The sequence below is a fragment of the Lygodium microphyllum genome, chromosome 21 (assembly GCF_053477565.2).
Source record: "Lygodium microphyllum isolate KBCC chromosome 21, Lygodium_microphyllum_v1.1.10, whole genome shotgun sequence".
Taxonomy (NCBI): domain Eukaryota; kingdom Viridiplantae; phylum Streptophyta; class Polypodiopsida; order Schizaeales; family Lygodiaceae; genus Lygodium; species Lygodium microphyllum.
The window spans coordinates 126,599,707-126,729,675 of record NC_141155.1 but is presented as its reverse complement, the minus strand read 5'-3'; the positions used below and the strand labels follow the sequence as shown (position 1 = coordinate 126,729,675).

The window sequence follows — 129,969 nt, the reverse complement described above, 5'->3', positions numbered from 1 at the left end:
AAGAGCTATGGAGGTTCAAGTAAAAGAGAGAGCAAGACAATATGCAAGAACTCCAATAATGACAATGTGTGACTTTCCTTATTCTATTGTCATAGAAAGAATAAAGAATAAATTGATAGTGATGGGTGATCACCACCTACAGTGTATAGATGTGTGAACACTCTGTACAAAGTAAATGTAGGCAACTGGGCATAGGTTATCCTTTAACCCCCAACAACCTTCCACTTAAAGACAAATGTGCTAAATGTGAAAAAAACAAGGAAAAATGTAATAAATTACAAATTGTACACATAAGTATAATAGAGTGAGGAATATATATCATCTCATCCAGTGCCCATCAACTTTCTAAGGAAGGCATAACATCCCACTAGGAAACTTTTAGTGAGCAAATCTGTAGGATTCTCATCTATAGATATTTGGAGAAGCCCTATGTGATTGTCTTCGATCACCTCTCTAGGAAGTGATAATTGACCTCAATGTACTTGGTCATTTTATGAAAGATTGAATAATGTGCCAATTGGATGGCACTCATTGAGTCTGAATGTAATATATAGGACTCATAGCCATACCAAGATCTACAACTAGATAACCTAACCATAGGACCTCTTTGCAAGCCTCAGTGAATGCAATGTACTCAACCTTGGTAGTAGATATGGTCATGCATTTTTATACCATGGATATCCAATAAACAACATATTCAACAAAGGTGAATATGACTTTCTATTGTCTACACGTATCGCATAATCAAAGTTTGTGTAGCCCATGACTCTAGTATCCTGGTCACCACAACAAATGCATGTATCTACATTGCCCTTGAGATATATCATGATATTGTTCACATCATCCCAATGTCACCTGCCAAGTGCGAGCCACATAAAATAATGGTCTACCTAAAAAATGTTAAGAAATATGAACTCCATTGTGATGACCAAAGAAGTGGATGCAAACTCGTTCGCTCCACTTTTCACACCAGGATGAAGGTGAGGGTACTTCTTCTAGCACTTCTCTAGATGATTCATCTTTCCACAATTAGGCACTTGGAATCAGGGTTTCAACTATTTGAGATTGCCATTGCCTCTAGCTCTATCAACTCCCCAAGAGCAATGACAAATGACACAAAGAGTTGTAATCAAACCCTCTAAATTTCTTGGACCACTTAGCCCAATCATTACCTATTCTCCAAGTCATATGCTCGTCCATTATATGAGAACTAGCAAATGATGAAGAATATACTAATCTCTTTATTTGCTACAATGAAAAGGGTCACCATACCCTGATGGATTATAGGCACATACCTGTCATGATGTTAGAATGAGGAAGAGGACAAGAAATGATCCTGACTGTAGAAACAATAGCTTGCTAGAACTCCAAACAACCGAGACACATATCCTCTTCCTATCCATAAAGACATGAACAACTCAAAGAGAATGAAGTAAACCAATGGTTCTCTAAATGTAGAATAATCCACATGTATCAAGATTTCCCAAGACAAAAAGATAGTAGTAGCAAGGCAAAAATACCCTAGGTGCCCTTGAGTCTCTTCACTACTAAGATGATAAATAACAAATACATATTTCCCATCCCAATCAATGCTATTACTCAAGTACAAAGAAAAAAGCTAGAATAATTGTTAAAGGACAAATCACAATAAATTAGTCAACAATAGGCAACAAAAATACCAAAAAGAGGCAAAAGTGCATCGAACTCAAGTTGAAAAGTAAAGGATTGACCACTCAAAAAGATGCTGCTCTTGTGTCAGGTGAAAAGCACAATAATTGCACCTCAAATAGAGAAAGTTGCAACAACAAAGGTATGAAAATATATTGACACTAAGCAACAATTGGCCATGATCGATAAGATTAAGGAATGGGTGGGAGCAATGCACAAAGAACTACCATTGGAGCCAAGCATGCAAACCATTAGTTTACCTGGTCATGGACATTGGGGCAGAGTTAGCATTGTTAAGTCCTCCAACCGGTTTCATTCACTTTAGTCTAACTGTTAGCAATGGATTCAAGGTTCGCCCACAAGGCATATTCTAATTTTGGCCAATCAAAATAGCCAAAGTACAGTTTTTGATTGGCTTTGTCATCATGAGGAAGATCAACTATGATTTGTTGCATGGATGTCATTGGATACAAAATGCACAACTCATAGAGGATTGGGGAAACTGTCTAGTTTTCCTTGGAAATGGGAAGGAAGTAGCACCCATAGAAATGGAGACTTGGAACACTTCTCTAGTCGACCTAGATGCAATTTTCAGTATGCTACAAGGAAATGCCATCTGTACTCCTTGCCAACAACCTCTCATGAACTTCATTCCATCCCCTAAAGATGAGCAAGATTGAATGCATATACTTGTTCTTCTAGAATTGATGTTCATGGAGAAACCTAAATATCAGGAAGCCCATCAAAAGGTAAGTTAGCAAAAAGAGCATGAGACTCTACTATTCAAACAATCAACCTTCAATTGGATTGCGTTTTTGTGTTTCTATTCATGGTGGGCCTTAAGTTAGTGCCCCAAATTTTCACCAAGGGCTATCCAATTTTGACAAAAAGGTTTGAATATCAATAGCCCCACCTCGTAGGTTCTATTTGACTATGATAGTGACCTCTTTGATGCACAAGTAGGAGATTGACATTGAGGATGAAAGTGATGAATCCACAAACAATGAAGAAGATAATGACACAAATACGGACTTGATTGGGTATAATATCAATGTGGCTAAATGATAAAGTTGATATTTGTCAATCCTAAGCCCTCACATATAGAATGTTTGCTCATTGGTGCTGACATAGTCAAAGTCAAATCCAAACTTGAATGATTGGACTAGAGGTATTAGAGTGTGAGCAACATAGAAAAACAGATCAAGGCGTTGCGTTTGGCATAAAAAGGAAAGGGCAAACAATGAACCCATTGAGGGTGAGATCTGTTGGGGGTAAAAGCGCCTCTGCATAGCCGCCCATGTATTACTACACTGACAGTCACCACCACTGCACACTACAGGTGGCGGGCGCCCGTCACCATCGCTTTATTCTTTATTCTTTTAGTGACATTTTGAATAAAGGAAGGCCCGATCACACATTGTGACTGTTGGAGTTCCCATTTCTAGTCTCTCCCTTTCTTGCTCTTGCTCTCCCGCCATAGCTCTTGAGTCCAACCTTCGATCCGTCGCTCCCTTTCAAGATCAACCTTGTTGAAGTAGGGGAAATCCCTAAACTAGGGTCTAAGTAGCCAATGATCTCAACATTAAAAACGAGCAACAAAAACTAGTCAATCTACTCAAGGAGTATTGTAATAAGTTCATTTGGAGTTCATTGAGGCTAGACACCAAGCCTACTAAACAATGATCCTACCCCACAAATCCTCACTACACATACTAATGCAAGAAGAGCTTGAGAAATTCTAGAAAGCATGACATTTATGAGATTGAGCATGTGTACTGGGTATCACCCATCGTCATGATACTCAAGAAGTCCAACAAAATTCAACTATGATTAACTACAAGAAATTAAATGCTATAACCAAAAGAGACTATTATCCAGTACCTTATACAAACCACATAATCAAACATGTGGCAAGAAAGAGAAGCTCACAGCTTCCAGGATGGCTTTTGGATTACAACTAGATGCAAGTATACTCAGATGATCAACCTAAGACTATGCCATCAAATGGGGGCTATTCACCTACCTTGTCATGGCATGTGCTTTGATAAATGCACTAGTAACCTTGTAGAGACTCATGCCTACTATCTTCAATGACATGCTAAGATGTTGGCTCAAAGTATTTGTGAATGACCTCCACTCTAGTTAGGAGAAAGAGGTAGAGATAGAGAGACAAACTAAAAAACATTGAAAAGTAGAGAGAGAAAAAGGGGAGATAGAGAGGGAAAAAGAGAGAGTATATGGAAGTGGGGAAAGAAAGAGCGGGAGAGGGGGAGAGAGACCAAGGCCTTTCTTCTTACTTTCCTCTCTTTTCTTTGTACATTGTGCTTGTATGAGAATATGAGAGAGAGAGAGAGAGAGAGAGAGAGAGAGAGAGAGAGAGAGAGAGAGTTTTGATTGAATAAAAAGATAAGTACTTGCTTAAATTAAAGTTGTTATTTTATTAAAAGGATATTGAAATATACGTTTTTAATGAGAGAGAGAGAGAGAGAGAGAGAGAGAGAGAGAAATAGAAGTAGAGAGGGAGAGAGAGAGAGACTGACAGAGAGAAGTTAAGGAGAGAGGGAAAACAAGAGACAAAGAAAGAGAGGGAGCGAGAGAAAGAGAAAGAGAAGTGAAAAAGGGGAGAGAGAGAATGTAAAAGAGTGAAAATTAGAGAGAGAAAGAGAGTGTAAGGGAAAGGGGCGATAAAAGTTAAAGAGAGGGAGAGAGCAAGAGAGGGAAGAAGAAAAATAGAGAAAACTAAAGGGAGAGAAAGAGAAAGAAAAATAAAGGGGAGAGAGAGAGAGAGAGAGAGAGAGAGAGAGAGAGAGAGAGAGAGAGAGAGAGAGAGAGAGAGAGAGAGTTTAGGGCTCAAGGCTTTCACTATATGTAAATCCTCTATATCATGTGCATTCAAGGTCTATTTAAAAATACCCTAATTTGTAAATTTTTAGGAAATAAAATTATCGCCTATTATATTAAATGTATAAATGACCCCCTTATATAGTCCAGTCATATGCTTTTGCATTTGGTGCACTCTAATATGATATTAGAGTAGCGTTGAAGGGGTGATTGATTGTAGGCAAATATGAAAGGGAGATTTCAACATGATAAAAGTTTGTATTTTTAGCATTTAAGGGTGATTGAGAGAGCTGCACATCGACATAAGGTGGAGATGAATGGGTGGACACAAGAAAGAAGTAAAATTGAAATTTTTTGTATGTTTTTTCTATTCATGCATGAGAAAAGCTACGTTTTCAATCTTTTGTGCATATTTTTTTTAATTCTAGAGGAGAAAAGGCTACATTTTCAATATTTTGTTGTTCGTGAAGAAGAAAGGTTGCATTTTCAAACTTTTGATATAGATTTTGAGTTTTCGTTACCTCCAATGGTTGAAACAAGTGAGAAACGAGCAATGGAAGCCCTAAATTGGTATGTTTTCAAAGTCAAAGGGGACTTTGTAGTCATAACATTAGAAGAAGGCTATGGAGCAAGAGTTGGATGCGAGTGATCGAGATGGCACTTGGGATCTTGCACCTCGCCTATTCATAGGAAGGTGATTGGAGTCAAGTGGGTCCTTTAAATAGGCTCTAGATGCTTGGAATGAGAAGATACACTCATTCCTCCAAGGGAACTTAGGGCATTGACATTCCTCTACTAATTTCTAGTTATATGTCTAAACCTCAACTAGAGGGCATGTGTCGTTTGTGCTTTACGTGGATGATATCTTATTGATAGTTGACCATGGCTTGAAGGTCAAGTAGACAAAGGAGACACTACATGAGCCTAGAAGGTCAAGTAAACAAAGAAGACACTACATGAGATGTTTGAGATGACAGATATGGGCCTTCTCCACTTCTTTCTAGGTCATGAGATTTGGAAAACTTTGAGGAGTTTTTCATATCCCAACAACAGTATGTGTAGAAGCTTTTGACTACTTTTGAGATAGAGGGGTGTAAGGAAATTTCTACTTCCATGGATCTAAATTGGAAGGCTATGGCCCATGTAGATTCACTGGTGGGGCAAAGCTACCCACTACACGTAGTTGATTGGGTCATTGATATGGCTCCTTAATACTCAATTTGATTTGTGTGGGCTATTCTTATGTGGACCATGCATGACCTTCTAAGTTTAGGAGAGTACTCAAGTGAACGAGTCTCCATTATCTTTGCTTTCTCTAATATCGTACTCAGTATGATCATGTTAAAGCTATATGTCTCTGGATCAAATGGCCTACTTTAGAGGCATAGCAGATGCTGAGTTGTCATGATCAACGTCCTTGGATTCTACCTCGATACAATTCAATGCATCATTCTCTAATAAGCATATTTGATGTTTTAGGTTGGCCATAGAGGGAGGCAGCTTAGGTATGCCTCACTCAAATGGTGGAGGCAATGGCTTCAATGGATATTGTGTAGACCTAGAGACTTCCTCTCCTCATCATTGTACTAGCTTTGGTTCTCGATGATGTTGTGGAGATACAAATATTATGACCCTATGGCTGGTTGGTACTCCTTGTCCTCCTCAAGATTCTAGGTAGGGTGGCTCTAATGATTACTCTAGAGAGATAGATACAATCTCCTTCTCCCATCGATCGAGTGCATTGCCACTCCTCTATGACACATTGATTTGCTCAATCATTTGTTATAGGTGCCACTCCTATGGGCACACCTGATATATAGGGTTCTCCTAGTTATACTTCATAGTGTGCTTTCGAGAGAGGGTGTATATTAGGCCTACCCCACCAAGCTATGGCTACTTGGTAGATATGTCCATAGGTCCTTTGTATGTGAATGATGAGGGAAAGAGACTCATAGCATATGTGCACAAGTTCTATTAACAAGTCTTTTGGCATAATATATTAGATAGATGGAATAACATACGAAAGAGTAGTAAGGACTATGTGATAGTATCCTTTCATTAGGAGTTCCCAATACATGTCTACGTATTCCATAGGTGATCAAATATGCGAAAGGTAGTAAATAATGATATCATGAAGCCCAAGTGGCTAGATTGAGAGGATTGGAGGAAGACTAGAGAGGAGATAGCTTCCTCTCTGTAGGGATAGCAACAACAATGGGAGGTGATGAGGGAACAACTAGAGATGGGAGTCATGCATCATCTTGGGAGTGGCATCCATAAGATCTACTTAGAGGATTTTGTAAGTTCTCTATTTGTTATGATAACTTTCTTATTTTTTGTGTTGCTCATAGTATTAATCTAATTCTAACAATACTAATTTATATTCTTTGCTATTGGACTCCATCATAAATTGCAATCCTATAGGCCTCAAAATAAGATATGCAAAAGGAGTGGTTTGATTGCACTAACTACACTCATCCACAAAGCTCTATGCACATAGTAGTCTAGTATGTCATGTCTCTTTTGATAGTGTAGCAAATTTTTAGTTATTATGATGCATCGTCTAATTTAGATTGATATTTGATAATGTTACAAAGTTATCCATTGCATTGACATGAGATTTCAAATGGCAATGAGCTATAAGAGTTTGGATACTCCTAGCACCCTTCTCTTTTTTGGCCTTATGCTCAATATTGGCTATTGTATACAACCTACTTTTATATACATGTTTTTCCTTCAATGTATGCGGCTCAGATTGAGCGATATTTTATAAACACTTTTGCCTATTGTTATTCTACCCTATGGTTTATTGCAATCATTTAAACAATGATATTTCTTTTTTATGTTCAAACAATGATTATTTATTTTTGACAACGTGTTTATAGTCCATTGAATCAAGATGTATAGTCTTCTAAATTCAATGGTATGATTGATTTTCAATGCAACCTTGAGGATTCTATATGAAAAGGCTAGTTGAAGAGATTGAAGGAGAGAGGAAGTTGGATCTTCACAAAAGGAGGAGGATGTGGGCTTAATGAAAAAGAAGGGAGCTCTTTATGCCAGAGGCTACTTAAAATGAGAAGTGGGATAGACATGTCAGGTTGTGGGAGGAGCATTTGTGGGAAATCGTGAGTAGAGAAGGGAGACTTATGTAATGAGAAGAGGATATTCTAGCACAAGAAGAGAGAGAGTGCATATAAATGAACTAAGAAGAGAGTGTAGATGACATCTTATTGGATGGCCGTACTACTCAATCAGATTCCCTCCCCGTCATTGTTGCCTTGTGCTGGATGTCCATCTTCAAAAATTGGAAGCAATACCAAATTAATGGGATACATGAATTGGCAATCAAGATGTAAGTAGCAAGCTTAGATCGTGAAGGTTGGCTAGTAGTATATTCACAGAAGGTGACAACATTTTGTGTGGGCAAAAGGTTGGCTTCTCTGCAGTCATACCAACTACTTATTTGCATGATTGCAAATGAGTTGATGTACTCATGTGTGAGTGTATGAGTGTTGAGACCTATAGAGGTTGCATGATAATGGCACAATTCATGAGATGGTGATATAGATATTTGAATATATCTATTGCAAAAAAGCATGCTAAACAAAAAGAATAAAAGCTTGGTGAGGTCATGGGAAGGACTATTACAACATCAAAGCAGCATGTTGGGTGTGGATGGTGCTTATCTCCACAGGGGAGTAGGCGATTTCTTTGACAAGTTTGTTTGCAAAGGAGATGGTGGACCAATATGTGAACAAAATGAAGGGGGAGATGAATCTTCAATAGAGAGAGCTATAATTAAGCTTCTTCTTAACGACAGTGAATCGTGTTGAAGGTGACGAACTAGTTAACTTACAGAAAACAATGCAAGTCATGAGGAGCAAATTGGTTAGGAAGGTAGAGCTCCACAAGTTACATCTTCAGCATTGTGCAACAAAGAAGTTGGCTATTATGCTTTATGGTTCTTATTAGGGGGGTTTTACATTTGTCCGGACAATATATTAGTACATAGGCATATGCTTGACATATTATGTGGAGGTTTCAAGAAAAAGGTGTCCATAGATGCAAAATTCAACCAACTTGTCCTCCTCGCCCAAAAAATAATTAGTTTGGACTTGACTATGCAAAGTTTTAAACCTTCGACATGGTTGCACGAAATACCATCACTACAAGATATAGGCCTTATACCGACATTAAAAGCGACAAAAATGTTCATAAAGAAAATTTCCCCAGTCATCGCAAAAAACATCGTTATTGGCGACGCCATAGAACAGTCGGTATTAGCGTCATTATTAGCAAATAGCGATGCTGATAACGACGCTAATACCGACGTTGATAACAATGCTTTGCGATGCTAATAGTGAGGCAAGGTAGTGAGCTTTATTTGGGCCATACAAAATAGTTTTAGTAATGTGTACAATGCTTGTGTAAAAAAATGCAAAGTGTACTTAAATTATAACACTGATACATGAAATAAATACATGATTGCGTAATGAAAGCGATCATTCGACCTCCTCTATTAGAAACTGAAGTATCAGAGCGCGCCGAAGTAGATCTAATAGAACGGCTTGATGGTGTCCGAGACAACTCCTAGTCTACCATTTCTCTGAATCTCGCCATTTGATCTGGAGACATACGCATGAAGATCTCCTATAGCTCCTCATTGCTTATCCCTCGACTCATCGTGATGATCTAAATATCCACAAAGGTCACCTGCACAAACAAAAATTGATGTTAGCATAATCAATATAAATCATACAAAGCACGGTAATATAAATCTTTAAAAAATGATATTACATAAAATGCATATCTTATGTACCCTTATAAGCGATTCGTCAACGAATTGAGTAGGTGGATGCTTCAAGTATGAAGTACCCTATGGTCCCATGTCAATCTCCTGACACAACTCCGCATACACTAAAAGGTCGATAGACATGTCACCACAAAAGGACGAGTCCATCTCGTTCTCAAAGAATTCTTGGACTTGTATTTCCATCATTATTACCCGATGTTGACTCTTCTACATGCTCCAAGCTTTCGGTGGCCTTCACCCCTTGCAATATCGACCCCTCTATTTGTATGCTATCATCATCTATGCTTGGAACATCACTTTGATAATATACTCTCACACTTTGGAGAGTTAAAGGTATAACGTACCACCATTGAGGTTATCGGGGGTTTGGATAGAAAATTACATGTTCACAATCACGTACAATAGAGATTTAACTATTGTGACATGTACCATGTCGTAATACAATTAAAAAACACATGAGTTCATGCACCTGTTCACAATGGATCAGCAACACAAATGTGTCACACAAATTCGTCCATTTTTTTTCAAAATCTATTTCGAGAAATCCAGATGGACCTCGTCGAACTATTGCTTCAGCTCCTTCAAACACCACTTTGAACCACTGCACATCAAATAGGATCATGGAGAAGCTACGGTAATACACTGTGACAATACTTTGCAAGTTTCCAAAATACTCCATCTCATCTATAACCGTGTTTGAATCCGTTGCTCGTCGTCGGCTCTCTTGCTCGAACCTTGCAATGATACCACAATTTGTTGAGCGCATTTTGTCAATATGCTCCATGTAGAAATGCCCTCCGCGCTGTCGTGCCGCTACGCACACACCGTGTAAAAAAATCTAGAGTGTGGCTTCCTTTTAGATTTAGAGAGCCAATGTCACTTTAGGCATTAGTATTAGTGTCCATGGTTCAAAATATTAGATTTTTTTGGACAAGTTTTTAGTCAATTTTTTATATTCTATATATTATCTCTTGTAAAAATCTATAAAACTATAGATAACTTCTAGATTAGGAGGACATGTAAAAGAAAACATGTAATTTTCAGCCAATTTAAGAGGATTTTATGTAAAAAAAGAGATTAGCGAAATCGCGCGACACACAAAGCACTGAACAACACTCCAAAAGTGGGAGATGAAGAAGGAGTGATCTGGCAGGATTCTGGCCAAGTATCCTAGTACTTAACCCCCCTTTCGGGGCCATTGAAAGCATTAGATTGGTGATTTGAGTAGCATAGAGGAAGGTATTATTTTGTACATATTTTTTTCTATTAGAGTTATATTTTCTCATAATGCTGAAAGAAACTGACTGGCTTCATCTCTATTAGTATTCTTCTATATTTTCTAATTCTTTTTTGGAGTATTCTTCTACATCTTCAATCTCTTCGAACCCCTTCTCTTTCGTCTGCTCCTCTCCTTGAATCTACCTACACTCTGCTGTCTCTTATCTTCAAGAACTTGGCTTGAAACCTTCAACCCCTCTCTTATCTCTATCATCTCCGAAGTCTAAGCTCTTGAACCCCCATACATTCTTCTCTTGCCAAACCCTTGTGGTGACCTTCAACCCTATGCGCTGCGACATTGGTGAACTCGACGTGAAGGTCGGTGTAAGAGAACTCCAAGATGGGGGATTCTTCAGGAGATGCTCTACAACAATTGGTGCGCATTTTGCAGCAAACTCAACAACAACAAATCCAAATATTACAACAACAACAAAGGCAAGACGAAGAGAAGATTGATTTCGTAGCTATCAAGGCCCTAGAGGAAGTTGGGTGTGAATTAAAACAATTTAATGGTCAAAATGTCTATGTTTTTATTTGCTTATATGTTGAAAAAATGCTCTTCTTTGGTGTATCACAACATGCATGGAGCCGTTATTTTGCCAGACCAGCCAAGCATGGTCTTCAAGAAAGAATCCATAGTCTTTTTCAACAAGATGCAGATTGGGCTATATTCAAAAAATCCCTACGCGAAGAATTATTCTTAGAAGACTCTGGCCTAATGACGAAGAAAATTTTCACTGAATGGGTTGAAAAACCCAACAAAGGTTTAGCTGCAAAACAACTCTATACCATGAGTTTGAAAGTAAATTTGGACAACTTGATGCTGAAGACCAACAAAGTATGGAAGGTCATAAGATTGAATTATTTCTTAGGGCTGTAGATCCCATTCTACAAGAAAAGCTTGTTGATCACCTAGAAGATGCTACCTCAGAATCAGGAGTCAATATTGCATGGACAGATGTTACTAATGCAGTTAACATGATTGCTCGAAGAGAGAGGATGTGACTAAGATTGGGCTTTACTTCAACTTCAACAACTCCATTGATGGAGCTTGTTCCACCTTTAAAATCCCTTATTCCTTTGACTAATCAACCAACTCTTTCTTCTTATGTTCCTTCTAAAAATGATGCAATGGATGAACTCATTAGAAGCATGCGTAACTTTCATCTGAATCTTACAGAAATTAGTTCCAAAGTAGAAAAGCTGGATGTCAAAGTCGAAGAGCGAGGACAAGCATCAACTCAAAGACCCATGAGAGAAGGCTTTAAGAGGCGCTGTATTTGGTGTGACATCCAACAACATGACAAGAGGGAGTGTTCTGCCTTCTGTGAGGCTGAAGCACAGAAACTCACCTTTTGGAAAGATGAAAAAATTCATGCGGCTGAAACTGGTCTTCCACTTGAGCCAAATTTTGGCAATGGTGAAATGAAGAAAAAATTAGAAGATTTAGTTGTAAAGAATGCCTATGCAGCAATTGATGCAGCTACCTATGGGCTACAAATTGAGCCAACTAAATCAAGTTTGAAAGCATGTAAAACTAATGTGCAATCTAAAGTATGGATACAGGCACTAGATCAAATGGAACATGGTAAAGCAGCCAAAGAAGATTTGGCTAACGCCAGTCACTATATTCGAGGAATAACTGATTCGAAAGAACCAGTAGATTCTTTTTCTGCCTTTGCACATTTGGTTGATGTCAATCATAAAGAAGTCTTGATAGCATAGCAATGTTGAGTGTAAAGCAATTGGCAATTATGCCCAAGAGTGGAAGACAATCAGTTTCTACCACTACAGAAGTACCTATAAAGTATTTACGATCACACTTTAATGACGTTACAACTCCCCACAATTCCCTTTTTACTTGTGCATACCTTCTTTGACATTCATTGAGAACTTTTGCTCCAAAACGAAATGCATACCTGTTACCTTCAAGATCCTCTTGGCCAACAACCCATCCTATCCCAATGGGACTTGTATCCACAGTAAGGATGATGGGTTGACCATTTGAATAGTCAGCCCTTTTGAGAGTGGGGGCTGAAATTAATAGCTTCTTTAATTTTTGCATAGTGAGAGTATGCTCTTTATTCCAAGAGAATCTTTGGCATTTTCTTAATAATTGATAAAGATTTTTTACTACATGAGCAAAATGTGGTATCCATATGAGATAGAATATACATGCGCCAAGAAATCTTCTCACCTCTGAAACATTTGTGCATTTTTCTTGCATTCTACTGATGGCATCTATCTTGATTGGAGAAGGTTTGCGTCCATAGGAACCACATAGATGACCGACCACTAGGACTTCTTCTACTCCAAAATCAACTTAGCTCCAGAAAGGGTAAGATGTACCTCTTCTAGCCTTGTCAAAATCGTGTCACAATCATGAATATGGTTAACTACAAATGTCCTGCAACCATCTTCATCAAGCTCGTCATTCTTTTCATTGACTTCACATTCCTTGATAGGTACATCATCAAGAAATGGAAGAGTAACTTGTGGAATAAAGTCCCTTAAGACTTTGTGCATGGCATTCATCATATGGGCTACGGAGTTTGTTGCACCTTGTGGTAGAGTGCACATGCGGACCAATCCAAGAGGTGCCTTCATTGTGGTAATGTCTTTGCTTTCTAATGAAAGCTAAAATTGGTCATGTCCTGAATATAGGTCGCCCATAGAATAAATTGCTCTACCTGCAAAAGCTTCAACAAACTCATCAACAATTGGACTTGAACCAACATTTTGGATTGTGACACGATTGACAGGCTATAGATCTTGAATGAATCTTAAAGATCCATTTTTCTTAGGCACAATAAACCATCGGTTTGAGTAAGGTGCTGAAGAAGGTTCTAAAATCTTCATTCTGAGCTTCTCATTTAGAAGTTTCAATAATTTGGGCAGATGTGCCCTTGGAACGGGAAGGCACATGTGGGACCGTAAAAATGACCATAGGAGCCACAATATTTGGATCCACACAGCCTATTTCACTTGGTTGAAATGTAAAAGCTTTTCCATGTTTCATTAGCATTTGCATAAAAGAGTGTTTTTCAGCTGTGGCGAAAGGAAAGAAATTTCACCTATTTTGAGCTCTTTTATACTTTCAGATGTGAACTTGTGACCAATGTTGGAGGGATCATGAAGACTTAGCTGATTTGCTACCCTATCAGTGAGCCCTTCACTTTCAGGAGGCAGTGGGACTGCCACAGGTTTGACTTTCTTATCCACTGTCTTGTATTTTGACTCCACTTGTGCTTCAGCCTTGTTCAGTAAACCATTGTCTTCCTGTTCAATAAATTCTTGAATTGTTTGATAAAAATCCATTGTACATACTTCTATGGATTGATTTTCAGCCTGATTTTCTGCACGAGCAGCTGCATATATCTCAGCCAATGTGTCAATAGTAATCAATCTAAAAAAATACCCAAAATATCTTCATTTTCAGCCATCATGTCATAAGTTTTCAACTCTCTTTTTACATGACATAAATATTTTCTTTCAGCCTTAGTCATGACCGGAAGATACTTAAAACAGCCCATACTATTGGCTGTACATACATACAAATTTGCTAGAGACACAGTTTTTGTAGCATAAGGAGGTTCAATTCTTTTTACATGACGCACTACCATAGCCTCCCTTTATAGTAGTGCAGCCCGAAAACCCTTGAATTCTTGGGCGCTAGGAAGCACAGGATAATCACACAGTCGATCTCTGTTTTGATGATGGTTAACACATACAGTAAGAAATTTGACAGCTCCTTCATTATCCTTGCTTCGGATTCAAGCATAGGAAGAACCATCATCAAGAGATTTTGTTTCCAAGCGGGCTTCAGAAATGTAAGGTTTCCCAAGAATGATAGGGTAACTACAAGAGTCTTGAACAAAAAAGTGAAAATTGTCTTTTATGTCTCCAATAGTTACATGCATATTAGAACATGCAGCATATAACTCTCCAGAAGAGTTGTTTGCAACTCTCGTTCGCCAACCTCAATCAACATCTATGGGCCATCCGCCACTTTCATAGAGACTCCTTGCCATGATGTTTATCTCCGAGCCATGGTCTAAGAGTGAAATACATGGTGTTTCTTTTTCTTTAATTTTGATGACTGTCTCCATTGTTGCTCTTGCCCAATGCGTACAGAAGTAGTGACTGCTTGGAATGAACTAAGCCTCTTCTTCCTTATGCATGTGCTGTAGGCAGCCTTCTTTTTGAGAGGTGGGCTGCTCAACTGGTTTGGACCAGTCGACCATTATATTTTTAGCTGTCACTTCTTTAATTTTTGCATTCATGTTTTCTTTATCTTCAGCTTGAAGTCGACAATTGATTCTTTAACTACTTCAAGTTGAATTCCTTGTGAAGTCAACTTCTCTTCATCCTGCACAAAAACTCGAAGAACTTGCAAAAAAGCATGCATTGTTTCTTCAACTTCATTACCAACATATTGTCTTTTCCTTTTGATTACATTAATAATTACATCATGGAATTTACGTTTGGCAATTCCAAGAATTTCGCCTAAGGTGAATTCAATTTTGCTTCCTAGAATTCGTTCTTCTAGGACTCGTTTGAGATCTGTTGCAGATTCTATGTCAGATTGCAATTTGTAGCATGGCTGTTTGCCTTTCTTCTTTCCTTCGGTCTTCTTTGTTTGTGGCACATCTTCCATCTCTTGATCTGGCATTATATTTTCAGCAAGCTTTGGTTGTTCAGGCGTTCTTCTAGTTACCCGTTTCGGAGGGCCAGAAGAGGAAGGCCTTGGTTCATCTTCTCTTCATTGCATATATTAAGTCTCTCAACCCCTAATTAAAGCATATTGTAGGAAAGGTGAATCCAGTTGTGGTAAAGGTCGTTCATGACAATGCTTCTAGGAAGATGGTGAAGCGTTGGTTTGATCCATATGTGGTAAAGGTCGTTCATGACAATGCCACATATTCATTGGCTGAATTGGATGGAACAAGAACAAAGATATCCATAGCTGGAAAAAGAATCAAGCTTTTCAAATGAAGAGAAAGTTCAACATATGAGCTAGAAGACTTGAATATAATTTAAGAGCATGAAGACATAGAGGAAGAAGAAGAGGCAGAAGATGAAGACATTGACATGGCAAAATATACTTCTTCTGACACTACAAATCCGTAAGACTTTGGCACATGCCAAAGGATGTGCAGGTTAGGAGGGGATGGATGTCGTGCCGCTATACGCACACCGTGTAAAAAAATCTAGAGTGTGGCTTCCTTTTAGATTTAGAGAGCAAATGCCACTTTAGGTATTATTATTAGTGTCCATGGGTTCAAAATATTAGATTTTTTGGGACAAGTTTTTAGTCAAATTTTTATATTCTAGATATTGTCTCTTGTAAAAATCTATAAAACTATAGATAACTTCTAGATTAGGAGGACATGTAAAAGAAAGCATGTAGCTTTTAGCCAATTTGAAAGGATTTTATGTAAAAAAAGAGATTAGCGAAATCGCGCAATGCGCGATCGCTATTTTCAGGCAGTGAATAGCACTCCGAAAGTGGGAGATGAAGAAGGAGTGATCTGGCAGGATTCTGGTCAAGTGTCCTAGTATTTAACCCCCCTTTCGGAGCCATTGAAAGCATTAGATTGGCAATCTGAGCACCATAGAGAAATGTATTATTTTATACACTTTTTTGTCTATTAGAGTTATATTTTCTCATAATACTGAAAGAAACTGACAAGCTTCATCTCTGTTAGTATTCTTCTATATTTTCTAATTCTTTTTGGGAGTATTCTTCTACATCTTCAATCTCTTCGAACCCCTTTTCTTTCGTTTACTCCTCTCCTTGAATCTACCTACACCCCCCTGTCTCTTATCTTCAAGAACTTGGCTTGAAACCTTCAACCCTTCTCTTATCTCTACCATCTCCAAAGTCTAAGCTCTTGAACCCCCATACATTCTTATCTTGCCAAATCCCTGTGGTGACCTTCAACCCTATGCGCTATGACAACGCAACCATGCCGTACTATATATTTTGTATTGTACATTGAAACACTCAATTAGTTGTGGCATATAAAATATAGATACGACAAACCCTAAACATGCCATCACCTTTGGACTACATCCCCTTGAGAATTTTCACTCCTCGGTTGAGACCTCCGCCCCTTCGCAAGACGCTGCCGTCAAAGCTCCATGCAACCATCGTGTTGACATAAACCGCGGCATCTCCTCCATGCCCTCGGGATATCAAATTGATCGATGGCGCATACTACGTCAAAATTCAGATCGCGTTTCCTCTCGATCTTTCCTAGCTTGCTAGTACCTAGGGAGCCACGTCTCTATAGAGACATGGTGCAACATACGAAAGCAATTCACTTCCTCCTCCATTGCAACATCCATTCTTTTTTCTACCCTATTTCCAACCATCACATCTCCGGTCAGTCTATCATCATCCTCTAGCGACCATAGTGTACTGTTGTGTGAATCCACCGTTGGTAGCCATTGTGAAATATGCAATAACGCCTCAGACACCAACCAACCTTCAACCATGCTACCTTCTAGCCGAGCTCGTTGTCGCACAAAACCTTTCAAGGTTTTCATGAAGTGCTCCAAGAAGAACATCCACCACGTATGGATAGGTCCAACAATCTCCACTTCATCTACAAGCCTTGTGGATTCAATAGAGGATGCCTTAATCTCCTTTTGTGAGATCCATTGCACTAAAGTTAACAACCTGTAAATCACCGCGCATATTTCTAGAGCAAGGCATCTTGCAATCATGTTTGATAGTACAAACTACCACAAATGAGGAAGCATTATGAACAACAACTACACTCCAAATAGCAAAATATGTAGGCCACTTACAATCCATTCGTAGTACAAACCTGACGTATCTTATGCAAATCATGGGATTTTAGCCCTGATAATTGGTCGTCTTTAGAAAACGCGGACCTGAGAGAACGCATCATACCCGTCGGAGTGTGGATAGACTTGACTATTTGCTTCACAATGCACTCTTCTTTAGTGGACAAATTCCAAGGAGTGCAAGGTAGCTACAAGTGACCATTAGCACTCGGACTGCGGCCAAAGCGCCTCCATCTTGCCTACCTCCTTCAAATCAATTTGTGCCCCTATAGTGTCTCTCTTTCATGTGATGTGGTCCCATAGCAAGCTACCCACGTTCTTGAAAATATGCGTGGGATTCAACAAGTGGTTGATCTGTAAGTGGGTCCAATATGACAACTCGTAGAAAGCTGAGAACCGTCGCATTTCGTTTGGATGTGACTCTGTGTGGACCATTTTCAGCTCGTACAAGCTTTGGGTATTCAAACCTTCCCTGAGTTTATGACCCTATGGCAAGAAAGCAACGTGTCCTTGATATACCATATTCTTCATGGTTTGTGACATTCGGGAGTCTAACTATGGCCCACACAATGGACAAACATGATAACCTGAGGTAACCAGACCTGTCTGAACACCTCTATCCAGTGAATACAAACTTGAACGAGCTATGATGGATATTACCAACGAGAACAGAAGCCTACTTACCTGAGCACTCTCTAAATCTCGAAAAGTCATTCATGGTCCACATGATAATGGTTTGAATATTGGTGGACCGTCGACCATCGCGTTTGCTCATATCTTGCACGGTGACCCCCTCCTTCCACAAAATCTTAAGCTCATCGACTAATGGACGAAGATACACGTCCATATTTATGACTTTGTAGCGGCCGGGAACAAGCAAGCTAAGAATGAGATGTCCTTTCTTTGTAGAAAGCCATGGAGGGATATTGTAGTTGACAAGGACATAGGCCACACACTGTAAGAAGTTGAGTGCAGACCGAATGGGTTCATGCCATCCATAGCAAGACCGAGTCGAAGATTCCTTGGCTCTCAGACAAAGCCTGCAAAGGTAGAGTCAATGTGGCTGCATGCGCGTGAATTCACTGATATTTGTTGAGCTCCATCTGTGGACCTATTTAGTGCATGCCACGTTGTCAAGCTCGCCATGCCGGACGTACGAAACATGTGGTTTATATGGGGGATAAGCGAAAAGTGTCTAATAACTTTTTGAGAGATGGTTTACCCTTACAAGTCCTGTCGATACATGTGAGCACCACACTTTGGACATGTCTCCATACTCTCGTATTCTTCTCGAAACAGTACGCAATCGTTGATACATGCATAGATGATGTTATAGTCCATGCCAAGCTTTTGTAAAACATGTCACGCATCATCACGAGACTCAAGCATGGTATTTGCAAGTGGTAATATATGATATTTCAATAATCTGAAAAAAATTCATAAAACACCTTGAAAAAGCACAAAATTTTTTAATGATAGTATCGAAAAGAAATCAACGAAGTGTACGTATAAGGTACCTGAACAACTCGGTCACACTCGCATCGCTCCACCCATATTTTGCTTGCATACTTAGGAGTGCAAGTAGTGTCTTCACGCGAGATAGTTGGCACCCATCATATAATGGTATGGATGCTTCCTCTCTAAGTAGATCAGAAGTCTCGACATCCATGGGTATCAATACATTGATCATTGCCTCCATCTCAGGCTCCAAGATTATAGGTAAGTCTGGAAGGCTGCATGTCTCCTTTGGCATTGACGACATAGATTGGGTAATACCTTCCAAGTGGTGGATTGGATCAGGCACTCCATCCATTGCACTCCCATGAACTCTTCTAACTGGCCACAAAGGGTGCACTCCTCCTTGGGACGAGACGTCACCTCCCTAGATAGAAAATTTGCTAGCCACACCCAATGCTTTTGTATATGGTATTCAATTAGCTTGCGAATACAATGCATGATTGATATACACTTTTCCTACCGTTTGCTCAAAATTTGAGATCGTCTGATCAATGATCTCAAATTGAAACTCGCCGAAGCGTCGTACGTGTTCTATAAACAATCAATATTTTCATCTAATTGCCAGCTTACATTGAGAGCAAGGACATGGGACATGCTGATTAAGATACGCCTCCCGATCTTGAACGTCACAACCTTCATTGTTTTCCATTTAGTCTACGTTATGACAAACAATTTGTTTTTGTTATCATTCTTTTTCTCTTTCTTAAATTATTTGAGAAGGGATTTCTTCTCTTGTAACTCAACAAAATTAACGTATGTAAAGTCTCCACCCACCCACAAATTAACATATATCGTTTCTCGTCTCGTGGTATTGCACCGGACCTCATCACCACTCTCTCTTTGTTTTTATCCATTCATTCTCTTCTCTCCTTCCATCTCTCTCTCTTTTTCTCTTTCTTTATTATGTTGTATGTTTATTCCCTCTCTCTCGTTCCTTCTTTCTTTTTCTCTTCCTCTCCCTCTCTCATTTCCTTTAAGAAAACATATATATATATCTCTCTCTACCACTACCACTACCACTACCATTACAATAAACAAGAAAAGAAGAAAAAACAACAACAACAACTACTATTACTACTACTACAAACAAGAAAATAAGAAAAAACTACTACTACTACCACTACAACAACAACAACAACAAACAAGAAAATAAAAAAAACTACTACTACTACAACAACAACAAACAAGAAAACTACTATTACTACTACAATAATCACAACTACGACCACGACTACCACAACAACAACAAACAAGAAAAGAAGAAATTCAACAACAACAACTACCACTACCACTACCACAACAACAACAAACAAGAAGAAAAGAAAAGAAGAAATAAAACAACAACAACAATAACAACAACCTCTTCCTCCCTCTCTCTCTCTCCCTCCCTTCCTCCCTCTCCCTCTCTTTCTCTCTTTCCCTATAATGTTTAATGTTTTCTCCCTCTCTCTCTCTTGTTCCTTCTTTCCTTTTCTCTCTTTCTCTCCCTCTCTCATTTCCTCTCTTTCTCTCTCAATACACATCATTTTTAACAAAAACAAGTAAAAGAAAATGAGAAAAAACAAAAACAAAGCAAGAGGGAACAATGCACTCACCACAAAGGCTCGAGGATGGATTCGGCAGCTCCTTTTTGCCCCCATACACTTCCTCCTCTTCTTCGCAAACGGTGGCAACGGCGGTGAGAAGCTTTTCTTCTCCCTCTTTCTCTCTTTCTCTCCCTCTCCCTCTCAAATGCAAGATGGAGTTCGCTCTCTCTTTCGTTTGTTCGCGCAAAATAACACGCTCAAGTTTCGGCCCGTGTTTTTTCATCTGAGTACTGTCACTGTTTGTATCACAATAACAACGCCGCTAATTTGTGTCGAAAAGCGCCGTCGTTATGTCTCCATATCCTTGTAGTGCATGGTAAAAACCAACTCACCAATCCTATTTTGTTGTATAATTCAACTCTCGTGGAGTTATTATATGGAACTTGGAATTTATATGAGATCATATTTAAGGTAGTTAAAAGAGTCATGAGATGACATGATGTTGAGTTAGAAATGACAAGTAGTTAGTTTCTAAATACATACTTGATGTTGTGCAATTTGAGGCAATATTGGAAGGGATTTTGCTTTGTTGGGTAGTTGAGTAGAGGAATTGGGATAGATCCCCTAGGTTGCTTTGTCTATTAACATTGTCGCTATAGCTAAGGTCAGGAGTCCTTTAATGAATCGTTTGAAAGAAAAAGAGGACTCAAGTAATTAAGAGGTTTGAGACCCTTCACTTAAGTTGAGGTTTGGGAGTCCTTGCTTGAGGCTTCGTACTATTTATGTGAGAAAACTTCTCAATTTATTGAGCAATCCAAACCAATATAGTCAAGCACAAAGTCACTCTACCCTACTAACACTTAGTATCTCAATTCTACATGATAGTCAGGGTTCCCCTTATCAATTGAGTGCACATCAATGTTTACAATATGATACGTCGATTTTCATCTTACTATAAGAGCATTCATGTTAGCTAAGGCCCAAATAGCAATAACACATTGGATAGTACCTCTTATGGCTTGAAGATTATCTATTGCCATTGTACTTGCAAATGTTGTATATCGAGCACTCCAAGTTTGTCCATCCCCTATTGGCATGAACATTGCCTTGAGCACCTTGTCTTAGACACATAAGTGTTAACGTTGATGGGAGCTAAATAGCATTATTTGACTTAAATAATGGTTTGTTATAGATAGTAAGTCATTATCTAGGGTTTTAATTAATAGTCATGTATACTCAAGTAACAATATTTTCAATTGAAAAGCTTTCAACCCAAAGTTATTCAATAAAAAATCATTAGATAAAAAAACTAGTTGACTCCTATTACCTCTCTTACTCTTAGCTCACAATGAACTTCAAATACCACATCACATATAATTGTTTTAATAATTATTTTTACATTTTTATTTTTTATTTTTTCAAGTTTTAAATATATTTCAAATGGTTAAATACTTTTTTTTCTTTAGAGCTTAGTTTCACACTTCAAATATTTTTAAAATTTTAATTCCCATTTTTGTATATATTAGAGGCTTGTCTTACACTCTAAAGATGGGTTATTAGGATTAGCAAGTTGTATTTTGTTGTGTTTTGAGGCTTGCATTGACACTCACAACACAACTTTCAAACATATGATTTGTTTGAATTTTCTATTTATCACTTTTTGAGATGCACATACTATTGTGATAGTAAGTTTCAATAATAAATCTTTCATTTCTGCATATAGTAGAGCCTTACCTCACACTCCATGAATGAATAAAAACTTTGTGATCCTTGTACAAGTAAAACACTTAGTCATTGCCATTAGTAGCACATGAGATTTGTACTCATACTTCGATAGTATAACTGGGTAATAAAATCAATATGTTGAGGCTCACCTCACACTACATGGACAAAAATCAAGATGTAGTGATTGTACTTGTGTTATATTAGTGGTTAATACTTACATTTGCATTCTAAGCTTAAGATTTTCCTTTATTCTTACTAGTGGATATGTTGACATGGCTCCATCCTTCTATGTATTAAGGTTTGCGTGCCACCCCAAAATAGAATTACACAAACGTTAGAATAAAATCGACTCTATGTGTGTCAAGATCTTGCCTCACACTCCAGATGCATAAGTACATTTTAGAGTTACTTGTATAAGTTGTGTTAGAGATTCATACTCATACGTACAATACAACTTATCGAAATTCATCATTGCTTTAATTTGATTTGAGTCTTAGTCATATAGCTCACTTTACAAATGCTTATATATGTCATTTGATATGGTGCACATTTTGAGTTTGTCAAAACTTTTATGCATATCTAGGCTTGCATATTTAATCTTACCAAGCTTTTAAAAAAAAACTTTTACTGATATGGCAAGTGGAGAGACTACAATTTCCAAGGTGCATAGAATATGCATGAGTGAAGTTGTTTATCAATACTTATATGATTGCAACAAGAATCAACTTTGCACTCTTTTTGATAATGACGACAATGACAATGGAGTCCATGAGTAGTTTACTCTTGACTTGGTAATCCATGGGCAAAAGTGTATTTTGGATATTTTTTCTCCGATAGGTTGGCATTGCATTCTATACATCCAAAGATTTCTTGTTGGAGATTAGGTATATTATGGGTCAAATTACAATGTTGACAATGACATTTCCCCCAACCTTCTTACAAAAATCACAATTTGAAGAGAGGATGCAATTAGTGCATCAATTTGTACAAATGTACAAAGGCAAAGTGCTTGTAAAGCAAAGAGCACAACATGCAAACACATATGAACTTTTGGAGCCAAATAGCAAACAACCAACAAATATAGATGTGAGAGTGAGTAGTGTAAAGACCCAAGGAGGCATAGGATGCTTCCATATCGTGCATCTTATGGTCCTTTAATTATCACTTTTTTGGCTGAGCCACATCTAGAAGAGGGGAGGTTTGCTTTTCTCTATAAAATCAAAATCAATGACAAAGCATTTCCTAATAAAGTTTATACATGTAAATGCATAAAGATAAGTGAACATCGAATGTGTGCAAAAATGGTAGCACTATAGAAAGCCACTTGTATTGCATATAAACATCTAGGCATTATTGCCCCTCTTGGTTTGGTTCTTAGTATTGAAAGGCTAAATACTAGAACAAAGGTCATCTAGAGTTGTGGCTCAATTTGCTCATAGGATATATAATTCAATCAATTATATATTCAATCATTTACCTCCTAGCCTTGACACAAACCCCAATTTTGTAAAGAAGATCTCAAGTTTTTCGTTGAAAATGTTTAGATAATGATCCTCTAGAAAGGATTGGCGCAGAGGAATTACCACCTTTCTTTTTCATAGCATCCTGTCTAGGCATGCCAATTGTAAAATTTGATGGGCTACACCCAAAACTTTAGTGAAAACTCCAAAAGTATTTGAGTATTAAAAGTTCAAAGTATCTCTTTTGTTATGGTTTATTTAAGATTCTATTCTCTGGCTCTATCTAATGAATAATTTATTGAAGTCTTGTGTTCTAAGGTATTGATTATAACTTCAATTATGAATTTTAATGCTAGTCTTAAGTTGTGCATAATGCCTATGGAAAAGAGCCAAAGATTACTATAAGAAGTTGATTGCAGTCTCTTACATAACAAATGGCATTACATATTACATAGCAAATTATAGACAATTTATGGATATCTCTTACTATATTGATATTTTTGTGGCACAATAATATTGTTGCTCATTGGTTGTATCGATATGGGTGATGATCATGATAATTGTAGCTTGGACTTTGTTGAACAAGTGAATAAAATATGTGGTTGTCCTATCCAATAAAGAATCCATGCTACAATTGTATTGTCTATTTATTTCCTCCCCTTGTTCCCATACCAACTTGGATATGAACTCCAATACCTTGGTAGCCCTAAACTCAACTGATAAATTGAGAGGAAGAAAAAAAATATGAACTAATTGATAGATTATAGCATGTTCATATGCAAGTGTCCATGCTATGTTTACAAATGCATGAAACCATGCATCAATTCAATCATCTACTCGTGTGTAGAAAATAGTTTCTAGCATCATTTACAAAATCATTTAAATGAACTCTTGAACCCATCTACTCTCTACTAGACGACACTCAAACCCACATCTACTCTCTACTCCCTCTATTCATTATAATAAATTACAAATGACATAACATATGGTAAACATATGGCATATAAAATTATGAGTAAATATAAATACCTATTGTTTTAGCGATGTTCTTATGGCGCAATAAAAATGTTACTCATTGATTGTGTCTGCGTGGGTGATAATCAAGATAATTGCAACCTTATCTTTGTTGGTTAGATCAATGAAATATGTAGTTGACCTATCCAACAAAGCATCAATGCTATAACTTTGCCTTTCAATAGATTTCAATCTTGTATTTCCAATGCATAAATGTATAAAAATATTCATTGAATCTCATAGGCATTCACTTCCTATTAGCTTGAGTAGTGTGTCTAAATGGAGATTATTATTATTTTTGTGACCATATAATAAAATTTGAATGATTAGTAGCTAAGGTAGCTTTTGTTGGTACATTATTAGTTATGCTAGACATAGGGATAGACAATTTATTACCATACACTATCATAAAAGGCATTAGACTAGTAGGTAGCTAAATGTGAAGTATTATTCTAGGCAAATTTAGGATAGGTAAATGATCCTAATTGGTCAAACAATCAATAATATAAGATTGAAGAAGGTCACCTCTCTTGGCCACTTTATTTTCACCATTGCCTCTAGATAGAAGGCAAAAGTAAAGTCCGTCTTGGATCCTAAGCTTTGAAACAGTGCAACCCAAAAATGATTGCAAAAGTGGCCATCATGGTCTAAAATGATGACTTTAGAAAAGCCATAACAAGGAAAAATAGTCTTAATGAATATCTTAGCAGCTTTGGTGCAGTCAATGTCTGTTTACGATGAACAAAATAGGTTTGTTTACTAAATCATCTAGAATATGTCATTATGAGTAGATGTCATGTGTAAACTAGTGATAGATTTTATTGATATTAATTATACAATTATCATTGATTGAATGCCTTTATGTCCCACATATGCAAGTGCGTGGATTTTATTAATTTCTATGCTTTTAAATGGTACACTCACATACAATTTATTTTGATAGTACAAAATCCATTTTCATGAGTGTAGTAGTCAAAATAAGTGGTGTTTATATCTTGTAACCTATTCCATACATTAACAAAATCATGATTTGAAGCATATGTAGGAATCATTGAATCCAACGATTGAATTTTACATCAGGGAATTCACTATATGTATGACTGTAAGACTAAATATTGATAGCTTGTTGAACAAGGTTTTATAAGGAGTTTTGAACCCATTGGATAATGTTGCCAAATATCTAATATATGAGCTACAACTAGAAGTTATTTGTCATAAGTGTTATAAATTTTTTTAGATGATTTAAGTTTTCTATGTTCACAAGCAATAACATGGTCATTTTACATGAGGATAGTATCTATACTGGATATACAAGCATCAAACACAATTGAGAAGAAAGGACTGATGCATGAGTCAAAAGAGATTTTAATACATCAAAAGTTTTTTGTTGCCTAACTCCCTATCTAAAAATAGTGTATGTAAAAGAATGGTTAAGAGGAGCCGTAAGTGAGGAGTTCTTACAAATTTATGATAAAACCAACTAAACCAAGTGAGCAAACTCCATGAACATTTTTAAGGGTAAGCCACTCATCAATAGTTCAAACTTTTTTTGGGTCAACTATAATTCCATCATTTGACACAATATTACCAATGTATTTTATTTGGGTTTGAAAGAATAAACTTTTAGTAGGTTTCATACAAGTGGTTGCAATGCAGTAAATGGAAAACGATATCAAGCTATTCTTTATGCCAATTTTTTATCTATTAAATACCAAAATGCCATTTAAAAATATATCAACTTATGTAAGCAATCAAGAAAGAGTTTATCCATTACACATGTAAAAGTAGTAGGTGTACTAGTAAGACCAATGAGAAAATACATTCATAATGTCCAAATTGTGTCCTAAATGCAATCTTAATTATATTTCTAGAGTCCATTCTTTTCTAGACTTAATATCAATATTACTTAAGATTTTAGCTTCTTTTATTTTATCCAATAAATCTATTCACAAAATTTGACTTTTTTTTTCCCCTTTTCCAATAAAAGCATATGTGAACCAAAAGGAGATGAACTAAGTTGGATTAGGCCTTTATCAAGAAGTCTGGTAACCTATCAATGAAATTTCTTTTTGTTGATTATGTTTATAGAAGGAGAAACACTAAGAAAGAGTTTTATCTTGTGATCAATGTTTCCTTGAGATAATGGCAAGTGTGGAGATGGTCTTCAATAAAACAATATTTGTATAAATCCAGAATGCATTTATGTGCATGAGTAAGAGTGGGTGAGTTAGGTAATTCTACTTCGAAAACATAACTCATTAGTGCACTATTTTATTTATGGAGTGTTCTTTTGGCCTAAGTATGTTTGATTAGAGCAAACATTTCAAGTTTGCCATCACTGGTTAAGTTATGGTTTGCCCTTGATTATCAAGAGTAAGGGGATGCTTATAGAGTGCTCTTTTGACCTAAGTATGTTTGATTAGAGGGAACATTTCAAGTTTGGAATCACTCATTAGAGTTATGATTTGCCATTGATACTCAAAAGTAAGGGGGGGTGTATGTATAATAATCAATGTCAGGGTTATATTGGTACACGAAAGGCATACTAGAACGGCATCAAAACACTGCAATAGTGCACTAAGAAATTTGGTTTTTCTTTATATAAATCCATGGTGATTTCTAGCCCCTTTTTTTCCCATGTTCCATTACAATAAATGCCTTTAAATCCAACTTTTACTTTATACAACTTTCTAACCTATTTTTCCAAAATGAAATCATGTGAACTTCCGTCATCATGCAAAATACTTGCTTTTAAATATTTGAGAGCGTGTTTCATGCAAAGTAAAGCATGTAAGAATAGGAATACTTGACAATGGCTTCTCTTTGATAACTACCTCTTGTTGTAAAGAATCTATCATCCATTTTGGTGCAACATCTAATAGCTCCTTAATGTGATGAAATTCAGCAATGGTAGCCTTAGTAGTTAATAGCTTAACATGACAATGGCTTATACATGACTAAGCTTACCACACCAATAGCAAAATTATTTAAGATATCTCACATTGCATATTAATGTTGGCATCTTAAGGTTTATCCAAGCTTACAACACCAATAAAAAAGAAATCCAAAATCTTGTACATTACACATTAATGTTGCTATTTTAAGGTTTGTCCTTGGATTTAGCTCCATTTAAAGGTATAATAGTAGATGTGTGTGAAGCTAGAAAATATACTAGTGAAAATGAATTAAAATATATTGTAATATTAAGATTGTTGCTTATCTTGTAATATCTTGTAATATTAAGATTGTTGCTTATAGTCTATTTATGTTTCTTGTGATTGTTGCAAATGATGTTGTGCAATGATTTAAAACTCCTTTTACACATCATGAGCATAAGAGATGGCTAGATAAACTGAATGTGTTTGAGGTAGTTCAATGTACTCCTTTTGCTAGTATCTCAAGTCATTGGAAGTTGTAAGAAGTAGTTCCCTTTCGGAGTCAAGTCAAACAAGAAGTGCCATTAGAGTGCTCACTATAGATTGCAAGGAGTTGTTGAGCTTAATTCAATGTCTTTCTTTAAGGTCATAGAAAATGGAAATAAGGCTCAAGATACCCTATGACTAATACATCACATATGTCAAAACTCAACTCAATAGTGGCATAAACAAGGCTTTGAGCCTCCTGATATGCTAAATGTCTAAAGCCGTGGATTGATAAGATATCACAAGGCACTTAGATTCCTAAATCTCAACCAATTGCACAAAAATTGGGTTGAAGATTGTTTTTATAGATACTTTTGTACACTAAGTTACTGGAACTTCGTGCTAAGTTAGCAAGAGCTTAAGATTATAGACGATTACTTCTTTCATAGGGTTAAATCTATGCAATTATAATTTTGGCACAAAAGGATACTTACTCGAGGAAATCTAACACCTTGATTTGAAATACTTGAGACAAGGCTGTGTCTTTTCTAAGTGGAATAACAATATAAAGACCCTTGCCCAGGCTAGTTGGTCTTGAGTTGTATTGTGTAACGTGTACAAGGGGTCAAGAATCCAAAAGATTGACTTTGGAAAGTGTAAAGGTCCTTTTTGAGATGGCTCAAGGATAAAAATGCCATTTTGGCATAGTCCTAGACTGCTTAATCTCTATTTTCTCTCTTAGAAATGCATCATTTGCATCTACAAATATCAAACTAGACACATGACATGCAAGACTTGGATGGAACTCCTATTATTTCAAGAGCTTCAACACTCATGGACTCAACCCACACTCCATTCTCATTGTCATCGAGTCTCCTTTCACTAACCCAAGCAAGCACGAAAGCACATGACTAAAGCCTTGTAGTATGCTCACCTTCTTACCTCCATGCATTCTCAAAGGCTCTAAAGATGGCCTCAAGATCCAAGTGGCACTCCCTTGATCCAGTCCCATAGCTCCTTCACTGCCAACTTGCTCCACGAAAGAGAAGCTATAGGAGAAGAATAAGGAGAATGATTCTCCACTTCTAGTTCCTCACTTTCTTACACTCTCCACTCCTTCACACACAACTTCACTCTCAACCCTCTCAACATGGATAGAAAGAAGATAACAATGGCAAGAAAGGTGGATAATTGCACTCTACCAAGTTCCTCGCTCACACTCTTCCTTGTTCTCACATTTTGCATAAGAAAATGGATGGAATTAATAAGAATAAGGGAGACTCTCAAGTTTGCTCACATCAAAATGAGTTGTTTCATTTATTTTTTAGCTTTTATTCGTTGTTTTGGATTTAGGGTTCCCCCAAAAAACTGGGATGCCCTTCCCATTTTTTAGGCTCATAACCAATCCCCTTCAAACACATATACACATCTTATATTAACTAGATTGATGTAGTAAGGGAATAGATGACTAATGCCTACAATTCTATACAACTACAAGTCTTTCTATCTACTCCAATATACTTTATAATTTGCACGAAACTCTCAGATTAATATTACAAAAATAAGACTACAACCATAAATAAATACATTGATGTTGCAATTGTGGATGGCAGTGCTTAGAATTATAAGAATTAGTTTGAAAAACGTAATCCTTTCGGACTTGACCCTACATATTGCACTCCCACTTGACTTGCATCCTTTTTCGTCATTGTGGCATTCTTCTTCACATTTATGGGTAACATTATCCCCCTCCTAGACAAGTGCTTATCCCATGGCACTCATCATCATAAGTAGCATGCTTCTAGCATGCATTGAAGGCGTGGAATGCTCAAAATGTTAGGCTATTGAACTTGGAGGAGTAGTGGTATTTGTTGATGAGGGATGTGTGTTTGTTGGTATATGGTGTTGGTGGTGACAAAGTCATGGAAGAACATATGGTCATTGGTATTACTCGATTGATAGTCTCTTTTGGTTAGATAAAACTTGCACAAGAATGGGGTTGTGGGTTGTAGCACATGGATGAGCTATTGTTGACAAATAGATGATGGCATAAGAGTTATCACATTCTTCTATACTAGCAAAAAATTTGGGGGCTATTGCTATTTTGATTCCACAACAAATTAGTGTAATTTGGAGGCACATCTTTTGTGTGCTTGGCCATGCCAATAGCCAAGAATGACTATTTGCTCATATCCATGGGCTAATTGAAAGTATTATTTGATTCAAAGGGTTTGGGATTGGTTTTGATAGCAATTTCTACTTCCCATTGTTGGACCTTTACTATTTTATTCCTCTTAGGATTTGTTTTCTTATTTGGGGTGGCGACATAAGGTTGTTGCTACTATGTTTTTATTCCTTCTTAGGTGATGAAAGGCTTGGACTTAAGAGACTTGCACCATTCAATCAAACTAGCAACCATAACATTACTAGCTTGCAATAATTTTGGCCCTTTTTTTTGAAACGATGATTCCCTTGGAGCTTAGGTCATTAGCAATGAGTTAGTATATAGAAAGTTGTAGGTTCCATGCCTTTCCTTCCAACTAGGGGATGTAGTGCTCTTTTTAGAGGCAAACTAGTATTGCTTAGATGCCACAATTGTCTAAGTCTCTTTCCACTTTGGAGATGGTTTCTTAGGCACAATTAGGCTCCCTTGTGAGTTGGCAGTAGAGCTTCTTGATTTGATGGCACTTTGTGTGTAGTCAATTTTGAAGTCTTATTTTGATAGGTAAGAATTCATTTTTCCCTAGCTAACTTGGCTAGCTGTGGTTCAGTGTTGGTTTGGCTTTTAGCCTAGGATCTAAGTCTAGATCTCTTCCATCACAAGCACGTTGGAGCTTTAGCATTGGTAGAGCATTAGTCAATGGAGTTGGTCTAGTGATGGGTAGTTTTGGAAACTATAACCACTAGTTTCCTATATAGTACCCTCAAGCATGCAAGAGAGTTTTGGGAATCATTGCTTTTTATCCTAACTCCCTATAAATATTTGCTATTGTATACTTTGGGTCACCCTTGTTACCTTGTTGGAGCTTGTTTGTGTTTGGTTGTGATTGTCCTAGATATCACCTCTCTCCTTATGGCTGTTATATCTATACTCAGGGGATGTTAAGTGGTTCTTTCTTCTCTTCTTGTGCCTTGAGCAACTCTACTAAGACCTCCTCGCTTCCCTTGCTAAACTTTAGATTTATCTCAAGGCTCAGTCCCTTGGGCTTCCCTTGGGAATAGGTAAGATTTCTCAAGTTGAAAGCTAATTATCTAGTGCTAAGAGTATTTGAAATGTTTTGTAATCAATGTCACACTTGGTTATATATTTGAAAGATTGTCCATGTAGGTCTTCCTTCCCTTGATTTTTATGATTGGGTAGCACACAAAACATGGTTAGTAGGCTTTCAATCTCAATGATGGTAAGAATTCTTCATTTACTTAGGAAGGAATATGGGGATCCTCTGTAAGGATGGATAATAGGATTTGTGGGTACAAGCTCTAACTAGGTGATCTTAGTCCATGCATCATGGGCAAGGACATTGTTGCCCTCTCCTTTGTCAATGAGAACATTTGTGGTGTGCTCATGTTTTGTCACTAGTCTAAACTTGAGATAGGCCGATGGTATAAGTTCTTTGTCATCGGGATCGATGTTGGAGGCTTCAACTTTTCAGATTAAAAAGTCACATCCTTTAGTTTTGGCACAATCACCGTTTGTTGCTTGATGTTGGGGGCCATCTTAGTGCATATACGAAGTGTTGTACTCATGCTGCCTTGGGTTAATTTCACTAGTAAGTGGTTCTTATTCTACATATCTGAGCTAATTGTAGCTCCAACACAATGTGGTGTCACGTGGTCGTGTTTCCCTTCATCTCCTTCTACATCTTTTCTTCTTGGCATCGAGCATGCTCTACTTCTTCAATGGGCTTTTCATGAGAATTCATAGGATTGAAACACATGGAGTGGGTCCCATGGGGCAAAGTTTGAGTACTTTGTAAATTGTTGATAGTGCCACCTCATGGTGCATGTTCTTGGAACTTGGCCAACTAGCTCTCCATCATGGCTAGTGCGAGGGTCTCTACAAGCTGTTCTATATATGCACCCTTCTGAGGAGTTTCCCTAAAAACTTTTGACACTGTATAAGTCCACACACTCGTGTCTTTGGCACCTTCATACTCACTGGGCCTTGCAACTAAATGCATGGCCCTTACAAAATTGTTTACCTTGTCTTCCATTGCTTTTCCTTTGTTGCTTTTTGAACCTTTTGCTCATGCTGGGGATATGAAGGAAGCATTATGATAGCACCCTTGTAGAAACATTTCTTCAAGTTCAAGTTTATTGCAAGGGTTGTAAAGACTTACCTAATCCATGTTATAATTTACATAATAATATTTGATTAATGATTAATACATAATCAATAATGTTAATATATTAATAGTTATATTTAATTTTAATATTTATATTATTGAATTTACGTACAACTGTAGTTATCAGGGGTGGCATGGTCTAACGAGATTGTGGGTGCCACGTAAGCACCACATCAAATTGCTCATCTGTGCGGGCAATGAGAGGTCTCTAAGGGTGGTTTGTTTTTAGGGGGATCACAATGCTTAGTGAGCATTGGGAGTGGCATCGCCCTAACAACTTAGGCCTGTTACACACCAAAAAAGGGACGCCCACTTTGTAAGCTTTGACCAATCAAAACACTTATTTAAAGGTTGGCGTCTGCAGTCTTTTACACAGTGGAGAGGACATGACCTGTTGTTTACCTGCTAAACAGGTGAACTCCCTGCCCACTTTTGGACGGGGAGTCTCCCTTGCCCACTTTGTAAAGTGGCGAACAAGGGTGTACTTTTTGCATTTGCAACCAATCAAAAGATTTAAGTTTATTCTTTTTTATTTTTTTACAAACTGTGTCCCTTTGGTGTGTAAAGGTATGATGCCCATGTTCGTGCCCAATTTCATAAAGTGCACGCCCACACTCTGGGCAGGGGTTGGCCGTCCATTACTTGGTGTTAACCACCATTATTATAAGATGGACCATTTTTCTCCACTATTTCGGAAATACGTTAAGTCTTGGGAATTAATTCAGGAAACGTTGGGAATACATTTGCTTTGAGCTCGTCTTGTGCCGTTGTCATTTACTCTCTCGCGGTGGGAGATGACGATGTACTTGTTTCGAACCCGTCTGTCCTCTTTCATGGCTGGTTTCGCTGCGGCAGCAGCATTGAGTTACTACTACCTTCATCAAGAGCTTCAGACCGGCCACCACTCCATTGCCGAACAGGTCTAATCGAAGCCTTAAATTTCTCGTTGGATGTTGTGCTGAGAATACAGTGTTCTTATCACACACACACACAGAGGCACAGAGAGAGAGAGAGAGAGAGAGAGAGAGAGAGAGAGAGAGTATATCGTCGCACGCTAGAAAAACTTGCAAAGGATTATCGAACATTACTCCAAATGGTATGAAAATAATGGGTCTGCTCAAAGCTACCGAAACACTACCCGCTCGTAACAGAGAAAGGATGAGCAACAGGTGGCTTAGTTTAGCATGTTCACTTGACAAAATGACAACTGTTAATATCTTTGAAAGCCGTGCGCTGCGTGATCTCAAAGTTGCGACCAAAAGCAAGCTTGTGTTTAGTTCGTCTGGTAGGCATGACATTTTCACATCAAAAACCATATTTGGTTTTCAACAGATATGCTAAGTCTTTCCCTCTTTGCGATCTCATTACCAGGAATGTAGAAAATGTATACCCAGCTTAGAAAATTGTAGGTTTCAATTACTTGCAAAGCTTGCTTATGATTTTAGGTCTGAAGCTTGTGCTGTATGGATCATTATAGAGAATGCATTGTTATTGGCTTCGATTGTGGATTTCTAAGGCATGTGAAATTAAAGGAGATGGGTTTGTACTGCCACACAAGGGACAAGAAGATACAATAGCACCACAGTAGGTCTCCCAAGGGACCTATTTGGAGGAGAGTAGATTCATTTTGGTTGAAACAGCTGGTCCAACTTTTTAGAGTCGTTCACCTTGCATTGGCTAACTTTTATTATGTTTTGGCTCAAATACAAGTATACACTTTTAACATTAGTATGTTCAATATTCTTATCATGATGGCACATTGAGGCCAGCACAACATTTGTAGCCATCAATCCTTGATGGCGGATAAATATGAATGCTTTCCTATGCTAAGGATTTGAACACGATTAACCCATGTATTAAGGAATTGAGATGACATGGCTTAGATGTTTCTTGATTGCAAGATATCACCTTATCATTGACTAGCGATTCCTATTAGACAATCTAGCCGCTCTACTCAACATGGAGATATGGAAGATTGAAATTTGACTTACAAGTGCTATTGTGAAGCTTATTGGGTGATTTTGGTCTATTTTTGAACTTCTTGTGAGGTAACACCTTGGCTCGCAAAGAAAACATAGATTGCATGAGAACATACTATCACAATTGTACTTAGAGAATAGGATAGAGAGTGAAAACATGATATTAATGTATGCAATACAATCAAAGAGCTCAAGAAGTGGAGGGTTGTCGAACAACCATCGTCTCTAGAAGCAAGGTGGGGGATGCTAAAGGAGAGTGTCGTCCTTTGGAATGGATTCCAAACATAGCAAACCACTATCATTTGACGTGAAATGTGAAGATGTTTTTGAGGTTGAGGGAATGTAGAAAATTGCAAAATGCAATAGACCTTTTAGAGGATAGAGATTTGAAATAGCATGAGCATAGCTTGCAAATATAGTTCTTGTTTCTTCTCAATAGTTTCAATGTAGATAATGTGAAAAAGAAAGAAAGGAAAGAAGAAAATGAAGGGAAGAACAACACAAATTTGAAAAGATTCAGCCTATGGTTGATCTAAAACTTGACCTTGAAGAGCCTAATGATAATTGAGAAGGCCATGCTGCTACCGATGAGTAGCATCATTTTTTAATGACTTAGTTTGACAACATTGAAATTCAATTATGAGTGTTTAGGCAAACATTGGATACAATAAAGTTGCAATTGATCACATTAGTTGAAATAATAGAAGGCGGTAAGGATAAAGAAAAAGAAGTTTAGAATGCAAGATGCATACTTGTACATCCAAAGATGCTCCATCTCAAAGGATATAGGTGTATGGATGGGGATCCCATAGAACCACCTGTGAAGTGATGCTAGGGTTTGCATTGAGAAAATAGAGAATGTAGGAATACTACCAAAACACAAGAACTCAGACAAGAATGCAATAAACGCAAGGACACAAAATACCTATAGAGAAGAAAGAGAACTTTGAAGTGAATGAAGGTTATAAATGAATGAGAGTGTACAAGATGCTCAAAGATAGAGCAATGGGAGTAGTCGAAGAGTGACGTCCATCGAAGATGGATCCCAGTGTCTATAATCACTTAGTTTGAGTTAAGTTGATGCTAAATGTGGAGGTGAGTAAGTTGGAAACCAAAGTGCGGCAGGTTGGAGGCTGAATTTGGTAAATGCAGCAATGTAACCACCTGGAAATGAAGGCAACTGATTATCGGCAGCAGTAGGAGGCAGTTGATCATTGGCAGTAGTAGGAGGTTGGGCGATAGTTGTAGAAGGTGAGCTTGATGTTGTCTGGGCTTGCACTAGGGTGAATGCGAGTTGTAGCATGCACTGGAAGTGGTTGGACAGTAAGGCGGCTTGCTCTGATTGAAAAAGCAGTTGTTAGGAGTGGTCGCTAGCAAGACAATTGTAGACCTGGCATTTGGGACTGTAGATGACGTGGTTGTATTTGCTAGGGGTTGGATAGCCACTAAAAGGGGAGTGTTGAGAAACCACTTCTTCAGTTTCCACACTTTAGTAGTTAGGGTTTCGCATTGACAACCCCAAAAAGGGATGGTGCTCACATTTTGGTCAATCTCGTTAGTGGGCATCCACTCAGTGGTGTGCCACCCTAGACAACTTAGGTCTATAAATGGGCCGTTACTTCATTCATTCTTCACCTCTTCAATCATTCTTTACTCCGCTTCTTTTGTCACTCTAACACTCTTCCCTCTCCACTCCACTACTGTCTATATCCCTACAGGAGGATATCGCAATTCGTGGCCTTCTTTCACCATCTCCTACATGGTGTCATCTCTCATACATTTGGCGACATGTTCTTGTTTACGTCTTGCGTTGCAGGAGTATCTCCACCAGCAAGCGTCACCTCTTTTACATTTGGCATCACCCTAGCATTTGTGTTTGTCAATTTGGAGGGCTTCTCACACCTTGGCGATATTTTCTCTTGCTTGGTGTCACGTTTTTGCATCATCAGGCATTAGTCTCCACGTATTGGTGTCATCATCCACTTTGCGTTTGCCATCGTCAGGCCTCGGCTCCTTCATCCATCCCCTAGCATTAGCATCTGGGTTGCTCTTCTGTGTTTGACAGCTTCGATGCGTCGTGAGGTTTGTGCTCGCTGCCCAAGTCATCTTCCGGGTATCTGAGGACTATGTTTCAATCCCTTGACAGATGGTGATCATTTTTCTCATCTTCGATGGCATCTGAGGATTGTGGTCCGCTCCCTTGACAACTGCCCTTCACCTTCCAATGATTACTTTGATAGTCCATTGCTCGAAGGATTGCGTTTTGCTCCCTTCATTGTGCAAATTCCCCATAGGTGTAGCCACCTGATTCGGATAGGGCAATGCAGTCATCTTTAGAGCTTTGGCTCCGTTTTATCAGCTTTTCTTCTCATAGCATGATTTAATGCATCATCACCATGTTCTTTTTGTGTTTCTAAGGTTTTTCTTCTCTCTCAGTGTTTGCCATATACACTTAGTGTTTCTTCCTGCAAAACCTACTCTCTCTTTGCATCATTGCATATCTTGACATGGTATCAAAACATACATGATATCTTGACATGGTATGAGAGCATACCTATTTTCTTGATAGGGAGTTGATGGCTAAGAACTTGCAAAATAAGGACAAATTGATTGATTGAGCAGCTTCCTATTTATGAATGTGGATTCTTCCAAATTTAATGTTTTGGCTTATGGGATAGAAACTTTGGTAATCTTAGGGTGTTGGGGCTGTTTTAATGAGTTAATGAAGATTAATGTATAGTGTATCTTTTTTTAGCTTAACACCCCCTCCCATGCTCAAAATTGGAACCAAATAGGAATTGAAAGCCATGGTTACGCGAAATGGTTTGAAACGACACTTAGGAAGGGGCAAAATGCTGAAATAGGGTCAAAATCTCCTAAAACGTGTTTCTTGGATCAAAACCTTTTGTAATTCTGAAATGGTGTCATTTCATGTTTTAGGTCAAACTTAAAATGTTTTGGGACATAAAAAGTCCACATGGAATAGGATGCAATGTTTATGGTCGAAAATTGGAAGTTTAGGATATTTTAAGAAATCATAATCTATTTTGGGCCACAAATGCGCTGTTTGGAGTATTGATCAAGTGAAACTAGATCATCCACTTTAATATAGTGTGTTACAAGCAAAAAGGAATCCACCCTAGCCCCTTTCAATCACAATCTTTCATGAAAGGAAATTTCTGATTCTTCCATATGTGAACATTAAAAAGGAACAACTAAAAGGAGGATTGTAGCCACAATTTGCTTCCAACTACAATTTGTCAATTGAGATCAACCCTTATGATCATCAATTATGACCAACAAAGAATCTGATCTCTCTCTCTCTCTCTCTCTCCCCCCCGCCCCCCAACTTATTACTTCATTAACATCTTCCAACTTATAACCATAATCTCTTGCATATTGATAAATTTAAGGTTTTAAAGTAAGTCTTTAAATCTTATTAGCTAGGATATCACGTAATCCTTGTCTTTCCTTGATAATCTGGCATTCTTGTTCTCGTTTTGTCCCCTTTGGGAATTCTCGTTCCCGTTCCCATTCTCGTCTCCATCCTCATTTTCATTCCCGTTCCTGTTTCAAAGTTTCCCTCAACTATGCTACAAGCATAGCCGAGCCCATAAGATCTCAAAGCATCCCACCCCAAAGTAGCTAGGGCATTGGGCCAAGGGTGCACGTTAGGTACCCAAGGACCTTTCGAGACTATAGGGGCGATGGTCATCTTACCTTGGAAGCCCAAAGGGTCACCCTAGAGAGGCCAATGCATTAGATAAAGGGTGCTTGTTGGCTTCCCAATGGGCTACCAAGAGACCTGCAAGGGTGATGGAACTAATTGTAAAGCTAAGAAATGCATTCATGCTGATTAGCCACTTAAACAGCCCCAAAGCAAGCTTAATTTAATGAAAACCCTAAAACGGGGAGCGGTTCGAGAGAGTTCAATGAAACCCTAATTTGGGAGGGTCCATCCTTATCTATAAATAGATAGGCTTCCCATATTCAGTCTAATCACTTTTATGCAGGTTTCTCACCCTTGTGTGCAGATCTCAACCGTCAGTTTCTCACCACGTGGCGGTCTAGCCTTCAGGATTGCTGCCATTGCCTCGTTTGCTCCTCTACTGCTATGTTTTACTTTGGTGTTCTATTGTGGCGTTTTGCTGAATCTGCTGCAAACATAGCCTCGATAAAGTGATTGATGGTCGGGAATCGTCGCCTAGGTGCTGGGGTGGCAGTATGAGCTGAGAATACACAATAATGATGAAGATGATCTGCTGTACTAATCCAAGGAGGAGTGAAATCAGCAAATCCAGCAGTGGAAATGGTGAACAGGTCGCCAGGCTGAAAATGCAGGTTGGGCAGCTCCTCTAATAGGTTGGTAGGCTGGATAGTTGCCAGGTGAATCAAGGTGGTAGTAAATCATCTCCAGAAGGAATAAATTACCCTCATCTGAAAATGAATGCTGAATAGATGATGAATAGAATCCCAATATGCAGGCCAAAGTTCAATGAGGGCATTCAATCAGGTTGTTGAAGCAGAAAATGGCAGGCTGAATGGAGATAGAGGCTGGCTGCACAAAAAGTTGAATGGGCAGCAACTAAGGGGGCTACTATTTATACCAGCAACCTTCAAAACTGGCTGGCCTGATGTAGGTGGCCGCAATTAATGCAGCTCATTTGGAAAAAAAAAAACAGGCTGCCCCTTTTACTGCTAGCCTTTTGCCAAGTGTGAATGCAGCCACAAAACTGAAATGCAGTGGAACTAGTTCATTGATTGGGACTATAAATAGACTAAAACACATTGAAACCATAGTTTCCAAAAACGGCATTTTGGGGCTGCCGAAACAGGACGGCCGTTTCCGATTCTCGAAAATGCTATTTCTGGTAGGTTTGCGGATGGGCAGGTTAGAAGGAGGCTCAAAGTCCTTACCATCTTTTGCTCATATAGCCATCTTTAGCTCTTAAAACCCTCTGCCACCAGATTTGCCTATATCTTCATTGTGCTTGAGAGATTGGTGCACGTTCACAAGGAGTTGGTGCGTACTATATGGTTTGATGAGTTCATGTAGTAGGATGAGTATGATCATCCAAAGACCATGGCATTTCGGCGCACTGTCATGAATGATACTTGGTGGAAAGAGGTGGAGGCTATGGTGAGAACTCTCAATTCTATCTATACAGTGCTATGCATCACCAATATGGAGGGTAGCACCATGGGTCTTCTTTATGAGTATATAGATAAGATAGGAGAGACTCTAAAAAAGAACAACTTTTTGTCCTTTGCAAATTGATATTATTATTTATATTTGAATAACCATTCTTGAATTGACATTTCACATATTTGTTAAATGTTGATATCTTGATTTTTTACGATTGCTCAAATTATAGTTGTGTGGGAGAGGAGATGAAATTGGTTTCATAGACCAATTCATGTAGTGGCCCATGTCTTGCATTCTCTTTGACAAGATAATGACTAGTGTGAGAGTGAGGAGTTAGAGGAGTGATTCATGGAGTATATGACAAAGGTGATAGGTGGTGATATGCCCATATTTCAAAGGATTGAGGATGATCTCTTAACGTTCCACAATGAGAGCTTGCATTTTGGTAGAGAGACTGCGAAGTTAAGAGAGACTCAACTTCAACCTATCTCATGGTGGAAAAATATGGAAATTGTGTATCTACACTTGTCATTTGCAGCCCCAAGCATCCTTTATTATACATAGTGTCATCTACATAATTTATTACCATTGCATAGTTTGATTCTTATGGCTCCATTTGTGTTTCTATTTGATTGATGATTTATAGAAACACATTGCTTTATGAGTATTCTCACGAGACTATAGCTCCAGTCCTTGTGAAAGAAATTGAAGTACTTGGTGCTTTTTCAAACAAAGAAAAGGAATAAGCTTACCATTGCTCAGTTAGAGAGGTTGGTCTTTTGTCATTGTAATCTCCAACTGCTTGAGAGAAAAGCCATTCATCTCGAGCCAACGCAAGTGATGATATTTATAATTTCCTAATAGCTTATGGTCTTTGACATTTGAATGTGAATTCTAAAGATGACATATTTTTCTTTTTCAATATTAAATTAAACACAAATAAATATTGATAAGATCGATATAGAGAAGGTAAAGTTTATTTCAAATATCACACGAGAGGAGCATGACATATGCACCATGCTCTATGAGGAGATGATAGCCCCGAGCTGTACCATGTGTAATAGGACTAACTGCTTCACAGCGTCATAGAGCCATCGATGTAGCCAGCACTTCAGTTGTTATAGGGGATTTAGGGACTTCTAATGCTTCTAGCTCATTAGTTGATGTGGATAGCGATGAGCCAAAGGAGGATCGGGATGATAGCACCTCTATTGGTGTAGATGGTGTTTTTGTACGATGCTTGATTTCACTTTGCTTATGTTTTTTTTCATTTCTAGTCAGTGGTTTCTTATCATTTGGACATTTAGTCTTGACTCTGGAGTCTTTAGATTGCCTTGTTTTAATGTATCATGTATCTACTATGATCTATTGTTGCTCACATTGTCATGAGACTCATGAACTTGACTTTTGAGTTTGAGTCATGATTCTTTGATAACATATATTTTGATGTTACACTTTTGGTTTTGTGTGATATGCCACATGTGGATTATTTTGTTTCAAAATAATCTAAGTTATTTTGGGTTGTAGCTTGCAAAATTTATAATGATGTGAAATTGTGCAATGCGAATCATGGACCTTGGATTCTTGTGTTAAAAGTTAAGATTGCTGAGTTACTCTAGCCTCTAGTATGCTTGGTATGTGTATATATATGTTTATTTATATACATAAACACATATATTATTATTTATATTATAGTTTATTGGTATTTTTCGAAATGCCATTTCCACAAAAATTTCCAATGACCAAAACCCCAAAATTGTTTTTTCTAGTTTTCGAAACTCCCATTTTCGAAACGCATGGAAACTATGATTGAAATTGAAATGCAAGGCTTCAAAAAGAATTGCATGGTTTATTAGAACTCAATGTCTTTGTTACACTTTGAGGGAGCTCACAACCAAGAGATGATCAACATGAAATTCACTGGAATGCTAACACCCTCTCTTAGACCTCGAGGAGTGTTTGAAGACTTAATCTCATGTGGTGGAGCATAGAAGTGTGAGACAAAGGCTTCATAAAAAGAGCCATTGCATTGTCCTCCGTGGGATAGCAGACCAATGTTAGCTTGGACTTAATGATTTGCTCCTGAACATAATGGTATTGAACCTTGGTATGTTTTGTACAAGCATCAAGCATGATGTTCTTCGCCAGAGGAAGAAGATAACTTATCCACATGTAGTATTGTATAGAATAGATCCTATCTATGTAAAGCCAATGTCCCACGTGGTGGAGCCATACTGCTTCCTATGCAGTAGAGCAAATATCATGAGGATGTGAAAGTTTGATGGTTTGCTTAGCATTTGATTAAATGTGCAAATGTGAGATGCCTATGGGATGTGCAAATCGGTTATTTCACAATGATGGCCCAAGGACCTTGAGATGTCAGTGGGTGTCAAAGGTAAAAGTTTTCAAGTTATTTTAGTCAGTACTAGGTGGCGCCTAGTGACAGATTTTAGCTTAGAATATTTTATTAGCCATTAATATCAATGCTGACATTAGAAACTAGGTATTAGTTAATTAATTAATCAATTCAAGGGCTAATAAATGCTCAGTAATACTTAGTTAACAAATTAGGCGAGCCAATTTAATGATTTATTGAAAAAATTAATTTTTTGAAAAAGGAATGACATTTAAATCAATTTTTAAAATTAACATTCTGAAAATTTATCTAATTGGTACATTTAAAAGGTTGCCACTTGGCAGAACTTGCCCATGCAAGCGAGGGAAAGGTTATTAAAGGTTGTGGAGCCTCATTCCAGCATGGTGGAGGTTAGGAGAGGAGGAGGGAGAGTTGCTCATGCAATTTTCCAACCATTGATGATCAGCCCAACCATTGGAGGCTATCAAAGAGCTGCCCCTAGTTGATCAAGAGGCCATTGGAGGAGGCAGGTGACAGCTGTGGAGATATATTAGGGTTTGCAAAAGAAAACATTGAGTGTCTGACCATGATTGTAACAAAGAGAACTCAAAAACATATGCAAAAATGCAAAAATACTAAAATGCAAAACGCAATATGCAAACACAAACACAAACAGAGAAGAAAAATAACTTTAAAGTGAATGAATGAATGCTGTAAATGAAGGAAAGAGTATACAAGATGCTTAAGTGCAAAGCTATCCTACAACTAAAGGCTTTCATGGGAGCAGGTTAAGAGAGTAGTTAGAGTGTGATGTCCATTGGATATGGATCCCGAGTATTGTAACTACTAGCTGGACCTCAGATGATGCAAAAAGAGAAAGGGCGATAGACTGGAAACCGAAATTGAAATATCTCCCTAGGGTCCAATCTACACATGAGACACGATACAAGCTATATCCACAAAAATAAGGGACTGAATATCAAACTCACGGTTCACCTCCCATCCATAGAGTTAAATGGGCTCACCCCTGAGCCTAGGAGCTAGCAACGCTTTGGGTCACGACCACATCCCAAGGGTTGATAGCCCATACCACCAACCCATACCATCTCGGTGTGTAGATGTGCTGGCCAATGGGCGAAGAGTCCAAGAGTGGTGATTACAGAATAATGTGCACAATAGGTTCTTGCATCCTATAAATAGGACTCGACTGCCCTAAACCCAAAATGCCCTTAATGCATTTATACTAAGTCAGTTCATGACCATTATGACCAATGCTATTAGCGCCGATCCAGATGTCCAAGTATGTAACACTTTCCTCTTTATGAATGATTGATGTCTTGAGTAGTATCCTCAAGGACGAAGTGGGAAAACAACTCTTCAACAAACGTACCAACTCCCAAGTTGCCTCTGCATCTTAGTGGTTTTTCCACTTGATGAGATACTCAAGATAAACGATTTGATGGGATCATTTAGTCTTGAGTCAAGAATGAATTTAGGTTCAAGTGGAATATATTGAGCAATGTCCTCAAGTCATGGAGCCTCCTCAATCGGAACTTTAAGTTCACATTGTCCCAATAGTTCTTTCAAACGACTAATGTGGAACACAAGGTGAACTTGGATTTCCGGTAGTAAATTAAACTCATATAATATGCTACCTATCTTCTTGGTAATTTGGAAAGGATTACAATATGTTGAAGACAATTTATAACACTTGCTGGTAGTTATTGAATCAGAGTCCTTTAGGACTTTAAGGTGTTTGGTGTAAAGGCCCTTTACGCTCTCTCGTTTATATATTACTTCACATACGTGAACTCACCCTAGCGGGTGTAAGTGTACTATACCCTAAGTATAAATACATTTTTTTATTCTTTGTGTTTACCACATTGGTATACACCTATCCGTCGGCTTACTCTCACTCTATCTCACTATTCAACACTGTTGAATTTTGGATCATTGAGCACCTCGATTAATGCGCCTGCTCTTTGCTCTCTCTCTATTTGCTTCTGCTTCAACTCTACAAACTCGTATTAGAGCCAATGGCTCACGCAAGCAGGCAATCGTGACCGGTAGCCACTGCTGACAGTGCAGTTGTTACCATTGGGAGCAACAGGCGTAACAGTTTGTCAGGTTGTTGAGGAGTAGGCAAGTAGGTAATAGAAGTTAGTAGCTGAACAGTGTAGCTGACGGGCGCCAAGCGTCAGGGGCCACATGGCACAACAGGCAGCTGAGGGGCGTGGTAGGCAACAGGGGCCATGGCACAATGCCCAGCTGACGGGCGCAGCAGCAGCCGACGGGAGTCACGCGACCGAATCAGGCGTCGTTACCTGATGGGTCAATGGACCCGTCATTCTGTGGGTCCTTTTTTTTCCTTTACAAAAACCATTATTTTCCTCAAAAACTTTTTTGAAACTCCTTCCTCTAAATGGAGGTCATGCGTTGGAGGCACAAAACTCAGATTTGTGCAAATTTGAGTCTGGAAATTTGGGGCTTTTCCTAGATTTGGTGCCAGACACGTGTTCGTGACTCCTGATCCCTTTATTGCAAACATTGAGTGCAGGGTCTCAGAAATTTTGGGGATTTTTAGATGCGAGTGAAATTTTTTGCTTGTTTGAGCCAATTTCTTGGAAATTGTGTGCTCTTGGACCTGGAAATTTGGGGCTTTTGCAGAAATTGTGAAATTTCTGCAACATTAGCATGTACTTGATGCTTGGGAAGATGTATTGGTGCAATTTGAGCAGATTCATTGCAGAAATTTTGGGGCTTTTCACATTGGTGATGTACTTTGAGTCGATTTGAGATTGGACAGTGAAATTTGCACTAGATTCACTGCTCAGTGGGAGTCTTTTGAGTTTCGGATGCTTCAAATGTTGAAAAAGGGCAGCTTCTCTTGGTACATGTATTGCTGAATACACACTATGCAATGAAACAATGGTAAATACAGCATTCGGGTCATTGCATTTGGGAATTTTGGTGATGTATTATTGAAGTGGGAGCTGTCTTTAATGCAAATGTATCAGTTTTGATTCATGTATATGCTGTAATCAGTACTTGAGAGTGAAATTGCAGCTAAACATCTGCTTCTTGGACACCTTGGAAGTACAAGAGTGTGTACTTGCTGTTACAATTCAACAACCTTGCTATTGATTGAAAGCATTGAGCTCTTTATTGCAGTTGTGTATTACTGAAGGTAGCTGGCAATGCATCTATATTTGACACAAAGAATCTCTTTGAGAATGGTAAATTTGATGGCAATGGTTTTGATCTTTGGGAATATCATATGCAGGGTATACTCTTTCTAAAGGATTGTGATGATGCTTTAGCAGAACATAAGCTTGTTGCTTTGTTAGATGAGGACTGGGCTAAAATGAATAAAAAGGCCATTACTTACATTAAAATGACCGTCACAGATGATATCCTGGTTGATATAAAGGGGCTTGATACTGCCTATGTAGTTTGGGAGAAACTCAAGGCTACTTATGAGAATACAATTCCTGTCAATGAGGTACATCTCATGCGGAAGTTGATCAACTTGAAGCTTGATGAGTTGAAGCCTGCCTTAGAGCATTTGAATGCTTTCATTGGTATTTTGAGTCAGTTACAAGATGCAGGTTTGCCAGCTTTTGATCCTAAATTGAGGGCTATCTTCTTGCTCATGACCTTATTCGATTCATGGGAAGCATTGGTTGTGTCATTAAGCAATAACCCCAACTTGACATTTGATGGTGTGCGTGGTTCTATTAGTGAAGAGATTAGACACAAGGCAAGTGGGAAAAACAGTGGATCAAGCCACAATGTAAGAGGAAGAATTGAAAAAAGATATAATATTGCAAATTAAAATAGAAATTGCAGCAAAAGCAAGGAAAAACGGCAAGATGTAACTTGTTATCAATGTGGTTGTAAAGGGCATAAAAAGCTCGATTGCAGGTACTTTAAAAAGGAACAAGAATGCAAGAAGCAGTCTAATGCAAAAGGCAAAAAGAATGACAAGGATGGCGGCTCTACCTCTAAAGAGACAGAAAAAGAAAATGTGGTATCTAGTGTTGTTATTGAGGAAATATAAGATGATAAAGATGTTGATTTGTTGGTTGCATTTTCAGATCCACTTGCTATGAAAGTGGAGAACATGTATATCACTAAAACAGATGTGATAGATGCTTTGTTGTCAACTCATGATGGTTTGTCATAATCGTGGATTGTTGACAGCGGTGCTTCTTTTCATCGAACTCCATCTCCAGAATGTTTTTCTACTTATGCAGAAGGTTATCTTGGAAAAGTCTACCTTGGCAACAATCATGCATGTGATATTGAAGGAATGGGTACCATACACGTGGCTCTTGAAAATGGTCAGGAATTGATTCTTCATGATGTTAGGTATGTATCTGGCATCAAGAAGAGCTTGCTTTTTGTTGGGCAACTAGATAACAAAGGTTACTTCTCTACATTTGGTGGTGGTATGTGGAAAATACAGAAAGGATCTATGCTAGTTACTAGAGGTGGTAAAAAGGGGACTCTGTATTATCTCTACTGCAAGGCGCTTCTTGGAAAGTTTGTTGCAATTGCTAAAGTACAGTCACACATGGAGTTATGGCACAAGCGTCTTGGACACATGAGCCAAAAGGGTTTGTAGGCACTTTCTTCACTTGGAAGAGTTGACGTGAAAAATTCAAAGCTTGATTTTTGTGATGATTGTGTTCTTGGTAAACATATAAAGAGTCCATACTCTCATGGAGCCTCTAGGAAGGCATGTATCTTGGATTTAGTCCATTCTGATGTTTGCACCATGCCAATAAAAACTCATAGTGGTTTCCGTTATTTTGTCTTTTATTAATGACCATTCTAGGAAGCTATAGGTCTACTTGCTTAAGCAGAAAAGTGAGGCATTGGATGCTTTTAAAAGGTTTAATGCATTGGTTAATACTCAAAAGGGCTTAAAGTTAAAATGCATAAGAACAGATAATGGGGGGGAGTATGTATCTAAAGAATTCAATAAGTTTTGTGATGTCATTGATGGGACTAAATGAAATCTTACAACTCCTTACAATCCATTATCTAATGGTGTGGTTGAGCGAATGAATCGCATGTTATGTGAGAAGATTCAATGCATGCTATCCATAGCTAATCTCTCACAATCGTTTTGGGGAGAGGCACTTAAAACTGCGGTGCATATTTGCAACCGATCTCCACACCGTGCACTTAAAAGTGGCATCCTTGAAGAGGTTTGGTCTGGCAAACCTGCTTTGTATGACCACTTAAGGGTCTTTGGTTGCGAATGCTATGTACATGTGCCTATTGATAGCAGAACCAAACTTGACATGAAATCTCATAGAGGCATCTTCATGGGTTATGGAGATGAAGGTGAAATGGGCTATAGAGTTTGGGTTCCAAGCATGAAAAAGGTGCTATGTAGTCGGGATGTGGTATTTAATGAGTCAAAGCTGCTGAAAAATGTCACATCTAATAACTCAGACAATAAGAAAGTTAAATTTCAGCATGATCAGTTACTTGAGCAGCCCTATCAGCCACTGAAAATTCAACTTCTTTTGATGCTGATTATGACAACAGTGTATCATTATTGAGCCAGATGAAAATGGGCAGCAAGGGGATGCTGAACATCAGCTTGAGCACCAAAATCAGCATGCTGAAAATGAATTACAGCAGCCTGAAATTGTATGACAACAACTTGAACATGCAGTTCAGTAGCCAAACAATGAGGTCATTGACATTCCCTTGGATGTGGATCCATTACGTGATAACAGAGATCATTGGGTAAGAAGGTCTACACGTGTCGGAAGACCCATATAAAGATTTGATCCTTCTTTGGACTGCATTTTACTCACAGATGAATGTGAGCCTCTTACATATAAGGAGGCCTTATCATGTGAATTAAAGAAAAAGTGGGAGCTGGCTATGCAGGAAGAAATGAAGTCACTGTATTAGAACGATACTTCGGATTTGGTTACATTGCGCAAGGATAGGAAAGCCATTCCTAATAAATGGGTCTATAAAATCAAATGTGTGGATGGCAGACCCAAATATAAAGCCAAACTTGTGGCTAAGGGCTATACACACAAGGAGGGCATTGATTTTTCAGGAAGTGTTTTCTCCTGTTGTCAAAATGACCACTCTTGGAGTGTTATTTGCCATTGTAGCATCTATGTATCTTGAACTTGATCAGATGGATGTTACAACTGCATTTTTGCATGGTGATCTGGAAGAAGAGCTGTACATGAAACAACCCGAAGGCTTTGTTATGCAAGGAAAGGAGCATTTGGTATATAAGCTTAAGAGAAGCTTGTATGGTTTGAAACTGGCTCCTAGACAATGGTAAAAAAAGTTTAATGCCTTCATACTTTTACATGGATTTAAAAGGAGTAGTGTAGATCACTGCTTATATATTAAGAAGGCTAATGATGGAAGCCTTATTATACTTGTGCTTTATGTGGATGATATGCTTATTGCTAGTAAGCATAAAAGCTAGATTAATGCATTGAAAAGACAGATGAATTCAGCCTTTTCCATGAAGGATTTAGGCACAACTGAATATATTTTGGGCATGCGTGTAACAGAGATAGAGAGCAACAACTCTTATTTCTCTCACATGAAAAGTACATCAGCAAAGTACTTGATTATTTTTCTATGGCTGATGCTAAGTCTCTTGGTGTACCTTTTCCACCTTATCTTAAGCTTAGCAAAGCAAATTGCCCAAAAGATGATAAGGCAACTAGTACTATGAAGGGTGTTTCTTGTGCTTCGGCTTGTGGTTCACTCATGTATGCTATGGTTGCCACTAGACCTGACATTGCTTATGCAGTGGGAGTTGTAAGCAGATTCATGTCAAATCCTGGCAAAGCACATTGGGAAGCAGTGAAATGTATCTTACGGTATCTTAAGGGCACACAAAGAAAATCTATTTGCTCTGGCAAGGATACGTTAGATCTACAAGGGTATTGTGATGCAGACAAAGTGGCTTGGATAATTGCAAGTCTACTAGCAGGTACATGTTTACCTTGATTGGTGGGGCGGTTTCTTGGTGCTTTAGATTGCAAAAAATAGTAGCACTCTCTACCACTGAGATTGAATATATTTCAGCCATTGAAGCTTCAAAAGTAGTTTGACTTGGTCGTCTGGTCAAGGATTTTGGGCTGCCCACCAAAACACCTGTACTTAGATGTGATAGTGAGAGTGTTGTATGCGTGGCTAATGCCATGTTTCATGCATGTATCAAACATATTAATGTTCGGTATCATTTTATCAGATAGGTTCTGAATGATGGTCTAGTCATCCTGACTAAGATCAAATCACAAGATAACCTTGTAGATGTTCTCACTAAAAGTCTTGCAAAGGCTCAATATGAGCATTGCATTAGACTTGTGGGAGTTGGTTAAAGGTTCGCTTCGGACCTTTAAGTGGGAGGTTGTTGGGTGTAAAGGCCCTTTACGCTCTCTCATGTATATATTACTTCACACACGTGAACTCACCCTAGCGGGCGTAAGTGTACTGTACCCTAAGTATAAATACATTCTTTTATTCTTTGTGTGTACCACATTGGTACACACCTATCCATCAACTCACTCACTATCTCACTGTTCAACACTTCAGTTCTGGATCATTGAGCACCTCGATTAATGCGCTTGCTCTCTGCTCTCTCTCTATCTGCTTCCGCTTCAACTCTACATAAGGTAAACCCATATGCCCTCTTGGAGCTCCTAAGGAGTATAGTGTTGGTTAGCTTAAAACGTGGCACGATCTTGGGCTGCTTTCATACTTCTTTTCCTAGCAATTGTTAATATCTTCTGTATGTTTTGCAAAAAGTCAACCATAGACTGCATTTTCATCCCTTTGAGTTGGATAGCAATTAATGGTTTCGGCTCATAACTGTACATAAGCATAAATGGGCTATAAACAGTAGCCGAAGGCTTAGCAGTATTATAAGCAAACTCAATTTGAGGAAGATAACATTGCTAATTGGATTGCCTATGAGAGATATACGCATGCAACATATTCTCCATGGTTTGATTTGTCCTCTCGATTTCTCCATTGGTTTCAAGATGCTCTGATGACGACATGGATACTTGAGTTTGTAGTGTTTGGAAAACCGTTTGCCAAAAATAGCTAGTGAACTTAGGATCCTTGTTATTGACTATTTTGTTGGGCAAACAATAAAGTTTGTAAAGATGTTAGGCAAAGAGACCAGCCAACTTGTGGCTTTTCACGATTGTCTTTGTGGGAATGAAGTGAGCTATTTTTATCACTCGGTCAACCACAATCCAAATTGTGTCATGATTTGAATTCGTATGGGGTAATCCTAATACAAAATCCATAGAAATGATATGCTAATTTCTATCGAGCATTTGTAAAGGATGTAATAACCTCGCTTGTCTATGCCATTTGACATTAGCAAGCTGACATTGCAGGTACTCATGTACATAAGACTCAACCATAGTCTTAATGTGTGGCCAATAAAAGTAGCAAGTAGCCAAGGCCAAAGTGTGGTGTATAAGTGTCATGATGGGCTAAAGCTTGGTGTATGACGCCAAAGCTTGGTGCATCATGACACTCGTCAAAAATTTTATTGCGGATATCTTGATCATTGAACACACACACATTGCCTTGTTTAAAAAGTAATCCAATATGAATGGAATACTTTTTTGCTATCTTTCTCTTAGTAGCAAGCTTTTGGGGGTTTGGATCATTGAAGCTTCCTAGACTACTAGATCCCTCTTGAACTAGTTGCTAGATCTTACCATAGTAAATATTATATTGACAATGCTCCTTGAGAGAGAGATAGAAATTAGTTGAAATTTCGGAAAAGGACAAGGTATTAACTTCGAGTATTCGACTGAGGATATTAGCCCCCATATTAGTTGTGCCCTTTCTATAACAAATCTTCGAGTCGAATTCCTGTATAAGCTTCACCTGTCTCACCTTGTGGCCACAAAGATCGGGCTGATCACAAAGGTATTTTAACGAATGGTGGTGATTCCAAATAATAAATTAGGCATCGTACAAATAATAATGCTATATTTTAACCGCATGGGTGATTGCCAATAGTTCCTTCTCTTAGGTGGTGTAATGCGTTTGGATATTAGTAAGCTTATAGCTCTCAAATATGATAGGATGGTTGTCTTGAAAAAAAGCAACATTTAAAGTATTATCACTTGCATCCATATGAACCTCAAAAGATTTATTCGGCTCGATAATCTGCAACATCGGTATAGTGGTAACTAGCCATTTAATCGAGGTCAGTAGTCCAAACTACTGGTGGACTAACATACTTTCTCTTGCTTTGGATATCCTTAAGCAAACGTCTTAAGGATTCAACAATATAAGCATAGTCCTTTATGAAATTCTAAAAAAATCGAGTAAAATCTAAAAAAGATTTTACTTGCCTTATGATTCTTAGAATAGGCCAATCAAGTACTAATTGAACCTTTTCGGGACCAATGCAATACTTGTAGGACAGCAAAGAGTGCTTGCTGTACAATAGTAAATATCTGCTGTAAATGGCCTATAAATGCAGAAAATGGTACTGAATTTGATGAGCAAGAAGTTGCCCATGATATATTACAGTTTCAGCAAGAAAATGTGCCCTTCGAACAGTTGGAACAGGTGGGACAGCATGTCGAACCATTTGAACAGCAAGCTGTTAATGTAGATTTGCAAGCTAAACAACCAACAAACATTGATCATTGGGTTCGTAGGTCAAACCAAAAATACTGAATAGCCAGATAGGTTTATTCTTGGTGCAAATTATTTTGTTGATTATGTCATGTTGACAGATTGTGGTGAATTGTTATGCTTCAAGGATATGCTTCAGCTGTGGGTAGCTTGATGTATGCTATGGTTGCTACACGTCTTGATATAGCATTTGCGGTGGGAGTGGTTAGCAAGTACATGGCACTTCTTGGTAGAAAGCATTGGGAAGCAATGAAAGGTATTATGAGATATCTTAAGGGCACAAAGGATTTGTGCATCTGCTTTGGAAAGTAGAAGGCATCCGTTGTTGGCTTTATGGATGCAGAGTATTCTGATCATGTTGACTGTAGGAAGCCTACTTCAAGGTATGTATTCACCTTCACATGGGGAGTAGTTTCTTGGATCTCCAGGCTATAGAAATGTGTTGTATTGTCTACTATAGAGGCAGAGTATGTGGCTGCCATTGAGGCATGGAAGAAGGCTTTATGGCTTTTAGGTATGGTGGGAGAGCTTGGTATTACCGAGACCTTTGTTCTCCATGGTGATAGTTAGAGAAGGCTTTATGGCTTTCAGGTCTGGTGGGAGAGCTTGGTATTACCGAGACCTTTGTTCTTCATGGTGATAGTTAGAGTACTATCATGCTAGCATAGATTTTTGTCTTTCATGCAAAGACGAAGTACATACAAGTGAAGTATCACTTTATCAGGGATGTACTTGAGAGCAAAAGTATAAGGTACTTATAAATGATAATCTTGCAGATTTTCTCATGAAGGGTCTTCCAACACAGAGCGGTTTGCTCATTGCCGATAGATGATGGGAGTTGGATAGTATATGTATTTTAGCTTTGTAGATACTTAGACTTAGCCAATTCTTTTCTTAATTTTAAGGTATGTTGCCTTTTGGTGGGAGGTTGTTAGGAATAAAGGGCCACTGTGCCTTTTATATATGCTCAGGTGTGAACACACCCTTAGCACTTGTACTTTATATATAACTATCACAAAAACCTAAAAGAGGTACAACTCATTGTATCCACACATCCTGAATCTCTCTCACTCTCACTCTCTACTGGTGTTACTCTCTCTCTTTAACATTGCCATCGTTGAATGTCGCATCTCTACTATGCACTCGTCACTTCAAAGGTCACGTATGCCTAGCCGCCTATATTTATCTTGTACTTATTGCTCGCACGCTTATACACTTCATGAGGTGGTTACCCATCACTGACACTTTTTTCTTTATTCTTACTATGATAATAAAATAAGGGAAGGTAGGTCACACATTTGTGATTGTTGGAGTTCCTACATATGGTCTTACTCTTCCTTCTTGCTCCAACCTTCATAGCTCTTGCTTCTTGCTTATTGCTTCTACTTGGGCTTTGATTCTCACTCGTACTTTCCACCTTTTAATAATAAAATTGCTAGACGTCGGTAAGGACACAACTATGTTGAGTTGTGGGTAGTGGTGGAAATTGGAATAGGCGGGTAGGATGGGCACTAGGCAGAGCAACTGGTTGTTGTAGCTAGTGAAATAAGCCGTCCTTCTCGGATAGGGTGGTAATATATGATTAAGCATTTAATTACATCAATTTGCAGCTCTTGTCTCCTAGCTATTATCTACTACCTCCAATGGTTGAAAACAGGGTTGAAATTTGATTTGCAGCACCTTCTTCCTCTTTCTTAGATTGAAAACTGAAGTGAGTGGTTGAAACTAGGCCCAAAAAGTGTTTTCTCTGTTTGTATGGATATTTGTGCTGTATGGTTGTTAGCAGTCATGTGTGTCTTGTGTGGTCATCTCTTGTCTGTGAGCCTTAGTCTGAGTCAGGGGATGACATTAAGAGCTTTGATATTGTCTCTGTTAGTCAGTTTCTGTGTTTTAGACACTGTAGATGGAGGGCATATTAGTGCATTTCTTTTTATGCACTTTTGGCTATTTATTAGTGGTCTGACCACATTTAGGGTTTTCCCTCTTTTTTACCTATATATTACGGCTTGCCCTCCCACTCTTAGTATCCATCATTGATCTTTCATGGTCAGCCAGCCCCCCTTATTCTCTCATTCCCCAACTACTGTTTGATGCCTACACTAACGTGCAGAGCTGCGTGTTGGGGCTGACTGTTACAACCTTGTACCTTTAGCTATGGTAGTCACATTCTTCCTTCTCTCTCCTGCGTTCTCTTTGTCTTTTTCTTCTCTCCATGTTCACTTTCCTCTTTTTGTTGTGCACTCTCATTGTGGCAACCTTCTAATCCCAATTTTCAGCATTATTTGGTTAACAAATTAACTTTTAAAACTAATTAATTCTAAAAATCAATTTCAGCCCATTTGACCCTGCCCAAAATTAAATGCCCCTATCCATGATTAAATTGGCTAAGCCATTTGCAACCTGGAGTGGTCCCCAATCTCTGTTGACCCTTAGATTGGCATTAATTTTATTAAATAATACCCGGTCCCTAGTGTCACCATTGGCCAAACAACTATCCTAGGGTCAAAATTGACACCAACTGATAAAAAAAACCTGACTGGCATAACTTGTCACAAATTTTACTTTTGACACCCTCTGTATCCTTGGGGTCCTTGGTATGTTATCATGAAATAAGTGCCATGTGCATACATGTGCTTAACAACCTTGCACATTTGATTAGTAACTTAATCAAATATTATTGGCATAATCAAAGAATCTCAAAATTTCATGTCCCCTTGATAGACCTCCCCCTTGAAATCCCTGCAATTGTCATGGATTGCATTGCATTATGGCAAAGCAAAAGTGTACTACACTGGAATTTCCATAAGGTACCACATCCATAACATTGGACACCACTATCATCTAACCATACCATATGCCCAAAACTTACTGAAAATTTTCAACCAGCATAAATGTGACATGAGTTGCTAGAAACCCATTGGATGCATCCATAACTTATGTTTCTCAATTGTGCTAACTTCACAACCATAGTAAAGCATAAATTCAGCATAAACCATGGTTGAAACTATCAATGGCTTTTACTAACATGCTATTGTCCATGGATATAGCTACAAACCATTGAAAACTGAGCATAAACTGATCATTTGCTGATTTGAGAACTGAACACAAACTGTTGCAAATGTGACCTCAAACCGATCACAAACTGATTGCAAAAATTGGTCAGAAGTTGATATAAAACTCATCCAAAAGTAATCATAAACTGTTCTCAAATTGATAAAAGACTGAGCTGAAATTGATCTCCAAAACCGAGAAACCGATCTCAAATTGATGCAAAAATATAGTGTGAGAGCCGTGGTAACAACCATGCTCATCTGCATACATCTCATAGTGGCTAGCACACTAAGTAGTGACTTCATGGCATACATATTGTCAACACAATACTTCGGATACATGCTTAATACATCCGAGATCCACTACATAAGAGAGCTGTCTATAATTGGAGTGGAAGTGCTACCATCCCCTTGAGTATTAGACATTGCTCTGGGCCTTTGCTCTGTTGAACTTGACTAGGCCTCAAACCAAAGTCGGCTCTAACTTAAAGGCATATAGATAAAGTTGCAACGATTGAGAACGGTTTGCCAAGTCATCCAGTTCTATACACTTTACATCCATTGGTGAATAGTTGTGAAACTTCACCAAATATCTCTTGGAAACTTTACCTCTAACATTTCTTTCCTTATGTGCGAAACTTTTCTCAAATACCAATATCTCATTTAGCTCCTTAAGCTCAGGTTGAATTTCTACAGATATATTCTTTGGTACATCTCCACAAAAAGGCCTCAATAAGTTGACATGAAAGGCATTGTGTACCCACCAATGTGGAGGTAATTGCAGCCGATATGCCATATTGCTAGTTTTCTCTAACACTTGGAAGGGCCCATAGTATCTCATACTTAACTTTGGATATAACCTCTCTCTTCCTTTCATTTTTTTAGCCTTGTCTTTTTGAAATGCAGTAATACATAATCGACCTACAAATTGCAAAGCACGTGTATAGCAATCAATTGTCTTCTTTTACTTTTCTTGTGATCTTTGAACGGCATACTTTATCTTTGCATAGGATGCATCCAAGTTTTCCACATAGCGATTAGCCTCAAAGATCTTATCTTTACTGTCCAAGATAGATGGCACCTTCTTATCACCTCAACCACCTCAAATCAAGCTTACTAGTGGAACTATGCACCATATTATTATATGCAAACTCAACCAATGGCAAAAATTGCTACCATTGTGTCTTATGTTTTGAAACAAAGCACCTCAAGAGATCCAACGGTGTGGAATTAGCGTCTTCGGACCGACCATCTATCTGCGGATGGAAGGATGATGAGAATTTTAGGGTGGTATCTATATTTTCAAATAACCCCTTCCAAAATAAAGTGATGACTTGAGGATATTGATTACTGATGATTGACTCTAGTATACCATGATACTTAAAGATGTATTGCAAAAACAATCGTGCCATATGATCAACTTTTATTTTCTTCCTTATCGGAATGAAATAGGCTTGTTTACTAAACCTGCAAATGATAGTCCATATCCCATCATTTCTTGTAGGTGTCTTAGGAAGCTCAAAAATAAAATCCATTGCAATGCTTTGCCAAGGCCTATCTAGAATAGGCAAGGATTGCAACAAGCTTGGCATCTTTTGCTATCATGTTTTATCTTCTGACATAGGATGCATGTCCTAGCAAACTGCTCTACATTATGTCTCAAAGCTGGCAAATAAAAGAAATGCTCCAGTGTCTTGACTGTGCAATTAATACCTGTGTGTCTTACATACAAAGGAGGATGACTTTCCGTGATAACTCTAAGCCTTGACAACTTTGTGATACACAGTTGTCCATGCATCATCAGAAATCCATCTCGAAGCATAAAATGCTCATGACTCTGGCCATTGGAAAGCTGATCATAAACATAAGGAAAGTTTGAATCAACAACATATTATTCTTTCATGGCATCTAAGTCAATGTGATAAACCATGTTGATGGCTGAAATGTGGGATTTACATGACATTGCATCAACCACAACATAAGTTTTACCATCAATACATAGAATCTAAAAATGAAATTATAGAGGAAACTTGCCTATCTCATATGCCTCTCTGACAACTTTGATTGCGTTAGAAAGTACCTCAAAGTCTGATGGTTTGTCTGCATTGTAAAATCAGCCGTGAATAAATAATGTTTCCACGTAAACAGTGCATGAATTACAACCAAGAGATCTTTTTTATAGACTTGCAAATTCTTCTTTGCACCACGAAAAATTTGGCTATCATAAGGCACAACTTGGCTATCATGCATAAGAACAGCCCCAATGCTATTACCACATGCATCACATTTCCACAAATGACTTCCTTAGATCAGGCAACACAAGCATAGGATTTGAAGTCATCTATCCTTCAACTTTTCAAATGCTGAAATTTTCATTGCTATCCATCTAAATGTCACATTTTTGTTTGGCCAAGCATGCAATGGGGATGTAATTTTAGCAAGCCTGCATACATACTTCTTTTAGTAAGAAAATAAATCCAAGAAGCTGTAAATCTCATGTACATTTTTCAAAGGTGGCCATGATTGTATTGTCTCAACCTTTGTAGGGTCTATATGAATACCATCAGTTGATATAATATGCCCCAAAAAGTGGATTTCATTAATTTTTTTTTCACTTTTCTTGTTATTAATGATGAGTTTGTATGCACCTCATTAAATACAATGTTCAAATGCTTTCTATGCTCTGCATTCTTTGAGTGGAATATCATATCATCAAAGAAAGTGCCCACAAATACTCTATGTGGCTTAAAGATACGATTAATCATTCGATTAAAAGTGACAAGAGCATTTGTAAGTCCAAAAGGCATGACAAGAGATTCATACAAGCCAAAAGATATCTTCAAAGCTATCTTAGATACATCCTCCGGTCTAATGCATATTTGATGATACCCACTTTTCAGATCTATACAGCTGAATATGGCTGCTCCCTGTAATCTAGCCATAACATTATCGATACAAGGGATCGAAAATCGATTCTTTATGGTGATCTTATTCAAAGTAGGATAGTCAATGCACATATGCATGAACCATCCTACTTCTGTACCAAAAAAAATGGAAAATAAAAAGGAGACAAGCTGAGTTAAATCAGCCCTTTTTCTAACAACTCATTTACGTGACTCATTATCTCGTCCTGTTGGGTCGCACCGACTCTGTAGGATGGCTTATTAGGTGGTCTACTTCCAGGGATAAGATCTATGCTATGATCTTTAGGCCTTTCAGGTGGTAGCTGCCTTGGAAGTGATTGAGAGGAGCAATTAGCATGCATTTTTAGAAATGACATGCGATCCTTCTCTATATTAGATATATTTCTAACATTTTCACTATCATCTTTATTCTTAGTAAAAACCAAGTACAATGAAAGATGGTTTTTCATCACTTTAGAAATGGTAGTTGGAGATACAATAGAGACGGATTTCCCTTTCAACTTTATATCAAGTGTGAGAGTCTTTTCCTTATGTTGAATCGTGATCTCTTTTGCACGAGAATCAATCATGGCATGCATACGGTGATACTATGGCATACCAAGGAACATTACACAACTCTCAAGTGGAGTAATAAATAACTTTTCGTTGTCCACATATCCCTAAATGTGCAACCGAAGCTTTTCAATAAGGGGTGTGACAGGCTCTGCATGGCCTTTACATGCCATTCCAACTTCTCCCATGGGTCCTATCACATCCTCTCTGATGCCTAGATGGGTTGCCATGTCTTCAGAGATGAAGTTGGCTCGTGCACCATTATCAAAGAATATAAATGTATATTGATCCTTGATTTTGCCCCATGCTCTGCACAATTTTGTAGCATCGTCATTGGGCTGATTATTAACAACATTGGGCATCAATCTCACGGACATTTTGGGATTCTTTTCCTTAGAATCTCATTGATTTTTTGATTTTTCAGCTTGTTGCCTATTGGGGTAGTCCTTTGTGATATGACCCTCTTGTTCACAAGTTAAACATTTATTTGTAGCCATCTCTATGTTGTACCAATGATTTCCAGCCCTTTCTTTGCTGTTTTGGCCTCTTTTCAGGCTGATTTTCAGATTTTCCCCTTTTCTCAGCCTTAAACGTCGTTTTATTTGGCTTCTCTGCACTCTCTTGGAAGCCCGAATCTCTCCCATGCAACAAAGCATTGGCTGTAGCAGTAGTCTTTATGAGCTATGACATGCTAGATACCATGGTTTTATTTACAAAAATCCCTAATTTCATTAGGCAGCCCACATACATATTTTTCCACTTGCTCATGGAGGGACATTGGATGATAAGAAGTCATAGGGCATCAGTGCATCCCAAAACTTCTTGTTGTATTGCGCTAAATTCTTGCATTCCTTGGCATCTAGCTTATTCCAAGTTATCATGATGTTCACCTCAAAGGTACTTGTCAACCAATTTGTTGCAAGAACTTGCTTAAATTATACCCATGTTGACAGTGCTCTATTTGGCTTCTCCGCACTCTCTTGGAAGCCCGAATCTCTCCCATGCAACAAAGCATTGGCTGTAGTAGCAGTCTTTATGAGCTGTGACATGCTAGATACCATGGTTTTATTTACAAAAATCCCTAATTTCATTAGGCAGCCCACATATATATTTTTCCACTTGCTCATGGAGGGACACTGGATGATAAGAAGTCACGGGGCATTAGTGCATCCCAAAACTTCTTGTTGTATTGCGCTAAATTCTTGCATTCCTTGGCATCTAGCTTATTCCAAGTTGTCACGATGTCCACCTCAAAGGTACTTGTCAACCAATTTGTTGCAAGAACTTGGTCAAATTGTACCCATGTTGACAATGCTCTATCTTGCATCAAAAGTGTGGAATGCATTTCGCTTCAAGAAAGTGGTTGCCTTTCAAATTTTAGAGGATTTAGTGAAGTTTCCCCTTGAATAGGTTGCATCAAACTGTTGAATGAAAGTCAAAGTTTTCAGCCTATCTTATGCACCATTGAAGGACTTAAACTTCATTGCTTTTTCATCCTCTCCGTAGTCTTTTGTTGCCTCTTTGGAAGTCAAGTTGTCATACACTGGTTGTTGCAAAAAGGGTGCATTTGCTATATTTACATCATGACCAAGCCCAAATAAAGCATTTGCACGACCAACACTCATTCTTTGAGCCCCATAAGCATTTGTGGGTGTAGATGCATTACCAAACATGCCACTTTGTGTCCCAAGCATCAAGTCGATGGTGCCATATATAGGGTTTTGCACATTTCTAGCCATACCCGAATACATTTGGCCTTGCACACTATGCATTGATTGTTGCATGCCATAGGGAATTGTGCCATACATTCTTGTTCAGTCCTTGTCCAACCAGAGCATGAAAAATAGTGCTATCACCAAAGTATCTTGGCTGCTGTTAAAATGACTAAGTGACTAGAGAGACAGTAGGGTTTGCGGGGTAAAACACAGTGTGTGTACGGCAAACACTGAGAGAGAAAAGAAACACAGAAGATGATGAAAGATGAACCATGCTGATGAAGTAAATTTGATACAAGGGTGCCGTAGCACAAAGGAAGCCTTGGAGTGTAGGAGGAAGATTGCCGAAGAAGCCTTTGAGTCTGCAAATGCAGGATGAGGAGGTGTCACTTGGAGCAGGGAGACTGCCGTCGAAGGGTGAGGAGCCTTTGAATCTGCAAACACAGGGATGAAGAGTGGTATCTACGAGCAGGGAGACACCCGATGAAGCCTCCATATGCAAACGCAAGCCTAATGAGGTGACTCCAGTTGCTGAGTGACGTCAGAAGGGTGGGAAGCAGCTAGGAACCAAACACAAGGTGCAATTGCCTTTGATGAAGGTGATGCTTGCTGGAGAGAGACACCAAATGGTGAGGAACCTCCTTGGCAACCAAATGCAAGGTGGAGCCGCCAGAAGGGTGGAGGATGACATCAAATAGGGTGGATGTTGACACCAAGAGAGTGTGGACTCCAATGCAAGGTGTAGAAGCACAAAAGATGTTGCCTCCAACAATGGAGGATGGATGCCAGAAGAGGAGCACACTGCCACCATAAATGCAGCCAATTGGAGATGAAGACTGGCGCCAGGAGAGTGTGGAGATGGTGGTAGAAGAGGAGAGAGAGAGATGATGGAAGAGAGAGAGTGTTAGAAGACTGACGAAGAGAGTGGGAGAGATGGACTGAAGGATTAGCCATAAAGAATGAATGAGAGAGTGGCCTATAAATAGGCCTAGTTAGTATAGGGTGGCGCCCCTTTTTGGGGCTGCAAACCCTAAACACAAAACGCAGAAATGCAAACTGCGGGTGAAGGTGCCATTTGAGTCTTTTCATCATTAGATGTAGGGCTGTCCTCTGCACTGAGTTTGACATAGGGAGGGAATGGTATACGCCAATTGCTTTCCCCCCTTTCATATTGCAAGATCTTGGATACATAGTCTTATTGTGACAAACAAAGAAGACCTTTTGATTTGTCCCTAAGTATCCGCATGCGAAGATTCTAATTTGCCTCACCAAGATCCTTCATGTCAAAACTGCTGTGTAGGCTTTGCTTCAATATGTCCAAAGCATGAACATCCCTACCACCAATCAGCATGCCATTCATATACAAAATTAGTACAGTAGGGCTGCCATGTGCTTCCTTCTTGGTATATAAGTAGTGATTCACGTGACTTCTTTTAAATCCTTGAGATTGGATGGATGTATCAAACTTATGATACCATTTACGCGGTGCTTGTTTCAGCCCATACAAGCTTTTGTTGAGTTTACATACTATCTTTTCCTACCCCTTGGCCATAAAACTTTTTGGTTGTTCCATATATATGTCCTTATGCAGATCACCATGTAAGAAAGCAACCTTTATATCCATCTATATGAGTTCCATATCCTCACATGCAACGAAGCCTAATATGGTTCGCAAAGTAGTCATCTTGACTACATGAGAAAGATCTCGTTAAAGTCAATTCCATGTTCGTGCTTGTAACCTTTTGCAACAAGTTGTGCTTTGTATTTTGACGAGGAACTAGAAGTGACCTCCAACTTGTAAACCCATTTGCATGGTAGGACTTTGTGTCCCTTGGGCAAATGCACCAAATCCCAACTACCATTCTTCTTTAGAGATTCCATCTCTGACAGCATAGCTTTATGCCATTTCTTGCTGTCCTCTCTATCCATTGCTTCCTTGAAGCGTGACGGTTTACCACAGTCTGTCAACATGATATAATCTGCAACATAGTTTGGATTAGGAACAAACCTATTTGGCTGCTTGGTATCTCTGGTCGACTTACGGTTCCAATGATCAGTGTTTGTTGGTTGTTCAACTTGCAAATCTGCATTAAGAGCTTGCTGTTCAAATGGTTCAGCATATTGTCCTGCCTATTCTAGTTGTTCCAATGGCACTTTTCTCGTGGAAACTGTGGTATATCATGGACAACTTCTTGCTGATCAATTTCAGTATCATTTCTTGCATTTAGGTCATTTTTATAGCATGTATTTATTGTTATACAGTGGGCACTCTTTGCTATCCTATAGGTATTTCCTCTTGGAACACAACCCTTTGGACTTCCTTTGTCTTTTGAGGCTGTTCATGCATGCGATCTTCCCAAAAGATAACATCATTGTTGCGTACAAATTTTCTCTCCGGATCCCATAATTTATACCCCATTTCTTCCTTGTTACCACATCCTAGGAAAATTCATTTATAAGACTTTAGCTCCAATTTGTTGTGTTGTTTTTTGCGTATATGTACAAATGCCTGGTAGCCAAACACTCTCAAGTGTGTATATGAAGGTGGCTTGTCTGACCACACTTGTTGAGGGACTCTTCTCCCCAAGGACCTGTTCGGTGATCGATTTATCAAGTGTATGCCTATTATAACAGCCTTTGTCGAAAATCCATGAGGTAATGCAGCGTGAGACAACATGGTATGGATCTTCTTCTGAATAGTTCTATTCATACGCTCTGCAACACTGTTTTGGGTTGGATTATAAGGGGCAGTGAGCTCCCTCTTTATCCCTTTGCTGTAACAAAAGGCCTGAAAGGCTTTGGACACATATTTTCCACTATTGTCAGAGTGAAGATACTTTAATGTCTTGTTGGTCATATATTTAGCAAGTGATGGAAATCCTTTAAACTTATCTAATGACTCGTCTTTACGACAGATCAGATAAACCCATACTTTGCGTGTGGCGTTAACAAATGTGATAAAATATTTTGCGTGTGGCATTAACAAATGTGATAAAATACTTTGCGTGTAGCTAGAGATAACCCTAGCATCTCACATACATCTGAATGTATCAATTCTAAGGGTGAAGATTTTAATGATAGAGACTTTTTACGTGATGTTTGAGCATGCTTACCAAATATGCAATGATCATAATGATCAAAATCAGTATACCTCAAACACTTGGTTGCTGAGTTATGGGGACAACATGGTCACGCACACTAGATACATGTAATGGATAGAGAGTGTTACTCTTAGAGCCTTTAGCAACAATCCTAGATCCCTTACATATTTTCCATTTGCTATCCCCAAAAGCGGTGTGATAGGCTTCATCACCTAGTCGCTCTGTGCTTATCAAGCTCTTCTCGAGCTGAGGTATATGCCTTACATTATGCAAAGTGAACATTGAACCATGTGGAAATGCCAACTACACAGTGCGAATCCTTGCAATATCACATGCACTGATGTTCCCAAAGTGGACAACACCATGTCTACCACCACTATAGTTATAGAATCATTCACGGTGTGGTGTTACATGGAATGAAGCACCTGAATTAAGAATCAAAGTGTGCAGGTCATCATCAGAATCTATAATCAATGATTGTGTACTAAAAGAAGAAGCAAGGAGTACATCGTTGCCACTGTCACTTTGGTGACTAACTATATTGACTTCCTCTATTTTCACATTGCTCTTCTTTTCATGTTGCCTGTCCTTTTTCTCATCTTTGTTATCATCAATGCTTTTGTCCTTGCCCTGTACTTTCTTCAACTTAAAAAAATCTCGCTTGAAATGCCCTTTTTGCCACAGTAATGGCATTTTACATTTTTTCCACGAGACTTGCTGCTTGCTTTGTTGCCAAAGTTACCCTTCTACTGGGATTTGTCTCTAGTATGTAGTGCATTGGAGCCGTTAGCATGGTTTACCACACTGAATTGGATGCCATAAAAGAGCAATATGCTATTTATAGGTTTATCATGGGAACATGAGATTTTGAGATGCTTTAATCTCGTCGATAACATTTGATTGAGTTATTAATCAAATGTGCTAGGTTTTTTAGCACATGTGATGCACATGGCATTTATTTCATGGTAATAGGCTAAGGGCCTTGAGGATGCAATGGGTGTCAAAGGTAAAAGTTGTGATAAGTTATGCCAATTGGATTTTGGTGGTCAGTTGTTGTTAATTTTGACGCCAGGACAGTTGTTTGGTCAATAAATGTCAGTGATGACACTAGGGACTAGCATTAATTAATTAATTAATGCAAGTCTAAGGGTTAACAAAGGTTGGGGCCCTTAGTAGGCAAGTGACAGCAAGGAGACCTTCTAGGGACTGGCAACATCATTGTTGATCAATTGACAACATTTTAGAGGTGTTGGACAGTAGATGTTTGCATTAAATGCAGGGTGGCATAGACAACAAAGATTTTAGGGTTTTCTCACGAAGAAAATGAGATTTCCCTCTCATCCTGGCTTTTTCTCATGTTCTTCAACCTTAAATTAGGGATCTCTATTGTAAACCTTAATTTGGTGGATTGTCTAGGGATCTCTATTGTAAACCTTAAATTTATGTAAAAATTAGGGTTTAACAGCTACCTTAGGACCCGCCCCAATAAGAGAAGGCATTGTGCACTGAAATCAACACCTGAAATTCGTGGAATTGACAAGGATTTCAGATGCGAGGCTATCCGTTGTGAATTGGGGCAACATTTGTGGTGGTTCCATTTGTGCAAGTCTTGGGTGAAAGTCAACGGGCAATTGGCCCAAATTACTTGTTGATTGTTTGTATAGCAAGAGGGCTTTGGATCAGCAAAGGAGATTGTGAAATCTCAACTTGTACTCAATCCATTAGCAGTTAAAGTAAAAGAAATACCGAAAGGGGCGCTAGTTTTGGGGCCAACTGGGTGTCTATTGTCCAAGATTGATAAGGTAATGTATGCATTTCAGTTTATGCTCATTTATTAATTAGTGTAATTAAGTGCTTGATCAAGTTTTACCACCCTCTCCAAGAAGGAAGGCTGGTTTCATAGTTTTGGGGCCAACTGGGTGTCTATTGTCCAAGATTGATAAGGTAATGTGTGCATTTCAGTTTATGCTCATTTATTAATTGCTGTAATTATGTGCTTGATCAAGTTTTACCACCCTCTTTGAGAAGGAAGGCTGGTTTCATTTACCTTTGACACCCATTGCATCCTCGGGGTCCTTGGCCTATCACCACGAAATAACTAGCATGTGCAACACGTGCTTAACAACCTTTCATATTTGATCAATAACTTAATCAAATGTTACTAGCATGATCAAAGCATCTCAAAATTTCACATCCCCATGCTAGCTTGCAGGTGAGGAGGGATGGGTGCCAGGCTGAGCAGCTGGTTGCTGTAGAGCCCAAGTGAGCAGGTGGGAGAGGTGTAAGCTGGAGGCTAGAACAGGCAGGAGGAGGAAGAAGGAAGGAGGGAGAGGCAGAAGAGGGTATATAGGCTGGGCAAGATTGTGCAAGGCAGTGGGGGGCAGGAAAGTGGTGCATAGGACGAGCGGGAGAAGCTTGAACCGACTGATGAAAAGGGTTAGCCTGTCTCCTTCGGTCTATCCCTGACAGCCCAGTCCGTCCCCAAGATGTGGGGACTGAGTTGCTCTGTTTGGCATGTGAAAAGGGGACGCCCCTTCCTATTTGTCTATTCAGAGATGGCCACACATGTTGGGACGGTGTTCGGGTGTCATGAGGGCCTGACACAGCCATCCCCTATTACTTGGGCTAGTAAGATTCCCATGAAGAGTGATCATGGAAACTTTTGGGCAAACCATTCACATGTTGTGTTAACTCTAGAGTACAATACTTTCAAATGTGTTGATAGGTACTGCAGTTCAAACAAATCTAATGTGTGAATTTCTATGCACTAATCCTTTGACTTTGAGTTATTTGATGTGTTTGTTTGTTTGGCCTTTCTTGTTCACAGACGCTGGTTCTGCATTTCATCTGGACTATGCACATTACTTGTTCTACATTTCTGGTTTCCAGTGTCATGGAACAAAATAATTAACGCATAATTCTTGTTTCAGGTGGAAAATTACTATTCAACATTAGAAGCACGAGTTTCTCATTTAGAGAAAACAATACAAACATCCTCTTCTGACAATGGACAGGTGCTCTTACTTCTGTGTTTTAATACTGTTTTTTGCTTCTCCAGTTAAGATTCTTAGTGTAACAATTGTTATTTTGTGTGCATTTCACAAATTGTGAGCTGCATTGAATAGCATGCAGCTTATCAGGGCTTCCAAACATGCAGTTTTGTTTTGACATGTTGGATGGGTTCTGCAGATTTTAAATATTGTGTAGTTGTTTTATGCAATATATGCAACCAAGTAGATTCTGTTATACCATTTAATATTCTCTCTGTTAGATATTTATTTCTAGTCATTTTTGGAGTGACTTCAATGATCAAGGCATGTGGTTAAGAATACCAAAGTCAGTGGTCAATACTTGGTGAGCATCATGACAGCACAGTTGATGTAAAGTTGAGGATTGGGCGTTGTCAGTGGTGGTATTCTTAGAAGAACTGTTGGACTATGTTTGAATGGATCTCATGCTGTTTTCTACATGGATTCTTTGGAAGGTGTTTGGTGATGTTTGCATGTGGATTGTACCGTCAGGGCTATGAGTTTACTGTACTGCATTTGTGAGAACCTAACTGTGGAGCTAAGAAAGTCTCCTTCACCTGAACTTGAAGTTCCTGCCATGTGGTATGAGTGTCTAGGTTGTAAAACAGCTCTTGCTCCTCCACATGGGTTTGCCTTAGTGAAATGCAGCTGTTGCCATTGAAAATTAGGGTCAAGAGAAACCAAGAATAACTCTCTCTTGTTCTCATTCTTATCCATGTGTAATAGTATCCTTGATGGATTGTTATAAGAGCACCAACTTTGATACCATTTAAAGAAAAACACAGAGAAACACAAAATGTCTGTCTATGTAGAATACAATTTGTAGAATGCTAAATGAGGATGAATGAATGAATATGAATGATACAATTAGGGGATCGTGAACCTCTATATCTCAAGGACCGGGGAAAAAGTGATTGAGAATAGTGTTAGAGTGTGCCTTACTTGTGACAGATCTTGAAATGCAGCAGCAGTCCACCAGGCTGAAATGATAGTGTTGATGATGGAGGGTGCAGCATGTAGTCGTCGTGAGTTTAATGATTTTCTAGCTGGAAAGTGGCAGCAAAATGCAGGTTTGGCAGCCCAAAATGCAGATCTGATGGAATGGATGACCTGAGAAGTAGGTCATACAGCTGCAAATGATGATGTTAGCATCAGAGCGGCCAGCTGATCAGCAAAATGCAGTAGTCAAATGGCACCTGTAGGTTCTAGGTAAGGTGGTAGCAGGGCAGCATGCTCTAGCTATAAAACACAGCAGTAGGGTCTCTTTGATGATGTGGTAGGCTGGATGGCTATAGAAGCAGCTTTCTCCATTGATAATGATGTCCTTTAGGTGGGTGGCAGGTGCATTTGTCCTTCTATTAAAAAACAAAACTGTTTATTTTTTATAAACAGCATTATTTGCTTTTTGGAATCGTTCAAGCAAACATATTAGAAGTTAATGCACTATAATTTATGATAGTGCAAACTCTAATTAAGTGGCTCAACAAAGGTAACCGTCTTTGATGGAGTAGTTTGGATGAGAACCCCATTACATTGTAATTTTCAAAGTAGCTATATAACCGCCATTTGTTTCCAAGTGACAAAGTGATACCAAGTGTCATAGAGATGTGAAATTTTGATGCTTTGCTTAGCATTTGATTTAGTTGCCAATCAAATGTGCCAAGGTGAGGTGCATGTGTCATGAAAAAACATTAATCCACAATGACGGGCCAAGGATCTCAAGATGTCATTGAGTGTCAAAGGCAAAAGTTATGAGATGTCAAGGGATGACAAATCGGTCTAGCCAATTCAATTGTTGGCTACAGAGTTATTTTTTCATAGTCAATTTTTTTTTTAATGAATTGATATTTTGAAAATAAATTTACTAATGCAATTACAAGGCTGCCACTTTGCAAAACCTTTCCATGCAAGAGGGGAAATGGCTGTTAAAGGCTGGTGGAACCTCATTTCAATATTACGGAGGTTAGGAGAGGAGGAGAGAGAGCTCATTGGTGATCAGCCCGGCCATAGGAGGCTTTCAAAGGGCTTTCCCCAGCTATTAGGAGGCCATTGGAGCCACTCACAACAGGGCATCAATAAATTTCAACCAATTTTGGCGATGAAACTCTGAAATTTAAATGTCTTTAGCTTCCTCTCTATTCTTTTAACCAATTCTAGCTTCCCTTGAGAGAGATCTCAGCCAAATTATGTCCCAAGAGGGTACAATTGATGAATTTTGGCTGCTAGACCCTAATTGACAGCAGAAAACAGGGTTTACTAGCCAGCTTGGGAAGAGTGATTAAAATTAACGGCATGACATGAAATTCAGCAGTTGAAATTTGGGGATTTCAGAGAATTTCAAGAGGCCAGCTAGCCAACATAAAGTTTGGGCTAGAATTTGTCTTCCAAGGAGCCAAATAGAAGTCCAATCTCCAAACTCACCAAGGGGAAAATTGGTTTGAAGACTTGCTAGTTGCCAACATTAAGTTTGGGTTAGAATTTGTCCCCAAGCCAACCAAGGAGAAAATTGGTTTGAAGACTTGCTCGTTGCTATATTGATAACAAGATGTATTGAAGATCGAAGGAGATGAGGTTGGATCTTAGTCTACTTCGACCTTGAGCACTACAAGTTAAAGATAATACAAGGGGTGTTAGTTTTGGGACCAATAGGGGATCCATTGTCCAAGATGAAGTGGTAACATTTGTATTTTGAGTTTATGTGAATTTTATGCTTGTTGTAATTAGCCCTTAATTAGGTTATTTACCACCCTTGCTGAGAAGGAAGGTTGGTTGCACCAAGCAAAGCAATCAATCAACAAGCCCATCTATTTCTAGGAGGTGAATTGGATCAAATGAAAGGTCTTGTTCTACTTCAAGACAAAGAGAGAGGGATCCTATTTCATTTAATCTTCTTATTCGAAGTCATCTAGTGCCTTTTGTGATGGCACATATGATGAATAGTCATATCCTTCTTGTGGAAGATCTCATTGCAAAAGTGTTGGTGTCCTCTATCTTTTTCTCCATCCTCCATATCATCAATCACTTCATCATCTTGAATCTTGCAATCTAGGGATGAATGAAGGTATATGTAGGAGTAGAAGATCAAGTTAATATCCCAACATTAAAAGAAGTTTAAATTCAATGTATATGATTGTTTATGTAATCTTGGCCTTCTTCTCAAGTTTATTTGTGAATTCAAATATTATATGATTGAGATAATTATAATGAAAAGGAAATGTTAAGTTTTTAACTCTATGTTTGACTTAGCTCACACTTGGTGCATGAGGATGGAATATGATCATGCTGCTCTAATGTCTTGGACGTCCTTTGTTACTACAAGGCGAATTTTCTTTGTGGCCATTTCAAAAAAGATTTAAGCATGGAATGGGATTGGCCTTTGCAATGAGAAAATGACTCAATTGACAACTATAGAAGAGATTTTGGGAGCTATTTTTGAAGAAATTTTTCCTTATAAAAAACAAAGAAGGTTTTGAAAGGTGCTTTTGGAGGTTCAACACTAAAAGCTTAAATTGGATATCCAAGGGTAGAGCAACCAAGATACCTCTTCCATATCACAATTCTCACTGGTTCTGATTTTATTCTTAGTATAGCTTGGAATCATAGGGTAGGCTTCGCCATTTCTTCAATATGGAACTTACGCACAAAGGCAAGAAGTATGAGATCCAAGTTGGAGTAATTGAAGACACTATATAAATGGTAAGCCATATACAAGTTCTAGAGTAATTAAGAATTTTTGTCCAATGTTGTTTGCTTAATGCAAATAATATGAAAGTAATGTGAATGTTGAGAACCAAGAGTAACTTAAACTCTTGAAAAAGTAAGAGATTGTTTTCAAAATATCTTCCTCATTAGCTTTTCGTAAAAGGCCAAAAGACCATCATATAGATATTCTTTTAACCAACTCTTTTTCTAATATAGCACCATATTATGTATCATGTGAGCCATCCTCAACAAGAAGAAATAAGAAAGAATAAGAAAGCAAGTGGAAGATCTACTTAGCCATGGGCTAAGTAAGGTAAATAGCTCATCATTTTATTCTTTAGTTCACCTTGTTTAGATGGAAGATGGCTTATTTGGATGTGCATTAATTATGAAATCCTCATTTCGAGTTTCTAGAATTACAATACTTTGGATCATTTAGGAGACTCAAATATCTTTGGCCAGATTGATCTAAAGAGCAGTTCTGACCAAATGAGAGTAATACCAGGTGTATACAAAAAGTGCTCCCAAGACTTCATTTGGTCTTTATAAACTCTTGCTAGGTTCTTGATACCAGAAGGTGTGCATAAAAATTGCTTCTCACACTTCCTTTGGTCTTTCCGAACTCTTGGTGGGTTCTTCTACATTAACCAATGCACTAGTCACCTTCAATCAATGATGGATAGCATCTTTCGAGACCATCAATAGTGTGTGGGGACTTTCTTTGATGATATTCTTTTGTTTAGCAAGAATCAAGAGGAACATTGTTGACACTTCAAAATTATTTTGTAGCTACTCTAGAAAATCAGCTCTTGATCAATGGGTAAAAATAGTGAGCTTTTCATGCATAAAATAAATTGCCTTGGGTATGCCATCTCTTCTAAAGAAATTCAAATGGATCTTGAAAAGATTAAAACAAATCAAGAATGGTTTGATCTTTATGATGTATGTGAGGTTCTTGACTTATACTCCTATGGCTACCATTTCATGAAGCATTTTACATACATGGCTTCTCCCCTCTCCATGACTTACCAAAAGTAAAAGCTATTTCCACTAGGTGGATTGAGAGAAAGTAGCCTTAACAAAGCTATTTCGGCTAGGTGGATTGAGAGAAAGTAGCTTTTACAAAGCTCAAGCAAACTCTCACTTTTGGATGTGTCTTGATTATGCAAGATTTGGTAAAATTGTTTGTGGTAGAAGCAAATGCTTATGATAATTGCATTGTGCTATGCTCAACCAAGAAGGTCATGTTGTGGTGTTTGTGGCTTTTGAAAAGCATTCTACATAATGATGTAGAGAGAATATGTGGCCTTTATGAGAAAGGACTTTGGGCTATGGTTTATGCTTTGAAAAGATAAAAATAGTATCTTTTAAACAATGAAAATGTTGTAAAAACTAATCATCAAAGCTTAATGTATTTCAAAACTCAAAAGCATTTATAGGAGATATCAAAGGGATGTGTATTTTTGATGTTGTGCTTAGCGTTTGGCTCAGGTGTTAATCAGATATGCACGTGAGGTGCACACGTGATGTGTAAAGTCAGTTAAGTTACAATGATCGGCCAAGGATCCTAGATTTGTAGTGTGTCAAAGGTAAAAGTTGTAATAAGTTATATTGGTCATACTTGCCCAATAAATATCAATGGTGACATTAGGAACTGGGTACTAATTAATGCTATTTGTAATGATACCTTTTGTCTGGTTGCTGTTCATAGTTGCATTCGTACTATGTACAGGCTAGTTCGTTCTGAACGGTTCGTACCATACTATACGGTATGTATCCGTACCAATTTGTATCAAAAAACGTGCTATTTTTGGCCTATGAAGACTAGACCATACAATATCTTCTAACTTCTAAGCCTTATGTTTATTATCATAATTTCAAGTCTCACACACACACTCTCTCTCTCAACTTCCAAGATGAATATGCAATACCAAGAGCATTCCTCTCCTCCTCCCAATTGCCAAGCCTCTCTCTCTTTCTCTCTCTCTCTCACATACACACACACACACACACACAAAAAAAAAAAGAATAAAGAGCCTCTTTGTCCATCCACCCTACACTTTGCTTTGTTGTATGATGTATTACATATATACTCCCATCTATCTTCTAGTAGTGCGTTTGTAGTGCACGAGGTTTTACTCATGTATTCATCCTATTAACTCAAGTGACATTGCTATTTTAGCTCCAAACACTTGTTCTATTATCTATAATCCAAAATAACCAAGTTTTTGTTTTTTGTTTTTTTTTGTACTAATATCATACCATACCTTATAAAATCGTAAGGTACCAATTAGTACTGTATTTTATCGTATCATACCATATCGCACCTTTCGTACCTGACAACCTTGTTGTTGTCGATGAGCTACTATCATCATGACCACCTCCTCAAAGGTTGTGGCAAAGGGGTCGTAGTAAGTTGACCCCCTACAAATGTTTTTGCACTTGCCTCTACATTTGCATCCATGGAGTTGTTAACACTAGCTAAAGGACCGCTTCATCCCTCTTTGGGGCACTACCACCTTTTGATAGGATGTGAACTCTCTTGCTAGTTTTCTTTCTCATTTCTTACATGCACCACAAGTGTGACATTAATGTGACATTAAAAGTGACATTTAACGTAACGTTAAGGTCATAAATATTGAATGTGACATTAAAGTGACATGAAGGTAAATCTAGGGGAACATGCACGAGAATGACCGTCCGGGCTCTTGGGCGCCTGAACGGGGTTAAGGGGAGCCTAGAGAGTAAGAGAGTCCAAGAATAGTAGGACTCACCAAAAGTGGACGGCTGGCAGAGGAAACGGAGAGAGAGGTGCCAGCACTTATCTAGGGGTGGTTGGGAGGAGAATAATCACTCGTGCTCACCGATTGGGACTGTTAATTTTCTCTGCTGGCTTCATCGTTTTCTGTCTTGGCCTGAGCCATCTTTCATTGGTATCAGAGTCTATGGTTCAACGGACAGATCCGTCATCTGCCAGGTCGTCAGTCATCTGCCAAGTCGTCAGTTATTCGCAAGGTCGTGCGTCACCCGTCATAGATGAGTATTGGCCGAAAAGAGACGCCGTGAAAGCGTGACGGGCCATGAAGGAAAGAAAAGGTGAGACGTGCCACGTCACGTAAATGTGACACGTTACGGGCAGAAGAAAGGTTCAGGCGAAACGACCAGGTGTGTGGTCGTGAGGTGAAACGTGACACGACTGTTGTCACGACTGCTGTGAGATGGAGGCAAAACGTGAAACGTGACACGACTGTTGTCACGACTGCTGTGAGAATGCCATGGAACGGACGGAAAAATGTCATACACGACTGAAGTCAGGAAATTGAATTTCTAGCATGACTGCTTCACTGCTCTAATCCGGGAAGATAAAATTTGTTCCTTACTCTTCGGGTTTCTTTCCAAACCAGCAACCACTGCCTGCCATTAAAATCAGGGAAGTACTTTACTTTGTATGCAAATTTCTTATCTTTGCTTTCCAATTCCAGTGCATTAATGGCTGAAAAAGGGAAAGAGAAAGTAATGGAAGGTTCTAGTTTTGGGGACCACCCTATGGTAGATCCCCAGGAACCAGAAATGCAAGAAGAACAGTGGGAAGAATTTTTTGCTACACGAGAGCAATTTGATGATCTTACTGCTCGTGTGCAAGCTCAAGGGGTTCAAATGGAATTTTTAACTCAAACACTCACTGAAATAAAAGTCAATTAACTTTATTGTTGGAAAGAGATAAAAATAAGATAGAAACCTCGGATGTTCCATCTTCATCGAAAGATGTAGATGTGACTATGCGAGATCCTAAGGAACCCCAACCTTACCATAAATTGAGGGATAATCCAGTTCTAAAGGATATGAAACCACCTCAATTTTACGGGGAGGAAAAAGATAGGAATAAAGACACAATCTTTAATTTCCTCAAAAAATGGGAAGATTTACATAAACTAAAAAATACCCCACCACATCTCCAAGCACTGGAGGCTAGTTTAACTTTGGGGCCCAAAGCATATAAGTAGTGGCGAACTTTAAAGGAGGCGAATAAAATACCTGAAACTTGGGCTCAATTTGAATCCGTCTTTTTGAAAGAATTTCTTTTTGAAAATGAAATGGAAAGAAATTGGGAAGATTGGGATTATGTCAGACAAAAGGGAAGACCCCTGCTGACATATCTGGAGGAATATCGTGAGATAATCCTCAAATTGGAAGGAATAGATGAAGTCCAAAAAACAAGAGGATTCATTAGGGGACTAGATAAAGCCTGTAAAAAGGAAGTAAAATGGAGTTTACCTAAGACGCTGGAAGAGGCAATTAAATTTACATTAATTCATGAAGATAGTATGCGTCCAGGTACACTCACTAGTCTCACTGATACGGAGCCCAAGTCTAAGGAATTGGAAACCTCAAAATTTGTGGGCAAATTTAAAAGGAAAATGCCATTCTTTAAGGTTTAAAAACAACATTTTGAAAAGAAACCATATATGAGGCCAAAGTTAAGTCTTGATGACTTTGATAAGGCCAAAAAAGAAAAGTTGTGTTTCAATTGCCTATCCCCTAACCATGTTGCTTGGAATTGCCCTCAAAAGAAAAAGGGGGAAGACAAAGGAAAGGATAAGGACAAGGGCAAGGGAAAAGAAAAACAAATCCATGTAGTGCAGGCCTTAAAATTAAAGGGCCATGAAAAGTACAAATCTTTAGAGGTCTTGCACATGGATGTACAACATAAGTGTTGTATGTCAACTTCTATGTGGCAACCTACTTTTGGGCCACATGATTTATTTAGAGTACATGGATTGATAGCTGGAAAAAGAGTTAGAGTCATGATTGATGACTCTGCCACACATTATTTTATAAATTATACACTTGTCAAAAAATTGAAACTTCCCCAACAAAAGAGTGGGCATCAATATGTTGTTCGTATGATGCAAGGCGAAGACAATAAAATATGGGATACAATGGTATCCAATTTGGAAATTGAAATTCAAGGATATAAAGATAAACTTGATTTTCAAATAATGAACATGGAAAGAGCTGATATTGCTCTAGGGAGGGAGTGGCTATGGGGATTGGAACCATCCTTAAAACGTAGTTACGATCATAATACACTGGAATTTGAAAGGGATGGTAAGACTTTTGTCATTCAAGGTGAACATGAAGTATCTGATAATCCTTTGCTGTGTTCTACTGAAGTTCAGAAGCTGATAAAGAAGGAAGTTTGTGAGGTATATATGTTATGGTCTCTTCCTGTACAGAACACTTTTACTTTCTGTAATATAAAGCAACAATTTTCTTATGTTTGTGAGTTGAATGTTAATAATGAATTAAGTAGTTTGTTAAATGATTTTAAAGATGTGTTTCCTTTTGATTTACCAAGTGGCCTTCCACCAGATAGGGGTGATATAAATCACCCAATTGATATAAATAAAGATACACACCCTATTTCTAAACCACCGTATAGGCTAAGTGAAACACAGCATCAAAAAGTTGAAAGACAAATTAAGGATTACTTGAATAAAGGGTTTATTCAGCCCAGTAATTCACCTTGGGCTTCACCAATTTTATTGGTAAAGAAAAAAGACGGTTCTATGCGACTTTATTAATGCTCCATTACTAGTACATAGTCATTTCAATTAATCAAATATTATTAATTAACCAAGCTTTCTTATAGGCCCTAGCATGCTCATAACTTGGAGCTTGAAGAATTCCATAAAACGCAACAAAGATTGCATGTTGCTACACTTCATGCAGATGTCGAATGGAAGATCAAAGATACATCATCAACAATGTGTGAGGGAATTTAAGGGGATGCATGGTCATTGAGGATGTCACACATACAAGGTTTCTTACATATCTGGAACCATTCAATGAGTGGCATGTGCCCGAAATAACGGTGAAGAATAAATTTCCTATGCCCAGAATGGAAGATTTTTTTGATCAATTACAAGGGGTAAAATTCTTCACAAGGATAGATTTAAGATCAGGTTATCACCAAGTAAGAATTAAAGCACAAGATGTTTCCAAGACAGCATTTCGTACTAGATACGAGCATTATGATTTTTTGGTAATGCCTTTTGGCCTCACTAATGCACCAGCTACCTTTATGAAGCTGATGAATAGTGTTTTACGGCCCTATCTAGGACATTTTGTAGTAGTCTTTTTGGATGATATCTTGATCTTTAGTAAATCAAGAGAAGAACATTTGGAACACTTACAATTAGTATTCCAACTGTTAAGAACGCATTCCCTTTATGCAAAGAAAACTAAATGTGAATTCTTTGCACAAGAGGTCAAATATTTGGGGCATATTATCTCGAAAGAGGGAATCAACATGGATCCAGAAAAAGTAAGGGCAATTATTGAATGGCCACCTCCAAGGAACCTGGAAGAGCTGCAGATCTTCCTAGGTTTATATGGATTTTATTGTAGATTCATTCGAGATTATGCCAAAATAGCTGTTCCAATGACAGACCAACTTAAAGGGAAAGGAAAAAGTTTTAATTGGGGAACAGACCAAAATGAAAGTTTTCAAAAACTTAAGGTAGCTATTGCTACAGCTCCAGTATTATTAATAGTGGATTCCAATAAACCATTTGTGGTTGAAGCTGATGCCAGCGATAAGGCAATAGGCGCGGTCTTATTACAAGAAGGTCGACCAGTTTTGAAAGCAAGAAATTAGACCGTGCAAAACAGAATTATTCTGTTTATGTGAGGGAGCTGTATGCAATAGTACATGCAATGAAGAAATGGAGGCACTATTTGTATGGTGTCAAACTTTTGATTTTATCAGATCATGAAAGCTTTAAGTGGCTTAATGATCAACTGGATTTACACGGGCGTAAAGCCAGATGGGCCGAACTCCTCCAAGAGTTCGACTATGAGATAAGATATAGAAAATGAAAGTATAATATAGTAGCTAATGCACTCACAGCAGAATGCCCATCATTAATGAATTGAGTTTTACTCAGTTCACTTCCAATTTGCTTGAATCTTTAAAAGGGAAATGCCAGGTTGATCCGGCATATTCCAACATATGGGAAGCAATAAAAAATGGGGATCCAAATGAAAGTGCTTCTACTAAGGAAGGAATATCTGAGGATGTTCAACAAGGAAATGGAGCATCAGGGGTTGCTCAAACTGGATTCAAGTGGAAGAATTTTACCATTGATAATGGTTATTTACTCTACAAGGGTAGGGTATGTGTCCCGAAAGATACAAAAATAAGGTGCCAGATACTCTTTGAGTGTCATGATACCCCTAGTGCAGGACATCCAGGAGTTAATAAGACTTATAGTCTTATTAAAAGGTAGTTCTATTGGCCTGGAATGAATAAGGACGTCCTTGACTATGTGGTCAAATGTAATAAATGCCAGGTTAATAAAGCTGAAAGATTAAAAATGGGAGGACTTCTCCATCCACTAGAGATTCCTTCGGTAAAATGGGAGAGTATCTCCATGGACTTTATTGTTGCTTTACCTAGAACACAGAGGGGGCACGACTCTGTGTGGGTAATTGTGGATAGGTTAACCAAAATGGCTAGGTTCATTCCAACTTCAACTGATGTTAAAACACCAGAATTGGCTAGATTGTTCGTAGAGAACATATACCGATTGTATGGCCTTCCGGCAAATATAGTTTCTGATCGGGATAGAAAATTTGATAGCCATTTTTGGCGTGCGGTATTTAGGAAATTGGATACTAAACTTAGCATGAGTACGGCGGATCATCCGCAAATAGATGGGCAAACTGAAAGGGTTAACCAAATTTTTGAAGATATGCTTAGGGCATATGTAAGAAAATGCAAACTAATTGGGAAGAGTATTTACCGATAGCAGAGTTTGCATATAACAGTGCCAAGCACTCTTCCACTAGATATAGTCCATTTATGTTAATGTATGGGTTTCAGCCCAGAGCTCCTTTTGCAGTAGGACTGCATAAGGAAAAGGTTCAGGCAGCTAAAGACTTTTTGGAGGATATGAATAGTATGTTAAAATTTGCTCAAGAAAATATTAAAAAAGCTCAAAATCGAGCTAGAGCATATGTAGATCCTCACCGAAGAGACATCTCCTTTGAAGAAGAAGAATTGGTCTATCTTAAGGTGCCTGAACAAACTAAAACTATGAAAAAGGGACAATGTCCAAAGCTTTCACCAAGGTATTGTGGTCCTTTCATAATACTTAAAAAGGTGGGAGAATTGGCTTACAAGCTCCAACTACCTGCTGGTAGTAAAATACATCCAGTTTTTCATGTAAGTAAATTAAGGAAGGAGCTGGGTGATTTGGATAATCTAATCTTAAATGATGATATTGAGGAGCTATTCAATGACCAATCTAATCCACATGAACCAGAAATAATATTAAATGTTCGTAATAGACGAACAATGAATATTATTTATCAAGAATGTTTGGTTAAGTGGAAAGATTGTTCAGAAGAAAGCTCAACATGGGAGCGAGTAAGTACTTTAAAGAAAAGGTTTCCCGATTTACAGTTAGACCTTCCAAGTATCGTTCTCGAGGACGAAACCGATTCTTAAGGGGAAGGAAATGTGACATTAATGTGAGACATTAAAAGTGACATTTAATGTAACGTTAAGGTCACAAATATTGAATGTGACATTAAAGTGACATTTAATGTGACATTAAGGTAAATCTAGGGGAACATGCACGAGAATGACGTCCGGGCTCTTGGGCGCCCGAACGGGGTTAAGGGGAGCCTAGAGAGTAAGAGAGTCCAAGAATAGTAGGACTCACCAAAAGTGGACGGCTGGCAGAGGAAACGGAGAGAGAGGTGCCAGCACTTATCTAATTTTCTCTGCTAGCTTCATCGTTTTCTGTCTTGGCCTGAGCCATCTTTCAACAAGGCATTGGTGTCTTCATTGCTCTAAACTTGCAAAATAATCCTTCAGACATTGAGGTAATTATTTGTATCTTTTCCACTTACTTGGTTCTTCAATCAGGTCATGCTCCCTATCTGTATTATGCAGCAATAGTTTGCATTCCTACTAGTTTCAGCCACCACACTTGTGAAGATATGCTAGGGTTTGCACTGAGGAAACACAACATGTACGACCAAGATTAAAACACAAAGACTCAGACAGAGACAAGCAGAACTCAAACTCTAAACACAAAACACAAAAACTCAAAATTCTAGCACATAGATAAATACAGAGAGAAGGAACTCTGAAGTGAATGAATGTAAAGAGTGTATATAATGCTCAAGAGCAGAGCAATGTAGTGTCGAAGAGTGACGTCGGATCCCAAGTGCAGTGATCACTAGTGAGAGTGCGGAAGTGGAGGAAACATCAAACATTGATCACTAGAGGGTCAAATGATTGAGGCGACAGTAGGGAAGGTGCCTGGAGTAGAGGGCGGCAATGAGAAGTTGCAAACGCAGCTATAGGATGGCCGCCAGCTGTAAGAAGATGGTGGCTAATAGGGAGAAGATGGTTGCTAGTTGCCGCTTGGGGGTGAAAAGCCCAAATGCAGATTATAGGGCTGTCGGTTGATGATGAGGGATGACTGTTAGTTGTCGCCTAAATGATGGAGAGTGCAAGGCACGAAGAAAGAGGCAATTTGTGGATTGGCAATGGTAGATAGACCAAACGCAGCAAAGAAGTGAGGACTTGAATTGAAGGGATGAGGCTGGATGGTGGGCAACCAGTTTATTTATAGATGTTGAAGGCTGCCCCAAAAGATTAGGGTTTTGAGGGACCATTAAAACTCTCTCAAACCGCGCATCAAATTTACATTTTTTATTAATTAAGCGTGTTTTGGGGCTGTTTAAAAATGCTAATCAGTTGTGAAGCGTGTTTTAGCTTAACACCCCCTCTCAGGCCTAAAACTAAGTCTAAAAGGGAAAGCCGGCAATGTTTACCCCAAGGCATCCCACCCCAAAGCAATTAGGGCATCGGACAAAGGGTGCATGTTGGTTGCCCAATGGGCTACAAGATGGCCGTTAGCAGGGAGAAGATGGTTGCCAGCTACTGCTTGGGGGTGAAAAGTGTTGGAATTACAATTCATGCTTGCTAGAGAAAACTAGTTCACTATCGGTGTAGCGCCAATGTGTTGAGACTAGGTTTGAATCCTAGGTCAAATGGAGGAAGATTTCCATAATTGGATAGACCAGAGGTCATCCATCACATTAAGATTTTGGGGGACTAGATGGCTAGCCCAATTATGGAAAACTTCCGCTTAAGCGCGCATTGGCGTGAACAATACTAGGATGGGTGACCTCTCAAGAAGGGGAGGTACAAGGGCCCCACCTAGTTTCTAACTAAAAGCCTTGAATGTAGATTGCAAGGCTGATATTTGATGATGGAGGAGGGTTGCCACTTGTCACTTGATTGATGGAGAGTTGAACGCACGAAGGAGGAGGCGGTTTGTGGGTTGGTGATGGTAGATGGACCAAACATAGCAGAGGAGTGAGAACCTACACTGAAGGGATGAGGTTGAATGGTGGGCAGCCTGTCTATTTATAGATGTTGAAGGGTGCCCCAAAAAATTAGGGTTGTGGGGGATCATTGAAACTCTCTCGAACCACGCATCAAATTTGCGTTTTTCATTAATTAAGCGTGTTTTGGGACTGTTAAAAAATGCTAATCAACTGTAAAGCATGTTTTAGCTCAACAACACTCTTTGTAGCTGCTAATAATGTTGTGACCCTCCAAAAAGTATATTTCACCACAGCTACAACTCGTTGAAAATAGAGAGAACAAGCTGGGCCTTTGGGTGAGAATGAAACACAAGCAAAAGCAAGGGAAATTTTCCTATCCAAAAATGCGAGTTTCCAAGTGTGTTTCTGTTAGAGTTCATAGCCTGTTTTTTAGGCAGCAGCACAGTCGGTCCAGCAGTCGGACCAGCTGCACAGTCGGACTGCCACGTGGCAGTCCGACTGCCTGCAGCCATTTTTATCAGGCTGCGCCCCATTTTTGAGCCCCGTTCTAGGTGATTTTTCGCCTATTTATTGCTGACGTTTTCAGCAGTCTGGCTATTCTTCTCTGTCGCAGATTACAGACCGGTGCCGTGCAGATTTCTGTCTCTGTTCACAGATTTCAGACAGCAGACAGTGCAGACTGCAGCAGACTTCGAGGTGGACAGCAGGTCGCATTGTCGAGGTGGAGACACGCAGTCCAGCGCATTGCGCCCGTGTATATCTTTGTATTCAGCATTCTTTATACAGCAGATCTTCATTGTACACTGTCTCTTTCTCTCCCGTTTCTCTCTGCGTTCTCTCTCTCTCAGTCCTACGCTTCCGCACCGCTGCACTCTGACATGGTATCAGAGTAGTGTTTGAGGGCTGACTGAGCGCAGAATCAACCTGAAAAGGAGTTTTCATCGCGACACAAATTTGCATTTTTTGCGTTTAAGGGCAGACAGGAGGGCTGCGCCTTGGAACAAGGCTGAAACGAGTGTGGGCGCACAGGAAAGGAGTACAGGTGGTGGATTTGCTACTGTTTACTGCTGTTTTACGCGGAGAAAGTTTGAGTTTTCAACCTAAAGTGCAGGTTTTGCTTTTTCATCGCCTCCGGCGGGTGAAGAAGCTTCGGGACGCGGAAGAGCCTTAGCAGGCTGAGTTTACTCAGTCAGAGGGGGCTGCTTTTGCGTTTGAGAAGGCATTGCAGGTGAAGATGTCTACAGAGATGGACTTGGAGTTCCAGGCGATTATGGACCGGAAGGTGCCTGTCTTACCGGCTCTTCCTACAGATCAGAAGCTCGACGGCGACAACTACCGCATTTGGCGCGTTATGATGTTGGCCATTCTTGAGTCCTATGATTTGGTGGAGTTGGTACAGGAAGATATTGACCGGCCTTCGGTAAGAGATGAGTCCAAACTCTCTTCCGATGCTCGTGCGGAGTTGGCCAGGGCCCAGTCTCATTGGGACAAACTGAATGCCAGGATTCGATCCTTTCTCTTTCTATCATGCACTACAGCCGTGATCGCTCACATCGAGCACTTGACGGTGGCTCGTGAGATATGGCTGGAGCTTGATCAAATGTACAATCGGATGACCCTGATGAAGAGGGTTTCTTTGGAGGTACAGATGCGGACCTTGTCCGTCAATAAGTCTTCTTCGCTAAGGGAACACATTAATAAGCTAAGGCAGCTACAGATGCAGGTTCAGAATGCGGGGAAGCCGATCTCCTCCGAAGACATGGCGATTACACTCTTGTCCCAGTTGCCGCCACGATTCGGTACATTTTACTCTGCCCTTATTGCTTCAAGGTGAGAGTCTACTCTTCGGTGGGAAGAGTTGGTTCCTATGGTCCTGGACCAAGAGGAACAGTTAAAGGGACAGAATGCTTCCAAGACGGAGGCGTTGACAGGTCAAGCCTCTCAGAAGAAGGGGAAGGACCAAAAGAAGAAGAAGGGGGATAACAAGTCCAAGAAGGACAAGGAGAAGGACAAGGACAAAGACTCCACATGCCATATTTGTGGAAAGACTGGCCATTGGAAGAAGGATTGCCCTGACAAAGACTCGAAGGACACCAAGAAGAAGGAAACCAAGGATTCTGGAGTGGTGGCTGCACCCTCATCAGCTGCATTTCTACATTTAGTTGTCATTGAGGACGCTTCACCGAATGCTTCTGATGCTGCGATGGCGGCTCCCCAATCTCGAGAGTGGATTATTGATAGTGGTGCCTCACGGCACATGACTCCTTCATCAGATGGTGTTGCCCAGCTGCGACCTTCGCGTGGGCAGGTTCTCATTGGAGACAGCTCTTCAGTTTCTATTGCAGGTCGGGGTAAGATGCAGCTTATTCCGGATGGACGAGGTGGCACCCATACCTCAGAGGTTTTGCATGTACCAGGATTGGGGTACCATCTCCTTTCAGTTCATAAGATTTGCTCCCTTGGTCTTTTGGTGGAATTTGACAGTTCTACTGTGCGAGTCCTTGATCGTGAATCGAGGAAGGTTCTATCATCTGGATATGAGGAGAACGGCATTTACAAACTGAAGTCTTCCACTGCCCTCTCTTCTCTTCTTCTTACCTCACAGTCACAGTTTGAGTTATGGCATGCTCGGTTTGGTCACCTGAACTATGACTATCTTCGGAAGGCGTCACGTGGACAGCTTGTTCGAGGGTTGCCGGATATAGTGGTGAGCTAGCATCCATGTGTCTCCTGCATACGGGGGAAGCAGCATCGGGATGCCATTCCCCACACAGCTTCGCGGCGGTCTACTTCACCGATGGAGCTAGTATCTACGGATCTATGTGGCCCTACGAGGAATGAGTCCCTGCGTGGGAGCTCGTACTTCATGCTGATCGTGGATGACTACAGCAGGATGACATGGGCCTATTTTTTGGCACTAAAGTCAGAAGCTTTCTCGCACTTCAAGGATTGGCTTCTCTTTGAGGAGAACCGATCAGGCCGGAAGTTGAAGACCTTGCGATCCGACAAGGGAGGTGAATTTGTGTCTAATGAATTTGCTCGGTTTTGTGCAGATAGAGGAATTCACCAGGAGTTTGCCAATACCAATACTCCTCAAGAAAATGGTATTCTAGAACGGAAGAACCGCAGTGTGATCGAGATGGCGCGCACCATGATGGAGCACCGACAGACCCCTCAGGTTCTGTGGGCCGAGGCTGTGGCTACTGCAGTCCACATCCTTAATCGATCCCCTACTTCGGCCGTGGAAGGGATGACTCCATTTGAGGCTTATTTTGGGACGAAGCCAGATGTTTCTTACTTTCGGGTCTTTGGGTGTGATGCCTATGTTCACATTCCCAAGGCTCACCGTGACAAATTTGAAGCGGCTTCCCGAAAACAGGTATTTGTTGGCTACAGCTCCCAGTCCCAAGGCTACTGACTGTATGATCCCGTCAAGCGGGATGTATATACTAGCCGTGATGTGCGGTTTGTGGAGGTTCCGGCTTCTTCAACGGGTGAGGAGCATCCCGTTCTTGGAGATCCAGGGGAGAGTTTGGCTCCTTCTACAGTTCCACTGGAGCCTGTGCCGTTTGATTATGATTCTGTTTCTGACACAGAGTCTACTGTTCCACCGGATCCTTCTGAGGAGTTACCACCGGTGGACATTCCAGAGTCTTCTACTGATGGAGAACGACGAGGGGAGGTTCGGCCTCCTCCTCGCTGGGCCCGTGACACACTCCGTGATTCAGGGATCGAGGGGGTTCCTGAGGAGTGGGGACCGCAGGATGGTCCGCGGCGGTCACGGAGGCACCAGGTGCATTCTTCGGAGCTTGTTTGCTCCAATTATTGTTTGATGTCCCGAGTTATGCAGGATCGAGAGCCCACCTCCGTGAAGGAGGTTTTACAGTCCGCCCCATGGAAGAAAGCTATGGAAGCTGAGTTGGAGGCTATTGAGAGGAATGGCACTTGGTCACTTGTGCCACGCCCCCCGAAGAAGAAGGTGATTGGAGTCAAGTGGGTCTTCAAGACCAAATATCTCAGTGATGGTACTTTGGATAAGCACAAGGCTCGCCTTGTTGCTAAGGGTTTTGCCCAGCGCCCAGGGATTGACTGTCATGACACCTTTGCCCCTACAACTCGTATGGCAACCATTAGAGCTGTTCTTGCTTTGGTTGGCCATAGGAGATGGCCTGTTTATCAGCTGGATGTGAAGTCGGCCTTCCTGAATGGATGTCCAGGAGACAAAGTCAGCTTTACATCGGACGTTCGAGATGACGGATTTGGGGCTACTCCATTTCTTTTTAGAACATGAGATTTATTAGTCTCAGAGGGGGATTTTTCTCTCCCAACAGAGATATGTACAGGAGCTCTTGGTGTCCTTTGAGATGGAAGATTGTCGGGCCCTCTCTACTCCTATGGATCCAAACTGGAAGGCCACTTCCCACTCAGCTTCTCCTTTGGCGGATGCTTCCCGCTATCGACAGTTGATAGGGTCCTTGATTTGGCTTCTCAACACGAGGGTTGATCTATGTTTTGCTGTTGGGCTCTTGGCAGGGTTCATGAGTGAACCTAAGACGGTGCATTGGCAGGCTGCTCAGAGGATACTTCGGTATCTGAGGGGGACGTCTGATTTGGGGATTCATTACCCCGCAGGGACAGATGGGTCAGATCTTGTACTTGCAGGTTGGAGCGACTCGGATTGGGCCGGTGACGTGGACCACAGGCGGTCTACAACAGGTTACTGCTTTACTTTGGGTGCAGGTGTTATTTCATGGAGTAGCAAGAAGCAGCCCACGGTAGCCCTTTCGTCTACTGAGGCAGAGTATCGGGCCGCATCTTCCACCACATGCGAGGTTGTGTGGCTTCGGAGATTGTTGGAGGAGCTTGGGTGCCCCCAGACTCGTCCTACATTGCTGCGATGTGACAATGAGAGTTGCATTGCCTTGGCAAGAAATCCTGTTTTTCATGCCCGGACGAAGCACATTGAGATTCAGTATCACTTCATTCGAGAAAAGCTTCTGGATGAGACCATCACTGTGGAGTATTGCAAGACGGAGGATAATCTTGCGGATTTGTTTACGAAGGCGCTTCCTCAAGCTCTACTTCGGCAACATTCCAGATCCCTCAGGCTTCTGCCCTGTCCAGGCTCTGAGAGGGGGTGTTAGAGTTCATAGCCTGTTTTTTAGGCAGCAGCACAGTCGGTCCAGCAGTCGGACCAGTTGCACAGTCGGACTGTGCAGTCGGACTGCCACGTGGCAGTCCGACTGCCTGCAGCCATTTTTATCAGGCTGCGCCCCATTTTTGAGCCCCGTTCTAGGTGATTTTTCGCCTATTTATTGCTGACGTTTTCAGCAGTCTGGCTATTCTTCTCTGTCGCAGATTACAGACCGGTGCCGTGCAGATTTCTGTCTCTGTTCACAGATTTCAGACAGCAGACAGTGCAGACTGCAGCAGACTTCGAGGTGGACAGCAGGTCGCATCGTCGAGGTGGAGACACGCAGTCCAGTGCACTGCGCCCGTGTATATCTTTGTATTCAGCATTCTTTATACAGCAGATCTTCATTGTACACTGTCTCTTTCTCTCCCGTTTCTCTCTACGTTCTCTCTCTCTCAGTCCTACGCTTCCGCACCGCTGCACTCTGACAGTTTCACTGTCACAAAAATGTTTATGTTTTGGTGTTTTTGTTGTAGGGGGTCAAAGATGCTGCATCCTAGAGACATTTCCATTTTAGTGTTTCTGTTTTAGGGGTCCAAATTGTCATTTCAGACACTGTAGTATGCAGCCCTTGTATGATTCATTTGATGAGTAATTTTATAATCCCTGGTAAGTTGGATGCAGGCTTGGCACATCATCAACTTACTTGGCTTTGGCCCTTGTTTATGCACATTAAATGGCTTGAGTTTAATTGGCCTTAGCCCATTCTCACACCTATACCTTACGTGTATGTGAGTTGTTCCCCCCTAAACCCATAGAAGTATGTATTCTATGATACACGAAGCGATCACAATTTACAACTCTCATAACGTTTCTTTGTAGCTATCATATTAATTTATGTGACATATTGTAAAGAATGCATGGATTTAGAAGGAAAAAAATTACTCTCATATTTATATAGGGTTTTCAATCTCACATCTTCTTTTGGTGCCAAAAGGAACCTTGGAAAAGTATTTCTACGGGTTGCATCATGAAACTAGCAAAGATAAATGATGGGAATGATGCTATATGGACTCAATGAGACTGCAATTTTGACTCCAAAGTCTGAGGGAGAAGATCATGAGAAGACTTCTTAAAGCATGGAAAAGCTGAAGTGCCTTAATAGCACAATTCAACAACTTTAATTGTTGCAACCATGGGAAGGATGAGGTTGTAAAGAAAGAACAAGGAAATCCTACAAGCATTTTGATACCCTGTAAGGATTTGCTGTGGAGGTGACATACTTTATGAAAAACACCGATAGTGAATGAACTCAAAAACTCAGAGAATGAATGAAACGATGAATCAAATTTAATGATGATACAAAGGGGACCCCTAGATGCTATACGCAAGTGGAACAAGCAAGGATGGAGTGAAGTGTAGAAGTTAGATTGGTAACTACCATTGTAGATTGCCATAACAATAATGTGTTGTGAATATGGTGGATCCAAGTCAACCACTTGATGAGGTAAAAGGGAGACATGCTAACACAGTGCAAGGAGCTTTCACCTTGGATGGGTACTTTCGTTTGCAAGTTTTATCCAATCCAAAGCACCCTATTTTCACATCAGCACAATGCCAATCCATGGGTGATGCAAGGGATAATGCAAAGTGTCATGCTCAAACAAAATGTTATGCAAAGTGTAGTGGTACCACTTGAGTGGTGCCCTTATAGGGGAATCGTTCGTTGGCCCAAGCACCTTTTACAAGCATGATTATGAAGATGCCAACAAAGAATCATGCAAATGCGTCAACACATCAATACAATGACCAAGATCTTGTAAGCCTAAATAGAATGAGACTTCCCCCTTGTGAAGTTACTTGAGTGGTGCCCTCTTAGGGGAATTGTTCGCTGGCCCAAGCACCTTTTACAAGCATGATTACCAAGATGCCAACGGACAATCATGCAAATGCATCAACACATCAATACAAAATGACCAGATCTTGTAAGCATAAATAGAATGAGACTTCCCCCTTGTGAAGTTATGCTAGACGTTGCATAGAGAAAATAGAGAATATACAATCACGTTTAAAACATAACAATACACACAATAATAAATGCAAAACTCAAAACTCAAACTCAAACTCAAAAGACAAAAACACAAACACAAACAAAGAGAAGAAAACTCTGAAGTGAATGAATCAATGTTGTAGATGAATGGAAGAGTATATAGAATACTCAAGGGCAGATTAGTGAATGATGTCAGAGAGTGATATCCATTGGGGATGGATCCCAAGTGTTATAACCACCAGCTGGAGCTGAGAGAGTACCGAATAATGAAGGGAGCAGGCTAGGCACCAAAATGCAGCAATCTTGAGCCTGAAATGTGATAAACGCAGCAGTGTGCCACCTGAACGAGCCAAGAATTGATCACCGGAGGGTTAGGACAATTAGACAATAGCTGGAGAGATGTGTGCTGATGTAGGTGGCTTGCTAGAGAGCAAAAATCCAGGTGTTGCAGCAGTTGCATACTGGGAGATGTGGCAGTGGCACCAGATGTTAAAAACGTAGGCTAAACAAGTGCTACGATGACGTGGATAACTAGCCCTGGAGTGGAGTAGGAAAGACAATAGATGGAGACATCCAGATAGTAGGGTGATGGCTTGAAACAGGTTCCTTGGGGTTGGATGGTAATGGGCTGCAGTTGATGATGGTTGTTGGTGCAGTGATGGGGAGCGCGAGGATCGAGACACTCAGTGCTTGCTAGCAGCAGAGAGAGTGAGAGTGAGAGAGAGCAGAGTAGTCAGGAGAGTGAACACGATTTGTGGATACAATGACGAGTGTACCACTTTAGGTTTTTAGATATATATATATATATATATGAAGGTACAAGTGCTAAGGGTGTGTTCACACCCGAGCACATTTAAAAGGCACGAGGGCCTTTGTTCCCAACAACCTCCCACCTAAAGGAAATGTGCCTTAAGAGGAGAAAAGAGTTAGCTAAGTCTAGGTATGTACAAAGCTGAAATACATATATCTATCCAACTTCCATTATCGGACGACAATGAGCAAACCACTTTGTTGGAAGACCCTTCGTGAGAAGGTCTGCATGATTATCATCTATATGCACTTTGACAAGCTCAATGCTCTTGCTGTCAAGTACATCTCTAATGAAGTGGTACTTCACCTGTATGTGCTTCGTCTTTGCATAAAAGACGGGATTCCGTGCTAACATGATAGCACTCTCTGACTATCACAATGGAGAACAAGTAACTCTGTAATGCCAAGCTCTCCCACCAGACGTGAAAGCCATAAAGCCTCCTTGCATGCTTCAGTGGTAGCTACATACTTTGCCTTTGTAGTAGACAATGCAATTCACTTTAGTAGCTTGGAGATCCAAGAGACTGCTTCTCCTATGAAGGTAAATACATACCCAGAAGTGGACTTTCTGCAATCCGCATGACTAGCATAGTCTGCATCCGTAAAGCCAATGACAGATGCCTTCTGCTTTCTAAAACAGATGTACAACTCCTTTGTGCCTTTGAGGTATCTCATAATACCTTTCACTACTTCCCAATGCTTTTTACTAGGGTTTGCCATGTATCTACTAACCATTCCTACTACAAAGGCAATGTCAGGATGTGTAGCAACCATAGTGTACATCAAACTGCCAACAACTGAAGCATATGGTATCTTGGCCATTTCAGCCATCTCATCATCAGATGTAGGGCTGTCCTCTGCACTAAGTTTCACATATGGAGGCAATGGAACCCCAATTATTTTCCTCCCCTCCATATTGAAACGGTGCAAAACCTTGGAGGTATACTCTTGTTGAGATAGATAGAGTAATCCTTTCGACCTATCTGTGAGTACTCGCATTCCAAGAATGTGATTTGCATCACCAAGATCCTTCATGTCAAAGCTGCCATGAAGACTTTGCTTCAGTGAGTCCAAGGCATGAGTATCCTTGCCAGCAATCAACATGTCATCAACATACAGAACCAAGATAATCAGGCTGCCATCTGCTGCCTTCTTGGTGTACAAGCAGTGATCCACTTGTTAGAGATCAGATCATGTCAGCAGGGCAGGCCTGGTGCAGTCGGACTGCACAGTCGGACTGCCACGTGGCAGTCCGACATGCAGCAGCCAGTCGGCTGCACTGGCCATTTCTGGCGCCCTATTTCCCCCGTTTTTTTGGCTATTTATGCCTGGCACTTTCAGCAGTCTGACACACTTCTCTGCTCGCAGATTACAGACTGGTGACGCGCAGATTCCGTCTCTGTTCGCAGATTTCAGACAGCAGATAGTGCAGACCGCAGCGGACTTCGAGGTGGACAGCAGGTTGCATCGTCGAGGTGGAGACACGCAGTCCAGCGCACTGCGCCCGTGTATATCTTTGTATTCAGCATTCTTTATACATCAGATCTTCATCGTCCACTGTCTCTTTCTCTCTCTTCTCTCTCTGCGTTTTCTCTCTCTCAGTCCTACGCTTCCGCACCGCTGCACTCTGACATGGTATCAGAGCAGTGTCTGAGGGCTGACTGAGCGCAGAATCAACCTGAAGAGGAGTTTCCATCGCGACACAAATTTGCGTTTTTTGCGTTTAAGGGCAGACAGGAGGGCTGCGCCTTGGAACAAGGCTGAAACGAGTGTGGGCGCACAGGAAAGGAGTACAGGTGGTGGATTTGCTGCTGTTTATTGCTGTTTGACGCGGAGGAAGTTTGAGTTTTCAGCCTACAAGTGTAGGTTTTGCTTTTTCATCGCCTCCGGCGGTTGAAGAAGGTTCAGGACGCGGAAGAGCCTTAGCAAGCTGAGTTTTCCCAGTCAGAAGGGGCTGCTTTTGCGTTTGAGAAGGCATTGCAGGTGAAGATCGAGAGCCCACCTCCGTGAAGGAGGCTTTACAGTCCGCCCCATGGAAGAAAGCTATGGAAGCTGAGTTGGAGGCTATTGAGAGGAATGGCACTTGGTCACTCGTGCCTCGCCCCCTGAAGAAGAAGGTGATTGGAGTCAAGTGGGTCTTCAAGACCAAATACCTCAGTGATGGTACTTTGGATAAGCACAAGGCTCGCCTTGTTGCTAAAGGTTTTGCACAGCGCCCAGGTGTTGACTGTCATGATACTTTTGCCCCCACAGCTTGTATGGCGACCATTAGAGCTGTTCTTGCTTTGGCTGGCCATAGGAGATGGCCTGTTTATCAGTTGGATGTGAAGTCGGCCTTCCTAAATGGTGATTTGAAGGAGGAGATCTATGTTGAGCAGCCTCCTGGCTTTGGTTCTTCAGATGGGAAAGTCTACAGGTTGAAGAAGGCCTTGTATGGCCTCAAGCAGGCTCCGCGTGTTTGGAACGAGAAGATTGATTTGTTCCTCCAATCTCAGTTGGGATATCGGCTGTCCAAGGCCGATCCGCAGCTGTATGTTCACACTTCCGAGGATGGTTGTGTGCTGTTTGTCTTATATGTTGATGATTTGATTGTCATAGGTGATGCTGCACAGCAGGTCCAGGAGACGAAGTCAGCTTTACATCGGACGTTCGAGATGACGGACTTGGGTCTACTCCATTTCTTTTTGGGCCATGAGATTTATCAGTCTCAGAGGGGGATCTTTATCTCTCAACAGAGATATGTACAGGAGCTCTTGGTGTCTTTTGAGATGGAGAATTGTCGGGCCCTCTCTACTCCTATGGATCCGAACTGGAAGGCCACTTCCCATTCCGCTTCTCCTTTGGCGGATGCGTCCCGCTATCGACAGTTGATTGGGTCCTTGATTTGGCTTCTTAACACGAGGGTTGATCTATGTTTTGCTGTTGGGCTCTTGGCAGGGTTCATGAGTGAACCTAAGACGGTGCATTGGCAGGCTGCTCAGAGGATACTTCGGTATCTGAGGGGGACGTCTGATTTAGGGATTCATTACCCCGCAGGGATAGATGGGTCAGATCTTGTACTTGCAGGTTGGAGTGACTCGGATTGGGCCGGTGATGTGGACCACAGGCGGTCTACTACAGGTTACTGTTTTACTTTGGGTGCAGGTGTTATTTCATGGAGTAGTAAGAAGCAGCCCACGGTAGCCCTTTCGTCTACTGAGACGGAGTATCAGGCCGCGTATTCCACCACATGCGAGGTTGTGTGGCTTCGGAGATTATTGGAGGAGCTTGGGTGCCCCCAGACTCGTCCTACATTGCTGCGATGTGACAATGAGAGTTGCATTGCCTTGGCAAGGAACCCTGTTTTTCATGCCCGGACGAAGCACATTGAAATCAAGTACCACTTCATCTGAGAAAAGCTTCTGGATGAGACCATCACTGTGGAGTATTGCAAGACGGAGGACAATCTTGCGGATTTGTTTACGAAGGCGCTTCCTCAGGCGCTACTTCGGCGACATTCCAGATCCCTCAGGCTTCTGCCCTGCCCAGGCTCTGAGAGGGGGTGTTAGAGATCAGATCATGTCAGCAGGGCAGGCCTGGTGCAGTCGGACTGCCCAGTCGGACTGCCACGTGGTAGTCCGACCTGCAGCAGCCAGTCGGCTGCATTCAATGCAGCCGCCTGGCCATTTCTGGCGCCCTATTTCCCCCGGTTTTTTGGCTATTTATACCTGGCACTTTCAGCAGTCTGATTACAGACCGGTGACGCGCAGATTCCGTCTCTGTTCGCAGATTTCAGACAGCAGACAGTGCAGACCGCAGCGGACTTCGAGGTGGACAGCAGGTTGCATCGTCGAGGTGGAGACACGGAGTCCAGCGCACTGCGCCCGTGTATATCTTTGTATTCAGCATTCTTTATACAGTAGATCTTCATCGTCCACTATCTCTTTCTCTCTCTTCTCTCTCTGCGTTCTCTCTCTCTCAGTCCTACGCTTCCGCACCGCTGCACTCTGACACCACTTGACTTCTATGGAAACCTTGAGATCGCATAAATGTATCAAACTTATGATACCATTCTCTTGGTGCTTGTTTTAGCCGATAGAACTTCCTTTTGAGTTTCCATATATCTTTTGTTTCCCTTTTTCAACAAACCCTTCAGACTGCTGTATCTATATGTCTTCAGGCAGATCACCATGTAAGAATAGTCTTTACATCCATCTGTATAAGCTCCATATCTTTAGTTGCAACCAAGCTCAAAATGGTTCTCAAGGTAGTCATCTTGACTACAGGAGAGAAATCTCATCAAAGTCAATTCCATGTTCTTGCTTATATCCCTTTGCAACCAATCTTGCTTTGTACTTTGGTGAGGAACCAGAAGTGACCTTCATCTTGTAAATCCATTTGCATGGAAGTGTTTTCTGCCCTTTAGGCAACTGCACCAAGTCGCAAGTGCCATTTTTCTCAAGAGATTTCATTTTTGACAACATGGCTTTATACCATTTCTTGTTGTCCTATCTGTCCATTGCTTTCTTGAAGCAAGACGGTTCACCACAGTTTGTCAACATGACATAATCAGCCACATTATTTGCACAAGGAATGCATCTATCAGGTTGTCTAGTAGCCCTAGACAATCTCCTAATCCAATGATCATTGTTTGCTGGCTGTTGAGCATTTTCAGCTTGCTGTCCTGGCATTTCAGCTTGCAAATCAGCATTAACAGCTTGTTGTCCTGGCTGTTCTTGCACATGTAGTGGCTCATTATCATGGGCAATAGCTGGCTGATCATTTTCAGCATTATTTTTTGCATTTACAGGTTCATTTACAGCAGGTATTTGCTGCTGTACAATGGGCACATTTTGCTGTCCAAAAGGTATTTCTTCTTGAAATACAACCCTAAAGATTTCCTTAGTCTTTTTGGACTGTTTATGCATGCGATCTTCCCGGAAGATAACATCAATGTTGCGTACTACTTTCCTTTTCTCGGATCCCATAATTTATACCCCATTTCACCCTCGTCACCATATCCTAGGAAAATGCATTTACAAGACTTTGGCTTAAGTTTGTTGTTTTTTTTACGAATGTGCACAAAAGCCTCGCAGCCAAACACTTTCAGGTGAGCATATGAAGGTGGCTTGCGTGACCACGCTTCTTGGGGAACTCCTTTCCCGCCCTCCCCCCCCCCCAAAGACCTGTTTGGTGACCAATTAATCAAGTGTACAGCTATCATAATAGCCTCTGCCCAAAAACCATGGGTTAATGTAGCATGAGACAGCATTGTACGGACTTTATTATGTATGGTCCGATTTATATCCTCTGCAACTCCATTTGGGGTGGATTATGAGGGGCAGTGAGCTTCCTCTTGATTCCTTTGCTGTCACAAAATGCTTGAAAGGCCTTGGACACATATTCCCCACCATTGTCAGAGTGAAGACACTTAAGTGTCTTATTAGTCTGATTTTCAACCAATGCCAAGAATTTTTTAAACTTGTCAAGGACTTCATCCTTGCTACGAATAGGATAAATCCATACCTTCCATGTAGCATCATCAACAAACATGACAAAATATTTCTTTCCCCCTAAAGATAATCCTGGCATCTGACATACATCGGAATATACTAACTCTAGAGGAGAAGATTTCAGTGAAATAGAATTTTTATGAGATGTTTATGCATGTTTACCATAAACACAATGATCACAATGCTCAAAATCAGCATAACGAAGACAAGGCAAGTAATCCAAACGAGAAAGCACTTTCATTCCAGTTTGACTCATGTGTCCCAACTGGCCATGCCACAAAGAAACACTTGGTTGCTTGGTCATGGCAACAACATGATCACTCACACTAGATACATGGAGAGGATACAAGGTATCACTTTTACAGCCTCTGGCAATCACTCTAGATCCCTTATAGATCTTCCATTTTCCGTCACCAAAAGTGGTATGAAATCCATCATCATCTAGTTGGCCTGTGCTAATCAAGCTCTTCTTGAGCTGAGGTACATGTCGTACAGGCTGAAGTGTAAAGACAGAACCATACTGGAAGTGCAACTGCACACTGCTAATACCTGCAATGTCACATGCATAGTTGTCCCCAAGATGGAATACACTATGTCGACCCGCTGTATAGGTAGAGCAGCATTCACGATGAGGGGCGACATGAAAGGAAGCACTTGAATCAAGAATCCAGGTATGCATGTCATCATCTGTATTTGCAAGTAAAGCATGTGCACCAAAGTGTGAAGAGACAAAGAGTACGTCATTCCCATTGTCACTGTCATGAGTGACTACATTCACCTCTTCAATTTTGACACTGCTATTCTTAGGTTGACTCTCTTTCTTCTCTTTCTTGCTATCATCTGTCTTCTTGCCCATTCCTTTCTCTTTCTTTCATTTGTAGCAGTCACACTTAAAGTGACTCTTCTTGCCACAATGATGGCATTCAACATCTTTGCCACGTGATTTACTGCGACCCTTGCTATCAGATTTGCCTTTTTACTGTGATCTACCCCTAGTATGCAAAGCACCGGAAGACTTACTGGATGCATTGTTCTGGCGATTCATTTCTTCCATGAGTAGAGCACTCTCTATATCAACATACAAAAGAATCGCATTAGAATTGCTCATAGTAGTCTTGAATGTATCCCCACTCTCTGAAAGAGTGCAAAGCAAGAACTAGCCTTAAATTCTTCATCAATCAAGAACTTCAAGGCAACTAGCTAGCTGAAAATGGAGTTAAACTCACTTAAGTGAGTAGACATTGCTGTACCCTCTTTCATACATAAATCCATAAGCTTTTTCAGCCAATACACTTTGCTTGCAGCACTCTTCTGCACATATAGTTCTTCCAGTCGAGTCCAAATAGCATATGCAAAATCCAAACCTTCAATGTTAAACAGCAAGGCATTAGAAATCGATAGCTCGATGGTTGAGCGTGCAAGCTCATTTAACTCATCCCAATCGTCGTGTTCCATATCTGCGGGTTTTGTCCCTTTTGTTCTCAATCGTCTTTGCTTGCTTCTTTTGCAACACGATACTGTAGCACTATTTTTGCCAAAGTGCAAAGTTATGTGCTCCTTCAAGCTTCTTTATGTGCATGAGATTACTGCTGTCACTGCTGCCAGCCATGATTTTCAGCCCAAATGTGACAAAAAAATTCAGCAAATGCAAGCCCAAACTGTCACACAAGTGACCAAGGTACAAACAAGTACCAACCAACAATAAATGACCACGTAGAAGCAGAAATTTCAGATCTGTAAGTAAATTTTCAGAAGCACCAAACCATGTGCTACAGCATTCCACAAATGATTACAACTGTTCCAAGGGCAAATACATCACATTACATGAGAAGTCCCAAAATTTAGCTGCAATTTCTATTGTACATGTACCCATGGGCATAAAATTTGACACGCATAGTCAAAAGCCCCAAAATTGTTGTGCTCAAAGCATTAACCATACATCTGAACTGTCTCTAACATGCATAGAATAGGCCAATTTTGCCAAAACAGAGCAATTTCAGCAAAACCCCCAAATTTCACTGACCAATCTGTCCCAATTGTATTAATACATGTTCTCGAAAGCATAAACCGGGCAAAATTAGTAAAATTTCACAAAATTTTGCAAGAGCTCCAAAATTTTCGGGTCCTAATGTGCACCAATGTCAGCCAATCTGACTCAGTTGAACAGAATTTCACCAATATGATAAAAGCCCCAAATTTTATGGGTCCAATGTTGAGAAATTTCACTCAGATGAGCAAAATTTCAATAATTTTGGCGAAATCCCCAATTCAAATGCCCACAATGTCTTAAATTTCTGACGCAGATGCCTCAATTTTGCATGAACAGTACTCAGTTTGTAGAAGCCCCAAATTTCTAGGCCAAGATTGCACAAATTTGACCTTTTGTGCTTGCGCTTGCGAACCTCGCTAGAGGGAGGAGTTTAAAAAAAGATTTTTGAAGAAAATAAATCAGGGCTGTCCTCGCCTCACTGGTCCCATCCGTCACGTGCCCCACTGAAGTGGTCCGCTGGTCGTCGTCTGACACCTGGCTGCCGTCTCCTATCCGCAGTGTCCTTCGTGTAGTCCCGTCACGCAGGTCGTTGCCTTTAGCCCCATCACGTAGCATTGTTTTGTAGAAGTCACTTGGTTTACGCCTGCTGTTGCCTACTTGCTAGGTCAATGCCTGTTGTCGCCTGGTAAAAAAAAAACCTGTCGGGGTTTTTCGGCTGTCGACTGACAATACAGCACACACATGTGCCTGAGATCAGTGGCGAGCTGATGATTTCGCGCAAGCGAAACACTAGAGATGTCTTGCACGGACTCCGAGGAGCGCGAACACCTTAGCAAAAGCTTTGATACCAGTTTGTAGTGATGGGGAGCGCGAGGATCGAGACACTTAGTGCTTGCTAGCAATAGAGAGCGTGAGAGTGAGAGAGAGCAGAGTAGTCAGGAGAGTGATATATATATATATATATATATATCTAAAAACCTAAAGTGGTACACTCCTCATAATACCCACAGATCATGTTCACTCTCCTGACTACTCTGCTCTCTCACACTCGAAGTACAAGTGCTAAGGGTGTATTCATAGCCGAGCACATTTAAAAGGCACGATGGCCTTTATGGTAGGGAGCTTGTCTATGTATAGATATAGGATTAGGATTTTGCTTATGGGACATAGAAACTATCTAGGAACACATTTATTTAAAATGGCAGTTTTGGTGATTTGAAATAAAGCATGTTTTGGGATTGTTGTAAAGAAGCTAATGCATTTTTAGCTCAACAACCCCCCTTAGGCCCAAAACGAGAATCAGAAAGGGTGCACCTTGGCTGAAGCCCATATTTGTCTTTTTACCCTAGGGCATCGAAGCAACTAGGGCATTGAAGAAAGGGTGCACCTTGGCTGTCGAGTAGCCTACCAAGACTATAGAGCGATGGTTCTCTTTCCAAGGGAGTCTAGGTGATTAACCCAGAGAGGCCAGAGCAATAGACAATCAGGATGTAGCACACTACTCTATGCATCTCATTGTTCAAAGCACCGCGAAGCAGATGCTGAGTTCTTTCCACTAGCCGTTCTTCCCACCACAGCCCCGTCTTTCTTCACCACATTACCACTTCATCACCCTTTTCCTTGTGATCGACACACTTGAGTGGTTGGGATTACTTGTTTATTTTATGATTTGCTAAATCTAGCCATCTCTCTCATTGTCCTCTTAGGACACAATTACTCAATAGGATAGAAACTCCATAAAATACCTCACTTAAATCTAAATCTCTTAAAAAACAAAAAACCCTTTAAAAAGAAAAAACAAACAAACAAAACAAAAGAAAAGTTCATAATTGTGGTTCCACCTGCCTTTGCAAGGCTTGGTAGGACAAACTGCATGTAGTAGGTGCCACTTGGACAGTGTCCCTCATGGGAAGATTGTTCACTTGTCGAAGTGCCCTTTTACAAAGACGATGATATCATGCAATGCAAAGGGGAGGTACAATAGGGAAGGGCGGTTGATGTCAAGGATAAATATTGAAACTTGTAGAATCCCAAGGGTAGGAACCCCCTCTTAACCTTGGATGTCGAGACCGAAGAAGGAAGAGGAGCCTGATGTCGATCTTCGTGTGGTGCCGAGAACCATGATGATAGATGAAGATAAGGGTGAAGCACCCGAACTGAAAGAGCAAGGTGGAAGTCACCATCATAATAACATCAAGAGTTGTTGTACGATCTATCTCGAGAGGGGAAGCCTCCATGCTAATACAAGAGCAAATCTCCTAGGAAGATGAAACTAGGAAAGAAATGGTGCGCATTCTATCTCTTCGGCTCAGGAAGGAGCGGTTTGAGTCTTACATTGAAATACAAAACCTTGCAAGAGAGATTAGAACTTGCAAAGCGGAGCTTAGCAGTGAGATGCTTCAAATCAAAGCAAAACAAAACAAAATAAAAAAGTAAAGCTGAATGAAAGATGTGCAATGAGTGTGAGTGAATGCAATGAAAGACAAAAGAAAAAAAACATAAGGACAAAGTAACCTATGGGCTTGATACATAAGTCTAAGGAACTAAGAGATTTAGAGGATGCTGGCCTAGAGTATTTGAAGGTAAATAGAGAGATTCTAGCCTAAGGATGTGGCCACCATCGCGCTATTCCAATAGTAGGCATTTGCTATGAAATTAATGATGAGGTGGGGAAGTGGTCCTAGCTGGATGTATAGGGCTAATAGATGCTAGTCTAAGGATGTGGCCATTGTCAAAATAGGCAATAGCGTAGCGAGACAGTAGGATTTGCGGGGAGTAACATAGAGTGTGTACGACAAACATTGAGAGAGAAGAGAAACTAGAAAACACAAGAAGAACACGGTGACGATGCACAGAATCATGTATGAGAAGAAAAGGTGATACAGCGAAGCCAAAGCTCAAAAGATAATTGCATTGTCATGTCTGAATTGGGCGACAATACTTGTGGAGAATTTGCACAGTAAAGGGAGCGAAATGCTATCTTTTGGGTAGTGGGCTATTAAAGTAATCACTGGAAGGTGAAAGGTAGCTGTCGAGGGAGCAAACTATAATCCTTTGATGCCGTTGGAGATGTGAATGGTGATCACCAGTTGTCGCGGAAGTGAACCGAATACCAAGGAGTGACTTGGGCAGCAAAAAGCAAATCTCAGAGTGTTGGAGTTGCCAAAGGCAAGAAAAGCAGCCCAAATGCGCTGGCGCCAGGTGGATAATGATAATGCCAGATGATGGGAGATGAGCGGGGCTGCAAAAACACAGGCCCCAGCTGTGTTTCTGATGACAGATGAGCTAGACTACAAAAACGTAGGTTCCAGCTGCCCTTGTGATGGATGATTGATGCAAGGTGATGGGGGAGGAGCGAGGCTACAAAAACCCATGTCCCAGCAGTATCTACGACAAACGAGTGACGCTAGGTGATGGAGGGGTGAAGAATGATTGAAGAGAGAGAGGTAGGAGTGTAAAGAATGAATGATGTGACTACCTATTTATAGGCATAAGTTGTCTAGGGTGGCACACCACTGTGTGGGCATTTGCTGAAAAAGTGGCCAAAATGTGAACACCAATCCTTTTTGGGACTGTTAACGTGAAACCCTAAATAAAGTGTATAAATTGAAGAAGTGCTTTCTCAACACCTCCTCTCAGGCCCAAAAAGGGACAAAGAAAGAGAAGCGAAAAGAGATACGATGAAGAAGAAGAGGATCCCAAAGATCCAAGATTTCCACCTCAAAGGTAACTTGTAGTAAGAACAATAGACAAGATGAATTGTAGAACTTGACTCCACCTTGGAAGAGACGCCACTAGCTCCATAACTCCATGGTGGAAGGAATTCAAAGGCCTCATCACCAGGTCGTGGCTGAACCTCCAAGGCCTTGATCTAGGTAGTCTCTGAAGATCCTAGGTATCAGTAAAAGAAATGATTGCTCGAAGATAGCCATCCCAAAAGAGTAAATGGAGGGTGATGAACTTTATGATGAGTAGGTGCTCCCCTTGAGGGTGGAGATGTAGGGGCCCCCTCTGAAGCCGAAGAAGAAGAAGCCCCCTCTAAGGGCAAAGAGAGTACATGCCCCTCTTAAGCCTTCTCTGAAGCCGAAGAAGAAGAAGCCTTCTCTAAGGGCAAAGAGAGTATATGCACCTCTCAAGCCCCCTCTACAAGAGAGGGAATCTAAAAACTCATGGATCATGGACTTTGAATCATTTGAAGATGAAGAAAGTGCCGTTGGTTGTGTTGAAGAAGGTATCTAGGGGTGTCGAACTCCTAGAGGTGGCCTCTTCAACTTGAGTAGTCCAAGTTGGGAAAAGGGGAGGGCTCAAGTTGAGCCAAGGGTGGGCAATAGTCATTGTCTCTCAGTGAAGCAAATTGCAAAGTAGAAGTAATGGAGATTGTTGAACAATCACTATCTCTTGAAGGAGCGGATTGTGGAGGGGACGATATCCAACAATCAATGTCTCTCGGGGGAGTAGAGTGTAGAACTGCAGGTTGTCAAGGTGGCATTCTAGAAATCCTAAAAGAAGTAGAAGCAGCCTCCAGAGCGCATTGCAGTGGTCGTGAGAAGGCCGTGGTACCAGTTGATCCTTTTGTGGCTTGAAAGGGCTTAGTACACATTGGTTGCATTTTATTTCCTTGAGCATCAAAATTTGAAAGCCAGTGCAGAATAAACTCTGTGTCTTGAAAGGGCTTAATGCCCATCGGATGTGTCTTATTGCCTTGAGCATAAAAATTTGAAAGCCAGTGCAGAATAAACTCTGTGGCCTAGAAGGGAGAGGTGGCACAATGAGTGTATGGGGATAGATGCATATACTCCGGCGGGGTAGGGGGCAAAGGTCCATGGCAGCAAGCATCAATGGGGGTTCCAGTGATGCTACAAGAGGAGCACCTAGTGGTCTGTCCACCTACTTGTGGAGAAGTTATAGCCATAGTTGTCAGGTACGAAATGTACGATACGGTACGGTACGATAAAATATAGTACTAATTGGTACCTTATGATTTTATAAGGTACGGTATGATATTAGTAGGAAAAAAAATTAAGATGATTTTAAATAACAAAAACCATGGCAGCAGGCATCAATGGGGGTTCCAGTGATGCTACAAGAGGAGCACCTAGTGGTCTGTCCGTCTACTTGTGGAGAAGTTATAGCCATAGTTGACAGGTATGAAATGTACGATACGGTATGGTACGATAAAATATAGTACTAATTGGTACCTTATGATTTTATAAGGTACGATACGATATTAGTACGAAAAAAAATTAAGATGATTTTTTAAATAACAAAAACCATAAATCATTAAATGATAGATCATAGAATACATGTTTAAAGTGGAAATAGCCATTTCATTATAGAATAAGATGAATAGATGAGGGTGACCATTGCAGTCGCATGGGCTACGCAAAACATGCGATACAACTACAGTCTAGTATATCTGATACAAAAAAAAAAGAGAGAACTATGTCATATGAATGATGAATCTATGATGAGGCATCACTATCAATCATCATCATCATCATCATCAGAACCATCTGAGTGCTCATCAAGAGAGTCTGAAGATGACTCCTCGGCATGCGATGCTGAGATAGACTCATACTCATCCTCATTGATGAGGTTACCATCATCATCAAACGATGGCTCTGTAAGTGGCGGCTATGCAAGCAAGGGGGGGATGTCATCATGAGGCACAGGATGTGAGCTACTAGAGGCCCACCTTATATATGTTTGCAAGCCACTCGAAGTACCCCTTCTCGATGATGGAGGGCGTTGAATGACCATGCCCTTGCTACCACCTACTCGAATTCCTCGCCCATGAGCACGCTGACTGAGAGTGTCACGAGTATGTGTTGCTATAAGCTCTCTATAGAGCTCTGCAAAAATCTTCTCCTCCTCCTCGTCCACCTCCTTATATACACTCGGAAGGGTGTCGCTCGTCAACTTGAATGTATCAATATTCACCTACATAATGAAGTGATGCATGCAAGATTGATCATTGTAAATGCTAAAGTCTAAATTGTAAAGTATAAAGTTTAAACTTCAAAGTTCAAAGTTTAAAAGTTAAAACAACAAATTTTAAATGTTATGATTAAGTGTTTAAACTTTACCTGCTTCGAACTACCCATGCTCATCATAGCCCTTAGCTTGCGTAAGTTAGTGCGGCAATAGACTAGCCACTCTAACTGTCGTGTGCTAAGCCGATTGCGAATCTTTGTGTGAATGAGAGAATAGACACTCCAGTTTTTCTCACATGCACCCGAAGAGCAATCCTAGGCAAGGATCCTCATGGCTAAGGGCTGAAGGGTATCCAGTGCGTATCCAAAGTTTTGCCACCAAAATAAAGGCTTCATAAGTGACTCTCTCCTCCAACAAGTGTGGGAGAAGCAAAAGCCACATGCCCTCTCTGATCTGCATAGCATCCTAGCTCCTCTAGCACTGCATTGTGGTCATCAATAGGGACCACACGAGTCAAATAAGCAAGCTGGTTTGAATGGAACTCTCTATCATCCATGACCGTCGGTGACTTGTAGGCTGGATGTACCAATGCGGCAAAACCATGGATGGGCTTATGCATCCACGTCCATCTCCTCTCTGCTATCTCTAAAAGATGTGTACGTTGTGTCTCTGTGATCACTGTACAAGCACGTGTCTTTGCCAGTGTCGCTCTAAAGAAGTGAATGAGAAGGCCCATGGTGGACCCCTCATAATCACTCATACGTAACACCCTATAAAAGGGAGTCATGACAATGACGACAATGCCAAAACTGCTCATTAAGGCACAAGTGCTACATGGCTTTGGCTTCCTCTGTCTCATACTCATCTCACTCATTCCATATAGTGGATACCGCTATCTGACGCAAGGCGGAGACCGCACCTAATAAAGGTGCTCCAATAATAACCACATGTAAGCAAAGCGAGTTGAAGAAGGCTTCTTCAACTCTAGTGTGCTATGCTCACGATACATCACAAGCACCTTTACCTTTACCGTGAAAAATGTAACAATTGATGTAGCTTTGCAGACCGCCCTCTTCACCCAGTTGAGTTTCCCAATGTTCTCCATGAGCAAGTCCAAACAATGACTTGCATATGGAGTCCACACAATCGTAGGGAACTCAGCCTCAAGCAAACGGCCCATGCGCTGACAATTCGATGCATTGTTGGTAACAACTTGCACCACATTTGAGGGGTCCATCTATAACCACAATTTACAAATTACAAGTTATGTATAAATCAAATAATAAATTTCAATTATTAATCATGATTTTATTATAATAAAAGAAAGTGAAACAAATTTAAAGCGAAAATTGCAATGTATACCTCAATGATAGCTTGTCGAATGTGGCGGTAGATGAATGTACCCGTCGTTTTTCTCCCCCTCTTACTGATATCTACGGTCCGAAAAAAGTAAGTGGCGAGTGGACGTGAGACGAGTATGTTGATGATGCTCCATTTCTTACGATCACTCCATCCGTCGGTGAGAATGGAGCAACCATATTTTATCCATGCGGCCCGAATAGTATCAAGGGCTCTATCAGTCCTCTCCTTCTCTTCATCAATCTTTCTCGTCCTCATGTCGTTATATGTGATATCGGTCCATCCTTCACATGGACCCACATTGGCAATGGCTTTTACCATCTTCTTCCATTGCTCTTGCTTTAGGACATTGAATGCAAGATTGCACTCAATCACCGTGCGTGCAATTTCAATATCTGCAAGTTATTGCCTTTCTTTAAGAAAGGCAACCGATCCATGCATATGACCGGGAGCTTGAGAGAGAGACGATTGTCTCTTCGGCACCGCATGAGCCTCCACTCTCTGTCTTTTACCGGAGCCGGATGTGGATGTGGAGCCCCCACCGCCAATGGTAGAGGCCTCTCCCGCATCGGTTGAAGATATGCCCACATTGGATGCTTCCTTGTTAGTAGGCATAGGAGTTGGTGCCGATAAGCCACTTCCTCCTCCTCTTGTGGATCCCCCTCTCATCTTGGCAAGAGTCTCCTCCGCAATGTTTTGAGGGATATTCTTGCATGGAGCAACTTGCTCCCCCGTCTTGAAAAGATGTTGGAGAAGCCGAGTTGCACCACTTGTATAGCACTTCCCGCAATACTTGCATGTCCAATGGTGGGTGTTGGACTTCTTTGTGTCCCTCTCCACATGGATCGCATGCAAATTAAAGGCCTCGTGCTTCTCACGAGTCATGGTGCCAATGACGACTAAAGAGGCGAGAGAGAGAGAGAGAGAGAGAGAGAGAGAGAGATGCTTGAGTCTCGACTCTTGAAACTTGAGTCTTGAAAGTTGAAAGGGAGGGAGACTCAAGAGGCTCGAGGGTTGGGGTAAAGTTGAAAGAGCAAGAGTGAGAGAGAGGGAATGGGAGATGAGAATGGCAAATGCTTTGATAGGGTGCGGGATAGAGGGGATGGGAGATGAGATTTGAGAATGGCAAATGCTTTGATAGGGTGCGGGAAAGAGGAAGATGAGAATGGTAACTTGTAAGTGCTTGCTGAATTGGTGTGGAAGCATGGAGGAGAGGAGCACCTTTTGTAGATGAGAGAAGGGTCAAAGTTCAAAGTTCAAACAGTAAAAGAGAGAAGGAATCCAAAGAGAGGGTTGCAAGCTGGAAGGAATCCAAAGCGGAACACCTTTCGTATGGCTGGATTTTGGAAAGGGGGGTGGGCTGAGGTATCCAAGGCTTCCCACCCCCCGAAATTAAAAAAGCGCAAGTGCATGAAATGCGGGATGCGGAGTGTAGGAAAACGCGGAATGAGGACGCGCAAGCCAGGTGGCCAAAACATGCCTGTTTTAATGTACGAAATCGTATCGTATGGACTATTTCGTACCACATACGGAGGCAACTATGGTTATAGCATCGGAGTATCGACCTGTAAAAGGGTGGATGGATGGGAAAGAAAGAGAAGGATATCTCTGTCTCCTGGTGATGTAGTGGAAATGAAGGGGGAAATCAATAGATAATGCCGAACCTGCAACTTGTCTGTGCTTTCTCTAATGAACAGGGTCCTTAGCTCTTTGAGCTTTTGCGCTTTGATACCATGTCAAAAATAACAGGTATGCTTTGATGCCTTGTCAAAATAGGTGACAGTGTAGAGATATAGAAGGGTTTGTGGGGAGTAACACAGTGTGTGTACGGCAAACATTGAGAGAGAAGAGAAACTCAGAATCACAAGAAGAACATGGTGATGATGCATTGAATCATGCTATGAGAAGAAAAGATGATACAGTGGAGCCGAAGCTCAAAAGATAATTGCACTGTCTTGTCTGAATCAGGTGACAACAAATTGTGGGGAATCTGTACAATGAAGGGAGTGAAACACAGTCCTTTAGGTAGTGGGCTATCGAAGTAATCACTCGAAGCTGAAAGGCAGCTATCGAGGGAGCAAACTGTAGTCCTTTGATGCTGTGGGAGATGTGGAAGATGATCACCAACTGTCGAGGGAGCGAATTGTAGTCCTCTAATGTTGGGGAGTGACTTGGGCAGCAAAAAGCAAACCCCAGAGTGTCGGAGCTGTCAAACGTAGGGAGAGCAGTCTAGATGCTGATGCCAGGTGAATAATGATGATGCCAGATGATGGAAGATGAGCCGGGCTGCAAAAACGCAAGTCCCAGCAGCCTCTGTGACAGATGAGTGATGCGAGGTGATGGAGGAGGAGCTAGGCTGCAAAAACGTAGGTCTTAGCAGCCCTTGTGATGGACGATTGATGCCAGGGGATGGGAGGAGCCAGGCTACAAAAACCCAGGTCCCAACAGCCCTTTGACAGACAAGTGACGCCAGGTGATGGAGGGGTGAAGAATGATTGAAGAGAGAGAGGTAGGAGTGTAAAGAATGAATGAAGTGACTACCTATTTATAGACATAAGCTGTCTAGGGTGGCACACGACTGTGTGGGAACCCACTGAAAAAGTGGCCAAAATGTGAACACCAGCCCTTTTGGGGGCTATCAGTGCGGAACCCTAAATGAAGTGTGTAAACCAAAAAAGTGATTTCTCATCAATCACCATCGCGCTCTTCCATTAGCAAGTCTTTACCAATGAAACTTATGACGAGGTGGGAAAGTGATCCTAGATGGATGTGTAGGGCTAGTAGATGCTAGCGTGAGGATGTGGCTACCATCTTGCTCTTCCATTAGCAGGTCTTTGCCAAGGAAACTCGTGACGAGGTTGGGAAGTGGTTCTAGATGGATGCCAAGAGTGCTATGGGAGAAGGGATAGCAGACTAGTTAGCGAATCCTTTGGGGGGTAGTGAAAGATATGGGCTACTAGGGCTGTCCATGTGCCACATGTTCCAAGGCAACTGTGCCAAAAGAAGCAGATGGGGCAATAGCAAGGAGGCGTAGCCCCACTGACTGTCTAGCAGGAGTGGAGGTAGTTGCAACGATTTGTTGTGGCTTGAGACCTTGGATCTTCATATGACACTCCTCATCCACATTGCCCAATCTTTGGTAGTGTGATCAAAGCCTATTCTTTTTGGGTAGTTGTTGCTAGATGGTTCTAGTCTATTTGGTTCCATTTTAGAAAGGGATGTTGCCCTTGTTTTGAGTTGCTTTTATATCTTGTGAGTTATTGCCACCTCCCGTTTTCACTTGCGAAGAAGAGACAACGAGACTCCTCTTTCAATAAGAATGTGGGGAGGACTTCTTATGGACTTGATCATGCAATCTCGCACAACACAATTGACATTCGAACTCATAGGAGGTCGGCAAGCAGTGCAACAAAATGATGTGTTGGATGAAGTGGTAATACTTTTCAAAAAGCTTGTTAAAAAAGAATGTAACTAGATTGTTATTAAACTTTCATGAGCTAGTAATAGCAAAATTAGTGAGCAATTGTCTATATTTAGCCAATTTGACTTTCAGATCATTCTCTTTCTTAATGAAAAATGCTGTAACTGAGAGTGGATCTTAGGAAGTACCCCTTGCATTAGCTCAACATTGGTTGTGGCATTGTGGGTTCTCCATTCTCCATCAATGGATGTGATCAAGTGAGTGAGTTGAGGGTTCGATATAGGCTCTAGACCAATGAGTAGGTCCCAAAGACCTTGAGATTCAAATACTTGTTGCATGAAGTTTGACCAAGTGGTGAAAGTTGACCTGTTAAAAGGAGTCTTATCTATGAAGGCATTATTGGCCGTAGCAATAGGAGTGGTGATGCTATAGGATGGGAAAGTTGGGTAGGCTGGGGGAGTGAAGTACACTTTGGAATTAATCCCAGGGTACCCACCATGCATGCATGAAGTGTGCACAATGGATCGAAAAGTGAGAATGGATTGGTTGGGCATGGTGATTGCACTTGTAGCCCATGGAGAAGGGATAGGAACACATGGGGCAAGAGATGGAAATCCCTATGTGGAAGTGATCCATGGAATGTGAGGTGATGCACCATAAGTAGAGGATAAAAATCCTTGCGTCCAAGAGGTCGATGGAAGTGAGCGTTTGAGGCTAGTGAGGGGGTACCCGTCACAACCATTCTAGGGTAAAAGGACGTGCTTATTTATGAGTATGTGAAAGACATAGTATCAAAGGGTGGCATTCCTTTTAACGATGTACTAGGGTGTAAAGTGGCATTCACTTGAGGATAAGTGACATGGGATATAGAGAAAGGAAAGGAACTAAGAGTAGTGATGGAAGACCCAACTCCTAGTGTGTTGGATGTAAAAGTGGAGTTCAATTCTAAATTACTGAATGCAAGAGAGAGATTCTGGAGATGAGTGCAGGATAGGAGGGTATTCATCGAAGAGTGAGAGTGAATTCATCGAAGAGAGAACTATCAAGTGAATCAATGTAATGGATGAATGGAAGAGAGAACTATCAAGTGAATGAATTGTGAGGTCTATCAAGTGAATGAATGGAAGAGAGAACTATCCTGCATCAAATACATGATAAAGTAAGAGTGAATTCATCGAAGAGAGAACTATCAAGTGAATGAATCAATGTAATGGATGAATGGAAGAGTGTACAGAATGGTCAAGGGCAGAGTAGTGAATCCCAAGTGTTCTAACCGTTAGGCAGAGCTGAGAAAGTGCTGAATAATGAAGGGCAGCAGGCTGGTCACCAAAACAAAGGAGTTTGGAGCCTAAAATCTGGTAAAAGTAGCAATGTACCACCTAAACAAGCTGAGAACTAATCACTCAAGGCTTAGTACAGTCAGGGGATAATTGGAGAGGTGTGTGCTGATGCAGGCAGCCTATTGGACAGCAAAAATGTAGGTGTTGCAGCAATTGCCTAGTGGGAGAGATGGTACCAGTTTGTCGCGTGGCACTAAATGCTGAAAACACAGGCTGAACAAGTGTGATGATGACATGGACAGTTAGCGATTGCAGTGGAGCAACAAATGCAGCAGTCGGAGACCTCTAGATAGCAAGGCAATGGCTGGAAATAGGTCACTTGGGGTTGGGTAGTGATGGGCTGCTGTTGATGATGGTTGGACAGCATATGGAGGGTAACTGATGGCTGAAATATGCATGGTGGAGTGAGAAATCTGCATACAAGGATAAGCTGAATGGTGGGCAGCTTGCCTATTTATAGCTGTAGAAGGATCCTCCCAAATTAGGGTTTTACTTGTGAGACACAAACTCCCTAGGGACACATTTGTTTAAAATGGCAGTTTTGGTAATTTGATTAACTAAGCATGTTCTGGGGCTTGTTGTTAAGAAGCTAATGCATTTTTAGCTCAAAACCCTTCGCCCCATGGAATGGTGGAAAGAGAAGTAAGTACCACCCCTTGCCCCATCATGTCAATGCTGAAGGGGGAAGAAGAAACATCCAATGATGAAGAGTGAACCACATTGTGATGTTGAAAGAGAAAAGAGTATAGAGCACCACCCAACACCCCAACAACCAATAAGAACTCCAAAGCCATTGGAATACACCACACACCTCAAGCCACAAGAACAATGAAGCAAGGGTTAAGGCTCATACATAGAAAATACACACGTACAATCGTAGCCTCTTGTAGCTTAAAGCAAGGTATATTATCACAACTTTTATAAGTATGATCAATGGAACATGTGGTATAAGGATGTGTCCACCTCACAATTCACTCTTCGATGAATTTGATGTCTACCTCTTTGGGATGAAAATTTTTAGTTAAAGCCTCCTCTTCGGGAACAGTGAAAACAAAGTCCTTGAGATCCAACATAATTGTACCTTCCAAAATCACCAAGGTCTCTACCCAAGGCTAGCACACCAAAAGCATCAACATAAAATCCTCTACAACCCCAAGCAAAGTTGGCAAATACAAACACTTAGATCACCTCTCTAGAGATCCCAACTCTGAGATACTTCTAACTCACAAGGTCTCAACTCCAAGAGCCACTTCTACACTACCATAAGCATGCTAGTACATGTCAGGCCTTCGATATGAGTGAGAACATACAGTTTACTGGGTAGAAGACTTCTCATCAAATGAAGCTCTGCCCCATCCATCTTGGGAGTAGATTGAGGATATGCCCTGTGAAGAAACAGTACGGCAAACATAGAGAAATGCAAAATGCACGAGAATGCATAGAACACGGTCTATAGGGTGCTGAATGAGAATATGAATGATACAATCAAGGGACCTCAAACCTCAGTGTCAATGATGTCAGACTGTGTCGAACTACAGATCTTGAAGTGCAGCAGTAGCAGGCCACTATGCTGGAATGATGATTGTGATGGTCAAGGGAGTCCGCCAGAGCCCAATAGATGCAAGGCAGATGGGCGGCTGAAAAACACAGATCTGGAGCTGAAAATCACATATGCTAATGTCAGTGATGTGGATGACGATGTCAGCTGTCAGTATAGCTGAGATGATCGAGTAGAGCGAAGGGTGGCCCATAGAACAGAAACACACAGTAGTAGAATAGCTCCAGGATGGGGAATAGGCAGCACTGTGGGGATCTACTGTTAAAAATAAGTCCATCTATTTTTTGTAATCCGCATTAATTGTTTTTTGGAGCTGTTTCAATGAGACATAATTAGGGGCAATGCAGGATAATTTAGGATTAGTGCAGACCCTAATTTTAGTGGCTCAATATAGTTGCCTTCTACAAATACTTGGCTTAGAGATTTTTGACTAATTATAATAACTTGAAGACATGAAAATACATGATAAAGTAAGAGTTTGAGAGGACACACTAGTTTCTTGTAAATTCAACCTATCCAGGAAAGGATTTCCATTTTCAGATCTGCTTTTCTTGTGCTGTCAATGCTTTTGTGGTTGTTAACGAGGAGTGCCAACATGGAGGGGCCAAATCATAGCTACAATTAGTTAGTTTCCTAGAATTTTCTAATCATATTTGATTGAGTTTAAAAGTGGTTTTGCAATGTACATCTGTCTCCAGCAGCTTGCACTCACTGGTTCTCCTTGCAGGCATAACTGCTCTATGGCTTCTTTGCAAGTCCAGCCATTTTTAACAAGCTTGGGATATGCCACCGTAGTAAGATAGATGTGAATCTTTTTCCCTTTCAAACTTTTTACTCACATCTTTCTCCCCTTCAAACTTTCCATACATGATTAAAACTCGAGTTAGACAACGTTAATGGATACGATCATGATTGCCAATTCATGAAGAAAAGCGCTTTAAACGGTTTTCAAATCATTCTGTGGATAATACTGAGTAAGCTGACATCAGAATGCTACCCTGTTTTGTTTGTAATATTTCTTTCCTGGGCGTGAGGTTGTAAACAAATGCAAATTGGGAGAGTAACTCATCATGGAAACGGATTGGTTTGAGGGGAGGTTGAGGGTGTGCCCTGTTTGGATCTTAAACAAGTTTACGTGTAAAGCGAAACAGAAATAATAGTGTTTCTTTAAATTCACCAAGTTTATTTAGCAGATCTCAACTTTGGAGGCATCGTGGATCTCATAGAATGGATGATTTGTGTTCACAAAAATCATTCTACTCTGTGGGTACTATCCAGATATATCTTGTTTTTCCCAACAGAAATGCATCCTTGAATAGCCTTTGAGTTCAATAAGTTTTGGAATGTGGAGCACACGTGTGGATGGCTGGGAACTTGCTTACAGGGGAAAGTTTTTCTATTTCAAGTAAAAAACTGGAGTGTAAGTTCAAGTTTAAGAACTGACTGCTTTTTCATGATTTAAACTGATGTAATGCCCACATAGTTCTATTATATTCTGTTGTCTTCTTATCAATATATAATTCTACACTTGTATATACGAATGTATTGGTTTGAAGAAGAGGCTATGTAACTCTTACCTTCTTGGGTTGCTACCATGGTGTCATGATGGGTGTATAGGACTGACTTTCATGTAGTTCATAGTGTGCTAGGTTGTGGCAAACTCTTGCAAAAAGAATTGTACAAAACATTGTTCCAGTGAAAGTTTTGCCTTGGGGGACAGGAAGGATGTTTATATGACATGGTCGGTGGATGTGTATCTCTATTATTAATGTCTTGTTTGTTTGTTTACAGTTGCATGGCATAATACATGCTTTGAAAATCCTAGTGCATTTCCATGGGAAGGGGTTGCCCTATCGATTACTTGGGGTGTAAAAGGCTCTCAAGTTGCAATGTAGTCGAATTTATGGGGTGGGGGGCACTCCAATATACATGTCGCTCCCTATGTGCTAACACATTAGCTAATCGCCTGGCACAAAACTTTCCATTGTAGGGGGTTTCATTATTAAAAGATAAAGGTATTACTATGGGTTAGAGTACTCATCCGCCCCCCTCTCCTAGAGGTTTGGTTTACGAATAAGGTTCCCATGCACCACAAAATTGAAAACTTGAAATTTCAGATTATTAGGTAAAGTGAATGAAAGCTAACTATCGAGATTGTGAGGATCATGTTTCTTTTTGCCAAGCTAGCACTCATTACACTAGGAGGGAATATGAGGCATTTTCATGTAAATATACTTTTTACCAGTTAGTTTTGTATTTCTCAATCATTGATCATGTTTCAATAGTTTTTTCAAAGCTTCATTAAAAAAAAAAAATTGTGTTGATCGGACCTTAGCTTTTCAAAGAATAGTTATGCAAATGATCAACCAATCAATTAAAAGTGCAAACAATCAATGATAACAAACTCTTTAAGAGTAGAAAAATTACAATTATGAGTAAATGTGGGCACATGCCAAATTTTGGTTGAAACTCTAATTGATGTGTCATAGAGTTCTATACTCTTCTATAGGTTTACTACCTATGTGGACTAGGGTTTCTTGCAAATGGCCATGGTCACACATGAAAGCTTTGCTATCTTGGTTGTCTAATATCATTATTCTTTATGCTTTCATTGCTCCATTCAATTATTATTTTTTACTATAGGTAGTGTACGCAAGTTCCGTCTTTTTGTTTTAGAGAGAAAAAGCCTCTCAACCAATAAGAGAGCTATTGTTATGGTAAAATAAGGGGTTTTCAAATTTTAGGTTTTTATCTTGTTTTTATAGATTTTCAAAAAGAAGTAATTTTAGATATTTTTGGGGCATAAATTCATGGAGGTGCAAGGGACAAGGTATTGGCATAATTAAAGATAGTAGATCGAGACATTTCATGTCAGTTTCGCATAACCTTGCAATATCGTGGTCATTTTCTTAAAATTCTTGAATAATATATCCAGATGTTTTCCCTCAAGTGCAGTATCTCTCTTTTTTTCAAAAAGCTCAAACAATCTAGCAAAGTGCGTGTTATCCCTTCATTTTTGTAGGAAATTTTTTATCCTATTTTCTCTTTTCGCTCAATGTATTCTTTTGCTTTATCTTCTGTGTTAATGGAAATTTCATGTCGTCAATATCTCTCCTCTTCTATCAAAGCAATCACAATCTGTAACAATTTTGATATTGACGACGATAGGTGGATTCCTACTACCATCTCTATTGGTAGTTGGATTATGTTGTAGACAAGGAAGAGACGATATGGAAATGAATTCATTGGCTCCTACAAGGGGCGAGTCTAGGATATGACGTATATATGCTCCGAAAACAATTTGGCCTATTGATGTGCCATGCCATAGATCAAATTGTAAGTTCAAAAAGATTCAATAGGTTAGAAATCGAATTTTTATGTTTTAGGAATTTATTGAAGTCTATTTAGGGTTGTAGAATCTTGGAAGACTAGCAACCTTTTGAAATCATACTTAGAATCTCTGATGCCATTCATGGCTCTATTGGCATGTAGTTGTATGAAGCGACCTTAGCCAAGGATGTGGTTTTTTATAATGACAAATTTTACAATGTACCATCACGCATAACAGGATTTGGATATCTCAATCCTTTTTCACTTCTAGCTTTGGATAGTGCAAAGTGGCCAATCTCGAAAGCGGAAACATGTGAATCTTATAGATTAAAGATTTTTGCAGATATTCAAAAATATCACGGCTTAATGTAGCTAATAGACACGTGAAGATCATAATCATGTCATTATATGTTTTTATCGATTTTTTAAAAGAGGAAGGTAAAAAAACATCAATGTTTATATGTAAATCGAAGAAATGTACGGGCTTTCTAGGTCGTGAGTTGGCATATAAAAAAAGTGTGTGGGATTATGTCCAAAGTGGAATGGAAATTTAGTGTTTGCAAATATATGATATCATCACAAAATTTTATTTTGACGTTATATTACATGAGATGACATTATGCGAATGAAAAGATCATGGCAATTAATCAAGACTTACAAGATGATGTTGGAGGTTTGGTTGGAGGATGACCTCTTAACAATGCTTAGCGTAAGGGTCAACGTCTCTTTATATCAAGTGCGAGTGGATCTAATGAATGAAGACCTAAATATCCATGTTGCTTATTTGTTTAAGTGCAATGGTTACAAGGTAAATACAATATGTAATCTAAAAGTGTAGTACGTTGTCTAGGATACATTTTTTTTGTTTGCAAATAATGTGAATCATGGTGAACCTTATGTGCAGGTGTTTCAAAAAAAAGAGAGAATACTTAAAGTAAGGATATTCACACAAGTTTTTCTCTTGCCTCAACCTATCCGATAGTACAAATGGAAATAGAGATGCAAAATTGTAAGGACGAAAAGTGATACAAAAACTATTTGAATTCCATTTTCAATGATGGCAATTTAATTAAAAAAGCTTTGGATAATGTATAAGAAGGCAATTTTTGTTTTGAATAGTATAATTTTGACATATTTACGGTCTTTGCATCCTCTCTATATCAGAAGTGTCCAAATAGTCTGTGTTGTGAGTCAAGTGTAGATAATCTAAGTCGATGGCATTGGGATGGGGATATGGCATTTTGACTCAGGGTTCTAGGGTGTGGGACTAGAAGGCCATACACGCAAGTGGTATTAAAAGATTTCGATGAGAAGTGCAGTTGATTAGATTTTCAAAAATCTCTGCTCTAAACAAAAGGTCATTATTTGTATAAGTTGCTAATTGCTCACCCTGCATAAATCATAGAAATGAGACTAAGTATAAAATTGTTAAGGCTATGTGGTTAAATTAACAAAAAGTAAACTTACATTGTCTGTTTGTTGCCCAAGTAGATGTTCCAAGAGCAACTCTCCATCCACAGTTATGGCCATCACCTTGCTCTAGCATTCTGCAAAGAATAACTCTTGTGTTGTCCAACATTTCATGGTCTTGAACCACTACCTCGAAACCCTTTACTAACTTTTTCAAAGAACTGTTTTGATAAAGGAAAACACAGGTAGTGCTTTTCTTTCTCTCCCTCTCTCTCTTATGAACTTCTTGCTTTACATTGTTATGGTATCCTTCACTTGAGTTGACAAGAAAGCATCTATGCGTGGGAATATCATAAACGATCAGGCTCCAATGAGATCTACAAGGCAAGGAGGACAATAAAGTTTGACAATACCAAAAAAGATTTGAGATAACTTAAAAGAAACATACCAAAAAGGCCTTACCTTTCATGGTATGCCATAACTAGATGTTGTACAATATCCAAATTGCAATCTTGGCACCATGGGGACACATCTAGATATGATGTTCTCTCATGGGTCCAAAATGTCGATAGGAGAGAATCTATGATGAAAACCTTCTCTTGAACATCAGAGGAAAGGTTTACGAGAATTAAGCTACAAAAGCAAATAAATAGTAAGATTTAAGCCATATGCATACAAGAAAAACATGCAAAATTTTTAGAGTTTCACAATACCTTAAGACTGTGGCCATTACATGATTGTTGATCTCCTTTTGAAGGTCTACGAGGACACGAATATCCTCCTCACTAAAGCGGATGGCACAGAGCTGTTGGTGTGGCCTTCTTAGAGGCAGCACAATATCAAAAAATAGACCCAACATCTCAAGTGCCTCACAATTGTCCTCATACATCCTAGCATGCCTCTCTCTTTTCTGTGGAATCTCTCTTAGCCTTTGTCTCATAAGCGTCCTTTTCTTCCTAGGCAACCTTTTGGGCATTTGGCCTCGTGTTATAGGAATGCAAGGGTGTGACATCAATCACCCTCACCTCCTTGCTCTTTTTTAGGGAAGGGATCTCTAAAATTCCCTTCATCTTCTTGTTTGTAATGCCTTGTGGGACCAACAACTTGTCATATTTGAACTTGAGTAACCTGAGGGATGTGAAGTCCCTAGGCATCACTGTCACGCTATGGGCATGAGCTACCAAAATGCATGAGTTTTGAGAAAATTCTACCATAAAGTCATTGACAACTTCATGCATACAATCAAGTGCCGAGGCATGCTAGTGGAAGTCTAGGTTCTTTGTTTCGCATATATCTTTAACAATCCTGGTAAATGACATTTTCGCAATCGCAGGTTCACGGTAGTTCATGATCCTCCTTAGCTCTCAAGGATTGAGGCATGCTGTTGGTATCGCTTATGACGAGCTTTGGTCTGCAAGGGGATCATCCTCTTCCTAGAATCAAATCCCTACTACGAGCTTGGGCCAAGGGTTTGTACATCATCTTGCACATTCTGCCCAGAGAATACTCCCTATTGTGCAATGTGTGGGTTTCTCGACAATACTACCCTCACAGTCTACTTTGTTCTAGCCATGTCTACAAAAGAGTACAAACATAGTATTAGAACTCCCAATGAGGAAATGATGGAAAACTAGAGAAATGAGATAAAAGAGACAGAACCCACACAATGCAAGGAAGGGGTCCCAAAATCAAGAGCTCCCCCGCATTGTGCGGGGTTGGAGGAAATTGCATAATGTGAGGGCGAAGGGTTGCTACATTAGGAGACCCCCACCCTTGCGTTATACAACTCCTAGTCGCCAGCGGGGGGAACCATACAACACAAGGGTGGGGTCACAACATAGGAGGTCTCTTCTTTGCAGCTCCAAGGGGGTTGGGAAGAACTGCACAACGCAAGGGCGAGGGGTCACAAGATCGGGGGGGCCTTCCCTCGTGTTTTGCGGCTCTCTCCACTGCTGGGGGGAGGGATGGCACAATGCAAGGGTGGTGGGTCAAGATTTTTCCACACGCCCCCTTCATGTTGTGCAGGACAATGGCACAACGCAAGGGGAGGGTGCTCTTTTAGCTCGTTATTACGAACATATCATGTTGAGCGAGCTTTGTAGGGGGAGAGACTCACCATCATAGATGAGTACCAAGAGGTATGGAGATTCAAGAGGCTTGCAATGTGCAAAGTGAAAAATCAATCAACTATCAAATTTTATGTTATATATGATGCTTACATGTGTTGATGTCACTCGATGCGAGATCAACAAGAACGTGTATCCACACATGCGAGAATTAGAAGTGTATGCCACGTGTTCATCACTGTGGTCCCTTTGCATGTGAAGAAATGAGTGAGGCACCACGTGTCCATTAACGAGGCTCCTCACACATGCTGTAGTGAATGTGCACATAGTCACCATGTGTGCAATACTCGAGGCTATAAAGAGAAGAGCCAGGGGTAGATTCGGCCCTCTATTTTTGCGCTCACTCACTTTCTCTCTATCACTTTGCTCTCTCTCTATCCACTCTCTTTTGGACTTCTATTGTTTTGGTATAGCAGCTTGCACCCACCCCATCCCCCTTTCTCGAGTGTTGAAACCACACAACGTGAGGAGGGGGGTTTTAAAATCTTGAGGGTCCCCCCTCGCATTGTGCAGTCCCCCCTCCCTAAACAACCACCAAGGACTAGCATAACACAAGAGGAGGGTCTCGAGATTTTAAACACCTCCCCCCCTCACGTTGCGCAATCCCCCCATCCCAAAACAACCATCAACAACCAACATAACGTGAGAGAAGGGCCTCAAGATTTTGAACCTTCGCCCCCCGGCCGCATTTTGTGGTCTCCTTGTCCCAAAACAACCACCAAGCACCAACACAACATGGGAGGGGGAGGCTTGAGATTTGAACCCCCCCTCGTGTTGTGTTGTTTTCCCTCGTCTCTACCCCAAACCACCAAGGACTCGCACAATGCAAGAGGGAGGCCTCAAGATTTTGAAACCCCCTCTCTCATGTTGTGCTAGTCTTGCCCCGCTCCAAATGGCCAAGGACCCGCACAATGCGAAGGGGGGGGGGCTCAAGATTTTGAACCCCACCCCCCTTGCGTTGTGTGGGTCCACACCCCCCCCCCCAATGTTTTCTGGGTTCCCCTTTGCCGATTGGTGTTTCTCATATAGTTGTGTTTGCATATATGGATGCTACACAGGCGCAACATATGGAGGGGACTCCTGAGCCTGCCATCTAATTATTCTGGTTTTTGGTGTATACTAACCACGGAAAGTGCTGGAACATTCAGTGGAAGGAAAGGGAACGTGCATGGAATGGGGGGAAAAAATTGAGTCATTCCTAACGATCTAGCACAAGACCCTACTAGTATTGAATGCACTCCTAACACTTTGGCACAAGAGCCTAGGAGGAGTGGACACAGTCTTGAGGAGGTGCTTGTGCATTTCCTTGGTCGAGTAGGACAAGATCATCTACTATCACAAGTATCCTAAGTGTTTTCTATCACTACCGTTGTGGAGGATTGGATTAAGGCCTTATGAGTCTACCTCGAGGAACATGATGCCACTTTTTTGGAGCAAGGAGAGGTTCCTATTAGGGGAATGCACTATGTGCTATAGGGTAGTGATAAGGGTTCCTAAGGGCATGAAGAAGGAAAATCTACGATGCCTTGCACACAATTAGAAGTGTCATCTCGTTGTGTACTTTTCCAGTTTTATATGCTTTTCTGCATGTGTTGCTTGGGGATAAAGGGAAGGAGCCTGTCCAAGACCTAGAAAATACACAACAACCCTGTGAAGTGGTGACAGAGGGAGTGCAAGAGGTTTCATAGGGAGTAGATGTGGCCAGTGAGAGGGAGCAAAGTGCTCAACTCGATGTTGTTTTGAGAAGGGAGAACATAGAGGTGATGGATTCTATTGTTGAGCAAGAGGTTAAGGAGGATGTTGGTGAAGTTCCCACAACTTTGCTCCCATCCTTCCCTATTGGAAAAAAGTGGTATGTTCTCCAGTCCAATATCCAAGCCCTTTTTAACATCAGGGAGAACTATTGCCTAGTCATTGTTGCATAAAATCTAGAAACATATTCTAATCTTATTGTACTGGATTGGGATAAGTATCTGCTTGTGGATTCAAATGTAAAGGAAATAGAATACCTCTCCGCAAACAATAGAGACTTTGACTATGATATATAAGGATGCACTCTGATATGAGTCGTCCATTCCTTCAAAAGAAGAGTTCAAGGCAACACAAAAAAAATTGAATACTTCTCACTTGGACATATCAAACAAGGACTCCTAAGTCCTTGCAAATAAGCCAATCACCCATTCAAATATGGAGTGAAGAGTTGCTCATTTCATATGAAAATAAGAAGTTTTGTTTCACAAACTATGTTCATTTGTATACCATGTTGATTTTCATAAAAAATTTCCTAAGACTCACTAGGTATGTTTGCTATTTTTGAGCTTGTCATGTACAAAGATGGTTTCATTGGCTGTACACGTGGCAGATGAAAGAGAGGTTTAGGCAAGGACTCTACTTTGGGCCATTACATCAAAGACCTCACCTTTCCAAAGTTCATTACGTTCCACCACAAGTTCTCAAGGGACAATGCAGAGTTTCCTCTTTTTACACGAAGACCCTATCAAGATATCTTGGAGGGTATCCTATTAGGTGGAACATAGACAAGATAATATTTTTGGGAAAACAAGAAGCTATGAGAATTTTCGGTTAAGACCCTTGTTTCTAGAAACTATGTGCCAAATACCACTTAGTGTACATATCATTCAAGTTGATGAGTGGGATCAAGGATCCCAATATGCTTGCAGAATATGGAAAAAGGCACTTGCTTAGAAGTAGATCAATTCCAAAAATTGATCAATTGTCTTTAAATGAACTAGAGTAACAATTACAAGAAGAAAGTGGGCTATCTTCAAAAAGGCCAAGAGTAGAAAAGTGAGCTTTATTATAGTATGCTAAAGAATAATGGTTTTATGCAAAAAGTGAGTTGTATATTTGTTATGTAAAATATTTCTTCTAAAAATAGATAATTGATAAGTGTTCCTGTGTGTCAAAATTTCTACAAACACCTCAAGTATTTATGAGGAACGGTTGGTTATGGGTATCCAAGTTTTTCCTTGCCTTTGTCTAGTTAGTCGCCACATAGTATGTTTGATTGATGCATCGAAATTCTCCCACGATTCTTTTCTTCTTTGTATCTCCAAATGTTGCATTGCTTTGTTGATTTGAGATGTTCTTAGTGCTTCTTTTCTATTAACTCTATAGACAAGCTTTCGGTATGTCCATTAGTGTAATTCTTTTAAACCGTTGGCTTTCTCTACTCCTCCACCATGTCTTCTATGGCTAAAATAGCTGGTACACACTTGATAATGGGCTTTCTCCATACCTTGAGTTGACCACACTAATAAACTGCCATACTCTTTGGCAAACCAAGGGGTGTGGTTGTATATAATGTGCTATCAAATCATAAAAAAGAATGCCATATTAGTGCTTCATGCACTTGCAATTAAGCAATTATACTTTATCAAATATTATGAAGATAATATAACATGTAGTGGGTAATGTGTTGATCTATCCATGCACTAGCATTGACTTTTAAATTCGTCCAATGCTATTTCAAAGGCCTAGTAGTCATCCAAGTTTCATGCGTGCATGTCATAAAACTTAAAGATTGTATCTAAAGACTTCCAAATGCTAGCCTTGCGTGATCGTGCTTCACCACTTTCAGCATGGTCCACAATTACATTGTGGATGCACTTCCACTTGTTGAATTGAATTCTTGAGTGGAATGTTTTACTTGACTAGGATTATCAAAGGGTGGTGGAGATAAAAATCTCCGTGCTTACACACCCCCAATGGAGAGTTTTTTTTTTTTTTTGCATGTCTTGACCATCCTTTGACCTTTTCTCGTCCCTTTCAATCTTCACATTTCCACCATACAAACCAATGATTGATAATGCCTTCTCAAGTGCTACAATTTCCTTGACCTGGTAGACCTAGGTCTCATTGTCCAAGCAAAACATATATACAAGAAAAGTAATTTCTCAATGATCGTGGACAGACCATGCATTGTGGAAATATGGACTCGAGATAAGGAAATATCTAAACCTACTCTAAAACTTGGATCTTTGAGGTGCCTATTGGGTGCCTTTTTCCAATTCCTTTTGTCAAGTTCCTTTGCAGCATGCATGCAATATATGGATGGGCTCTCAAGACATTGTACGTGCACTTTAGGATCTTTAAATCACTTGCTAGATGCCACTCTACTTTGAATTTGCCAAATCCTTCCACGTCCAAGATTCTCACATTCCTTTGCTCACTAATGATTTGAGGTATATTTGTATTGTGAAAAAGCCAATGCAAGATTTCGAAATTCTCAGACATAACTTGGAATACACACATATTATAAGCATGTGACACAACAATAGTATTAGCATAAGTAAACTTTCAATTCAAAATATATTTCTAACCTCAAAGGACCCCATAGAGAATATTTTGTTCTCAATTTGGATACTAAACCATTTTGGATTGTGCTTTGAAATTGTTGAATCGAGTGCCCTATTCATCACGGTGATGGTGACCTATTCTAGCTTTTTATCCTTCAAAATCTGGTACTCATCGAGCTTGAGTACAAATTTCAGCAGACCATCACATTCATCATGAGTTACCTCAAATAATTTAATAGAGTATGATTGTAGGGCCTCAAAGTTGTAAAATATATTGTTGTATTTGTTGTAAACCATTGCCTCCCTTGGTACCAAATGATGTGTATCTTTGATATGAAATGGAGCTCCCAGGAGTTATAGAACTTGATCATTCACTTGTTTTTACATTCTTTTGAGTGATGTTGGGTTTGGCAATATCGATCCTTGTAGCTTAGATTCCTTCATCTTCCTGTAAAAAGATCTCTAAATAGCTGTGTATCTCCTACGAGATATACTTGCCTCATCCAACAAAGCTCGCATATCACTTGAACTAAGTTGACTCCCTCTCAGGAAAATCTCAATCTCCTATTTTCCAAGATTTCGATACTTTGGATCCATCAAGATTGCTTTGATAGCTTCCTTATTTAGAAGCATTTTAAAGTGTTCAATTGATGTCTCCATGCTTGAAGTTGTTTCTTCGTTGGGTTGTAGGATACCCCTGTATTGGGTTGCTTCTTCCTTGGGTTGTAGGATACTTTTTGAGATGGTAAACAAAGTAATAAAGAGCTTACTTACTTCATCGCACGTATTATTTTCTTAATACCACCACTTCGTAGCTTCATGTCTTGAATATTTCAAAGTTTCCTATATCGTTTTTGTGGACCCCCCATTTTTTTTCTTTAAGCCTCGATTGATCTCTCTATTTCTCCAACTCTAAAATAGTCTCCTTGTTCTGCAGTAATTTGTGCTTACATTGCTCTAATTTTTGCCTCAAAGAGGCATTCTCCTTCTCTAACAAATCTCTTTCTAACTTATCTACATTGCTAATGGCTTCCAAATGTTGAGTGTATCCTAAGAGACCATTATAACCATTTCCAATGAAGCTTACTAAGGATGTAATATCCATGAACGGAGGCATTGAGTTATGCAAAGAATCTTTTGGATACAGTTTCCCATAAGTCCATAGATCTATACTCCTCTTTCCTTACAACCTATAAAGTTCTTTGGATGTAGAAGACATGAGATAGGATTTTTTTTTTCTTACTTAATGACTCATACTCACAATCAAGCTCAACATGGAGGTGATATGCCTCTCTCATGTATCTCTTTGATGTTGATTCAAACACCACTATCTCCCTTTGTGATGTTGATTCCACCCCATCTATCTCTGTTTGTGATGTTTATTTAGTTTCATCCATCTTTGTTTGCGATGTTTGTGAAGTTGCTTTTAGAAAAATGAGGGAGAATACATGGAAATCTTCCTAATGTAATGTGGCGGGCACAATTTAGGGCTTCACATAGTCTTTTGGCTCATCTTTTGATAAAAATAGATTATGCAATTAATTTTAATCGATTTAGATATGAGTCACAAGTTTTGAGCACTTGGCACTTAATTCCAAGAACTAACCTCTAAACTCTTAATTAAGGCTAATTGACAACTTACAGGCTATAGAATAATTTATGTATTTTGAAAAAAAATCCTAAAAAATTTAAAATTTTAGGCATTTTTATTGATTTTTGAATTAGCTCTCACTATGATGAGGTGGAATTTCTTACAATGCCCACACGTGAGTCCAAATCTCCCCTAATGACAAACTGCTATCACCATGATGCCCATAAATAAAAGAGTGCACAATATTCTATTTTGTTGCAACTTGCTCTTAACAATGTTCCATTGAACTAGCTATGAAGCAATGCTTAATTTGAAGAATAAGGCTACATGTGTTACATAAATACATCACAAAATTTTCATTGTTTTGAGTGGGGATTAGCTTTTAAACTTGAGCTAGCAAAACTAAATCTCAATAGGAGTTTTAGAAGATATATGGTATGAAGAAATAATGTATGTAGACTCGGTAATGACCTTGCCCATGCTTATGGTTAACTTTCTTGCTTTTGTCATGTAATTGGGAAAGCCAACTCTTCACGAACACATCTGAGCAAAGTTCAAATGAGGAAATATTCCAATAGCATATGCTATCTTGATGTATGATCATGGTAAGGGTTTCAACTAATCTACATTTGTGGTGAATCTTGCACCATACATAGTAATCTCAACTACATAAGTAGAAAAATAATTGTCTTTAATTATGCTATAAAAATAGTGAGGTGACTTAATGTTTGACTTTAATACACTAGGATAGTCTCAAAGGTTGCCTCATTAAACCACTTGACATCCATTCTAAAGAAAAATTTTAACTTAACCAAGCATGTGTATGACATGTCTATCCCCTTATTAGTGATTTGTCAGTCTAAGTGTATCATGCCTAAAAAGGCTCATAATGTTTATTGAACCTCCTAGGATGCTATATTTCATTTTTCCCCCAATTGTTGTGCTATCGGTACATCCTCTCAAAATACAACCCTTTTGACCTCCTCTATCTTTTCAAGTTATTTGTGTATATGATCTTCTCAGAAGATAACATCATTGTTGCGTACTACTTTCCTTTTCTCTCAGAATCCCATAATCAATATCCCATTGCACTCTCCTCATCATATCCTAGGAAAATACATTTACAAGACTTTGGCTCAAGTTTGTTACGTTCTTCCTTGCAAATGCGCACAAAAGCCTCGCAATGGAACACTCTCAAGTAAGAGCATAAAAAGGTGGCTTGCCTAACCAAGCTTATTGAGGGACTCCCCCCCCCCAAAACCTATTTGGTGAACCGATTAATCAAATGTATGGCTATCATAATAGTCTCTGCCCAAAATCCATGAGGTAAAGCAACATGTGCCAACATGGTACGAACCTTTTCTTGAATGATCATGCTAATACTCTCTGCAATACCCTTTGGGGATGGATTATGAGGGGCGGTGAGCTCCCTTTGCTATCACAAAATTCCTAAAAGGCTTTGGACACATATTCCCCACCATTGTCAAAGTAAAGGCACTTTAATGTCTTGCCGGTCTGATTTTCAGTAAGTATCAGAAATGTTTTAAATTTATCCAAGGCCTCATCTTTACGATGGATTGGATAAACCCATACTTTGTGTATGGCATCATTTAAAAAAAGGTAATAAAACAATTCTTTCCCACTAGAGATAACCATAGCATTTGACATACATCTGAATGTACCAACTCTAAGGGTGAAGACTTTAGAGAAATAGATTTTTCGTGTGACGTTTAAGCATGCTTACCATAAATACAATGATCACACTGTTCAAAATTATCTAAAAGATGACAAATAACCAAACAAGAAAGCACTTTCATTCTAGTTTGACTCATATGTCCCAATCGGCTATGTCACAAAGAAACACTTGGATGCTCCGTTATGGCAAGTATATGATCACACATGCTAGATACATGTAAAGGATACAAAGTATTGCTTTTGGAGCCCTTGCAATAATGAGAGAGCCCTTATAAATTTTCCATTTGCTATCTCTAAAGATGGTGTGATAGCCTTTGTCATCTAGTTGCCATGTACTTATGAAACTCTTCTTGAGTTGAGGTACATGCCTCACATGATATAAAACAAACATGGAGCCATGCTAAAATTCCAATTCCACACTACTAATACCTACAATTTTACATGTATAGTTATTCTCCAAGTGAATAACACCACGTGCACCACCATTGTAGTTAGAAGACCACTCATGATGTGATGTAACATAAAAAGACACACCTAAATCAAGTATCCAAGTATATATGTCATCCTCAAAATTTGCAACAATTAATGCATGTGTACTCAAAGAACAAGCAAGAAGTACATCACCTTCACTATCATTCTCATGGGTGACTACATTTACCTTCTCTATTCACACCACTTTTCTTTGCAGACTAGCCATCCTTTTTCTTAGCCTTGTTGTCTTTAGTGTTTTTGTTTTTGCATTTCTCTTTCTTCAATTGAAAGCATTTCCACTTGTAGTGTCATTTCTTGTCACAATGATAACATTTTACATTTTTACCATGAGACTTGCTACGCGCTCTATTTTCAGAACTGGTCTTTTATCGAAATCTGCCCCTAGTGTGTAATGTGTTAGACGACTTGTTTGTTGAATTATTTTGCATGTTGAGTTTTTCCATCACAACAAAGAACTCTCCATATCATAATATAATAGTTAAGCATTTGAGTTACTCAAAGATGTCCTAAAGGTATCCCAACTTTCGAGAAAAGTGCATAGCAAGAAAGTAGCCTTGAACTCATCATCATTATGGAAATCTAAAGCCATCAGCTGATTGAAAATTGAGTTGAACTCGATCAAGTGTACAAATATGACTATACCTTCCTTCATGCAAAGGTCCATCAACTTTTTTAATCAATAAACCTTGCCAACTGCGCTTTTTTTAGCATGCGATTCTTCAAGTCTTCACCACATTGCATATGTTGAATTCAGCTTCTCAATGTTAAAGAGCACGTTGTCTGCCATTGAAAGCCCATTGGTACAGCATACAAGCTCATCCAAATCATCTCATTCTTCTTGTTTCATACCTACTGGTCTTATTCCCTTTGCTTTGATGGGCTTCACATGTTTCTTCTGCACCAAGACATTGTAGCACTGTTTTTGCCATATTGCAAAATTGTGTGCACCCTCAAGCTTCTTGGTATGCAAAAGATTGCACGTGTAAATGTTTTCAACCATAATTTGCAGTACTAAATTGACTCAAAAGTCAACAAATGCAAGCCCAAATGTCACACTAATGACTAAGGGTGTACTGTAAGTACCAATCGGTAGTGAATATCAAGAAATTGCAAAAATTTCACCTTTGCAAAATGATTTTTAAAATTAGAGAATGTTTGCTATTGCACTCCACAAGCAATTACAATCACATTTATAAGCACCAATCACATGTGAAATCCTCGAAATTTGATTGCAATTTTTACTCCAAAAGCATTCTTGAGCATAAATTTGACCAATTCGATCGAAAGCCCCAAATTTTCAAAAGAAAATCCACCCAAATTGCATCGATACATGTACTATGCAATTCTTGCACAAATTGATGGAATTTTACAAAAGCCCCAAGTTTCTCGGGTCCGATGTGCACAAATTTTCTAGTGAAATTGAAAAATTTTCACTAAAATGTGAAAGGCCCTAAAACTTCCGGAGCAAATGTGCACCAATCTTGCAATTTCGGAGTCAGATTGTCCTGTTTTGCATCAAAGTCCCCAAATTCGAGATAAACCTCAATTTTCGAGGTCAACATTGCGCGCTGTGCTTGGGCATGCGAACGCCCATGACGGTGGGAGAAGACAAAACACGCGACAAGGAATCAATGTTTTGTCACAAACCCCCATCGAATGTGCCGCCTGCGACTGTGTGTCACCCGCTAGCGACGTTGCGGTCCATCTAACGACACTCGCTGTGTGGGTACCACTTTAGTCTAAAATTTCAAAATAAGAGTAAAAATTAGCTTTGAAGGCTCAACTTTTAACCTCATCTAACCCTATGAACAAGAAAATCTTTCAATATAACTTGGTGACTCATAGAGAGCCTTTTTGTTTTATATCATGGGTTGTACTCTCAATGAGATATTTCAAAAATCACTAGTAAGTATTCATTTATTTCTTAATGCCAAGCTTTAGGTGTTTGTTTAAGCTCGTAAAGAGCCTTCTTGATTTTGCATACCATACCTTTGCCTTGCATTGATAGCAAAACTAGGAGGTTATGAAACATATGCTTGCTCATACAAGTTGTCATCGAGGAAAGTAGTCTTAATGTCCTAGCCATAACATGTAGCCAATGCAACAAGATATCGAATGGTGGTCATAATGAGCATAACGTTTTGTAATAAGCTGATCCTTGGAGAGACTAATGCTACCATCTACTTATCTCTTCAACGATCTTATTTGTTTTACTTTTTGATGGCAAAATTCCTAGATTGTAAATTTTTTCATCCTTCCAACAAAAGCACGCACGTGCATATGGTAATATAGAAATAAGATTTTTATAAAGATTAGCTTGACATCTCATTAAAGATAAATATTAGTATATTGGGTGGTAAGGAAAGAACTTCAAGCACTTGGATAAGAAGATAAATGTTAGCACATTGGGTGGTAAGAAAATAACTTCAAGAAGGGTTAGCGGATGAAGACGTCTAGAGTTTGTAACTTTGAAATTTTAGAAGGAAAGACTACAATTGCTCAGGTTATACTAGACTATACTTGTTAAGGGTGAAAAAGATACGAGATTGACATATTTGTATAAAAGGGTTACCTTTTTGCCTTTAGGAAAGTAAATTGAATCCCACATGTTATTCTTCAATACTAAATAATACTCATCCTACATGGCACGCATATTGAATCGTACTTTTTCTATGTGTTATTCTTGAATATTGAATCATACTTATCCTACATGGCATGCATCCAGTTCAACACTCTTTTGCTTCTTCAAATAAGATCAATTCCTATCAATCACATAAAAAGAAACTACAAGGGCATAGTCCTTAAAAAACAAAGCATGTAAAGAATTCAAATAAGTGTCTTACTAGGCAAAAGAGCAACCAAAAATCTATTTTTCTTCTTCAACCAAGTCAGTTCCTATCCATCACAAAAAGAAGCTAGAAGAGATAGTCATAAACGAATGAAGCATGCAAAGAAGCTTCATTATGACTTGCTAGGAAAAGGAGTAACCAATTTGTGAACCTTGATAGTTTGCAAAGCCTATGTGGAAAACTCATTCAACTCATCAATGGTTATATCTGTTCAAGAACTACATCATTCAAATCCATTCTATCAACCACATAATTAGTGAGGAATATTTCTAGCTGCCTATAAGACTATGTGGATGGTAAAGAATAATTATTTAGAGCATGCAAACAATCTATGTCAAGATGTCCAAGTTGGCACTAAACAAAGAAAGGATTATATCAAAGATATCTTATGTGTATACATTTTACTCATTTAAATGAGTGAGGGTTCAAATTCATTTTTAATAAATACCACATCTTTACTAATAATCGCATTCTTTATTAGCATGATCATGAATCTATACCATTTAGTTTCATCCCACCCCACAAAATGCACTTCATGACCATGTCATTCAACTTTGCGCACTATTTTCAAGCATAAGAGCATAACATCCAAGGATAAAATCAAGCCCTTATCATGAAAATGCCTAATTGTAGTATGATATTGATGGATTGGTAACTTTCTTTATGAATGACTCAATAAAAACAACATTGCTATTGATAGGAACATCTTAGAGATGAAGGATACCAACAAGACCTTACTTATTAAACTTGCAACTAATCTTACATCTATCTTCCATGAGTGCAATACAATTTGTGAAAGCCTCATTATTACCAACAACTTGATGGTTGAAGAACAATGCAAGAAATCTACAACATGATCACCCCTATTGAGTAGGATGATGAAGCCACTTTATTACCAACAACTCAATGGTTGAACAACAATGTAAGAAATCTACAACAAGGTCACCCCTATTGAGGAGGAGGATGAAGCCACTCTCTACCTTCAGCTGCAAAATTCCATGGATTCCCTTAACTAGAACTTTTTCCATATTATCCTTCTAGCTCTTTATGACCACTCTTAGGATACCATGATAAGAGATATCTAGTAATCATTAGGAAAGAGCAAAATTTTCCACCCATCATTTTAAATGATCCATGGGCCTCTTGCTCTTCATACATTAAGAGTTTCTTATTTAAAAATACCTAAATTTTCTTTCTATTGAAAATTAAAACATTTGAGGTAATATTTTTTAAAAATAAATAGCTCCATTTTTATTGTTATGGTCATCTCTCTCTCTCTCTCTCTCTCTCTCTCTCTCTCTCTCTCTCTCTCTCTCTCTCTCTCTCTCTCTCTCTCTATATATATATATATATATATATGTGTGTGTGTGTGTGTGTGTGTGTGTGTGTGTGTGTGTGTGTGTGTGTGTGTGTGTGTGTGTGTGTGTGTGTGTGTGTGTGTGTGTGTGTGTGTGTGTGTGTGTGTGTGTGTGTGTGTGTGTGTGTGTGTGTGTGTGTGTGTGTGTGTGTGTGTGTGTGTGTGTGTGTGTGCGCGCGCGCGCGCGCGCGCGCGCGCGCGCGCATATATATATAAGGGCCAAAGGTGAGTCTAATCCCCACACTTGCAACCCCCTATTGCTTTCAACAAGCTATCAAATACTTTAATGAAATGTTTACTTCAAATGAATTTGCATGCCATAGAGAACCATTTTTTCTTTGAAACTCATTATAGATCTATATTCTCACTTCTACTTTCCTTTCTATGGTCTTCTTTTACTTTTAGTTTTGCTTTATGTTTACTTTAATGGAAAACAATCCTCTCATATTAAAGAAATCAAAATACACAATAATTCTAATATTCAATACCAAAAGTGCATTAAAATTTATTATATGGCATGCCTATACAGTCCATATTTTGATTACCAAATTGACCCAGTGATATGCCACTCCATAGATCAAATTGTAAGTCAAAGTGTATCAATAAATTTTACTCAATGTATGTTCATACATGTATATCCTTCAAAAATGGAAGATTTGCAATCTAGAAGATTCAAACCTACAAACATGCAAGACGTGTAGCACTAGCAAGTCAGAATGTAGGCAAAGTTTTTATCAATTTACACACAAATTTGTGTCAATTAATTTTAAAGATAGCAATGATACCCCAACAAACTGCCACAATGCAATATGGCCTCCCTACAAAAAAAAATGGGAAGTCCATATTGCCTTGTGGTGGTAGGTCGAGGTAATCTCAATTTCTTTTTTATTTGATCTCTCGATATTGCTTTAGTGCAAACTACAATCTAGGAAGGCTATACCACATTGAAACCCTAGTAGACCACCACAATGCAATACGGCCCCCCAAAACATATCGGAGGCTATATTGTGTTGTGACTAAATCTCAATAGACCACCACATCACAATATGGCTTTAGCAAAAGATTTGGGGAGGCCACATTGTGTTCTATTGGGGTTTTTGTCCCAATTTTTCTATCATTTGAGCTCGTGGTCTTTTTTTAGACCAAATTATGATTTGAGAAGGCCAACAAACACAACACAATATGGTCTCCCCCAAAGATGTAGGAAGGCCATATTATATTATGGTTGTTTGTTGGGGCTTTGTCCAAATGCCTTTATAATTTGAGCTCTAGCTATAGTTTCAAATTAATTATGATCTAGGAAGGCCATATCATGTTGAAACCATAGGAGATCACCATGATGCGATATAGCCTTCCCAATCATGTTGTGGTGGTATGTTGGGATTTCGTCCAATTTTCTTTATAATCTTAGCTCTTTCTCTCCTTTCAACTCAATTATGGACTAAGGATGCCATATCATATTGAAACCCTAGCAAACCACCACAATTAGATACGTCCAACCCAAATCTTTTTAGAAGACCATATCACGTTGTGGTGATCTACTAGATAGTAAGCAACAATGTAACACTATTTTATTATAGTAGGAGATAGGTGATATTAAAACCTACATTCTTAGTGCAAAAGTCTAAAGCAACACAAAATTCCCAGTAGAAGTCAAAAACCCCTTAAAAAGAACAACAGAAGCTCTAGAAAAAAAATGGGAAAATACCTCTCCAGAGATCAATATAACAAACACA

At 39.9% G+C, this 129,969-nt stretch overlaps 1 protein-coding gene across 2 annotated transcripts; it reads left to right on the top strand.

Annotated features, from left to right (window-relative positions):
* The first annotated feature begins 33,075 nt into the window (after window positions 1-33,075).
* Window positions 33,076-110,575, top strand: LOC148018531 (ABC transporter A family protein). Of its 2 annotated transcripts, none has more exons than XM_087661929.1 (3): window positions 33,076-33,290; window positions 65,802-65,885; window positions 110,258-110,575. In XM_087661929.1, exons 1-3 carry the CDS (start codon window positions 33,165-33,167, stop codon window positions 110,288-110,290), a joined length of 243 nt encoding a protein of 80 aa, XP_087518055.1. In that variant the 5' UTR covers window positions 33,076-33,164; the 3' UTR covers window positions 110,291-110,575. The 2 variants fall into 2 exon arrangements, with proteins under 2 accessions (XP_087518055.1, XP_087518056.1); XM_087661930.1 differs by lacking the exon at window positions 110,258-110,575 and adding an exon at window positions 109,792-110,238 and having other exon boundaries at window positions 33,080-33,290.
* Window positions 110,576-129,969: the final 19,394 nt, after the last annotated feature.

Bases quoted from the DNA above. Each gene is read 5' to 3' on its own strand.
- LOC148018531 (XM_087661929.1), top strand. From the start codon at position 33,165: ATGACGATGTACTTGTTTCGAACCCGTCTGTCCTCTTTCATGGCTGGT. The intron at 33,291-65,801 runs GTCTAATCGAAG...TTCTTGTTTCAG, and splicing joins ACCACTCCATTGCCGAACAG to GTGGAAAATTACTATTCAAC. The intron at 65,886-110,257 runs GTGCTCTTACTT...TTTATTTAGCAG, and splicing joins CCTCTTCTGACAATGGACAG to ATCTCAACTTTGGAGGCATC.